Genomic DNA, 144,179 nt, shown 5'->3' with positions numbered 1-144,179 from the left:
ACAGTGCATGCATTTCTAGATTATCTTGCATGCAGCAGTGTGCACCAGACAGGAAAGGCCAGGGAAGTTATTCATTTACTGTTTTTAAGGGAATGATGTAAAGTGAAGGTTCCTGACATCTTCACTTTCTACGAGGAAAAATGCATCTGCGTTACTCTCTAAATACATAGTTTTGATTTATCATATTTGTGCTGCAAAGCTGGTTCAGACAGCACTGTCAGACTGCTTTGTGCTTTGTGTTGAGTGGTGGATCTTTATTCTCTTCATCCCTTCATTACTTAGCTTTTTCTGCTACCTGGTATCAGCTGCATCGAAAGTTCAATTTAAGGTAGCACCTTTGCGACTGTTGAAAGTTGCAACAGGGCTGGCTTTTAAGAATAAACAAGACATTATAATTTAACCCCGTGTAATTTGTGTGCATGTTTAGTGTTTGAGGAGTGGGGGAATTACTGTCTATAAACGTTCAAAAGCTCCAGCTTGCTGAGTCATATTCTGGCCTTATTACACCCAGTTGTGCACCTTCCCGCTTCTGTGGTGTGAAGACGTGGGAGGGGGAGGCTAAGGTGGGGAAAATGGCTTCTATAGCTCAGAGACGGTGAAAGGATCTCTGATTACCTTACTCAGAACAAGAGAGCACTTCTGCTCCGAGTGCCACAACCGAACAAGTCCCTGCACTGCTCTGCATGTATAGAAGGTGATTGGAGTCACATGGTCACCAGGGGGTCGAATCAGTCCACCTTTCATGTCTTTGTGCATCTAATCAAAAGCTGACAAGCTGGAGGTAAATGCACAATGCAGAGCTGATAAGAGTGGTTTTCCTGACCTTGTCTCTTGGTTTTTCCCATCTGGTTTGGATGATATTCTTTATTTTATTTCTTAGCCCCCTTCCTGGAATTCTTGCAATTGTTATTATTCCCTGCAGGTGAATCCAGCTGTTCATACATCTAGTAAAACATGCTATGAATTTAAAGATATGTTTCATACCAACACTGAAAACATGTTATTGCTTTTTGTAATGTGGTTTCCTTTGCCAAAATTATCACTTTATTCTTTACTTGTATATCTGCTTTGTAACAAAAATGAATAGTAACAAAACACATTTTTCACTTTTTTCTTGTTTTCATACATTTTTCAGACTAGTTACACTAATCAAGTTATAGCAACAGATGTTTCGGTCAACAGCATTAATGTGATTTCCAGATTTCTGTAATTTATGTCAAATTATTAAATTCAAAATAAGAATTTATAAATATATATTTGTTTGACAGGGGGGTGCGGTGGTGCAGTGGATTGGACCACAGTCCTGCTCTCCCGTGGGTCTGGGGTTCGAGTCCTGCTTGGGGTGCCTTGCGACGGACTGGCGTCCCGTCCTGGGTGTGTCCCCTCCCCCTCCGGCCTTATGCCCTGTGTTGCCGGGTAGACTCTGGTTCCCCCGTGTGGGACAAGTGGTTCTGAAAATGTGTGTGTGTGTGTATTTGTTTGACATTCATAGTTCTCATGCAGCTTTTATTGAAGTCTGAGGTGCATATTTAATATAGGGCTAATACTGTATAGCGGAGCAGAAAATACATTTTTATTTAGTTTCTTAAATTTCAAGATAATTAAGGATTAGGAAATCATTGAAATATGGTTAATTTTAAATATTTTAACAGTTTTAGAGTTATAATTGAGCTTTGACTGAATTACTTTCATCTTATTTGGTAACAAAGAAAACTGTGAAAGGTATGTTATTCAGAGAAAAAAAATCAACTGAAATTTGTTCTGCATATAAATCAAAAGTGTAATTTTGAAAAATAAACATTTCTTTTTATATAACTATTGCCAGTAAAGTAGGGGTGGTTCAGCTGCAATTTGTATAAGAGACATTTACCATGTCCATGGAATCTGCTTTACGATTTCAAAAAGAGCTAAATAAGTTGAAATATAAATAATAGGAAGTTAAATAGAAAAATCAATAAATAATTTTACAAGTGAGAGGACAGGGAATTTTAATGCAAGAGAGAGAAGTGGGTTTAAGTGGGATGATGACTGAAGTTGAGTTGGTACAGGTTCCTGGTGAAGAACAGAAAAAGCTCAGTGCCACTCAGTCATGAAGAAGTTATCCCCTGGCAGTCTGAGGACTCATTCTAGAGCCCGCTGGCTACTGGTAGAAATAACCTCTGATAGGTCCTCCCTCGCAACACTGCAACTGGACCAGCCTGAGTCCTGAATGTACTCTTTTGTTTTACCATAAGAGGGGGGTGTGGTGGTGCAGTGGGTTGGACCAGGTCCTGCTTTCCAGTGGGTCTGGGGTTCGAGTCCTGCTTGGGGTGCCTTGCGATGGACTGGCATCCTGTCCTGGGTGTGTCCCCTCCCGTTCCGGCCTTACGCCCTGTGTTGCTGGGTAGGCTCTGGTTCCCCGCGACAAGCGGTTCTGAAAAGGTGTGTGTGTTTTACCATGGTGGTGTGCATAGGGTGTGAGTCATTGTTCATGATGGACCACAGTTTATTTAGAGACCTTTTCTGTGTAACCTCCACCAGCTTCACTCCCAGGAGAGAGCCAGCCTTCTTCATTGACTTGTTGACCCTGTTTAAGATTCCTGCCCCAACCTTCAACTACAGAAAAGATTGTACCTGGAACAACCTACTAAAACAACTTAAACGTTAACAACAGTGGCCTTCACATTCCAAAGGACTTGATCCTTCATAGATTTAAAGTCCTTTCTTGTACAAGGCTTTTGAGTTGCACTTCCAGAGCAGTCTGTTGTCCAGGGGAACCCCCAGGCGCATCTATGCTCCTACTACCCCTACTTCCACTCCATCAATCCGTCCCAAGGGCACACCAAACTCTTTGGCCTCCTGAAGTCAAGCACCATCTTCAATGTTGAGCTGCAGCTGGTTGTGTGTACAGTACTCAACGACATCTTTCACCAGGTCATTCATCCTCTTTCCCATTCCTGATACACCCAACAACTGCAGTGTCTCCAGTCTTTCGGAGATGACACATCTTGGTATTGTACTTAAAGTCAGAGGTATACAGGGTGAACGGAAATGAGCCAGGACTGCCCCTTGAGGGGGTCCCATACCGTACACTCCCATGTCTGACACACACCAGGCAGCCAGAAGAACTGCAGTCTGCCAGTCCAGAATCCAAGACACCAGGAAAGTGTCCACCTGCAGAGACCAAAGCTTCACTCCCAGCAGCTAAGGCTGTATGGTGTTGAAAGCACTGAAGAAATCAAAGAATATGAATCTCACACTGCTGCCTACATTTTCCAGGTAGCAGTAGGCTCTGTGCAACAGATAAATAACCAGCAGGTAATACTGAGACACTCCAAGTCCTGAACAACTATAAAATGTTTACTGAGATTGATCCTTATCGGAGAAGAACAAGAAATTCTGGTCATAATTTCTTTATTGGGGCAGCAGGAAGCATACTTGCCACGTACAAACAAAGGACCTGGGGTTGCATCCTCTCTCCTGATGTATTACCCTTAAGCATAGTACTGACTGTGAATTACCCCATTAAAATGTCCCATTGCAAAATGGGATAATTTTAAATAGCTAAATTAATAAAATGTAATATATGTCTTCAAGCAGTTTAAAATTAAAAAAAAAAAAATATATAGAGTTGCATTGCTTTTTCTCTATTATGTGGAGATTACCTGCTCTTTACAAAAATTGTAAATGTACAGATTATGGTTGAAACACATGGTGAATGGTGAGATATTTTTGGCATGAATAAATTTGTGTAATATTTTTGTTGTGATATAATATTTTTTTTAACTTCCTTTCTGGAGGTGAGAAACAAGGAAGTTTAAATCAAACAAAATGGTCTTTTTTCCATGTATCTTGGCTTTTTTGAGATAATGGCATTCATTAACTGTGGTGGGTGTTGAGGAAGCTGATAAGTGAATAAATCCAGCTGAAACTGCCTGATTAGCTGGCATTACAACAGAAAGAAACATGAAATGGTTATGGGGAAATTGACTGTTTCATGGCGAAAAAGCAGAACACAGTGGTAAATATTTATTGTGAATTTGTCAAAGAGTTCATTGTAGACCTTGTGTTTGTGCTCTTAGTTCTGTTCATGGTTTTTAAAATGTATTCTTGGTCTGAGAAGCATATGGCCCATGAATGGAGTCCCCTTCTGCACAGACATCATGACCACTAATTAAAAGTCTTCTTACATTCTCCACTGACTAAAAACAATATATTACACATTATATAAGAGTTTTTTTGCTGCAAGTATAGCTGAAGAATGTGTTCACTTCTCATTTTCCCTTTTTTTGCCAAAATAAATGCTTAAACACTTATATGAAAATGTGTCAGTGCACAGTGCCATTGCCTGTGTGTGTTGTTTAATGGACTTTTAAAAAGTGGACAAAATGCCTGTAATTTAAAATGGAAAGTTTGTATTGTATATAGGTGATAGTAGCTTGCTAGTACTGAAATTTCATGTTATTTCTCATATTTAAAATATGTGCAGTATAGTCTCTATGTGACACAGGAGAAATGTTCATGAATCTGAATGTGCAAATTCATGTTCTATAGGCCTCTGCTCCTGGAATGTTATAAAAATGGTTCTGCATAGTACTTAAATTGGTTGTCTCCTACTGTTGACAATCAGCAAAAAAAGTAATATCAGTCTAGTGAATATATATGTTATCTCATTCCCTTCGTTAAGTGAGAAATTTCCCAAAATGTTGGGATCCTACTCCTTTCAATCCTGTTTACTCTGCCATTGAAGCACAATGAGTAAAATAGAGAAAGATAACATAAAATCATGTCATGTTAGGTAAGTCACATGGTTAGGTAAGTCATGTATATAACTAATATAATTAATTAGTGGACAGATAGATAGACTGGAACTGGAATTTGATCCCTTCAACAAAGAAGAAAAGGTTATGTAAGTATTTTATAACGAAAACAAAGATGAGAGTCTGCATGTTACATTTCAGTTTTTCAAGTTTTGCACATTTTCACGTTGAAGTCGGTAAGTCACTTCAGGTTGTACTGTTGTTATTCCTGTTCTACACTTTTGAGCATTAGTCATAAAAATTTTCTGCCAGTACTACCGGCCAATGCCGGCTTTAAGGTTAATGTCACATGCAGTTTTTTGACTGCAGGCCTCCATGGGCTGCATTTATCGCACTTTTTTCTTAAGTATTTGAAATCTGAAATGCTTGCACTGATCCTAATAGATATGCTTTTAATCTGAGATTAAACAAGATAACTCTTCTACCTGCACGCCATATTAACATTATGTTTCATTTAAGATATGTATTATTATTGATACATACATGTTATATGATATACTATTTTAAACCATCAAAATTCTGACTTTCTGAGGCTTCTTGGTGCTGAGACCCACAACACTAAACAAGTTGACCTTTACAAAGCCAACCAACCTGGGCACTTGTCACATAAAATCAATTTAGAAAAGGAACATTGAATACACCTACAGTTAGCATAATCAGCTTGGATGTTCAGAGAAAAATACCTGAATTAGACAATTTTTTGGGCAAAATGGTCACCAGGGGTTTTTTTGGACAAAAATACCAGCATTTCTCTCTTAGAAGACTCACAGTAGCCATGGTGTTCTAAAATAAACCATGTGGTTACTGTGTCCAGTGTGAGGTCAACATTGCTTATTTGATCAAAAAGAGTTCCATGAAATTTAATGGTGCAACCAGACTTCACAGATTTCCTTCTGACTGTACGAAATTTTCTGTCTGTGTGAAATGTAACTTTTGTCTAGTATTTCTCTTTATGGTTACAATAAGATTTTTAAAAAGTATTGTTACAAATGAAGTACTGTTAAAATAAATCAAATTTACCCTTTCACAAGTCTAGAAACCCCCTTCAAACTCCACTATAGTACATACCTGACTCTTATCCATACAGAACACTCTTTCTTTTTCCTTTCAGTCTCATGACACTAAATCCACATACACATTTAGTTGCTTTTCTTTTGATCTTTTTCAAAATAGCTTTAATTTTTTCAAACTGCAGTCAGATTAAGTTTCATATACATTTTATGCAGTAAGGGTTCATTCAACTTTTTATATATTTCTCCATTTTATTCTGTCTTTACAGATATATTCTGTTTTGGTTGAAAAAGTTCAGAAGTATATTAAAATGTCATAATCACAAATATTTAAAATGAATTTGGCATATTTTGCTGTATACTTTCCATTCTTCGTGGTCAATGATTTAAAAAAAAAAAATGGATTAATGTCAGTCTGTTTTAAGGACTTTGTTTTAAGATCCTACATGGTTGTAGGAATTCAAAAAATAAGGCGTTAATGAATGAATTTAAAGGTGAATCACTAATATGTGTATTAATTCAGTGTGATTCTTCTTTACAGCTATTCTATTATCATTACTGTCAAGCTTATGATCTGCATGTATGCAATGTTTTTCTGTTTATGAGCTGAACTATGCAGTTTTTCAAATAGGATGAACACAATTCTGGAATTTTAGTTCTACGACTTATTGTTAAGAAAACAATAAAAATATGCATTATTTAAGAATGCAAAAATGCATTATAAAGAATAATAAATGATAGTCATATTTTACTAACTTCATTCAAAGCTAAGAAAATCAATTTAAAGCATTAACTGCTTTTCATCTTGTCTGAATCATAACGGTTTTGTGTATTTGTATTATTGTCAACTGATATGGATCACTGCATATAATGGCTGTCAGTATCAAACAGCAGGAAGTGCAATTAAAGCTGATAAAGCTTTTAAACTTTGAAGCTGAAGGATATTGTACTTTGTTTTTGCATCAGTTCTCCTTTGGCAAACCAAGTAAATATATTATATTTATCTTCCCTTTTTAGGGGGTGTGGTGGTGCGGTGGTGCAGTGGGTTGGACTGCAGTCCTGCTGTCCAGTGGGTCTGGGGTTCGAGTCCTGCTTGGGGTACCTTGCGACGGACTGGCGTCCCGTCCTGGGTGCGTCTCCTTCCCCCTCTGGCCTTACACCCTGTATTACCGGGTAGGCTCCGTGACCCCGTAAGGGACAAGCGGTTCTGAAAATGTGTGTGTATCTCCTTTTTGCTGTTTTATCATTGACAAAGTTCTTCTAACATCATCATCTTAATGCATTCAACTTGCCCAAGGATACTATAATAAGAGCAGGACTTGAACCCAGACCCTCTGAGATGACACTGATGGCTTTAATCACTGTGCCACCCAGTGGATCACTGAAGCACTGTTGCAGTATGTGTAGCTCAACTGAACTTTAGAATCGCCAGTTTTAGTAATACATTTGTCATAAAATCACTGAAAACACAACTAACACTTTGTTACCCATCCTGCTCTTATGCTATTATATAATTTATGAAAAGTGCACTTGAGCTTTTTATTTATCTAGCATGTTATATTAAGTCTGAGACAATGGAATGCTTGTATGTTCAGAAATTTAAGTGATTATCAATAAATTAATGTGGCATCTTAATAACACTTTTGTAAAATTGCATGAAACAATTTTCATGCCAGCATATTCTAACTTCTCTTTCAGATGAGAGAGTTTAAACTCTTAAAGTTAATGTATGTCCAGTATATTGAGTTCCTTGTGGGCACTAGAAATCAGCAGCAGCAAGGAGAATGTCAAGCCTCTATTGAAATGTAGCTTCGCCACTTCCTTGATCCTTGGGAGTGCAGATTAGCTTTAGAAAGCCAGACTCATTACAAAAGAACAAGTTGTCAGACCTGAAAGAAAGGCAGTCACCCTAGTTTTCTTACAGAAAATCTGTTAAAATGCAATGGTTCAGTCACTGCACGTTATAAGCAAAATTCCACAAAGCAGATTTGGACGGCTAAATAAATAGATGACTAATAAAAGATGCCTTGTTCACATGAAAAAACAGATTACCTCAAACTATCAGTAAAAAAAAAAAAAAAAAAAAAAGTTACGCACTGAATGAAACTTTAAATACGTGAACTCCTCTGCCTTTTGTTCACTTAATTCATTTAAATGGCAAGCAGTTGTTCTTTTCAAGATAGTTCCCATGCTTTATATTCTGTGGTATGCTCCCATATGCTCACTCACAAACAGCAGTGCTTCAAGCCACAGATAGCTAAGTATGAAGGACCAAAAAAATTTTCTGTGCTGAGAACAGCTGGTGTTCTTATTAACCTTTAATAGGCATTCTTTTGGTCATTTTAACAGCCATTAAAACACCTGCTTCCAACAAGCTTCTGTAAGTTGGAGAGGGGAAAGTACATGTTTTGCTCATCACAATGCCCTGCAAAAGAAAGTGGGTCTAAAGAAAGGCTAATTTAGTCATTTCATTTTATAGCACCTCATCCAGAACAAAAGGAAGAAAAGTTTTAACAGAAAAATCAGCTGAAAATTTTTTTTAAGTCTTAGCTTGTTATATAAGTACTTCTAATTCAGTCTGTGAATTATATTCTTTTTACTGTGGCAAAATGTTAACTGTGACTATGATAAAAGTATCTCTACTGTGTAAAAACATACTGAAGTATTGAATTCCAAAACCTACACATTCTGGGTTTTGTTCAATTTCTTTTCAAGTCAGTGGTACATAGAATTCATGCAAAAGAGTTCTGGTCTATTTACCCATTGTGCTTGCTACAAGTTACAAATTTAGACAGAACCACACACACACACACACATTTTCAGAACCGCTTGTCCCTTACGGGGTCACAGGGAACCGGAGCCTACCCGGCAACACAGGGCGTAAGGCCGGAGGGGGAAGGGGACACACCCAGGACAGGACGCCAGTCTGCCGCAAGGCACCCCAAGTGGGACTTGAACCCCAGACCCACCGGAGAGCAGGACTGCGGTCCAACCCACTGCGCCACCGCACCCCCTCTAGACAGAACCAGCAAAATGGTAAAATAAAAACAATAATCTTCCTGGTAAAAGACATGACAAGTGAACAGGCATTTTATAACAACAATAATAATAATAATAATAATAATAATAATAATAATAATAATAATAATATCACCAACCAAGAGCAAGAATATTGGATTTTAAAGGATGCCTTGTCTTAGAGGAAAAAAATTACCGGTTGGAAGGTGTTAGTGAAGCAGGCTGCCTTTCATTAGTTTTGTCATCTAACACCACTGAACCATGAAGATGGCTAAATGATATTATGTTAACCTCCTGTTTTACACCTAAAGTGAAGATTAAATGCAATTAGAGCACTTGCACACACTTGGCATCATTTTTGAATAATTGATGGTTGACTGAAACCATTTTGGAGTGTGTGTGCTTGATTGGATTCCAGAGTGCAGCTGCTGCCACTCCAGACTGAAGGGTCTTTATGGGAAATGCAGTTGTCAGGCGTTATGTTTCCCTGTACTTGGCCTGAAAGGGGGTGTCATTCGGGGGGGGGGGAATAAATCACACATGCAGTGTCTTTGAATTATCTGTTGAATGTTCACTGAATGTTCCTTGCTCTTGAGTTTTTTTTTTTTTTTTTTTTTGGTGGTTCTGTGTTCCCTGTGATACTTCATGTAGGGTAGTAAGTCCAACACTAGTGCAGAAGGCAAATGAATCCCAGTCCTGATGTACAAGTCTATAGCTACATTCACATCAGTGTGTGGGTGTCTGTATATCCCCATAACCTATAAAGAGATAAAAGGCTGAACGACTGGTGAGTTTTCTTTTTGAGCACTAGTACACATGCTTGGATATTAAATAATACCTCTGAAATCCTATAGGTAAGTATTGATGTCTGTGAAAGACATCAAATGTTTGTGCATTATTTTCTGCTGCAATGTCATTCATTCAGCTGACTGAGATTTTATATTTATATATTAGTGTGTGTATGTGTCTACTTTGTTACGTTATAGTAAAGTAAACCAGGTAGGGAGGCAGGGGAAGTGGGTCTTGGGTGTTACATTAAACAACCAGTTAAAAGAGAGAATATCTAACTTGATTTCCATTTTTAAAACATTTTAGATTTTATCTATGTAATCAATGCTGGGTATATAGGTCCTACTCCATTGTTAGTCTTTGTGAGACAAAAGAATATACCTTATTCCTGTCATTCTTGTGTTTACATGATGTTGTAGTATATAACAATGACATAGCATCACATAATGACCATATACAACTCATTCATGAAAAATGATCACTTTTGTTAAATGGAGGTTTTCTGAATTAGTTATTGTCCTAAACATGCATTTGATTAAATTTCCCAGTACAATCTAGCCACTTTTCTTTTTTTCTAGCCCTTTTTAAGCTTGCATACCAACTTTTAGCTTACTACTGACATCTCATCAGTCAAGATCAGGAGCCAAGCTGTCTAGTTCAACATCACTTGTCAGATCCCAAGTTGAAGGTTAAGACAGATGTTACAGTAACACCTTAAATATTCAATAGTGTGTGTTTTTTTTTTTTTTGGATCTTTAAAATATGTAATAGTTGTGTTAGTTCTTACCCAAACCTCAAGTATCACCATACTGATGCTGTCAATGGACAACCATTTCCCAGCCAAATATTATAAATGCTACATTTCAAAGACTCATGTTAATTTTTTTTTAACCATCCGTTGCACTCCATACTTTTATAGTCACATTTATTTTTTTAAACATATTTAAAGCTCTCTAACTTTCATCCCAAAAACAAAAAACAAACCAGCCTTGTAACCACCACTTGTCAGAAAACTCCTGTCAGATCCTATTCTTAGTTGCCATACATGGCAGTAGTTTAGCCCAAAAAATTGTCGAAGTACATGATAATTTCACCAGCACCCAGATATTAAAGATGGTTTTCTACTTAAGTCTCATTTATGTCAAGCCTTACTTGAGTATATAAAACAATTCTACCAACAGTTGTATTCAGCTGAATAGTTAAAATTGTGCCAGCCATGAAAGAGGCCTGACAATCAGTATTTCATTTGTCATTTTTGAAATAAGATGAGGCAGTTAAAGTTCATGAAAGGCCAGATGATCTGTCTGAATTGCATATGCTTCAATCATGCAGTGCAAAGGTAAGGCTTATAACAGTTCATGCAAAAAAACACTATAATTTATTGTTTCAAGAAGACTAGTGTTGAAAGTCATGACAGCACCAAGCATACCATAAAAATGCATTGAAACAGGCAAACATTGGTCAAAAGTCAAAGTGCTGTGACAGGGATAGACAACAGCTAAAAAAAAAAAAAAAAAAAAAAAAATCATAAAACTGGATCAACACCGCAGGGACACACTGTTGAACTGTTCGTGACTTTCACAAGGCTGATATACACTCAGCGGCCACTTTATTAGGTACACCTTTCTGGTACGGGGTTGGACCCCCTTTTGCCTTCAGAACTTCTTTAATTCTTCATGGCATAGATTGAACAAGGTGCTGGAAACATTCCTCAGAGATTTTGGTCCATACTAACATGACAGCATCACGCAGTTGCTGCAGATTTGTCAGCTGCACATCCATGATGCAAATCTCCTGTTCCACCACATCCCAAAGGTGCTCTATTGGATTGAGATCTGGTGAGTGTGGAGGCCATTTGAGTATAGTGAACTCATTGTCATGTTCAAAAAACCAGTTTGAGCTGATCTGAGCTTTGTGACATGGCACGTTATCCTGCTGGAAGTAGCCATCAGAAGATGGCAACAATATTCTCAGGTAAGCTGTGGCATTTAAACGATGCTCAATTGGTAATAAGGGGCCCAAAGTGCGCCAAGAATATGTCCCCCATATTATTACACCACCACCACCAGTGTGAACCGTTGATACAAGGCAGGATATCTATGCTTTCATGTTGTTTACGCCAACACAGGGCGCAAGGCTGGAGGGGGAGGGACACACCCAGGACAGAACACCAGTCTATTGCAAGGTACCCCAAGCAGGGCTCGACCTGCCAGAGAGCGGGACCTGGCCAAGCCCACCACGACCCCGCCCAGGACAAGCAGTTGTTGAAAATGGATGGTTACTAAGCTTTGTAGGTAGTTTATTAATTAAGAGCATTATTTTTGGAAGCATTTTCACTTTACAGCTTTTTTCCCCAAGTGCCTAAAATTTTTGCACAGTACTGTACTCATGTTAATGTCTAAAGTCAATGAATGCGTTTCACCCACACTGTTTTATTCCTTAATAAATTAGCACTTTAAAGAAAAAGCATTAATAGTAGAACTTTGTGAAATTCCTCAGATATAAACTGATTAGAAATTTAATATTTGAACTTTATCTTATTTGTTTCCACACAATGATTGAACTTACCAACAGCTGGGACAGGTAACCTCTGAATACTCTTCCAAGCATTGCAATTTTCTGTGGTACAATTTGCAGACAATTTTGGTCCATTCCAGGGGGTCAAAGAAAATACTTGGAGAGTATTAACTCTCTCTCGGATCAATCCACTGGGGAAAAATTAAAAAAAAATTCTTAAACCACAATGATTACAGCCAGAGCAACTGTGCAAAGTCCTGTGACATCTTCACTACCACGACGGTACACAAGGCAAAATACTGCATATGGCTAACAACCCAATGGCCCAGTCATTCAGAGTTCTCAACATTTTTTCTTTTCTTTTTCTAATTAAGTATTATTATGTGACACAGCAGGCAGTACCTGGGAGATAATTGTCCACAGCGACAGCTAAATGTCCCAATCAGCGGGTGAAGCCAGAGACTCCACTAAAGGTCAGGCACCATAATAGGCTTTGCTGATCTAATTAACACTACCATCCGTCAAAGAGGCTTCTGTTATTTTAAATCTGCAAATGTTTCTTTTTTCTTTTTTTTAGAAAAGTTATTTTCTTTCTCCTCTGAGACAGAATGGGTTTTTTTTTATAGTAAAGAAAAAAAAAAAGAATTTGTTATCGATACAAAAGGCCTGTGATGTCACCAGAATGGGTTTTCAAGAATCTAATTTTAATGTTGCATGTTTTCTATCCCTTGATATACTGATAACACATGGAAGGCATATCCCTCCATTCACACCGTACTTGTCTCCACAGTGTGCAGATAACCTTGATTGGTTCGTCTGTTACAGGAAATGAATGGATGGATGTTTAAAGTGATGAGTGGATGTTTTTCTTGTAAAACCCTTTCATCCTGAGCATCTTCCCTATGTGTGATGCTAACTCATCAAATAAATCAGTGATTTGATGGAAAACTTTTTGGATGATTCTGCATTGTTATTCATTTTAGGTAAATAACATTATGTGAAGCAATGTGGATTTTTCAAGTTGTGCATTTAATGTTCTTGATTTCATGCTCATACCCTCTGAAAGCACTTCTGATTCAGTGGGTGTCACTGTAAAGTACAGTTAATAAACCATCTCAGCTCAATGAATGGGTTAACAAGCGATTTTACAGACAATTTCTGAGAACACTGGAGATGTTTGTGGTTCAACAAGTTGAGCCAAATATTTTTGTTTTATTATACTGTTTATATGCAAAGGGGTATGGTGGCAGAGTGGGTTTAGCCGGTCCTGCTCTCTGGTGGATCGGGGGTTCAAGTCCCGCTTGGGGTGCCTTGTGATGGACTGGTGTCCCATCCTGAGTGTGTCCCCTCCCCCCTCCAGCCTTACACCCCTTGTTGCCGGGTTAGGGTCTGGCTCCCTGCTTGGGATGAGCAGTTTCAAACTGTGTGTGTGTTTATATGCAGAAGGAAAGCAACTGATCTCCACCATGAAGTTACCTAATCAAATTCACTTTATCTGCTAGCAAAAGGTTTTGCTCTTATTCAAATCCTAGGGTTCTGAAATTTTGATTGTAAAAAGGGAAACATGTTATATAGTATGTTTTCTATACTCTGTTACTCTCCAATGACTCTCATTTGTGGAATAACAACATTCAGAAGTTCAAGCAGACACAACCAACAATACAGCAGGCCCCTAACATAAAAAAAATACCTTTTGTGTAACATTTGGCAAGGTGTGTTCTTTTTTTATAGTACTCTACTCCTTGCCTTAACAATCATCTCTTTGTCTGTAGGTTTAACAATACTAGTGTGTTTGTAGTGCCATCTTTGTCCCTAATTTCAACAGACTACTTAGATTCTTGACCCGTTGTCCCTCAGATATCATGACTGGAGAATGAATTATTGATCTCCCAAGGATTGACCAGCACAAGGAGCATGCAGCTACATGAGATGATTTATTCAATCTTAAATGTATAGTGGCACAGTCCTCCCTGGGGGCAGTGTGCCTCCGGCATTATGTTCTTTCATCATTTTAAATATCAAACCCTCCTTTAAAAAATGCAAAGTCAATTCCTTTCTGCCCAGTAGACAGCAGCTGATCTACATGCACCTGACATGAAAGCTGACTGTTTTCATAAATGTCTTCAATGAGACACCATTGTTGCCACAGTTTTTCTTGAATTTTGAAACAATATTGTTGCTAGGATTTCCTCTCTAAAATGGTTTTTTTTCTTTTTTTTTTCTTTTTTTTTTTTTATTCCTTAGAGATCCAAGCATGGAAGTCACTTTGGAGACTGAAGGTCTTCATTATGTTCAATGGGTGCATCAGATAAACTCATTAATGCCAACCAATAATTAAAACAAGGAAAAATAAAATAAACTCAGATTAATTGCCTTACTGCTCTATAATAATACATTTTTGGTCATAGTCTTATCTGAGTGCGTATTAAGCATTGTTTATGTACTATCCCTTTGGTAGCACAATCCAACACCTATTAAGGAGAAAGCATTCTTGACTTCTCCTACTGGTTAGTGCCCATTCAACAGGTTTTAACATTCCCAAGGGATTATCAGGATGTGATTTGCACAACCGTCAATCACGAGATTATTCAGAGGCAGAAGGGAGCTCAGATGCAAAAATCTCTATATTTGTGCAGTGGGAGGAGGACTCAGTTTCCCATCTGCCTTGTGCTAACAGACTGTGAACAGAATAACAGATCAGCATCTGCCTTTCAATGAGCCACGCAGCTTTGTAGCAGGACATCAAATAGAATCAGGTATATGATCCCACCATATGACAATTTGGGAAGGTGAACTGATGTGAAATGTAATGTCTCCTATCTGTTTAATTATATGGATTTGCTCTACAAAGCACACAAAAACCATTTAATTACAAATGCCAAAGGACAGACTGGACTCCTGCTGTGCCTATTGTTTCCTGAACTTCTTGGCTGTTACTTTTGCCCAGGCATAACAGTAAACAGGCTTTTTGTGATACGTCCTCTTTTAGCCTTGTCTCCATGTCCTTTTTTCTTTCTGTGTGTCTGACTGATAAATACAAAAAGACTCCAGTTCCCTTCACGGTGTGGGCCTCTGTCGTTTCAGCTCACATAGAAGGACTGTTACTTTCGCATGAACCCAAGAAGGAAATGTATTTATTTTTTTATAAAAGAGGCTCTTAGAAAGAAAGTGCATTTATTATTTAGAAGAAACTCTGTGTTGTAGAAAACTGCGCTTGAATGGTTTTGTCAAGAGAAATTCAGCCTTGACATTTTATTTTATTTTTATTTTATTTTATTTTGCTTAGGGGGAAATCTTATATAAAAGTTTTTATCAGAAAAGCAAACATAGAAGAATGAATGCTAAATTGGGAGATCACTTGTCTAGGTTTTATTTATACTATGGATGTATGGATATATATCTACCTATCAATGGGTTACATATATTGTACAATTATGAGATATGCATGGGACAGGGTTTATCAAACATGAGCATGCATAATAAGGAACAGGTCATAAAGCATTAGTAATTGCTGGAGTCAACTAAACATATCTGTATATATAAATGCTGAGCCACAAAAAAGCAAGCACAGAATTTGAGCTAGACTTTTTTAATTTATTCACATTTATTTTACATTTACGTATCAAATAAATGTTCAGTTTAATTTTCAATATCTTGTTTTTAATCATAAAGATGAATAACAGACAAAGACGTGCCTTTTTTAGACAGAATGAGGAAAAAACTGAAAAACTAAAAATACCTGTTTTAGTCCTTGTGGGAATGGCATTTAGACAAGCATGCAGGACGTCATGAAGAGCAAGCTAACCAGCAATTTAATAACAATCCATAAGTCATTGGAATCATGTAGTCAGGGCCCCTCAGAAAGATGGGTGACGTTATACTACACTCTGAGATCTGTGGCGTCCAGATGGGAGAGCAGAAGACAAGAAAGACGTCAATAGAGGAAGGCTAGCAAGCAGAGGCTTGTGATGATTCATCCTTGATGACCTCTGTGAGGCGGAGGCTGGGAGATGTGGGGCGAGGGTGGGGGATACAGTGAAGAGTGATGGAGAACTGTGAGTTATAGGGGACTTTTGCCAAGTGTGGGGTTTCCACACCTACGTTAGTGTCACATGAAATATTCAGATCTCTTTCCTGCTGTTTCCTCACTGCAGAAATGTAAGCAGAAGATGCATGTAGGGAGATATTAAACAAAAAATTAGTATGGCTGTAGGAGAACAGCTTTAACTGCAAATTAGGTGAGGTCATCATTTTTCTTCTTCTTCTTCTTCTTCTTCTTCTTCTTCTTCTTCTTCTTCTTATTATTATTATTATTATTATTATTATTACAGATATATTGCTTTATTTAGCAATATTATATATTTATATAGCTGAACATCTAACAGGAGCAGTTGTTTCTTTTCTCCAGATGACAAAAGGAGGGCTGTGACTTGAACTAGCAATCAGTGTTATACCTTACTGTCCTTACCAAATATTCCACCTTATGTGCTGGCCTGTAGACCCTAATTATGAACCCACCACAGATAATTCCTATTCCTTTGTCACATCTTTACTTTCATGACATCTAAATCACTTCTTAAATTTGGTAGCCTGCTGAGGTAAAATCCTGACCTGGTAAACTATCAGACCTACAAATCACTATAGGAAACTCTGCACCTTAAATAGGCTATGTTGAAGATGATGCATTGTAACCACTTGAATGGGAGTCTCTGGAGCCTACTTCAACAAGCACAGACATTGCTCCCAGCCTTTTTATGGGCACTATTTCACAACATCTTTATACTTCATCTTCTTCCTCTTACTGGCCTTCTGCATGCATTATTCTCATGGAGAACACAGTGACCAACAGCACTTCCTTTATGTTTGTTATTGTAAACTCCTTTCTGAAGCTTTGGAAGGTGATTTTAGCTTGCTGTTGCCATGTACCAGGCAAAGTTGTCCAAACTTTGAGTCTAAGTCACCTACAAAGATAACTGCTAACATTTTTCTCAAGGGTCCTGTCTGCTGATTTAGAGACTTCATAGACCAAAAGGGGTCAGAGAATATGTGACAAGATACCATGCTGATATACTCATGCTTTATATTTACCAAGAAGTCCTGACTCATTCAGTGCTGCTAGCCAAAACTCATTTGGTAAATTGTCTGAATAGCTAATATATTCATCCAGGTGCTATAAAATAACTTTTAAATCATTTTCTCTGACTTCTCCAAAATGGACTGGATCAGTTTTCTTCCTATGCTAAAACAGAACGTATCAGGAGGCTTTTCTTTCCTCAGGACTAGATACAGAATTTGCTAGCTTGAAACTCATCCTAGCCCACATGATTAGTCCGTACAGTCCCTACATCTAAAGTGTCCATCACGCTTCATGTTTCCCTGTTCAAGCCCTATAGAAACTCTCTCCTCAACTCTCCAGCCAGGGCTACACCTGTCAGGCTTACAGACATTCCCAGTCTCTGACAGAATGCTGTCCATACGCAAGAGGTGAACTGGGGTCTTCTACCGGAGACGGTGTCCTCGGTCAGGCCGTAGAGCCGGAACACGTGTTGGAACAAGAGTTCAGCAGTCTCCAGGGCTGAAGGCAACTGGGCCATGGGAATCAGTTGACAAACTTTGAAAAAGCAGTCAATAACAACCAGGATGACGGTGCAACTCGGGGATGGGGGGAGATCTGTGAGAAAGTCCAGGGCTACATGGGACCACGACCTGGAGGGCACGGGTAATGCTTCTAGTAGTCCAGCAGGTTTCTGGCATGGGGTTTTAGATCGAGCACACACCTTATAAGCTTTCACAAACTCCTGAATGTCTTCCCAGAGGGAGAGCCACCAGAACTTTTCTCGAGCAGAGCAAGGGTCTTATAACACCCTTGATGTCCTGCAGCCGGGGAGTCAAGCACCCAATGGCGTAAGGTGAGTCGCAGCTGGGTCGAGACATAATTTTTCCCTTTGGGCCAGTCCGCGGTCACTGCTCCATCCTCCTGTGCCTGCTGAAGGTCCTGTGAGAGAGAGCTGCTATTGCACCGGTGTAACAAAACAGGAGTGGGGCAAAATGGATTCAGGGTCGTCCGCCTCAGGGTCTCGGTCCTGGAGCCTAAATATTGTGTCCTCTTTAGTGTTCTTGGATCCAGGTCAGTACAAACAGTGAAGTGAAAGCGAGTGAAGAACAATTCCCACCTCATTTGCCTGGAATTGAGCAGACAAGCTTTTTTCAGATATTCCAGGTGGCGGTGGTTGGTCAGGACTAGGAATGGGTGAGCGCCACCCTTTCGCTAATGCTTCCATTCCTCCAAAGCTTACTTGTTAGCTAACAATTCCCGGTTCCCAATATCATAGTTACATTTTTACACTTTGCTAGGGATAGTTTGTGGGAAAAATAGATGCAAGGGTAGAATTTTGGTGGGGTAGCCTGATGCTGGGAGAGTACAGCCCCTACTCCTACCCCTGAGTCATCTACCTCCACCACAAAGAGCAGCATAGGATCAAGATGTCATAGGATCGGGCCGGTGGTGAACCCTTCCCAAAGCTCCCAAAAGGCATGAAGGACCTCTGTTGACTAGATGAGTCTCGTACCCTTCCTGCAAAAAATGGGGGTCAGAGGGGTTGCAATCTTGCTGAAACCCAGGATAAACCATTGGTAAAAATTGGCAAACACCAGGAACTTTGTAAAGCCTTTACCGATCTAGGTTGGGACCAGTCAAGAACTGCCTCTACCTTTCCAACATCCATCTCCACCCTGTTCCGGCTCAGGCTGAATCCCAGGAAAGAGACACAACCCTGATAAAACAGGCATTTCTCACCCTTCACAAACACGTTGTTGCTCAACAATCGCTGCGGAACCATATACACATGGCACACATGTTCTTGCTTAGACTTTGAAAATATCAAAATATTGTCCAAGTCAACCTGGGCACACTTATCAACAAGATCCCCCAGGATGTGGTTAACAAAAGCCTGGAATACAGATGGCATGTTTGCTAGGCCAAACGGCATAACAAAGTATTCATAATGGCCTAGGGAGGTGCTAAATTCCATCTTCCACTCACCCCTCTTGTGAATCTGGACCAAGTTATAGGCACCAAACAGATCCAATTTTGTAAATATCGTGGCACCATGCACCTGCTCCAACACAGCAGTGATGAGGGGCAACAAGTGAGGGTACTTAACAGTGATCTCATTAAAGCACCAATAATTTATACAGGGGCATAAACCCCCATCCTTCTTACCGATAAAAAAACCGTTAGAGTCAGGTTGAAACCTTGTAGATGTATACCCTGTGCTAAGGCAATATCAGTAAAGCTGTTTGCAGCCCCTGAATCCACAAATGCCTGTGTGGAGACCTGATTCACCCCCCATGACAGAGAGATGGATACAGTCAGCTGAAAGGAGGGACAAAGGAGATCACTCAGCATCTGTTCCTGACAGGGTGGTACAGGTGCGCTTTGAGTTGGACACTCAGCGTGGAAGTGATCTGATCTTCCACAGTACAGACAATCTGTTCATGAGAGTCAAGCAGCAACTCCTGCATTGCGACGACACTCTGGAGCTTCTCAGTCTCCGCTCAGTCCATGTTAAGAGGTGGAATCTTCTGTCACAAACCCCAGGGCAGAAGACAGGAAGTAGGACCGAAGTGAGGTATCGTTTGTTTGTTCGTCCAAAGAGCAAGGCAAAAGATATGTTCATGGACAGGTGTCGGTCAAAGAATTGAGTGGTGTACGTCTTTCTGAGGGATGTCCTAGATCGTGGTCGAAGACGAGGGAGTCAAGACTTTAGGGTGAGGATTCAGGACTGGGGCAGTAAGGTAGAAAATCAGGACGAAGTTTGTGGAAACAGGTTGAGAACACAGAGGGAACAGTTATCTCATAGCGATTTCGCAACCTGGGAGCGGTGGTGTGACTTCATTTATACTCAGCTCTGCTGATGTCTGCCAGGTGCGTTCTGCTGGGGTGTGGTCTTAAGCGTGGCAGTAATGCGCTCATTGTTTTTTTCTCTGAGATGTACGTCACTTTGGAGAAAAGCACCTGCTTAATGAATAAATGAAAATATAAATGTAAATATACCCCTGTCCTGTCTCACAAGGGGTGATACTTGTGTACTTTGACACGTACTGTACCCTCAAGCAATTCATCATCCCCCAAGAGTTCTTACAGACATTCCAGCAAATACATTTTGCATCCACATTCGTTTGCACAAACCTGTTTTTCAAATATCCTTGGTTCTAGTTTTTACTCAACTTGAAAACTGAACAAGAAACAAAACAAAATGTTAATGAATTTACATATTACCATGTGAAGCTAATCCCTTCTAGTGTACATAAGAATACCCCATGTATTCTTGACTCGTTTTGATGCACTGGCAGAGTTTTCGAAAGAACATTATTATAAGGGCTTATATATAAAAATCTATGTGTGTTTTGTGTGTGTTTTTAACATGCTTTAATATTATTTAACTAATCTGCTAAATAAATACATATAAATGTAGAATATTTTCAGTGAATAATTTGTTATACTTTTCTTTACAAACGTGATTTGAGATTACCACCATCAGAAAAATTCACTGAAATCTTCACTAAGGGTAAATACTGTTTTAATTACGCTGTTTTATATTAATTAAGGAAATGCAAATGAAGATTAATTAAATAGCACAGTTAATTATTTTAAATATATAAAATGATTATATAGGACTTCAAACCCTAATTAGCTGAGAGATCACTGCAGTCAGACTGCACAGTTTAACACTCTATGCCAGTTATAGAATTTTAATGTTTATCAGATGTTTCTTATAGATTTTGCTTTAGGTATTGTTTTACAACTTTTGTTAGCAGAAAGGCATTTTAATACAATGGTCTACAGTGGTCTAAAAAACTTGAATCTGAGCCTGTATCCATGACACTAGACCTCACGACGGTGGGTTCAGCTGGTGCCCGCTGTGTGGCGAGTCTGGGTTTCGAGCCCTGCTTGGTTTCAGCAGACTGACATCCCGTCCTGGGTGTGTCCCCTCCCCTTTCAGCCTTGTGCTCTGTGCTGCCGGGTAAGGCTGCAGCTCGCGGATACCCCGTGCGGGACAAGCGGTTGTTGACAATGGACGGGATGGATAGACCTCACAAAATATTCATGCAATGAGCTTGGAAAATTGTGTACTAATGTAAAGTGTAGCAGTTAGTATTGCTTGTTAAAGCCATCACCTTGGGATGAAAAGAACCCTGGTTTGAATCCCCACTCTTGCTACAGTACTCTTGAGCAAGGTGCCTTATATTGCTGTGGTAAACATTATTTAGCTATATAAATTGGAGAAAAGTGCCAGCTAAATAAATGAATAATATACATAATTCCTTAAGATTTGGAGGATTTTCCTCTTATACTTCTAGTGGGAGATATTACATTATAGGGATGTCCCATCAGGCCAAAAACAAATTTTAAAAATGAAATTTCTACAAGCAACCACTTATTCAGTGTACCAGGTTAGGTTCTCAAGTTTTCCTTTAACCAGTTTCTGTTGAAAGAACTATTTGTGAAGTGTAAATATTGCTCAGAATTATGAAAAGGTCATGTTTGTCCAATGCTGTTTGGAGCTAAAGTTCAGTCTTGACCTTCATTTATACCTCCAAGGCAAAGCTGCAGGTACTTTATTTGGTTGTTTCCTGTACAGTCCTCCATAAATGAGATTTCTAGTCTGAAATGCAAGCATCATGAATGGCTGTATTCAATCTTGTCTATGAAACGCTGACTCAAAACACATTTTTTAGAGCAAAATCCCAAATACACTTTAATATGTATATTCATTTTCTTCATAGGGATTTTTTTTATTAAACCTTGGTATTAGTAATGACTAAACACATTCCAGGTAGAGATGATAAAAAGTAGGAATGACCTAAAAGTCCTTAATACCTGTAGAGTGTACCTTATTTCAGAATCTTTCATACAAATTGTGTTTATCTCGTTGGCTCCTGGCCCAGAAACAATGATCAAATATTCATCGTCAACAGCTTTTGTACATTTTATTGAGATGGTAGGGGCAATAAATTGGCCTTTGCTGTCCTTGTTTCCTTGTCTTCCCTTCTGAATAGCTGTTAATCTAAATGGCAGCAAGGCCCCATTGACTTGCAGCAGCTGCCCATAAGCAGCAAATTTCTAAACTCCTTTGTGTGAAAGGATAGAGGGTAGAGGTCATCTCTGGTCATTCTGTATAACCTATGCTTCAAGCACTGCTGTAAAAATGTTTTTCTTTGTGTGTTTCGTTCTCAGTAAGTTGCATCAAATGGGTAGCACAGCACACAACATGAAACCCTCGTTACTCAAATGTCAGGAAAGCTATTATGCAAAATGTGAAAGTGCTATGATTTCTTTGAATCATCAGTAATTCTTATAAAAAATAAGTTGTCCCCTTAAGCAGACAACAAGGTGGTGTGAAAAAAAAAAAAAAAAACTTCAGTTCTTGAATGGTGACCTGACTCACTTTCGGCTTACCCACTTGGTCAATGGCTCCTCTGAAATGCAGAAAAGAGGTGCTTATTGTTAATGTGGGAAAGTATATATTACACAGGTAAACAAATAAGCTCTTTCAAACAGTATTCACATACAAGAATGCTAACCATCCTTCAGAATTTGCTGAAGCTTAAAGTTCGTGTTTGTGTGTTCAGGGGACATCAATTCCCCAGCCCAATGAACAACATTGCTTAACATTAGTTCTGTCCCTCAGGCAATATATTTATATATAAAATGAACTGAACCTCTTCACATTCCTTCACAAAGTTGCCTAATCTTGTTTTTAAAAGTGCTCATAAACTTTTTTAGTCATTTTTCAGGAAGTGATGTACTAACAAGGCATACTTCTTTCATCTCAGCTACCTCACCAGAAAAACAATATACAAATGCTAATATCTAAACTAAAAATTCAGCAAAAACAATATCGCATTTTGAAGATACATTCAGTTACTGTGACTTTAAAGCTTACTTCTAACAAAAACCTATCCAAAAATTTGGCTCTTTTGAAAGTGAAGATTTTAACTAGCTTGCATGTGAGAATACTCTGCCTCTGACAGGAGTATTTAGTTAGCTGTATACCTAATATTTAAGATATCCTTGGATTTTTTAAATTTACTGTCAACAAAATAAATGAGAGAATTAACAGTAAAAGTGACAGATAGCAGTTGAGCAGGTAATGTATTTCTTCAGAACTTTTAAACTGAGGATTGATTTTAAAACTAACTGAAACGATGCTTCACAAAGCACTTTGGAAAATGTTCAGCAGTGTATATAACTGAAAAAAGCATTAACTCAAAACACACACACACACACACACACACACACACACACACACACACACACACACACACACACACATTTTCAGAACCGCTTGTCCCATACAGGGTCGCAGGGAACCGGAGCCTACCTACCAACACAGGGTGTAAGGCCGGAGGGGGAGGGGACACACCCAGAACGGGACGCCACTCCGTCGCAAGGCACCCGAAGCGGGACTCAAACCCCAGACCCACCAGAGAGCAGGACCCGGTCCAACCCACTGCGCCACCGCACCCCCCCTAACTCAAAACAGGTAACGGTTATTTTTTGTTATCAATTTGCCATATTAATTTCACGGGTACTGAAGTACTGTTTGCAATGAGAATTACTTTGCTGTTTTTCCACCCTATCTTGGCAATAAAGCTCGTTCTGATTCTGATTCTGATTCTATCTTAATATATGTCATCTTAAGTTCAGACTGATAACGAACTTGCTAGAAAGTAAAGCTATTAATTCAATTTTTGTGGTTTGCATGTAACATAACAGCTGGTTTTCAGAGAAGTAGCTTATTTATATTTCCCACATAACTAAACTTGAGAAGTTATACAAAGTTTGCACTCTACAACAGAGGTAGACACTAGGCGGGATGTCAATCCATTTCAAGTCAGTCACACACACTCATTCACCAGAGTCACCAATTCAAGCAAAACATGTCGTCAAACTGCGGGGGAAAACAGCACCTGGGTGAAATCAAAGGAACCTAAGGAGAACAGTCAAACTCCACACAAACCAAACCCACATTCAGTCTAACAGCGCTGGAGCTACCTGTTATGCCACCCTATAGATACACACCCCTTTTCAAACTTTTTCATTGTAATTTGATGCAGTACAATTATCACATAGCTGGTTTCATATGATGCTTGTGTTTATTTAATATTAGAACAAACATTGACACATTCTTTCTAACGCTACTTATGTAGTGTTTTTATGCTTTTGCAAATCTGACATTTCTTTTAGCAAATATAAGGGTACATCTTTATTATATAAAACTTGCTTCTGTTAGCACTCAGCTGGCAGATCCTCAACTTGTTTTTGATAAACGCCCTTTAACCAAAAGTGTCATAGTGGTACAGCAATATACTTCACAGAAATCGAGCTCAAAGGAAAGTTACTCAGGAAACATTACTGATTGTGTGTTCGAAAAAATTGTTACTTGAAATAAGCAAAACGGAAATGGATAAAAAGAAAAACATTGCATGCAAGTCACCTTACTATTAAGTTTACTTCAGTTTTAATTGGTGTACTTGTTTGTAACTATATGGAGAACAGTACAAAACTATCAGAAAAAAGCTGTAAGACTAAATAGTTACTATAAAAAATGAGCATTTCTCATGCATACCAGCACTGTTTTTTAAAGTATATACATATATACTATATATTACCATACAACAGATTTTCTTTTAAAACTGTATTGTTCGATGTCCTGTGATGGACTGATTTGTACTCCCCTCAGCTTTGCACCAAGTGTTTTCAGGATAGGCTGGATTAAACATGTTAATGAAATGTACAAAATTTAAAAGAACTCCCAAGATTTAAATGCATTAATTCATTGATATTTTGACATGATTTTTTCTTGTAGAAATCGCAATGCAACTTCCACCAGGTTAGTGGACTAGCTGTCGTAATCTGGAAAGTGAAGGTACCTCCAGAGATCAGCTTATTCTATAGCTAACCAGATTTCAGTGAATCAAAGTAATTTTTATCTAGCCAAGAAGGAAAAACTGACTCATATCTCCATCTCCTGTCATAATGGTGCATGAATGTCCCTGAAAGTGTCCAGTTGTACAATAAATTCCTCAAGGCAATAAATGGTTTGTGAATATCATATGCGCAATGTAATTCTTTACTATATATGTGATGTATGTCAAAATATATTTTTAAATACATTATAACAATAGCTTGTCTGTTTCTGCTCATTTTAACATAGAATTTTCAGCAATTTATTACCCCAGAAATAAGTATTTTTTTGTTATTCAAGATCAATGTCCGCATATGCAAATGCACAATCTCTCTGGCCCAGTCCTAAATAAGTAAAGGTACAATAAAATGGCATCTGTATAATATTTATGCAATAGACTGTACTTTAGAAATAAAAGTGGAATTTGAAAAGATATCTTCAAGTGGGTATCGGATGTTTCCAGCACAGAGGAGAGGCTGCTGCAGAAACCTGTGTGATCATTGGCCTTTTTGCAATGTGGGTCGCCAAGCATCTCAGTGGCCCTTAGGGATCTTCATTTAAAGATGTCTAGTCAACAGGAGTTCACCCTCAGAAGCGGAATTTAATGTGGATTAGGCTGCCAGTAAAAATCATATCCTAAGGTAGCAGAGAATATTTGCACTGAATTAAAAAAGGAGGTTAACATATATTTCCAAGACTAATGCTTTTAGGGCAGGGTCTAACAGTGAGTCCCATCAAGCAAAAGTTAGAAGTTTGAAATGTGCCTAATAAGAACTATGCCTCTTTTAATGCTTTTTGCCTGTGCTTGTATAAAAATCTGGATTTTAGCTTTTGTACAAAATATAAATACTTTGCTTGTCACCGTCAAAAATACAACAAAGTTTTGTTAGATTAAAAAAGTACAATATGCTAAAATTGTCTCCTATTTTTTCTTCTTTTTCAAAATTTTTCTTGTGATGTTGTTCCAGACTTATACGTTGCGCTTCAACTGTTAAACAGTTACATTAGTAGTGACTGTAACAAAAAGGCACTTAACAGGTTCTCTACTTTAATGAACATGTCATGTGTTATTTCATTGCGTGTTTGCTCTTTCAGTCGGCATCCTGTCATTTGCTCAACACAGAGAACGGTGGCTGCTTTAAATGGTTTAATAACCACTGTCATGCTTTGCATGAGGGGGGAAAGAAAAACTGAATTTCTTCACTCCCATGGACTGGAAAATCTCACCGATGGGTTGGCATAGACATTTAAAGATATAATTCACCTTTAAATTTCCCTTAGCTTCAAAGTCCATGCCCCTCTACATGTGCTTCTCATGACTAATTGTGATCGAGAAATGGATGGTTCATTAGAATGCAACCTTTTGTGTTTTTCTATTTAAATAACTTTATTTCTGGGGAAGAAGTCATTGACGACGCAGTAAGGCGGACCGTAAAAGAGTGCAATCAATACTTTTATTTCGACAGCCTTAATGTCATGTATTTATAAATCAGAAGGGTACATACTAATTTAAATTCGTGCTGTAGCCTCGCGATGCCACCATTAATTCCTGATAAGAAAGGAGCATTGTACTGCTGTCCTTAATCTCTGACAGATGCTTTAGCTAGATCAATAGTTGTATATGTTTTTTTCTTTCCCAAAGACAAGATTGATTGCTGGAAGTTATGTGATGATCATTTCCAGTTCTCTCTCTCCTCATTATTGCTTCAATTAGTAACTTAGATGAGATCTCAATGGGGGTGTAAGATAGATGCTCTGGGTGCTATGGACCAGCGACCCCTGTCTTACCCCATGCCAGTAACCCCGGGAATCACTAATAAGAGCTAGAAATTTTTAAAAGTGTTCTAAAACACCCTCCACTCGTCCCATTACCATATGAAGGAGAGGGTGCTAAAGGCAGTGATTCAAACAAGTGGATTAACTAGCAGTAGTGCAGGAAGCAGTGGGACGAGGGGGAAGTTCCAGCTCCTCTCCAGCGAGGAGGAAATAATCACAATGTAGCTCTCTCATGAATTATTAAGTAGCCCCCACTTCTTTTCCCTGCACTCAAAATGCTGCATTTTGGTCTGTGGGTCTGCACCAGGAAAGAGCTGGGTGGTGCATTTTTTCAACTATTTTTTTTTTTTTTTTTGACAGCTGTATTACTGCTGATAAGCGTGGCTTCACGAGCCGATCGAGTGCTCAGACAAGGATCCAGAGCAACGGCAGCAGCCTCTGTGACCAGCAGTGGCTGAAGCAGAGGCACCAGCAGTGGCTCTTGCCTGAGCGTGTGGGCTTTTCTTTTCCTTTTTTTCTTTCCTGAGTTGATATCTGCTCAGAAGACAGAAAAGCCGGGAGAGCGAGGGCAAGCGGAGCGGCGGTTGATAACGGTTGTCACAGCACCCCCGAGCGCAGACCTGGCTGCCCACATGCCGATCGAATTTGTGTGCAAAATCAAATTCACAGAGGAGGATGAGAAGCAGAAGGGCAAACAGGAGGGGGACAGGGAGAGCCTGATCGAGGAGAGCTGTGCACCCCCAGCCAAGGACCTGGTCGGCTTCGCCAACTCCTGTTCCCTGCACGGGATTAACCATATCTTTGTGTCTGGCCGTCTAGGCATCCGCCAGACTCTTTGGGCACTGGCCTTCCTGGTGTCCCTGGTCTTTTTCCTGTACCAGTCAGCCAAGTGTGCCATCTCGTACCTGGAGCATCCACATGTCACATCACTGAACGAGGAAACCAGTCGCGACATGGTCTTCCCAGCCGTCACCATCTGCAACATCAACCGCTTCCGCTTCTCCGCGCTCACCGATGCTGACATCTACCACCTGGCCGGCTTGACCGGTCTGCCACCCAAGAACAAGGATGGACACAAGCCCAGCGATCTGGAGTACCCTGCCCCTGACATGCAGGACATCTTCAACAGGACGGGACACCAACTGGAGGAGATGCTGAAGAGCTGCAACTTCAGTGGGCAGAACTGCTCTGTGGAGGATTTCACAGTGGTGAGTTCAGAAGTTTATGAAAGTATATGAGGGGTTTCCTGCTGTCTTAATCATTCACTCTGACAAAAACAGAAATTCCAAATGTACCAGCAGTAACAGACAGAAGTGCCTGTAAATGTTTCAATCACATGTTAAAATTACCAGAGAAAGATTAAATCCATGATTACTAATTTGGAGAAACTTTTGCTGAGTCTAAGTACAAAAGTGAGTGCAAAGAAATTATTATTAAAACCTTTTCAAAACAGGTGAAATGATCTTCTCTGGAGGTTAAGATGTTTATGATAGCTATTTCTGCTATGTAAGTTCATCTGTAATTCATTCAGTGAAAATAGAATTCAAACTCCTGTTCAGTCACTTTTTACCTAGGACAGAAGAAGATATGTAAGAAAAAATATCGAAATGCATGTGTCTCTACGAGTAAGACTAGGAAATGTGTGTCTCTAAAGATTTCATTGTGCACTGGGGGCATCTGTGTTAAAATGTCTAAAATTGAGATGTTGAGACACAAAACCTGATAGAATAGCTGTTGCAGCATAACCAAAAAGACACAGAATCACGCGTCTAGTTTACTAAAACAAGCTGTGGTGTGATAGCCTCTAACACTGGTAGCTTGGAGAGTGTGCCACAAAAAGCATCTTTCAACAGCAAAAGTCCCTACATCATCACTTACACAAACGGGGAGATGGGTTCATCTGCCAATACTGTATTTCACCGTTTGAATTAAATATTTTAAGGCAGACTGGAATCTATCCGAAAGGGATAAAACCCTCATAAGTTTATCAGATCCAGACAAGGCAGTCCTAAGTGTAGGTATTCTATTTAGAAAAGGGATGAAAGAGAAAACAGATTTTCCCTTTGAAAAGAAATGGAATACATTCCTTATTGCTGTACAAATAATAGAGTATTGCTGTCTTTTTAAGATGGGACTAAACATTCCTGGAAATGTTTATTCCAGTCCAAAATGATGAACCTGAATGAACTTTTTCACAATATGAAAAGTTGTATGTTCATTCTTTATGCTTGAATTCACACTGATATCACTGGGCAAGATATTCCTCTCTAGTCAAATTTATTGATATTCAAAGGCATCAGTCACAAAGCAGTGACTTTCTGGTGATGAACCATTTGGTCATGTCAATATTGTAATTTTTCAGAACAACCAAGTGTGAACATGCCTTAGGAATTTTGCAAATACATAAATAAATAATTAAAATCACAAATACTATAATGTTTTTTTTTTCTAATAAAGATAAATAAATAAATAAAAACGATTATGCAAATATTTATTATGATGCATGAACAAAGCTTATACAGTGAAAATTAATTTTGGCATGCTGATAGACTACTTAATTCTCAGTACAGTAAATGAGGTGGAACTGTTTTTCTTGTGTTAGCCGTAAAGATGTTCGTAATTCTTGAGTATTAGTTGTTGCTTCACTGCAGATTATAATCTTTTGAAGGTCTCTCAGTATCCTTTCTCTTCACTGATGTCTGCTAATAAATCAGTTTAGTGGGTTATAGATACTGTGGTTAATGAAATTGTAGCTAAGCAGGATGCCATGGGTATAGATTTAACAATGTTTAAATGTATGTATTTTTTAAAGAATATTTTGAGGGTATGACTGAGGGAAAACTCGTTGTTTGTTTTGCTTTTTTTCTATTGCTTTTTAGTCTTCAGTAAGATTGTATAAGGGAAAAAGTGTTCATTTAACCTTTCCATAAAAATTTAAAGATGTTGAAAATGTATTTCAAATATGTCAACTTATTTGATTGTTGTACTAAGTTGTGATACTGACTGAAGTTGTGGAAAAAAGCAATAAAACATTATTTCCATATGTGAAATGCTAATGGACCCATAGGTTTAGTCTGCTATATAAATTTGACTCATGTAAACAGTTTAACTGCAGTAGGAATTTGCTGTAAATATTTGTTTTGCAATGACACACATCTTTTGAAAAAGGAAAATAGTTAGTACTCTCTAAACCTTATTGCATATTTTGTATGACTGCTAGATGCATTCTCCTGAAATTGTTACAAATACCTCAGTGTAAAACACACACTTACTGTTTGCTGAATTCACGGTGGCGCAGTGGGTTGGACCGCAGTCCTGCTCTCCGCTAGGTCTGGGGTTCGAATCCCGCTTGGGGTGCCTTGCGGCGGACTGGCGTCCCGTCCTGGGTGTGTCCCCTCCCCCTCTGGCCTTACGCCCTGTGTTACCGGGTAGGCTCCGGTTCCCCGTGACCCCGTCAGGGACAAGCGGTTCTGAAAATGTGTGTGTGTGTGTGTGCCACAGTAAGCTTAAAGGAAGCATTTACATGAAAGCTTCATGAAAATGGAACGTTTCCTTTCTAATTCTCTCTTCAGTGAGAACTTAACTCACTGAACTTAATTCTTTGCAAAGAAAGGTTTAATCTTTTAAGATTAAAATTAACTTTATTTTAGTTAAGTTTTTGTTATTATTCACATAAACATACAAAAAAATCTGAATTGTTTTTAGGTGATATATTTTATCTTAAGATGTAAGATGAAAGATGATATTTTACTGTTATTTGTATTCTTGCTATTTTCAATAGTCTGTGTTATTAATTTAAATGAAGTACTTTATTAATACATATAAATCTATGCATCTTTTTCAAGATGCTTCATATATGAAAACATTTATAGCATGTACATTTTTTCACATATACATCTATTTATGGTATTCAGGGAGCATTTGGCCACTTTTAAAAGTGTATTTCAAGGAGCTGTTTGCTCATTATAAACCGGAATTTGAAGATGTTTTCTAACATATTTTGCTCTCAACAAGGATAAGCTTCCTTTGCATAAATGCACGAGGTTAATAAACAGATGGAAAGATACCATAAACCAAATCTGTAAATCCTTTTTAGATGTGAACACATCCAATGTTTTCATCCTCCACCCGCGAGACCTGTATGTATGGACCTTCTTTCAGCGCTTGGTGTATTTAAGAAAGCTGTAAGTATAACAAGAAAAAGTAACCTTTTCTTTGGAAGTCCATCCTTTCCATCAACATCAAGTAATTAACATGAAAATAGTTCATTTAAAATGAGCTGTATCAATTATGTATGTCTGTGTGTGGTGTCTTGAGTCATCATAAGTGCTGAATAGGATTATGTCCCTCAATGAGAGGTCTGGGCCTTTTAACCTGGTGGTAGAAAAACCATTTTTAGACATGACTCATGGTGACAGTTTTGGCGAGATGCACTGTGGGCAGTATTATGTTCCTGCCTGCACACAAAATGTAGAAAATAACATATTTATAAAGACAGGGGAAGAGACAGAGAGCTATTTGTGATAGGTATGGTAAAAGGGATAACTACCTTTCTAACTATGAACTATACTACATTTCCTTAAAAAGCTTGTTTACTGCAGTATACAAGGATTAATTGCTTTTTGGAAGTTGAGTAGAACCGTTGCCACAATCAAATTTTGGCAATGGATTTTAGTAGTAAAGCAGGTGCGGTGACGCAGCAGGTTTGGCTGGGTCCTGCTCTCTGGTGGGTCCGGGGTTCGAGTCCCGCTTGGGGTGCCTTGTGACGGACTAGCGTCCCGTCCTGGGTGTGTCCCCTCCCCCTCCAGCCTTGTGTCCTGTGTTGCCGGGTTAGGCTCTGGCTCACCGTGACCCCGCTTGGGAGAAGCGGCTTCTGTGTGTGTGTGTGTGTGTGTGTGTGTGTGTGTGAGATTTTAGTAGTACTTGATATTTAGATGAATATGCATATTTGCTATAATACATAAAACATTATACTACACGGTAGTTCTAAGGTGTAAGCAAGCAACATTTTAAAATTAGCTACTAATTTGTTATTGTGCAAATACAAAAAATAAAGCACTTGACTGAATCTCTTTATTAACGTGAAAGGAGTAATAAAGTAACAGAAGTTTCCCATATTTTTCATGTGAAAAAGTTTAATTGTGACAGGTGGTCTTTGCTGTTGCGTAGCTGGCAGTGTTTCCCGGGGCTGACACATGGGTGCAGACATGCCTGAATGACATCAGGTCCCCCCATGGGCACCGCGTCTGGTTCCCTTCCTTCTGCCCCGCCCCCTCCTCCTCCCCTCACGCCCCACACTTCCGTGACAGAGACAGAGAGCTGGCGACCGTGAAAGTGACCGCCCTTCTGCTGTTCCCTCCAAAAAAAGGCCATCAATTGGCCCTGGTGTTCTGTCACTGTGCGTCTCTTCAGTATGTTGAACCCCAGTGCTTGTAACATTTCCATTCCCAACTTACACCCTCTGCTAAAAACAAGCTTGTCAGGCGGTGCGTCCATTCGCCTAATTTTGTGATGCGTATACTTTTGTAACACCATTATTGCCACTTTCAGAGGCAAACTGTGGGTTTTTACTGCCTCTAGTGCTGGCAGCTTATAGAGGGCACAGCAGAAAACCAATGTTTAAAGAAAAACCCTGGACATGTAAAGGTTTACTGTTCTACTTCTCATACCAAGTTGTCCTCCTGTGATAAGACCGTGAGCATCAGTCTTATTTCAGTGCGTGTGGTCCTCCACAGTGGGCTGCGTGGGAACTCGCTGTACTCATCACTCTGTACTCCTTATCCTTCAGCACATTCACAGCCATAGTAGTGATTCACAGTCATAGTAGTATACTGTTCATACCAAAGCCAGGGATGCTGTGAAACTAACACTTGATGACACTGATAAAATCTGTCACATAAGAACTGGCTGCTAAAGGGATGAAAACATTTCCAACTTATCGGGTTATGGCAGTCCTGAAGCAATATCTTGTGTATGTGCTCCAGACTACGTATTAGTTATGATGGACAAAGTAGAACCAACTCTCTTGGGAAAACCATTTCAGTGTGTGCCTGTATACCTGGTTACTATGAAACTGACAGTTGTTTGACTTTTTAAAACCTACCCATCCAACTGATTCAAGGACTAACATGTTTCTCTTCCCCCAGGGCTTTTGTTACTAATTATATTGGCTCTGTTTTAGGTACTGCGTTGCTAAATTTGAGCATATATTCTAGTCTTGGACATCCCAGTACATATTTTCAACACTTTAAGTAGCTGTGATTTGAACATAGGATTCTGTGTAAACATTCAAGCCCCCATTTAAGTGCATAAATGTGGTTAATGGTATTGGTCCCACTCTCCCCTGTGGTTAATGACATATAATTTGGCTATTTACTCTTCACTCTTTGTGGTAGATTACAATAGCTTTTTATACTAGTAATCGTGAAATCTTTTTGAATAGCTAATCATCAATTGAAAATAATACAAAGATAATTTGTTATGTACTGATTGTTCGTATTCAATTGGGAACATTTAAATGATTTTCTTTGCTTAGTTTCAGAGCTTTGTACTGAATAAATTATATAAAATGCACATAAGAAAAATTAATTTTGCCTGCTTTTAGGCCTAACCAGATAATGGATGCATGTCTCTTCTTTGCCATTTACTTGCATACGTTAATAATTTCAAAATGTACAGCATGTTTACATCTGAAAGAGATCTTCAATGTAAAAATAGCTTTGCCGCAATTTGCATTAAAATGTCAGTCTTGAACAGGACTATTGTACAGACAGAAGGGTGGGGAGGGGAATAATGAGAAGCATAAATGTCACAGTCCATATCTACTCCCAGAAATTTCCGCATGAAGAACTAGTCTATCTGCTTGGCTGGGCAATTGGCTCTTATTCTGAATTATGTCTAATGTTGCACACTTGGCTTTGCCTCTCATCGATCTTTTAAGGTAATTTACATATTTGCATAAATTAGGGGCGTTTGTTTCTTGTTTTGTTTAGCAGAGTCTTTTGTTTGTTATGTATTTTTTCCCCATCCTAGTCAGTTGTTAGAAATATTCACCATCAAAGGGCTCAGTGCTGTTATGGTTTATGTTAAGTTTGGCGAGGAGAATCACTAATCAAAGCCCAGATTTACAATACTGAAAAACATGGCTGAACTGTACTGTAAACTGTGAAAACTGTGAATTTCAAAATGTAAATCAGAGGCAATGTTCTGTACAAATCACAAACATACACATTTACCAGTGTATGTGTTGCATGAGTGCGTTTTGTGCAATGTCCAGGTTAAAATATTAAAAGAAAAAGTAAATGAAATTGCATGAATTTTGTTCAGGATTTTGCTTCAGCCTTGGGGTTCTTTATTCACTGGAGAGAAGCCTTGCCACATTTCATTCATTATTAAACTAAATTGTCCTTTGGAGAATGTGTTCCTTGCTTGTTGATGCTGTTTTGTCCCAGTGGTCCCCTCACTGGAGGCTGATGCTGACATGCAGTGCATGCCTACAGATGTCTCCCTTGCAGAAAAAATGTTTACATCAACTATTCACAAAAATAGATCCAAATTAGCAGATAACATGGGATTATGTTACAAGTTGCCTCAATGCATAACAAATCATGTGGGACCTGTGCAAATGTTTGGATTTTTCATACTTTTTTATAGAAAAGTGATTGCTAAAAAATTATAAGAAATGTTGGAAAGTGTACAAAGTTCTACACATTCTTAGCCAACAGAGAGAAGTGCAAGGTTCTGAGTTAAACTAAGTCACCCAATAGTTGTTGATATGAAAGATGAGTTCTGTAATGATGGAATACAATTAACACACCTCGCTGAAGAAGAAATAAGGGGCTGAGGCTGATTTATCCGTCTATATAGAGCTGACATTGTAAGGACACTGAGACCTCTTGCTAAGTGCGAGACACTCAAAGACTTTTCCATCGATGTTAGCTCTCCAGTGTGGCAAATCTTAATAAAAAATCAGGCCAGTTATTGCCATTTCTTACAGATACATACAAATTTGCACAACTAGTGGGCTGCTGAAAGGCAGTTCAACCATTCTGTTACAAGCTAATTCATAGTCAATACAGATATACAGTATTTGTAAAGCTAAACAGTTCATTTCCATGCATGGTAATATACCAATACTTATCATGACTCTACAGACATGGAGGTATGTTTGATCTGTTGGATAAGTTGCGAGAGCACAATAAGAATCTTTCTTACGAGAGGAAACCAACAAGCTCCAAAATCGCTTCTCCTTGCTGCGTGGCGCTTACCAAAATATTAAGTAATGAATGTCAAAGAACTTCCATTTAGGTTTAAGACAGTGAAATATGCAAACTGATAGCTTGGTATGTTGTGCATTAAAATGCCATATATTATTTCTGTAGACTTAGTTTTGCCTTTAAATTGATTTAGAATGGCAATACATGTTGCCAGAGTTACACCTCTCCTGTGGATCATATTAAATTAATCAGCATTTTCTCAGCCATTCAAAATCATGTTTTTAACTGCACCAAGGGATAAAAAGTAATTGAGTCTCAATGTTTGGCTAATACTGACAAACCACTTGACCTTAAGTTGAAATTTAACTGAAATATCGCTTAAGCCATCAAACATTACAGATGGTCCCAGTGCCTTGGAATAAACTGTTTCACAGATACATTAGTCATTATTTGAGACCGTGTATCACTATAAATACATTGCAAGACCTTCATAGGGAAAATATTATATATATATATATATATATATATATATATATATATATGTATATGTACATAAAACACACTGTGTGTGTGTGTGTGTGTGTGTGTGTGTGTGTGTGTGTGTGTTTGTATGTATGTATTGTAACCACCCGTGTTACTGAGAGTTTGGGTGGGAAAACGGGTCTATTGTAAATAGTTTGATTGTGGGTAAGATGCGAATAAAGTGTTAAACTGCCTGGGGATTTATGGGGAATAGAAGGGGGGGACTGTGTTTGCTGGCAAGAAAGGGAGAAAGACTGTGAGGGTGCTAAGCAGGCTGGGAAGGCTGGCTGGAGGCTAAGGTCCTGGAGGAGAAGGGGTCCTTGGATCGAGCACATTGTTTCCCTGTGTGCTGCTGTTCCAATAAATGTTCGTAATGAACAGTGCCTGTGCATCCTTCTTTGCCCCATCCAAACCTAGAGCACAGCGTGCCACAGTATGTATATATAACATTTCAGACCATAAGTACTGTATATGGTCTTTAACAAAGATTACAAAAAGGTGTTTTTGAAGAAAATACTGTAACCTAACTAGCATAAAACTGAACTGAGGAGACAGTACATTCTTAAAATCTGTCAAACCATGTTTGCCACAAACTTGACTCTTCACACATTCAGACACACACACCTAGAAAAGCAGGAAGGTGGTCGAAAGAAACATAAATCCAATCCTCAGGGACAACAATGCAACAGTTTATTTTTTTTTAAAAAAAAAAACAGAATAATCTCCGAAAATACAACAAACTATCCTAAGGTAGCACGCAGGTAGCAACAGGGAACAGTGCTTTACACAACAAAACACACGACACACATAAGGGCACACAATGCATGATGAGAAAGGGTTCAAAAGGAAAAAGGCACTTTCCCGTTGCTGCTGTAACATCAAGTATAATAAAAAGAAAAGAAAAAAAAAAACCCACAAAATATGCAGCAGACACTTTTATAAAGTAGGGAAATTTGGCACAGGGTTACAGGTACAAATTTACATTTACATTTATTCATTTCTCAGACACTTTTCTCCAAAGCAACGTACATCTCAGAGAACAATGCAAAAAGTGCATAACATCCACAGAAGGAGAGATTTGGATGGACTATACATTAGAAGAGTGGCTGCATATAGGCTTTTGCATTATAAAACAAGCAACGTATCTTTTACAATACTTTTTTTTTTACAGAATGTTGTATGTTTTTACAGTCTTTATGGAGAATCAGTTTTCTACTAATCCCTTGCTCTGTATTTTTTGCAAAAACTTCCGATTTATACAGTATGATCTAGCTTTCTATATTTCCTCCGTTTTCTCGTCCCCAGTATCTTTTAAAGCTGATCAAAGAGAATGTAAGGCATCCCCAGTAAGAAAAGATGGACTGAGTAAGCATGGTTTTCAATCTTTTTATTATGCTAAATTGTTGCAAATCAGTGTTCTTTTCCATCATGTTTCCAGTAAGAAATAAAAATGCTACACACTGTCTTGCTTTATTTTGGTCAGTGTTAGCATTGTATGGAAAGGACCCCATATATATACAGTATATATTTATATAGTCACGAACTTTCATATGTAATGTGTACATCTGGCTGACACTTTACCTTAAAGTGATTTACAATGTTAAGATACTTGCAATTATTTACCCATTTATACCACTGGGGAATTTTACTCAAGTAATTCAGGGTAAGAACCCTACTCAAGAGTACTACAGGTGGAGGTGGAACTGGAAACAAGAATGTTTGGGTCTAAAGACAACAGCTCTAACCACTAGGCTACCAGCTGTCTTATATAATTCAGTTCATATTTCTATGTTATGTATATAAGTGCTGGGGTTCTAAACCTTTTCTAGACCTCAGACCCCTCTAAGAATCTGATAAAAGCCTTTCCCAGAAAAAATGTTCATATATAAATTGAGAAAATAAATTTGCACTGAATTTATTGCACTGAAACTTACCTTGAGAAAGAATTATGTCATAAATAGTAATAGCACAGTAATATTCATATTTTGTTTTAAACTTTTATTTACTTTTCTATTTAAAGGAATCCTCCACTCCTCAGGCCTCCTGAAGCTCATCCATAGACCCCCCCCCCCCGTGGTATGTGGACCCCGGGTTAAGAAACCCTGGGATACTGATTTAGGTAGTGACTCTGTCACACCCAACAAACTATAACATCACAGCAGCAAAATCTTTTCAGCATAAGTCTATTGGGAAAGTAAATAAAGGAATAATCCTATTACTGCTGGGGTGGAAATGTCCCCTCTGCTAACTGTGTTTTTACTATGACTGTCCACCCATGTCTTAGCTTTTTCTTTATGCACTGTATTAAGTTACTTACTTTAACAGGGTCTAGCAAACCTGAAAATTTCCAATTTTTGTTGTTTCAGTTATGATATAAGCAAAGATATAGCAAAGAGGACTCACAGGTTCTGCAGCAAATTTAGTGTAATTCTGAACTGAAATTAAGCTATTTCACAAATTTTAATTTTAAACACTTATCCAAAGCAGAAACCTGAAAAGTTCCACACAGCTTAAATGACCTGGGCACAAGTGACAGCTTCATATTGCACTTTAAATGTGCACCGAGAACGTGTGAGCGGTAAGAAGTAGATCATGTAGACCAGCTGAGATTAAAGGATTACCATATCTCTGACAAAATGAAGATAAATAGATTTTTGTGAGAGGACTTCATCCTTTTGCAATCTATCAACATCACATCGCTGCTCAGAGGTGCATTCAGCTGGGCAAATGATGGAGGTACAGAGTATTGCCTTGAAACAATGGAAATCAAACTATCACATGAAGTGTATATCTGCTTATATGTTTTCAAAAGACCTAGGCAGTATGAAGTCTACAGTGAAGCAAACCAAGTAACCTACATTTGTTTTCATTTATTGTTAACTCATTCTTGAATTTTCACCTTCTCTCTGCTCAACCCCCCTGCCCCCAAAAAACATTTCTTCTAAAGAGTGTGCTAAAGATAAATGTTTCTCTTAATGTATGCAAATGAGAAAATGTGTTGATTTGATTTATCAATAGCCTGAAATACAGTCTTGCTCTTTAAATGCTGCTGTCGCTCAATAGCCTGTTAAAGTCAATTTGAAGAAAGCTTCATGTTCATCAGGAAAAGCAATCTGAAATTTGTAGCAACATTGATCCACCAAGGGCCAGGGAATCTGTGTTTTTGTGTCGACATGTTCATTCAGAAGGTCCCTGTCCCCCTGCCCCCTTCCAATGCACAGGGGCATGGGAAATTGCAGGGGTCCCCTACTCAGCATACAGGCTAAGATTGTTAACTGTGAGTTTTGCAACCCTGCAAGCAGACACATGGAAAACACACACACACACACACACACACACACACACACACACACACACACACACACACACACACCAAACAGAGCTCTGAAAAATAACGGTGCTACACACAGCTATCAATAATCTTATGAGCCATGCATCGGTGAAACATTTACTTACATGCAATATTTTAGCTGAAGTCTATTGGGAAGGGTTTTTTTATTAATATTAAACCATGCAGATATCAAAACATGTTCCTTTCTTCCATCATCATCACAATGCAGGGTCACAGTCACGCGGAACCTATCCTGGAAGCATAGGGAGTGATGCTGGGCATGCCAGGGAGGAAAAAGTGAAAGGAGGCCAGTCTATCAAATGCAAAACACACATACCTTAATTTTGTCCCACATACACTATGATTCTCAGAATCACCAACACAGTAAGAACAAGCAAACTGCACACTGAGCTGGATTCAAACTCAGACCTGAACCCAGGAGCTGTGAGTCACCAACACTACCTGCAGCAAAGTAATGGCGTAAAATGTTTTGTTCCTTTGGAATCACAGACACACAGTGAATCTGAACTTTCTACTTGGACACATTCAGTGATTCTTTCATTTGAAAGTCTGGTACTTTTTATAGTACTACTCCACATGCTAGAATGTGATGATCAAAGATTCTAAATGTGAATATTACTTTTTAAGGCACTCAGTTTTTTATTGTAACAATGAATGCAGCTTAAAGGCCTGTTTTGTGCATTACAGTGTGCACTGGAAAACATGAACATCCTCAAATAAAAAGGGCAAATAAAAGCACAGATCTTTTCAAATTTTGCCGTATTCCCTTTTAATCAAACACATCAAGAAACACATGCAAAATGAGCACTGGCACTAAGGAAGTGTGGCGTCTTCATCATGTTTGTTTGTGTCCTTGAACTTCAGTTTGGATACTAGAAAAGGATAATAACATTCTGAATGATTTCTGAACGTATCTTGACTGTCCTACGAATGAATGAAAGGCATAGCTCAGCACTCAAATATATACTTTTTAAAACCACGACCTTCACACACACAAATCTTGGTCTATACATATGTATTCCATATATATCTTAACTAAATGGTTTTTGCTGTCACAGGTCCGCTTAATATGACATACAGAACTGTGCTGGGGGAATAATGAGTGCGTGCTTGGCTCTAACTTTAAGAAGAAGCGGGTTTATAATGTAATGGCCTCTGTGGTTAAATTTAGTTAAGTATCCTAAATATCTTGCCTTATTTTTCTTACCCCTTATATATATCTACTCCCAAAAACTGGAGCAGGTGGTGAGTGATGAAGGAAATCCATCTCTATGAACGGTATCAGTGAAAATCTAGCAAATACCACTGGCCGCTACCCTCAGCCATTTCCAAAACTCAACAGAACCTCTAAATTTGTAGGAAGGTTATCAGGATTCATCTGTCCTGCGTTTTATGCACCTACTTGAGCGATGAACATCGGTGCATCAAGTGGAACGTAACAAACTAGGTTTACTTAAGAATCACATGTCTGCAGGTATGTCTCTTTCTCTTAATGTAATGCACAAATCGCATTTTTGCTGAGATGTACATCACTTTGGAGAAAAGCATCTGCTGAATGAATAAATGTAAATGTAAATGTAAGTCTTTACAGGGATCACATGTGACTCAGAACTTGCTCCGGTCTCCACCTGGCTCAGTGTGGGGAAGTGGTCTTCACTTGGCATTGTGCTGTTGATGTGGGTCTATTTACAAAGTTACAGTCCCAGTTTCAATGCTTTTGGTATCTGGTTCAGTTGGTTCACTCTATTAATGGAAGTACTGGAAGAAGCGTTCATATCGGCAGATGGAAAAATTTCTTACCTTGGGGTGTCTGCATTTTCTCTTCGTTCTTCTGCCTGTAAGAGAAGAACAGGAGACTGAAGGGAATTACGTAAATGCCATTGTCTTCCGCTGACAGCTCCCACGTAAGTAGTTACTTGATTGGTTGGGTCAACAGACGATTCCTCCAAACCATCATAAATTAGTGATTACATTCTGTAAAATGAAATGTTTTATGTTTACGTGTATTTATAAAGATTTTTAAGGTAATCAGTCATGATTCTGCACAACTTTAACAGATAAAGATAAGACTTTTTTTTTCTTTTTTTATTATTGGTGTTAATGTCCAAAATCAGGTGGCCCATTGTAATACTTTATGAAGCCGTTATAAAAGATGGCTTTACCAAACATGTTTTAACCAACTTCATTCATTGTCATTATGACACGTTTTGCAGTACCTTTTGGAAGTTATAGTCTATAGACCTAATTTTCTTGAAATGATATAGCTTGTGTTTTTTTGTGGCATTTGATACTCTTTGCTCTTCATTACAAGCTAACTCTTTCATTCAGAAAATATAATGTATTATTAGGGTATAACATGGTCTACATTCTGAAAGCCAGAGTAGAGTTCTGAGTCATTTCATTTAAATGACCAATTTTTTTCCAAGAATTCCTTTCAGGTGTTGAAAAGTTTGAAGGTCCACTTTTGTTTAGCACTTGCACCTCTTTCTGTCTAATAAAGTGAATCCAGGCAGTAGCACAATGTCTTTCCGTCAGAGGATAATAGATTAAGTGTATAGTTGTGGAGGTAAATTGGGACTCTGGACTTGTGTTTCAGATAGAGTTGGGTTAAACCAGGGTTTAATATGTCTATTTTCTGGCTAATTGTGTGAAGCAAAATTTTGTCAGAAGGGAGACCCTAACACTTTTAGGTTTGTTGGTGCTTACACAATGCTTGACACAAAAACATTTATCCAAAAGTCCAAACACGTTTTGGGTCTCGCTGCAATAATGAAAGACATATCTGATGCAAAATCTGTTACCCAAGTTACAGTTTTCACTTGCTGGATCACCAGTCAAGACAATATCTGTTTAGCGTCTGTTCAAGCTGGCGGTCTTTTGCGTAGACCTTGATTTCCTGGAAGGAAGCTGCTGAGCCATGCATTGAATTCATTTCCCTCTCAGCAATCCTGTGGGCCCCTGTTTTGTAAACAAATACAGTACTGCAGATAATCCTGCAATCGGTGAGGCTTCAGGCTGCGGCTTCAAATGCTATGTCAGCAGTTTTCATCCATACCATGCTGCTCTTCTTCGGGTTTAATATTTCAGTTGTTCCTGAGATGCATGATTTTTTCCAACTTGAACTTTTGTACAAGTACTTTTGTTTATGTAATGACATAGCCTGTTGGTACTTATAAGTACAACACATGGCAACTTCCCGGAATGCAAAACAACAGCCTTTTGGTTATAATCTCATGTTTAACCGTCATGCTTGCTGTGGCCTATGTTACATCAGCTGCAATTTTTGTTTAAGGAAAGGATTGTATAGAAATGCATTTTGTTCAGCCTACAGACCTGTTCACAAGAACTGTGTGTTGTGGTAGTAAATATTAAGACCTGTCTCTCTATGATATGTAAGTGTGAATAAAGCTGGCCTTTAACAGAGCACAAACTTTCAGAGAAACAGAAAATATCCATCATTATCAGCAAGCAATATGGAAAGGATACTTCAGTTTTCAACGTGTGCCTTTTTTATATGGTTGAAATGGATGAAATGTGAAAAGAAACGTGCTTTGGAAGGTAAACCTTACTTCAAACACACCATAAACTGGTGAAGCTCAGCATAAGTTACCTTTCAGTATAACATAACTTTAAAGTGGCGGTAAAGGAAAAGGAAGAGATCTGTGCCAATGTGACATGTATGGATTTTGAATAAATGAAAACTTCTCTGTGCCTGAACAGACAGCAGGAGGCCCAGAAGATTAGCATCTGAATGCACTGTAAAAGCTGGAGACAGCAGACATGAGGTGTGAAACATTGAGCAGATCCAGAACCACAGCCCGCAAGCCCGATTTAAATGTGAACAAGAATAATGATCCTCCTACAAAAACTGAATTTCTATAATAATAATAATAATAATAATAATAATAATAATAATAATAATAATAAACAAACAAACATACCTCATTAAGTGGCAGAACAGCCAGGCAGTTTACATTTACATTTATTTATTTAGCAGATGCTTTTCTCTAAAGTGACACACATCTCAGTTATTGTAAAGTTTATCTGAAAATTAATTTGTTAGGTCAGTCTAGAAAGCTCACTGACAAGCTGATCAAAATTCTGTTTTCCTGTTCTTGCTTGAAATATGTCCTTAGATAATATTACAGGCCTGTCCAACAAAAACAAGGAAGAGAGGAAGGCAATCTAATAGATATATTATTTAAGTGAGACATTCAGCTGCAGAAGTAAATGTAAAAACATAAGAACTTACAGTACTTTAAAAAATAAAAAGCCTAATAAAGACTAATAAATATGCTACAATAAAGCAGTAAACAGTTCTCCTTTTCACTTGATTGTGTGATTAAAAAAAAAGTCTATAATACGTTTGTATCATGAAAGTATACAGGATAATGGCAGAAGTGAATAATATTAAAACCAGAATAAAACTATGTAAAACAGTGCTGAATAGGTCTGGTTTGTTAGCATTCATATTTTGCCTTCAAGCAGGTGGGGTTAAAATAGAAGTCTGCAATAGTTAACTGTAGAATTTTTTGAGCAGTTGAAGTATTTGTATGAGTAAGAAGCAACAAATCTTTCACCACTTAATTTCAATTAGCTGATCTAAATGTGCTTATTTCCTCTCGCATATCCCCAGGTACTATCTAAATAATTACTTCAATAAGTCAATTAAGAAGTTACGAGCAGCAAAATGAAAGCACTGTGTGGCCTTCTACAGTCAGGACAGGGAACCCCTGGGCTCTGCTATGGTTTGACAGGTCCATACCTCAAGACCTCAGAGTACATTTAATTAGTCTGATATACACTGCGTGAGTTAATACCCAATGAATTATGTTACATGTTAATACACACACACACACACACACACACACACACACACACACACACACACACACACACACACATTTTCTGAACCGCTTGTCCCATACGGGGTCGCGGGGAACCGGAGCCACATGTTAATAAATAAAAAAAATCAAATCAGAAAGTGAAAGCATCTACCAGCATAACTAATGACTGAAAATCAAAGTATTTTTGGCTCTTTTAAAGGTCATGCTATACATTTTAATATGTTCCATTTTTTATTTTTTTCTAATTAAGTCACAGAATGTAGTATTGGCAAAAATCCGACCCCTACATTTTTATAAATACATCCAATGTCTTTATATTTATTTGTTTAAAATTTTAGCAGTGTGGTGGCACAGTGGGTTTAGCCAGGTCTTGCTTTCTGGTAGGCCTGGGGTTTGAGTCCTGCTTGGGGTGCCTTGTGATGGATTGGTGTCCCCTCCAGGGTGTGTCCACTCCTCCTTAGCCTTGTGCCCTGTATTGCCAGGTTAGGGTCCAGCTTGGCACGACCCTCCTTAGGACAAGTGGTTCCAGCCAATGTGTGTTTAAAATCTATTTTTTCATCAGCCCTTTCAATAATACCCTAAATCTGAGAAGTACTCATTTCTATAAAGAACACAAGAAGATCACAGACATTTTTTTGGCTCTGGAGGCATGACTTTTTTCTTTCATTTCTGTGAACCAGCCTATACTGTAGACCTTAAGCACCTAACAAGTTTATTACATGGTTACATTACAACAGACATCAAGACAAGGCAAACTTAGGCAATGACCCTGATTTTAATTTTTTGAGCACTTGTAAGAACTGCAACCAAGAGCTCTTTAGGACTTTTTTTTTCTTAAGAAATACGTTTTGTTATATTGTATACATTAGTGCCTCAAAATAACACTTAGTATTTGTGCATATAAATGTGATATAAGAAACTGCACAATTTCATAGCGTCAGTGTAACATTTTGAAAGCTTACAAGCAAAATTTTTTTCTTGATACTGCGGGGCGCTTTGTAGATGTTAAATTTACATGTTAGGAGACTTTAAATTGCCTTACATTACTGAGGATATCTTAACTGAAGATATGGCTGAATTTACTTCCATTTGGTGTGTTTAAAATGATTTAATTAGACAGATTTTATGGTCAATTTCATGCTCAGGGAGCACAGTAGCAAAGAAAATAAGAGCAGCAATGTTTGCTGTTCTGCAGATAATACATATCTTTTTAGTTTTTTTATTGCTAAAATTTTCCATTTCTTAAATAAAACCTTCCTAGTTTGATACATTTTTGTTAACATTAACTACCTTTGCCACAGAAAGCTGAAATATGGTTTCCAGTAAGTTGTGTTAAATGTTTTCAGTTTTGTGATCTACTGCAGTTATCAATACATCCTGTAATCAATACAAACCTTTTTTGTAAAGCACTACCATGTTAGAAGTGCAAGTGGACTGGAACACCAAACTATATTTCGAAGTGCACTTCTATTGATCAATATTTTGAAAGTGACTCATCAGCCAAACTGAGATTTATTAAAAAGAGTCAGTATGTGCCCCAGCACCCTGTATTTATAAAAAATAATGAATTTAATAAACAGACAGACAAACAAATACATGAATAAATAAATGTTCAATCAAAGGGGGAAAGAAATCATTACCTGTCTTAAAGCAATAATTTCTAATAAAACAACTAAACCATCTCAAAAGTTTTTCTTTTCTAAATACCAGAAAAAAAAAAATAATAATACATAAAATACACTAGCAAAATTCTGCATAGAATTAAGACTTGGATTTAGGTGAAAGTAAGTGGCAGCTCTAATGCAATAAGTGGAAGTACCAGGAAATATAGCAACTGATGCTCCTGCAGCCGGAACTTTTTTTTTTAACAGTGCATAAGAAAGTTATGTGAATTGGAAAAGCGTGTTTGCAGGGAATCAGGGAATAGTACAGTAGATTCTCATGCTGTGTGGGAAATTAAATATAAGTCAGAAGAATTCCCATTCTGTGGAATCCAAATGGAATATTTCTAAACAATTTTCCATGTCATATGAATTTTAGATTAAATTTCACTAGTACCCTTATCTGATGAGATGTTGGCCATTCTTCCCTAATCTCAAAGGCAATTCTCTGTCTGCAGCCACCTTTTGGTGACAAAAGCAGATGGCAATTTTGTGTTTATGGAAAGAAACGGAAGTACTTAAAGCCTAAAAGAATACAAAATTATTGCCTCCGGTTTTGCTTTCACAGTTCTAGCTTAATTAATTTCCGGAGATATATTACATTTGAACAGTAAGAATCAATTTTTTTGTAAATTAAATCATTGCTTAGCTGATGGTTTTAAATAAAGTGACTTACAGCATCTAACACATGGCATATTCATTGGTACAATGGAGTGGCACTTGCAGTGGCTGTTTGCAGACCTGTGTTTCATCCATTACAGTAAATTCATTGGTTCCTTGGGCCATTGGTGGATCAGGGCAGCAGTTTATTTGGGACAAATCTTTAAGAACGAAAAGAAACCGAGAAAATTACCAGAATTTTCCTTGCTAATTTAGGAAATCATGTTGTTCAATGAGAACAGTGACAGTGTAGATGATGCATTTGTGGTCACTGCAGGTATCTGGTGTGTGTGTGTGTGTGTGTGTGTGTGTGTGTGTGTGTGTGAGCTGACATACTCAGTAACGAACAGGTGTGTTCAGAGGGCGTAGCGATTTTTTATCTTCTTTTTTTTTCGATTTTGATTTTGTAAATTCCAGATCCTTACCAATATCCCACAAAGAGATTTAACACGAGTGAGCAGAATTGTGTTGCTTGACCAAATCAAATGCCAACCTTGTAACATCAGTCATTGCCAGAATAGATTGTCAAAATGTACAATCACAGTAACACGTAATAGAGGTAACATCACAAAAGCACTTGATAAAATCCGCAAACATCAGTAACCATTATAACTGCATGCATTAAGAACTACATATATTAGAAATATATTTTTTATATGTATTTTTTAAGGATGTATTTTCAATTTTTCTGCATCGTGATTTAACTGTTATTTTTGCCAAAGTGATTTGTCCTTAGTCTTTTTGCCTCTAGAGTCATCTATCTTGTGTGAGTGTATGGAATCCTGATTCTTCCCATACATTTAATCTTTCCGATTACGCAAGGTTCTGGAGCTGTCCGTCTTTCTGAGAGTTAGCAGAGGAGCCGGCAGCCACCAGGGAGGGCGAGGTGGGATTAATCCTTGTGCTGTGAAAAATTAGGCCCCGCTTTTCTCCCTCTCTCTTTCTCGGCACTTTGATCAAGGCCTAGTGTGATTAGCGGCTGACCCTGACATGACAGGCCGCCAAATCTGTAAAAGAAGCAGAGAAACCTTGTCAGACCTAGATGGTAAATTTGGAGAGAAAGGAGCAGGAATAATCCTGAAAGTGCTGGTTCTCTTTTCCTTGCTGTCTTGTGGGTAATAAAGATTTCATGTATTCATTTTTTCTTGCAAAAATTGCAGTCTATAATGACCTGACATTTCCTTTTTTTTTTCAACTAACTACTAGCTAGTCAACTCACGATTCGAATGCAAAGTAGCAGAAGAGGGATATATAACACACTTAAAACAGTTTGTTCTGATAAGAAAATAATCTATTCCATACTTTTGGGTATGTAGACGATAACAGTTATTAATAATTATTTAGACAATACTAATAAGCAAATACTAAGATTTAGAGAGGACAACGACGAATGAGGTTGCAAATTTTTCTGTGTGATCCTAGAGGATAGGATAATCCAGTGTACTGTGATGTTTCCTCTGTATTTCTGAAATCACAAACATAATCGTCACAGTACTTACCTGACAGGTGGGATCCTTCATATAGAGTCATCTTTTCATGGTCAACTCTAAAACCTAAAATTCAGAGTAAAGCAATGTGCTTGAGTTACTGAATAGGCAATGGTGTTTACTTTCATCAGGTCTCCACATTTAGCTTAAATCTAATACAATTTATCGGCTTTACTGTGGAAAGTTGTGGAGATTAGTGAGCAAGTTGAAAGTTGATGATTTTATATTCAAAAGGGTTTGGTTTTTCCCACCAAACTTAGAGTTGCCTTAAATGCTTTCATGCCTGCCAGGATCTCTTTAATATATGCTTTGTCCCAGGGCATTTCGGTTTCCTTAACCTGTGCAACTCAGGCCCCAGTGGGTAATCTCCATTGTTAATGAGATCTCCATGATTTGGGGCACTGTTTTTTCCTTCTCTGAAGCGGCCTTCTTTTGATTGAGAATGGTCTGCTTCCTGTGGCTTCTGTGGGCAGCATTTGAGCGTAAAGGTCAGAGAATTGATTTCAAAACAGCATGGCTCTCGAATCCCAGATTTAGTGTTAGGACCTCGACCGAGCTGAGGAAAAGACAGGATAAGCGATGTCCCATTCGATTTAGATTGTGACGTCCTGTGATGCATCATTTGGGCTGAATTCTGCAGATATTATCAGAAATCAGCACAGAGAGAAATGTGCAATGATACTTTGGTTTTCATCTATTCACTTAGTGTACTAGTTTCATTGCTGCAAGAGTCACCGTGTATCAGGAAAATGCGGCACATATGTTGAAGTGAAGATGGAAATCAGTTTAGGACATTAAGGGATAGCTGAATTCTTTCTACTGAGTACAGAAACGTAGTGGTGCAGGAGTTGCATGCATGTTCCTACTGCCCAGTAGAAATGCCAAGGAAAACTCATCAGTCTGTTTAACAGAAAATGTGAATTTAGTCAATTATGCATGGTGCTGGCATCAGAAAACAGCCCACTTACCATAAAAATCCAGTGATCAGACTGAATAGATTCCTTGAAAGAAACAGCATCAGCAGATGAAGTCAACACAGCAGAGGATAACACCTGCAGCCTGAAACAAGCTGTCCTTCTTTGAGATATAATGAGTATCTTCTAAACTTACCACTCTCCTTTTCCTGTGTCCTAGGGCTATCATAGACCTATGCACTGCTTACCTCATCTTAATTTAAAAAAAGAAAAAAAAAAATTCTAATAGAGCCCACTTACATCCGTTTATTCCCCTGCATACAGAATGTAGATACAGAATAACAGCAAATATCAAAGTGTTGGTAAAAATACTGAATTGCCACTGCAGACATTCTCATTGGTGAACGCTCCTGTTTACTTTAAAGCATTTTTCTATCATTTATATCCCATGAGACTAGACAAATGCACTGGCTTCTTTTTCTGAATGGAATAGCGAACCATTACAGAATTACATACTCATGCAAAGCCAATTTTGAATTTTTCTTTTTCTCAACATCTTATCAACCTGGGAGAAGACTTTGAGTGACATATATTGAACTAGGTTGAGCCTAATTTTTTTGAAAACAATCACTTAGGATTGAGTAAACACAAAAATCATTATAAGTTATTTATTTTCATATTAATATTTTATATATTTTGCGGTTCTGAAAATGTGTGTGTGTGTGTGTGTGTGTGTTCTTATCACATTAAATCACAATATTTTTACAGTAATGATACTGATGCATGGTTTAAAATAGCCAGTATTTGTTCTGGAACCAATGCATGCTTTGACTGAGTATCACAACCACCTATTGCGTTTTGGCCATGAATCACAGGCAAACATGTGCTAGTTGAAGGGAAAGGTGTGCTTGCATGCAGGTCTACAGATGTCCACTGGCATGAAATCTGTGCCAGAGCTGGAGGCAGTAGCTTAAGAGAGAGACTTTATTGAGGATTAAAGACTGAGAGGACTGTAGTATGTGCTTAATCAGACTTTCATGACAATCTCAGCCATTTTATTGTAAAAAGCATAAGCAGGATCACACTGCTTGTTTGATAGATTAATTTTGTTGGATCCATTTTTAAGCTTTTCTAAAACAGGTGATTCTGTATATATATTTAGATTAAGATTTTAGTATTATTATTATTAAGATTTTAATATTGCCATGATAAATGTTATAACATTACCATAAAAGGGTTATTAAAGTAAACCTTGCAATTCAGCATGCATTCTTATATCTCTTGCATGCGCTAGTTCATCTGTTTGTTTAGTTGCTTAAATTTATTCAGATTCTAAACATCCCTTGAATTCCTGCTGCAGTACTGTAAAGGGAGATAATTTCTCTATATCTCATAATATTGATTTGTCTGAAGCAAATGTTTTAGGGAGTGACCTGAATGCTGTGGAAGAAGACATAATGAACACTATAACTGTCAAGACATCATATTTGCTGAGAAGAACATGTGTGATAATCCCTCAGCGACACAGTTGTACATTTCAAGTAAACAACTGATAAGATTTGGATGTTTTTGTCATCAATAACAGATTTCATCCAGGAAAGCAATTACACATTATGTACAAATATTTAATACTCTGTGCTTGCACTACTCCGTCGAACTTTTTTAAAAGATGCTTAAAAACAACATAAAAACATCATAGGATGCAAGGAAATGTCAACTTCTGAGATAACGGGTGTAACTAATATCTATATTTAAAATGCCCATGCAATTTAAACAGCAAACACTTACATTATGTTTCCTACACTTTCTGTATTTAATTCCACTAATGAGCTCAATAATATGTTCAAGGTTGTTTGCTAATTATTCCCAGTAGTGTTTCAGTATATTCCTTTTCAGAATACAACTGGATATATTGCTTCTTGGGGAATAGACTTAAAAAACAGAAATGTTCATTTGATGATGAGTGTTTTGACTACTAGGTTGCAAAATTAATTGGAAAAGCTCAAATTAAAACATACTGGTATTGTCCAGCCTGGTGACAAATACCTTATAATGCATTAAAAATGAAGTCTAGATGTCCTTTGTCACAACACAAAAGTGGAATGAGAGTCCACCATTGTAGGCAAAAACGGGCCATTCTCACTCTTCCCTTGCTCTTCAGCCTTCTCCATGGCAACGTGGGGAAAATACCATGTGTCTGTCGCCGCCAGTCTCGGTAAAAGACTAATGCCGTGCCCCTCTGTAGGAAGTCACTCAAAGTCTTGTCCCAGCAAGTCATTTCTCCTGCTTTTAACCGATCATTTTCTTGCTAATATCCCCATCCTGGCTTCACAGAGTTTGATCAATGTTGTTGAAAACGCAAGATGGTTTGCTCTGACTGAGAGCAGCTGGGAACCTAAAAGCATGCTAAAGTGATGAAAGGAGATGGGAAGGTTTGGGTGGCTTGCAGTTTGGCTGCTGTTTCTATGACAAATGAATTAGCAAGTCAATGTGTGATCCAGGGGTTGCCAATGTTTATCAAAGTGCAGGACTCACATTTTACCATGTAATTTACTCTGTATATAGCAGTCAGGGTTACAGAAGGCCTCAAAGAACTTAGCATGCACTTCCATTTCATTTCTGGTAGAATTAAAAACAAATATCTAATGTCCACTCAGTAAGTTCCATTTTTAAGCAACAGTTTTTCTGTTAAATTTCCAAATGTTTTAAAATAGGATTTAAGTTATTTACATCATGTCAAATCAGCATTTGTCTTAATAATGTCACAGTACTTAAATCAATGCTTAGATTTTTTTTTTTTTTGGTTTACTGCTGAAAAAACTTTAAAACAAAGAATCACAGTTAATTTGTAAATTTATTGATATAAAATCTATATTTGTTCATTTGTTTTAATTAGCTGGGTAATTATACTCTGAACTTCTGATAACATATTATTTTATGTTTTGTAAAGATCACAAGACGTAATGTCACTGGTTTAGAGATATATCCCAAAGTTTGTACAAAAAGAGTATATGAGACATGCGATATGTTAACATATCTGTTTCCTTAGCAGTAAAATCTAAAATACATTTTGATCGAACAAAAAAAAAAAAAACTACTATTTTAGCTTAGGGTTAATTTAATTTTAGCACGAAAATTTAATTTCTTCAGTACTTATTTTAACATTCACAAAAAACTAAAATCAGTTATATGTTGTAGCGAAAAAGAAAGCCAGTGTTAAATTTGTAGAACAATAACAGTGAACTCAACTTTTCTCAGGTGGATTGCCTTAATTATGTTTCAAGTTTTTGTTCTAAAAGAGGGTGCAGTGGCGCAGTGGGTTGGACCACAGTCCTGCTCTTCGGTGGGTCTGGGGTTCTAGTCCTGCTTGGGGTGCCTTGCGATGGACTGGCGTCCTGTCCTGGGTGTGTCCTCTTACGCCCTGTGTTACCGGGTTGGCTCCGGTTCCCTGCAACCCCCTATGGGACAAGCGGTTCTGAAAGAGTGTGTGTTTTTGTTCTAGGAAACTAGCATTCAAGTAGCATTATTATGAACAATAAATCTACTTTGAAGTAACTACGTTGGTTACACACTACTGTACAAATGTAGCATACAGTTCCCTGTCAGTGAGATGAATATAAAAATAATGTATTCTATGAGGGTTCCGTCATACATAATTGTAGGACTTAAGCTCCTTTTCCCTAAATACAGGGACAGAAGAAAAACTCAGTCATTGTACTAATTTTGTCAAAATCTTTAAAAATTTATAATAATGCACAAAAAATTCTGATACTGCAGAACGATAATGTGCTTCTAGAGTGACAAATTATTTAAAATCTTCTCTTATCCAGTTTTCTGGCCATTTACAGTAAAGTTCCTCCATTTATTCAGCACAGCTTTATAAGGATTCATTAATGTACCTCTGCCCTTGAGTAACTAAACTTTGGTTTGGGTTTTCTTTGGTGTTAAACTGTCATATTATGATAGCGGATCAATAATCCTAATTAGCACTTCAGAGGCGCATCAAGCAGTAATCAGGTTTTAAGATTATTTTCTCAACCTCTTTAGTCAATAGCCTATTTGAAGTGTCTTGTTAATAATGCTACAGTAATTTTCAGTCAGCAACTTGCTAATGATGTCCCCCCCATAATCTATTGTTTGCAGAAACAGACAGTGAGCACTATGAAAGAACTACAGCCTTGTCTTTGTGCTCTCTTACTTAACATGTCAACTATTATTTCTTGGACACGTAATTCATACATGCATGTTTAGAAACATCTGTATGATTGATAAATCAGAGTTCTGCTTTGCCCCAAAATTTTTTGTTATCAAACATTTTTACATGTACTTGTGGCGGTAGAAAGCACTGGTGCTGCACAACTGCTGGAGTATGTGTCTGAGCGTGGGTTCAATCCCTGCTCAGGCCGTGTGCACTTTATATGTTGTACCCCTGTTTGCATAGGCTTCCTCCAGGTGCTCCAGTTTCCAGTTTCCTCCCACAGTCCAAAGACATGTGTTTCTGTCTATAATGTGTGTATGTCATACAGCACAGTGTGTGTGTGTGTGTTTGCGTGTGCACGCTTGCCCTGTGATGAACTGGCATTCCATCCAATGTGTTCTATGTCTCACTTTTTATTCCTCAGGGATAAACTCTGACCACCGCAACCCTGCATGGGACAGAGAATTCTTGATAATGGATCAATAGAATTGTTAAGATAAACACACACACACACACACACACACACACACACACACACACACACACACTTTCTGAACCGCTTGTCCCATAGGGAGTCGCGGGGAACCGGAGCCTACCCGGCAACACAGGGCATAAGGCCGGAGGGGGAGGGGACACACCCAGGACGGGACGCCAGTCCGTTGCAAGGCACCCCAAGCGGGACTCAAACCCCAGACCCACCGGAGAGCAGGACCTCGGTCCAACCCACTGCGCCACCGCACCCCCTTAAAATAAACAAATAAATACAAAACAAATATAATTTGAAAGTGTTTCAAATCATTGTATCGGTCGAAGACACAACTTGAACAATATTTCAGCATGACCTGTTAGGAGGATGTCATGCACTGATTTGCTTCCAGCTTATGGTTGATGATTTGGAGTAATGATGCCAGCTTGTACTCAGCTGTTGTTTCTGTCTAGTTTATGTGCTCTTGCTCCTAATTATGCAAATCATTTGCTAATCTCCTCAATCCATGGGATTGCAGAGGCTGTATTGGGGTTACCTAAGGTTAATGATGGTCTGAAGAGTGAACAATTAAGTGATAACTTGGAGAAGTAGCGGTGACATTTTCAGGGGCAAAGCAGCATGCAATTAGTGGTGCTTTTTCCAGCGCACTCTGCAGTATGGCCCCTCGTACTTCATGGTCTCCACCATTTCTGCTGTTGACATGCAAGCTGTTCACCAGGTTTGTATCAGCCTCTTTCATTTGTTTCCGTTCTATAATAAAATACATGCTGTAGAAGTTTTTGAGAGAAAATGAAAACCTTCTGAAAACTTTTAAAAACACTAACAGTGAAAATTGACACTGTTAAGTAGTTGCCCTTGTGCTTCATCAGGAAAATGGAATGGCTTGGTTTTTTGATGATCAATAAGCTCTAGGGTGGTGTAGCTGTGCTTATTTTCAGAAAGAGCACCACTGTGTCACCATGGAGAAGGGAAAGGCCACTTGTAGAAAATAACAGTGGAGCAAATGACTTGGTAGCAGGAAATGAACCCCATTGATGCTGATTTTAGAGTGTTTATGAACAATATCCGTTGAGGCTGGAAAATAAGTTATCCTTAAAGCCCTTACTATGTTTATTGCTTTTTTGTCTGACCATAGGCTATACTAACGCACAAATATTCACTTCATATACACGGTACATACTGGATGTGCAATCATTACAAGAAAACGTGAATGTAGAAAAATCTGCAAAAAGTCAATGCAGATATGATCAAATTTAGTGCATTATTTCTATATGCATTTTGGAATAGTGTTAAACATTTTTCACTTTATCACAATTCCATTAAGAAGTTTAAATGAAGATTAACATCCTGTGCAAAGGTAATAATTTCTCATCTGTCTTACCTTGGGTTCCTCCCATTTCTCAAGACTCATGTTTTTCTTTTTTTTTTTTTTGACATTCAGAAATCTTTTCATGCTATATGGATTTCTACTAATTCATGCTAGTTACCATATGTTTTTTGCTGCTGTAGATAAGTACACTTAACATCATGATTTCCTGTTTTGTTCCTTCCTTGCAATTAACAACATAGAAAGTGAGCCATGAAAGCAATTGCTATTTTTTGTCCAGATTTTAAATACAAGCTAGGTGCTTGTATTTGTCACCATCTGAAAATGAAAGACTTTAATTTTCCCCTCATAAAAATGCTTGTTTCATTTTTTATTATTCTTTTGTGATAGATGTGCAGTAATTTGGCTGTATTACTTTAAAGTCATGAACATCAACATGTGCCACATCATATCAAAGATATTGTATGCTGCTGATTCTTATTATCACTCAAAAATATTCATAATCTCAGAAATGGCAAGCACTTTATCACATTAGGTTGTGCATTGTACTTATGAACTGACATAAAGGTTCAATTTAGATTTCTAAGTTAAGAAATAATTTGTATAATGGAAAATACTTTCAGAAATATGTGTTTCTAATGGCAACTTGCAGCAATAATGGACTGCTGTCTGTATTTCACTTCTGAAAAAAATGCCTTTTCCTCCAAGTTGTTTTGCTTCTGACATTGCCACCGAAGGAAATAAATTAAGTTTTTGATTCAGCTTTAATAGTGACAGAAATTGATTTATTCCCGATGTGTCTGCCTCTTGATTAAAGCAACTTCACACAATCAAACAGTGTGGGCCCCCTGAAAGGCAGTATTACATGTGCACTTATTCTGGAATACCTTGAACATTCGCCTGTAAATGGGCTCGGAAGTGGAATTAGGGAGCGGTGGAAATGCTGATCGATTTTGAAAACAGAAGGTCTGAGAAAGGTTGACTTTAATTAAGAATCACTCAATGGCTAGCTCCAATAGATGCTGGACCATATGACCTGTGACTCTCCCAAGCTCTGACTCACTTCTGAGCTGGGTCTATGGGAAGGAAATGTAGTTACACATCTGCTCTTGATTTTGCCATCAAAAAGTAGCTGTGTTTTAGAGACCACTAATGCAGCATAAGCACAAAGTCATCACTGTAAACAGACTGAAACAAATGGTCTTTGTATTGGTTTAGTCTTTGGAGCCGCTCTGGTGGAATTACAAGTTCCATTTGCTTAAGGTGATATTACCGTGATTAAGCAGTTTAGCACTTTGTGTGTGTGCACGTGTGCGTGGCTGTGGCTTCAAGATGTAGTAAAGGAACAAATTATTTTGATTCTGTTGGAACTGTCACTGTCAGCCCATCCAGTGCAAGAATATGAATGTATGATGACTTTGCTACACAATCTATTATTTCCTCTTCATTCTCCTATTCACCTCTTAGTGGTCCAACCCACCCAATATGTATTGCACTGACCGTAAAAAGCTCACATCTATTAAAACCTCATAAGTAACAACTTAACACTGACATGTGTAAGATCTATACCTTCTCTGTCGATGTTAAGTGCATGTTGAGAATGGAACCTTGACCTAAAGATGGCAGCTTGATTAAACACGTATACATAATTATATATAATGAATGTAGTATTCAGGGGTGTGGTGGCGCAGTGGGTTCGACCCCAGTCCTGCTCTCCGGTGGGTCTGGGGTTCGAGCCCTGCTTGGGGTGCCTTGCGACGGACTGGTGTCCCGTCCTGGGTGTGTCCCCTCCCCCTCCGGCCTTACGCCCTATGTTGCCGGGTAGGCTCCGGTTCCCTGTGACCCCATATGGGACAAGCGCTTCTGACATGGGTGAATGTAGTATTCAGTATATTATATATACTGAATAGATCAGTAGATTGTGTTAAAAGACAGTGTAGTAGCTCTGGACTAAATATATATTATATATAGTTCCTTAATGATCTAGTAATGGTCTGCATTATAATGTTTCTGTATTAGTCCTCCTTCACTAATTGGAAGAATAAATGTCATTTAGATTTCAATGCATTTGCATTCATGTGATTGCCTGTCCTCTGTATCTGCTGGAGTTAATATATGCCTCCTTGCTGTTTTTTTTTCTTGAAGAATGTTTTATGTTACATCCAAGTATTATCGAACATATGGTATAGCATGAGAATGTAAGAAGCACTCGTTTTCCTGAGAGAGAATTGTGCTGTGGCAGACTACAAAGAATGATTTGTAACCTGGGAGCAATTTTATGGTTAAAACTGTGGAATTTGAAATGTTTCTCATAATTCATGGAAACATCAAACCATGCAAATACGGAGTTTAAAAAGGCAATTAAGACATTTTTCTAATAGGGGAACATATGGGGCTTGGTAGGTGTGTCAAAAATGTAACATTTAGCTTTAATATATTGATAAATGTCCAAGACAGGGATATATGTATCCAGAGTAAGTCGTGAACACTTATTCATGACTGGTGTGTAAAATTCTCTTTTGCTATGTCACTGTGTGTGTGTGTGTGTGTGTGTGTGTGTGTGTATATATATATATATATATATATAAGCAGACTGCATCTCGAGTTTTGTGTTGTTAGTCAGAATGAGTACAAAAGGACACCTTGGGGATGGTGAAAGGCCTGTAATTGTTAGTTTATGTTTGACAGTCACTTCAGTGCCAAACGCTGTGGAAAATGCCAGTGCTTCAAAGGAGGGCTCTCAGAGGTGATGTGAGCAGAATGTCATCGTTGTGAGAAGTTAAAAGTGGGTAGATCTTGATGGAGGAGCACCAGTCTGCTTTGCGTGATCAAGCAGAACAACCATGGGATGCAAACAGAAGTTCAGCATGGATTGTGAGTATTTTGTATCAACAGAAGCAAACACAGAAGAATTTTCATAAACTAGGCACCTCATCCAGGTGGCTGTTCAAAACCATTCATAGTTTCAAACATCCGTTTGCAGGTTCAGTGGTGCAAGAAAACATACAGCAGGCAATGGCTTCTGTGCAATTGTGCACTGTTATAGTTTGATGAGTTGCATCACCATGCTGCTAACTAATGGAGATGTGCTTGTGTGGTGGCTGCCCATGATTAAATCCATGAGGGTCTGGTTGCAACACCAACACATGTTCCTGGCAGGCGTGTGAAGGTGCTGTTACTCTCTCTTTCTTGGCTGTAATTCTGTCAAATTATACAGTAATGTCCAGTCCACATGTTTTCCACCTATAGATTGAGAATAGTGTTGACAAATTTCCCATTTTACTATCAACCCCCCAGTCACCAAACATTTTCCTATATGTTAAAGCTAAAGAAGTATGAATGTCCAATGTGCAACCCAAGGGTTGTATGTAGCCCACTGATCTGTGAAATTATGAGTATATGCAAAAAAATTAATAATTGTTAATTACTATATTCCACTATCATAAATAAAGAAATTCTATTGAGTCATACAATAACATAATTCTAGCTTGACACACATTTGAAGTTACACCACATGTAAATAAAATACAATAAAGTTTTTTTTTTTTTTTCAGTTTATACGTTTAAGGTCATCTTGGCCAAATTATTTCATAGTAGTGATTGTGTCCCTTTGCCAAAAAAGGTTAGACTCCCTCTCTACCAAGTGTTTTCAGATCAGTGATTTTTGATTGAGGATTATTCCAAGAATAACGCTAGATTCCTATAGTGAACTTTTCAGTTTGCTGTGGCCAGTATTTATGCGTCTGTAGCTGTTTTATTACTACGTAGTTAATGATTTCATGGAGCTTTTATTGTTTTTAATTTTTTTTTTCTGTAGGCTTCTGTAGGCTTTGTTCTGCATGCATACCCAGAACAAGCAAAAAAACAAATAACATATTATTTCTATTTTATTTATATACTGTATTTATAGAAAGGGGGCACGGTGGTGCAACAAGCTTGGCCAGGTCCTGCTCTCTGGTGGGTCTGGGGTTCGAGTCCTGCTAGGGGTGCCTTGCGACAGACTGGCATCCTGTCCTGGGTTTGCCCCCTCCCCCTCCAGCCTTGCACCCTGTGTTGCCAGGCTAGGCTCCGACTCACCGTGACCCCGCTTGGGGCAAGCAGCTTCAGCCAATGTGTGTGTGTGTGTGTGTGTGTGTATATTTATAGATATATAACATGCAACATACACATACCAATAAAGAGACACCCAACAGTTCAGGCAGGAAATATCTGCTGTACCATTTATTATCAAACTCATTAAGCGCATTACAATGTGCACTTAGGGCTACAGAAACAGTATTTATTTCCTTTCTCCTTGTAGTACAACATGCCTGGTAAATATGTTTAATGTAAGCGGCGCTAATCTGCTTTCATAAAGTGATCTCCTAAGGAAATGTATACTAATAGAATGACAGAGTGTTGCAGACAAAACAGATCTGAGACTAATTGTTATGAATTTATTGTGCAAATTATAGGGTGGAGATGTGTGTTTTGCTCCCTGGTATTTTAATGCATATAAAAAGTGCCATTTAAATTTATGTGTTGCTTTTATGGCACTGTTCACATCAGAGAGTGAAGAACCTCAGATTAAAAACGTCATTTCCAGAAGTCTCAACACGTTTCTGTAATATATGGTCCCTGATGGCAACCCTGCAGTCAACTGTCACAGGGGGACGGTGGACTCGGATGCACCAGCACGGAGGCCAAGGCAGCGTGATGAATATAAAGCATAGTTGTTTTGGTTTCCATTGACATGGTAATAAACTATTCCTACATGGAGCTTCTGCCCAAGTAGTATGTCTACAGAGAGTCAGAAATCCCCCTGCATCCTGCTCTCTGTCACTGCTCTGCTCTTTGCCTCATATTTGGAGATAAAAGATACAATATTAATATGTTAAATGGATGGGCAAAGCAATGGCTGTCATCTGTAAGGTGAAATAAAATATAGTTTGATAAAGGGTTAGAAGCCTGTGCTTTATTTTCTGTGTTGTCGTGTTTGGCTGATATTGAACAGATGTGATAAATGTGTTGTGTTAGAATACAGATTTAAACCATCTCTAGCTGTTACCCAAAAAAGAAAGGAAAGGGGATGTTGCAACTTCTTATTTTTACACTGTTACGGACCCATTCGGACCTTAAACAGCTGAAGAGCGCTAGCCAGGTTAGCCAGGTTATGAAGAAGACATAATTCACATTTACACAAAATCTCAGCTGGTTGTCTCCGATGACATTGTGCAATATGTAGAATCACAAAAACATGTTGAAACATATAAACACACGTGTGCTTGACTTTGAACACTGCAAAAGTGATGTGAGCTGTGCCAGCTTTTATCTTTCTAATATCGGAGTCAAGCACTGTACAGCTCACCCCTAACAGCCAGTAGCTCGAAGGCTCCTGTGCAGCACTGGGTGCAGACCGCAACAACTGTGCACAACAAAGAGGGACTTCTTTCCAAATCGGCAAATAACCACATTCAAAGCATGACATGGGCCACAGGACTCAGTTTGCCCACAGTGCAAGTATTTGAACCAACTGCAATACTTGAAAAGCCTCACAAAAATACGTATTGATCCATTTCCCATGAATGCATTTTCACATTTGCACAATGGTGTGGACTTCTTGCCACACTTTAGCGATCTGGGGACACGGGCTCTCTTAATGTGCAGAGCACCATATTCCACGTTGAACAATGCAAGGCTAATACATGCAGGGCTGCAAGAGCAGCAGGGGATCCACTAGGTCTGAAACCTGTCGGAGGATGCGCATGACGAGAGAGAGTAATAATGTAACATGCTGACCTTTTCCGTGCCCCTTTTCAAGCTCAGCACACAGCTACTAATTAACATTTGCCTTGCGCCGTAGCGACGCGTCTGGGGTGGTCGGTGTGAGAATAAAGGGAGGCAGCTGAGGTCCTGTGGAACACAGCGAAGGCCATCTACTCATCTGTTCACACCAAGCCAGCAATGCCGTGACTCTGTAAGGGAGAGACAGAGGAAAAAACACTGAGCAGATGCTCATACATATTACTAAATCTGTGAAAACGTGTTGTGTGATGTCTCTTCGCTTAACCCTTGTTCTTCCTTTGTCATCAAAATGATTTTTTTCATACCACATTTTGGAAAACTGCACAGGACAGATTGTAAATATTCTGAAAATTGAGAAATATAAAGATATATAGGAATACGACAGCCGAAAACAAAAAAAAAAAACACAAAAAAACTCAAACTGACCCTATGAAATTGTTGATTTAGCGCAGTTTAATGGTTTTGTTAGTCACAAGGAAACCTTTAAATTCTTCAAGGATGGCATTTGAGGAGCATGCTTTCTATAAAATATTAAATGTATTCAGGTGACCTTGTGATGAATTTGAGGAAGGAGAGGCAGATGTACTTTACCTGTTACATCTAAAAAGTTATTTATTCATTATGAAGCAGAGGTCAGTGGCTTTTTTCGAAGTTGTTTAACATCAAACAAATGATAAATGTTTGCAATGTGGGACATCTCTATTACAATTTCTGTCTGTTGTTTAGGTTTTCCATTTGTGTATTCATATTAAATTATGACACGTTCAGTCTTTAACCACAATATTGGTGAAAACTAATTTAAAATAACCTTTGCAAGCTCTTAACAAACACATTTAATGTCTTATCCTATATTACATCATGAAAACTTAATTCATTTTACTGATATGAATTTGGCATTTTTAGAAATGAAAGCATTAAAAATCCTGAAAATATTGAGAAAAAAATTCATCTTAAAAAGAACAGAGTAGCAAAATGTTTACCATCTGATTTAAAAAAAAAAAAAAATGATGATAGGTTATTTTCTTGAGTCTTTCATTTTTCTTTGTAAAATCAATACCAGTTTACCAGTCTCAGCTTGAGGCCTCATTTTCCATGTCATATCATTGGTCTTCTCCCAAGCAAATTTGTACAAAACATTATCTTTTGATATTTGTTAAACGAAAGGCAAACGAAAGCAAGGCCTTGCATTAATGAACTTGTTTTTGAGTTGCGTTTTCCACAGGGCGCTTGGCTCTATTTCTTTCAGATGTGTCATTATCATCACGAGATGTTACAAGAATACCATGGCCGGGCTGTTGATAGAAAATGTCTTAGTAAGGCAAGGCCGTTGCTGGAATTTTTTTCTTTGTCTTCCTCCTTCAGATTTCTGATGGCTGCAACTTTAAAGCATCCTGACTGTCATCAGACCAACCAATGTCCATACAATGGGAAATTATAAAGCACTCGTCCATCTAGGTTTCTTACATAGACAAACAGTCTTTATTATTGATAGTTCATATTGTTTACAGAGCCATTGCTTATGTATATGAGATCAACATAGCTTCAGAAAGTGGAGAAATAGAATGGTGTTAACCAGTGCTTATTCTATATTTAGGTGTTTCTGTTATTGATAGTATTAGTGTAGGTTTCTGTATGGAAAGTAGTAAAGAGATCCCAACAGTAGAATTTTGTATTCTGGTGGAAATTTTCAAAAGCTCAGTCTTTTTCCCTGTTACATATGTAGCCAGTGAATGTAAGAACTTGTATGTACATTACATATAGCTAATATAATCATATACAATATGTTATGTGACATGATTCATTTTCATAAAATTACTATTATATTTCAGACTTTCAAACCTGCTCTCACAAGATGATGTACTTATTTAAAATGTTTGTCCTAAAATTTCAGATCAGTTTTATTTTTGTTTTCATACTGAAAGCATGCATATCCATTTTTTGTTTTCCATTAGAGCAAAAAAAAAAAAAAAAAAAAACCATACCAGGTCTAAATTTGGGTCCTTATGTCTCATAATTTATCATTAATGAAGGTATAGGACCATGGCTGCGTTTCATTATTTTTGAGTAATATTAAATGTGTATCCTAATAGTCCAGGTAGATTTTTCATAGTCCTGAAATGGATATTTCTTCTCTATAGTAGCTGTAAGTGTATATTTACATGTGACCAGTGAGTTAATGTTATGTTTATAATTGCAGTAAAATTGTGATCGGTTGTGTATAGTACCTCATTAAGGGGTTATAAACACACTCCAAAAAACATCAGAATCTGCTTCTGAGTCTGTCAAAATTTAACACTATGACATGCCTGCTCAGTGTTTACATTTACATTTGCATTTATTAATTTAGGAGACGCTTTTCTCCAAAGCGATGTACATCTCAGAGAGCACCCCAAAAATTGCATTTTATTGCAATTGCATTGCATCAGCAGTTCTGAGTGAGAGGGGGAGGTCATTCTACCACATCGGAGCCAGAACTGAAAAATCTTTGTGCTTTTGATTTTGGACCTCTTCGGAGTATAGCAGTCTGGTTGAGGTGAAGCGAGTGATCAGATTTTGAAGATAATGGGGAGTAGAGCCATTGCGGGTTTTGTAGGTCATAACCAGAGTCTTGAATTTGATCCAGACAGCTATAGGAAGTCAATGCAGAGAGACAAGGAGGGGGAGCACATGGGCATGCTTACATAGGAACGCTTTGGCAGGTCAAACATGACTTATGTAGCAGCATTCTGTAGCAACTGAAAAGGTTTGACGGCAGGAGCAGAAAGCTCAGACAGAAGATACCTGCAGCAGTAAAGACAAGGTATCACCATGGCCTGGACCAGAAGTTGCATAGAGCTTGTTGTGAGATAAAGGCAAACCTTATGGATGTTATGCAGGATGTATCTGCAGGAACAGGCTGTGACTTCAATATGTTGAAAGAAAGACAGATTTGAGTTAGTCATTACTCCCAGGCACTTAGCCAACGAGGCAGACAAAATGAGCGAGTTATCCAGTTTGACAGAGTTCTTGACAGGAGGACAGACCAGCTGAGAGGTGAAAAATCTCTGTTTTGGAGAGGTTGAGTTGTAGGTGGCGATCAGACATCCAGACAGAGAAATTCGAGAGCAGGCGGCAATGCGCAAATAAATGTCTGTAGCTTCAAGGGGAAAGGAAAAGAAGAGCTGTGTATCATCGGTGTAGCAGTGGTAGAAGAATTTATGACAGGAGATAACAGGGGCGAACAAAGAGGTTTTAACTGAGAAGAGTAGTGATCCAAATACTGAGTCCTGTGGAATATCAGTTTACAGAGACTAAGTGGATGATGAGGAGCCCCACCAGACTACTTGATAGATCTACCTGATAAGTAAAATTTAAACCAAATCAGTCCAGTTCCTTTGATGGCAAGCTGTCCAAGAGAGGAAGGTAGAATCCAGTGTGTGACAGCATCAAATGCTACAGACACGTCTAAGAGGATGAAGTCCAAGGAGAAGGAGACCTCTCTAGCTGACTGAAGAGGATCTGATACTCCGAGGAGAGCTGTCCTGGTGGAATGTCCAACTTTGCATCCAGACTGATTTCTGTTAAGGAGATCATTCTGGGCAAGGAATGCAGACAACTGATCACAATTTGCCCGTTCCAGAGTTTCTGGCAGAAAAGGGAGGAGGGAGACTGGCTTGTAGTTCTGGATTAAGTCTGGATTCAGAGAGGGTTTCCTTAATTGCAATGAAATGAGGGTAGTTTTGAAGGCAGGTGGGAGCAACCAAAGGAGAGTGAGGAGTTGATGAACAGTGTTCTCCCAGTTTCACTTGTCCATGTGATGGGTTTATTAGTGACTGCATAATGTATAGTATCATCTTAGCCTGAGTTTTGTGGTGTGAAGTCAGCAATCAGAAACTGTGACAGTACAGAGTATTCAGTTGCTAAATGAAGTTGTAGTTTGTTGTGCTGGGTTTTATGGGGGCACCTATGGAAGTCTGTGAAGACAGAGTGGAGATTTAACTTGCTATAGCTCATGTAACTGCTTAATGTCCTGCTGGGCTCACCAAAAATGGAAAATGTGAATTATAATGATGTTTTCATGTATGATGAGTGTTCCTCATTTGAATAAATCTTAGTGTGAGGGTTTCAAAAATAGTAATAAATACGTATATTAACGGTAAAGAATATATTAAATTACAATTACAGCAATAGGACTGAAAAGCACGACAGCTGTTCCCATATTGCAGCAATACAGGATATAATCTTATGTCAAGTACTTTTGAATTTGAATAAAAGAAAAAATAACAAATCTCTTATCATATGTCATCATTTTAATGATACAAACACATATGTGGAAAGCTCACTTGTGAGAGAGATTAAGGGCATTGGTGCTTGCTGTGTGGAGGCTTTGAGGTGTGTCCTAACTAAATGCTGAAATACTCGCCATCTGCCAACCCAGAAATGCAAGCGGCCATAATGGAAATCGATGAAACCAATGGTATTTGAAATGTAAACCTGCGAAGTAGCCAAGGATAAGGAAATGCATTGACCAGGGCATGTTGATGAATGGACATGGGGGCCGCGTCTCCGTCATATCTGTGCTCACACAGCCGTCTCCCTACCCATGGGATGCATAAGTCCTGCTCTCAGAGTCTTGCCCTAAACCATTATTGACTGAGACAGGGATGCCAAGTGCAACTAAAACATTTTGTTTGTGTAGGCTCTGAATAGCATGATAGTAAAAAAAATCTGACTGTAAGAAGCATGTCTCTAGCAGATTTTGATTAAGTACGATGAGACCCATTTTTACTGTATGTCAAAAGCTCACAAGCAAGGTGAAAATCACAATGCACAACCATGCTTTTGCATTTACTCTTCTTAAAATCTACTGAGGGCATTTTGTACAGCAAATAATGACTGAATTTATGTAATTAGGAATATGTGTATTTATATACATATTTATGAATTTCTAAAAAAAATATACTTATTATGGAGAGTTACCAACAAAAGTAAGATCAGAGCATTTCAATAAAACTGGTCTCCCTTTTCGTAGCGTAAGATCTAGTATAGATTAATAAGAGTACCAAACAAAATGGAATAGAGTTACTTTTGATTCACTTCACCTAAAACTGGATCAGATTTGTAAGAAGTTGTTCTGTGAGTATGAAATTCTGTTGAGAACGTGTCCCTGGGTTACATAGGCAGTTTTGTCACAAACAACATTATGTTCACACAACACAATGTTCTTGTTTGTTTTGGCAAGTGAGGATTAAACACACGTAGGCCGATCACATTTGCATTTCATCAAGACTAGCGCATCCCCCAAGAGCTGATGCTGAATGCCTCTTCCATTCGTCACTCAAATTACAACTCCTCATGTTGGTTTCAGTCATGAAGGCTAAACAATGTCTACTGCCACCACTGCTGAAATATGGAATGGAGTAAAATGTGCCATTTCCTGGTATTACCAAATCACTTAATCTGAACTCAGAACCACACATTGACATTACTGGGGGTGAAATATAATTAGGAGTTAATATTTTAAATTTCAGGGGGTGTGGTGGCACGGTGGTGCAGTTGGTTGGACTGATGTCCTGCTCTCCAGTGGGTCTGGGGTTTGAGTCCTGCTTGGGGTCCCTTGTGATGGACTGGTGTCCTGTCCTGGGTGTGTCCCCTCCCCTTCTGGCCTTACGCCCTGTGTTGCTGGGTAGGCTCTGGTTCCCTGTGACCCTGTATGGGGTGTGTGTGTGTGTGTGTGTGTGTGTTTTACGTTTCATTGTGATAAAAGCATTAGGTGTATCGGATGGAGGGGATCACCCATATATACAAGCAAACTGATTTCATCCCCCATTATTTGTGTATAACTCTTCTAATGACAACTGCAAATATTTTAGGTCTTGCTAAGGGCCCTGATAGGTTGTTACATCACTGAATAAAAGAAAAGAAGTTCAAGTAAAATTTAAGACATTTTTTGTTCTGCATGCTTTTGCTAGGCATTTTTGAAATGCAGATGTTTAAATGTTAACAGCAGAAAAACAGAAATTTTAGGATAATGTGGAATTTGCAATATACTTTATTGTCAATAAATAATATGCAAAATTAGTGGCACCGCTGTATAATATCTCAAATCTCAAGGTATTTTTTCCATTTAAATTTTACAAAAGCAAAAATGCCTGATTTCCTACATTTTGTCTAACATGTAATACGAGACAAACACATGTTTTTTACCCACGATGCATTTAACAGACCTGTATTTGTTCTTTCAGATTTTTGAAAAAAAGTACACCCTATCAAAATCTCGAGGTTATCACCAGAGCAGTAGCGTGCAGAATGGCTGATAAATTGTCATCATACTCAAGACAATTCTCTGATGAGCAGCGGAACCTTGTGTTCACGCTTGGAAGAACAAAACAAACAAGGAAGAAATCAAAGAAAGACGTCAGTCAGGCGTCCCTCATACCACAAAACCCTGTTTGCTTTTTTTAATGAATTCAAGCCAATGGTTTGTAGGTGTACGAGACGGCTCCCGTGTTCAGCTGTATGACAGCTGCTCAGGCTAATCTCAACAGGCCTGTATCGACGCCTTCTGCAGGACGGGTCGGGGCTAAGTGCCCATTAAAATCCTATGATCACTTAATACACCTGTCATTAGGCATTGCCAGTGCATTAACAATACAAGCGGGCCGCACTCCAAGGGAATCGAAAGCAATGACACGCGGCGCCTGATGTGCCCCAGAGCCGGCTCATAAAATCTAATGGAACAATGGGCGTCAGGAGCCTCCGCTATTCTTCACACACACAAACACACACACCCGCTAAATTGTGTTCTAAACTTAGAAATACAATTCCAGGCTCTTAACAGAATATAAAAATCCCAGTCTTTGCAAAACTAACACCGCTGCCTTGGCCCCACTTGCAAACACTTTCCTTCAGTTTGTTTCCTTAATCATTTGTATTCAAGGGAACTAAACAAGTCAGATGATGGTTTTAGGACCTTTGCGAATCAATGGAATGTTATCTTTTAAGAGACTCATTAAAAAAATAGCTGCCTCTGTGAGGAAATAGATTTTGCGGTAATTGTTTTTTTAGCCTGAGGCCATGAGATGCAGAATTCCACAGCCGTTTAGGCTGTCTGTTTTTTTTTTTTTTTTTTTTTTTTTGGAATATCAAAGGAAAGAATATCTTATTTTATTCTAATATTACTGTGGTCAATGAGGTTAAGCTTTTTTGTAATTGGAAGGTTCTGAAAAGTTATTCAAGCTTCATGCAGTGACATGAATTCAGGAGAGATATTTCCTGCATTTTGTGTCATTCTAAAAAATCTGCTAATTTTCATGAATATTGAAAAGAAGGAATGTCAGTCTGCAGTTTTACTGACAAGCAAAACATGTTTGCCAGACAAAAAACATAATGTAACAAGTAATGTAATATAATGCAACTCACGACTGTGTTTTATAAATTATGCATTTATAAAATGTGCATTTTGAGCATGTAGTAGGCTAATGTAGCAAACCAACTGGTTTAGAAATTCTGTTTAACTCTGTCTATTACTTCACACAGTTTCCCTGATGTGTTAACTCTCAAAACGTAAGACCCTTTTAAAGTAGTACTTTATGTTTAGTGTTATCTGGAGACACTACGGATGACAGTCTGGAAATGGAACATCTCAGAGGCATTCACATCCATAAATGAAAAAACTACTTGTCCATCCATCCATTCATCCAATTTTAATAACCACTTCATTCTGAGCAGGGTCGCAGTGGTCCAGTGCCTATCCCAGAAGCATTGGGAACAAGGATGAGGGGGGTACACCCTGGAGAACATGCCAGTCCATAACAGGGTAACCATATACACACTCACTCAGCCATTCAACAAAGTAGTTATTACACAGCTAATTGAGGTATGCTAAAAAGGAAGGTTTTGGAATGATTTTTAATTCTTGTTGATGCACTGATTAACAAAGGTATTCCAGAAAAAACTGTATGTCACATTTATTGTTACAGATTGTAGGATCTACCTATCGAGCATTGTTCAGTGATGTATAGGACTCAGACTTGTTAGTTTAAGGGCTTTATAAACAGTTTTTGAGGTTCATCGAAGGTCCTGTATTTACCTGTACCGTTCCTAAAACGCATTGTTGTGTGATTCACTGAGACTGAAAATAAGCACCAGTTCATTGTCTTTGTTTTGTGGGTTTAATACAGGCAATGTAAATTAGATGTTTAAACATGACACTGTAACCGAAACCTCTTTAATTAGTGAGGGTGGCACAGACGCGGATCTTTCAGTCTGTTTGAAACATTTGACATTTTTCGCATGAATCTGGATGGTTTTACTTTACCACCTGCTGTTAAATATACTATACAAAGCAAAGCCAGGCCCACAGGGAGTGGGTCACATTCAAATTCAACTGCGGGCCAAAAAAGAGAAGGAAAACCAGGTATGAAAAAAATGCCAAGGTTCATGATAGTGATCAGCAGATTGGCCCTGGGTTCGGGGGTTGGGGGGGCACTCTCAGGAGAGTTATAGGGCTGAAGGCCAGCAAACCCACAGGCTGTAATCCTACACCACCCCCCTTGAATGATGGGAGTCCGGTAAGTGTGCCGCTGAACAGGAGGTGCAGCGGGAGGACGAGATAAGGGCGCCCTACACCTCCACAGATTAAACCGCTGGATTAACCTTTCTCCTTCTCTGCCTCTTTCCTCCTTTTATCTTACTTCCTTTTTTTCTCTGCCATTTGCCACCACACATTTGTACACATGCCACGGTGGGCAAATTGCCTTTTTAACCCCTTTTGGACCTTTTCCGCTGCTTTTCTTCATTGCACAAAGTCACAACCTCAAACACCTTTTGTTAATTAATACAAGAATTCCAGCGTCGGTGGATGCATTTCAAGGATAAAATCACAAAAAGGAATTAGTGCTTGGTCTTTTTCGTCTTGCAAAACAAACATATAGGGAAAAGAATAGATTGAAGAAGTGACAGAGTAATTCACCGATTCTGATCAAATGATCTTCTTGATTTTTCTTTCCCCCCCCCAACCACACCAGTCTTCTGCCTCTATACCAGTTTTAATAACTTTGAGGTTTCAGTTGCACATTTGAGTTATTCCTGTTCAAAGGGAGGAGGATGCCGGCAGCATCAATAAATTTTGGATGTGATAATGCTGTCCTCAACCGTGCTCCCCCCAAGCTACACAGCAGAAATGATTTGTAGTTATTTATTTATTTCACTGTTCAAGGTTTGTGGCAGCAGCTGCGCTGAGCCCGGATGCCAGACTTGTGCTAATTGCACTCTTTCAAATGTGTTCAAATTCACGGCTGCCATAACACAGGAATCTTTAAAATATGTCTTCTGACAGAAAGTCTCATACGTAACAGTTACACAGGTGACATTAAAATCATATATTTGCTAAGCAGACATAACCGGAAAAACTTAACCATTTGCATAAATACTTAATGAAAACATTGGTTGTGTGCCTGAAAGATGATACTCTTGTCTCTCAAAGAATAAAAAGCAAGCAAGTCAATCTTTTGACATAAAAACAGCAACATGTGGCATCTTTATATGTTGTCTCTTGAAAAGTATATTTGAAATAAACACACACACACACACACACACACACACACAGTCTGAAACCGCTTGTCCCGAGCAGGGTCGCGGCAATCCAGAGCCTAACCAGACAACACAGAGCGTAAGGCTGGAGGGTAAGGGGACACACTTTGAAATAAACTTTGAATAATATTAGATTTTTATAGGATTTTTTTTTTAAAACTTCAACGAGTAGTAAATACATTATTAACTTGATTTGTAAAGTAAACTGCTAAGACACTTCTGTGTCAGTGAGGGGATAAAAATTAAAATATCCAAACACTGCACAGAAAATAGTATTTTTGACTATTTTGATTTCTTAAAGATTTCTCTTAAAGTTTCTAAAGCTCTTTAAACTAAGTAATTTGGAAAATGCAATGGCGTCACTAGGAGGGTGCAGGAGGGTGACACCAAAATAATTCTTTCAAATTTTTGTGAAGTGTTTCAGCAGAAATTTATTATTTTGTATAAAAATATCGCTGTAGCTAGTTATAACAACAAAAACATTGTTTGTAAGCCCAGCTTACATGAATCAATAAACCAAGAAGGCTAAAACGCTATGTTCATTTATTTTGTGAACCTTCTAATGCACTCTGCTCAGAGCTCTCATTATTACCTTATTACAGTGACACTTCAAATCACGTGGTTTCGTCTATATGCACTACAACCACGTGCTACTGTTTTCATTGCTCCTGGTGTTTTTATAGTTGCTGATTTTGTCAAATTTTCTGGTGTTTTAGCTACAATATTGTGGTAATTAGTATTTGTAAACCTATTTATCAATAATGTTAAAATAAACAATTTTGATGTAGCTTTAAATGTTTTTACTTTAAATTCTATTGTTTTCTTATTGAATTTTCACTTAAACCACATGAAATGTATGTAAATATAAATACGTTTTGGCTGTGCGTAAGATAATGTAATTTAAAGGTGTAATTTTAATTTTGCTAGTTCTTTATGTCGCTACTACTGACATTACATTCAGTGAAATATCGAAATTACGATTTACTAGTAACATTATTGAAAAAAACATTACTAAGGATTCTGTATGGTCTGGTACGGTAGGAGGTCTATGGAGGGGTGACACCATGAGTTACCACATTGGGTAACACCAACCCTAGTGATGCCACTTGGAAATGGAATGGTGTTCTGATGTAACAAAAATCTTCCGCCCAACTTCCACAGATGCGCACACACACACACACACACACACACACACACACACACACACAGAGTTAACAGTCATTAACATAGACCCTCCTTTGCTGTAGGTACCTGTGATAAGGGGGCTAGCGACCGCAGAAGCCATGACATTCCAGTGATCCAGAAAATTGCTGCAGAGCCAGGCTTGAAATTAGTTTAAATTGCTGAATCAAAAAATGTTATCCCCCAGTGCCAACAAGGCCAGCATAAGCCTGCTCTACCTCTAATCCCTTCCTGATTTGAGGAGTTGTCAGGGATCGTGTACTCGCCCCCCACCCCCCCTGCCTGGCCGATGTGGGTAGGAGGTATTTGTGCTGCTTGTAAGGGGGAACACACATCCAAGCGCGCCAAATTTGACTTGGATGACTCTTGAGGGTATTGAGGGTCGTGATGTGGTTCCAAATTTGGCCGCTTGAGGTTTCAAGTTGTTGCGTGTTTTATCTACAAAGGTTTTGTGCTTTCCAATCTGATCCCATGCCAAAGCTGTAGAGAGCCAATTTCAGATCTGTCGAACAGTGTTTCTTGCTGCACAGTTAAGTCTGTAGTGTGAAGAAACCCATGTTTCACTCTTCACACTCTTCTAGCAAATACTAGATTCTATACCCATGTGGAATTCTTTAATTTATTTTCATAAACATTGCAATTTACTTAAGATGTGCAGTCCAAGATTGAGAACAACTGTGAAAATATTTTGTGGTAACACGAAAAATAAAATGATAGCAGTTTTCAAATGTAAGTGCTTCTTTGTGCTCACAGAAAGAGGGCTATTGTTTCAAGTATTTATTTGTTTTGTTCACAAAAGCAGCTCATATTCATATTTAACTGAAGCTCCAACCGAAAGAGCTACAGTTCTTCCTGGACCTTTTTTTTTTGTCATTTTCTGCTGAAAAATGCCTGTGATAAAGAAGAACAGATGGCATTTAATCTTTGAGAGTGATGGGACATTTTTAGAATTCTTTAACATTTTTTTTTTCTTTTATAAGTCATGTTCTGGAGTGTGGGCAGATTTCTAAGGAACAACATTGTTTTCATCTGAGCCCACTATGAAAAACACTATGTATTTGAAAAAAGTCATTTCAGCAACCGCAGATTCACACAAAATTTTAACATCGATTGTAAGCGCCATTACATATCAACCTCGGATATGGTAGTGGCACTTATATACGTGTATAATGATTCAATTATCATATTTCTGCCTTGATGTGGATTTGGCTACGTTTGATGCATTCCCTGTTCAGATCTGAGATGTCATATGCCAATTCTGTCCAAAAGTCACGAAGATGAGTCGTGGGACCAATTAGCACTTTACTGGTTACATTTAGATTACATTTGTTCATTCACCTACGTAAATGTGAATGCACTGTATACAAAGGAATACATTATCCTAACAATGTATTTCAGCTGGTGGCTTTAAAGTGGCCTTTTAGTGGCCTTATTGAGTGAATCTGATCTGTTTGTTTCTTGTGTGGAAAGTTGTGACACTCCTCATATCACACTTAAGAAGAGAAATCATTGTTAAGGTAAGAAAAATGATTGGTGAGGTCTGAATTGGAGGAACTTCAACCTCAGCTTTTGTCAGTGTATTGGTGGAAGAGGAGTCATTACACTGTCGGTGTGCAAAACTAAAATCTGGGACAAAGTTTGCACTGATATGTTACAAATAAAGTAGGGATTATAATGCAAAATGCAACTGGGCTGTGATAAATGGATTACGATGGCGAAATGGGGTATGACTGATTTCAGAATGTACCACCTTAATTCTGTGCTGAGAGTAACTTTGATAATGACCCCTGACTGTTAATTAGCAGCCTTGAGATTGAACTCAGCACCTCTAACACTTACTACCGTCAGCTTTAATGCTAATGTTGGATTGCTGTCGGCGGCAAAGTCTGCTTTACATTCCAAGCAGCTTGTTGCCTTGCTGAGCTGAGCTGTGCTGTCTGCTTAGTTTTAATGACCTCCTCGAGCCAATGGCATCGCATTGTCCGCTCGTCAAAACAAATATGCGAACGAATGTGATAAATTATAACGCTGCGCGTGCATTAATCACAGTTCATGTCCCGAATGTAAAAGTATGCCACGAGTTACTCCAGAAATGGAAAAAATCAATCCACATGAAATTGCATGGGTCACTGGGCTTGGGCAGGCTAGATTTATACAGATGTGATCGCTATCTTTCTCTTTGTCGTTGCAGACTGGTCTCCGTGGCCACAGGGTGTGTTGCTTTTTGCCTAACCTTCGTCTCTTAACTGCTCCCTGGCAGTAATTATTTAGAATGGAAGTCACCTCACCTGGAGTTTCAGGTGTTAATCAAGTATAATTAAAACTTTTTGTAAAACCTGCAGGACTCCTGCCCTCCAGCAACGGGGGCCTGTCGAATGTGAATTGGTGGCCTCACTTAGCAAGCCATTAATGAAATTAGGAGGACCGATTAAGTTAAATTATCAAGGCAGCTGCTACTGCAGAGAATCAGTTTAGTCCCATGTTGTACATAAAACACTGATTCCTTGTTTTATTTGCTCCAAACAGATATTGTCCGAATGTTGACTTTGTATCAAATACAGGCAGTTGTTTTTTGCATCTTTTTTTGATTCCTGCCTTGTCTCTCAGTGGGGTTAAGATGCCAAAATGCCTACTCTTAGAGTTTTTGCTGAATGTGCAGTTCTACAAAGAGAATTCCTATTTAAAAGCAGAAATGAACTGAGACACAAACTCTGAAAAACAAAGTTTTAACAGGACTACATCTAACCTGCTGAATGCCCTCATTAAGTGAGAGTTTTTATAAGAGCAATAGGTAGCTTAGTGGTTTGCAAGCTCTGCCTTACTGTTCAACAACCAAGGTTTAAATCCCTGCTCCTGCTGTAACACCCTTGATCAAGGCACTTATTCTTACTTTACAGTCATAATACCTCGTTGTATAGATGGTGTGTAAATGAAAGTAGCTTAGTATACCAACCTAACATTACAAGTTGCTTTGGGCAATGATTTTCAGTTAAATGAATAAGCAACTGTAAATTATTACATGTGGTTTGCTTGTGACACACTGAGGGGCCCCACTGGGCCTTCTGAAGCTTGTATTTGTTTGTTTTTGCTCCTGTCTTGCCTTTCAGAGTTCTAACTCTCTTTTTGCCACTACTTGTAACCATGAATATTCATATGTGTTTCTACATATATTGATTTTGATAACTTTACTAATTACAAGTAAAATCAGAGTTTTGTGCAAATTGCACAGACTGCTGATGTGTCAGAAGTGCTTTTTGTGCTGAAGCAATCATAACTGGAAAGAATTTGTAAAATACAACGAGGGATTTCCATTTTTGAACACTTTGTAAATACTGGAATTCTATCAAGGCACTCAGAAAAAGTTGTTTCTTCTCACTGTAGTTTGTTTCTTTGCAGTTGGGAGATTTCTAGGCTGTCATTTTTGTTGTTTCACTAGATGTATGTTTTTCATTCATGCATTTATTTGAGCACTAACCCCTGTTCCTCCGCAAAGAGAAGATAAAAACAGTAGGGCTCGGTACTGTATTTCATAGCCATGTGTAATTTACTGCCCTAGCCTAATAAAACAATATGGGAAATGGACGCACTGGACAATTCCAAGTGGCTTGTCTATTTCATTCACTATGACTGTGCTTCCTGCCATTAGATTGTTTCCTTGCAGTGGACCCTGGGGAAATTAAAAACATATTGTGTACAGTGTTGCAGAGACTCGTCAACTCTCAGAGGAGGGGAACCTCTTAATTTTTTAATAAAGAAGACTTTGCCCGATATGTCAAATTACAGAACAGGAGACCAAGTTTTAATTAAACTGAGCCTTTCAATGGGTATCAGAATGTTTTTATTTATCTTTTTATTTATGTTTTATTCATATAGTTCCTCAGACACTTCAGGCACGTAGGTTGCCAGTGTACAGTAGCATTAGCTGAAGGTGAAAAGAGCATTGTACTTCAGTATTTGGACATTGTGTTTACAGTGCTTCAGAGTGTATTCCTACTCAGTACAGTGTGGAATTCTGTATTTGAAGTGTTTGAAAATAATACTGACGAATTTTTTCTTGACAAGAAGGCAATTTGAGAGTATGTGGCCATTGACATTCCGGTTATCTGCGGCAGCGAGCTGCGCATGATCCATTTTCACCAGTGGGACCCCACGCACATGCCATCCTTGTCCTGCGTATTCGCACAGGGACTTATGGAAAGCAACTGAGAGGAAACAACAAAAGGTTTTAAACAGTTTTCTGTCTCTTCCATTCCCTCCCCTTAGGTTACTTGCAAAAATTAAATATGTTGATTCACTCTCTGTTTTTCAGTCACTTTTGTATTGTTACCTCATTTTCTTTCTTTCTTTTTGAACTGAGGTAGAAAGGAAAAAAAATTCAATTTAAAATCTAAACACTCTGTATTTGTTCAGAGAACATCCCTGTTGCAAGTTTAGTCTCGGGAAGAATGCAGTATTTTATTGTTCCTGTAAAAGTATGTAACCCAATTGTTCTTACATGAAAGTTCCCAGAAGGCCTGAGACAGTTATTTGATGTATCAGTTGCTAGTGCGACCGCTGTGTGTATCCACTTGTATTTGTTATATCAGTTGTTCACGTAATGTTATCGGAAATTTGCTTTGTGTTTTGAGAATGCTCAGTGTTCCTTCTAACGGTCATTGCAAACATCATTTTTGCAGAGGAATTAGATATATTTCTTCCAGAAATTGTTGACTTGCAGCAAAATAACCTTTTTTCTCCAGAAGGAAAGAACTTATTTTTTGTGTATATACTTCTTTTGATTATGTTTTTCTATGTGTTTATTCATTCTTCATTTGGACTCAACACAACTATTAAGTATACTGCACTTACTGTAAGATTAGATCTAAATGAATTCTTCACAGAAAAGCTGTGGGACTGCAATTTCAGTTGAACTGTAATTGCACCTCATCTGATGTAATGACAAATAGCTTGTAAAAAAATGTCTTTCTTCATTCCCCAATTTTCTAAGTGTAGCATTGCTTTCATTGAAGATGAAAACACATTTATACCAGGCTACTTTAAATTAATGGGTGTTATGCTGAGCAATAAAACACTTTCCTTCTGACTTCACCTGGTGTTTAATAGGAAATAAGGACAAAGTATACTGGTGAGAAACTCAGAGACTGTAGATACTTCTAGAAGCTTCATGTTCTTACCCTAGCTTTTTTATGCCATGACTACACTCAAAACTTTCATAGTATTCATTTATCTATCCTGTTTAAAATAGTCTCACGCAGATAAAATGGGTTTGGAACATGGGCTAAAAGCCACACAAAAATAAATAAAAATATTAATGATGTACAGATGGAGTTGGATTGGGATTTGATCCCAAAACCACTCAAAATTCATGACAATTATCTGAAAGTGTTTTTAAATCACAACCCAAAATTAAAAATGGCATCAGAAGTTTAGTCTAGTTGAGTGAAAAAATAAAGGTTAAAGTTAATATATACACACACACACACACACACACACACACACACACACATACACACACACACACACACACACACACACTGTCTGAACCACTTGTCCCATACAGGGTCGCAGGGAACCAGAGCCTAATCCAGCAACTCAGGGCGTAAGGCTGGAGGGGGAGGGGACACACCCAGGACGGGACGCCAGTCCGTCGCAAGGCACCCCAAGCGGGATTCAAACCCCAGACCCACCAGAGAGCAGGACCTGGTCCAACCCACTGCGCCACCGCACCCCCTGTTAAAGTTAATACTCTCCCAAAATGTTGTTTTTACAATTCATTGTCCAAAATGTCACGTGGTCCCAATAGCACTGTCCAAAGTGACTACAGGAGGCCCTTGCCCAGAGCAGCTTAGCAGTACCCAGCACTCATGGTGTCACTCAGTACATCAAGCAAGTCTTTATGAGACACACACAACTGGTAGGTTAAGGAATCTCATACAGGGTAAGTCTTCATGTCTTCATGTTCACCAAGTCTACCCCAGGCCAAGTACTCACATCTCCAAGTACCCCATCTCCACGTCAGTCCAAGACTTCACTGTTCTCAAGTTCCCAAGTGTTCCCTGATACACAGCTCCACATTCCCACGGTTGCAGTCACTGCATGTGTCACGCCCACATCATCGGCACAACGAGGGACACCTGAGGCAGTGCACGGGACAGAGGCATAAAAGGCGTGAGCGGAGCAAGGACGAACATGGAACCTCGTTCAGCCGTCCTACTCGCGTTACTGTGCCTTCCTACCTTCCTACCTTCCTTATCCTCTCGTCCTTGTCCTTCCTTCCCGGTCCCTCTCCTACACTTCAACAACTTCTGGATTTCTTCGACCTCTTGCTTGTTTTCACGACTTATGATTCTCAGATCGTCCTTTTGACTAACAAATGCACATCGGTGACCATTTGCCTGTTTTTGACTACGTCTCCTGGATTTCCCAATAAACATCATTGCTCTGCACTTGGGTCCGACGACTTCCTTCTGGAACAGAACACGGCAGCATGCACTTCTCGCGTGTTAATAAGCTCCACACTTGAGCTCCTCTTAATATGTCTTCCTGTGATCATGACATATAATAAGTTGATTATTTTTGTTTCAGTTAATATGGCATTTGGCAATAGTTCAATGTACTGACACTGAGTTGTGAGTCTGAAGTGTAAAGATTCCTGTTCTTTGCTTTTTCTGTGATTATTTGTATTGGGCCTCACATCATTACTTGAAAATCCAAAGGTGCAGAACTTTTAAAAGCACAGGCTTCTGCGTTTTATTGTTTTCTTTTTTTTTTTTTTGATGAATGCTCGCATGTGGTCACACAATTGTTTGCTTGGCCCTGCTGTGTTTAGGGATGATCTATTGAGAGAGCTTCAGGGAGGAGACCCAGTGTGTTGGCTGTGGCATTGAAGAAGGACATGGCTGCTTGAGTAATCTAGAACCATTGCTCTTTCAAAGGCATATGTGACTCAACTGACTCCTCTAACATCAATATCAGACCTCTGCCAAAAGCTTTGGGGAGCCCAGCTGAAAAGTTCCCATTGCTGACTGAAGAAATGCCATGTCAATTTCACCCCCTGCCATTTGACATCAGTGCTCACTGTAATACTCACATTCCACATTCCCATCTGTCTTTTATGCAAAACAGTTTACATTTTAATCCATTTATACAACCAAGTGTATTTTCTATTTATTGGAACAGTTCAGTTCAAGTATACTACCTCAGGACCTCTCCTGGGACTTGAGCCAGCAACTGTGCACACCTTTAACCACTGTATTATACACAGATAGCATTGCTGTATAGACAGTGCTATTGTGATGATATGGTACTCTGGTGATGGCTGGCCTAAGCAAAAAAAAAAAATAAAAATTTAAAAAAGTGACACAAGCTGCACATCAGAACTACATATTTATTCCTGTAACAGAGATGTAGATGCAGAGTATGATTATACAGCCTATCAATTAAGGCTACACATCCTGCCATTTACTTGTACTCATTAGGGCCATTAAAGGACAACCTGAAGAACTATTTTACAGCACCCCCAAGAGAACATAGCATGTGGCATTGTGTCACTCATCTTCACATAATGTTGTTTCTGCAACAAGGCGCTTGCAGGTCCTGTGCTGAAAAAAACAACGTGTGCATCTGTCCCACTGAAAAATGTTACTTTTTTGTTTGGGCTTGGTGCTGAAAATACCACTGCAGAACAAATAAAATATTCTACAAATGCAAATTCAATCTTGAACAATTTTATTGTTTTGGCAACCCATGTAAAATGCCTCTTAAAAATACGTCCACAAATTTCGCTTGTTGCCAGTGTTTCCCAGTTTTATTTGTGTAGGTCACTGCTAATTGGTTCACTTTTGACATTTACATTTATTCATTTAGCAGACGATCTGCTCAAAACCGACATACATCTCATAGAAAATACAATGTTTTGAACAGATTTAATTCTAATAGGTCTCTGCACCATTACTATTATGAATAAATCATTAACAATATGATTGCTTGGTCTTATTATGGTATTATCTGTAAAGTGGCATTACTAGCCTGCACAATCTTTTGAATCACTTTTATGTGTTCCTCTAACTGAAGAAAAACGTTATCAATTTTTTTTTTTTTTTTTGCATTTTATCGTATAAATTGCTAATTATTATTATTATTATTGTATTAACATTTATTTATTATGCCAATGTTTTTTCCTAAAGTGACTTACAGTGTTCAGGTGATTAGAGTCATTTAATTTTTACTGCAAGTGAAGTACTTATCTGGAACTTCTAGCCTAATTGTCCCAAAACTTAAAATGAAGGGTTTTCAACCACAGTCTGTAAATTGAGAAGTCAGGTGAGTTAGAGACAATCACTGTGAAGAAAATGTGATCCCGGAAGCGATTTTTCTCCATTATCAGTTTCCTTTTGACACTTAGAGAAACAGGAAATAATTAAATCAACTTTGCCTGGAAGGGGTACATCCTGTATTAGAATAAGAAAGGAATATGATTATGTGTTCCCTTTCATTTTCCATAAATCTAATACAACGCTTGAACTGGTCACCTGATTTCATTTCAAAGAGAAATTTTTGATCTGACAAAACAGAATATCCCAATAAAGCACACCATATCACACTGAGGACAAGGTGAGCAAACTATTTCATGTGGCTCATATTTATTCTAAGTAAATTGCAAACCTTTGAAATCTTTTCTTCAAAGGCAACAGTTTTCACACATATAATATTGTGGGACTCGATCAAACTGAAAGGTTAACTTAAAGGAAATTAATTCTAGATAGCAAATGAAAATAATCAACTGGTTCTATGGAATGGTCTTAAATGTTATTGCTGGGTGTTTCTCAGGGGGCATTTGCATGATATTCAGTGTGCTCAACACCACCACAGCCATAATGTCAAACTCCTTACATAAAAACTTCATAATGCTCAATCTAGAAGACTGTTTGAGGGAAAAGATTGCTGAGTAAGATGATAATATGTTGTGCAGAAGGTGTATAAATAACAGCTTTACTGACACAACATTATAAAAAATGTTAGAGTTCATTCATTCATTTATTCACTTGCTATCAATAATCACTTGTCCAAGGCAAGTCTGCAGTGGTTCAAAGTTTATTCCAGAAGCATAGGGAGAGAAACAAGTTACACTCTCTACAGGATGTCAGTCATACACACATACAAAAACATACAGTTGCACTATGGGCAATTCAGTCACCAAATGTACTGTTTCTTGTTTTTTTTTTACAATTTGATAGTTTTCCAATTCAACATTAATTAATTAATTCAACATGCTCTCATCAGAAAATATAGCAGAGGGTCAAAATAACCTATAGCTTTATAATTTCCTGTCATCTCCCAACCTGTAAGAAGGATTGTAAAGCACACAAAGAGTATATGTGGGCTAAAAATTGAGTTTTGCTGGCATTCTATTCCCAAAGTTTGTGCTCTGGAGCAGGGAAGGATTATTCTTTACACAGGGGTTTTCACCTGTGTAAAGAACATTCTTTGAGTTTGTAAGTATTTACCTGCTTAAATGATCCTTTTCCAGAACATTCGCATCAGTAGTGACCCATGAGGACAAACCAGATTCTGCCAAGGGGATGTGACCTTGGTATTGAGAAACACAGCTGAGTGTTCTGGGAAAGTGGCCCACCTATGGATGAGCCATCTTTGGCAGCCTACAGGCCCATGTGTTAAACATCTGTGAGGATGGCCTAAGTCCGAGCTGATAATGGTGCTGTGCGTCAGTGCGCTGAGGTTGGGGGAGGAGCAATCATCTTAGAAGGGCACATCGCTCAGCCTTTGACTAGAGGACCTCCATCTTCTCATTGCAATCTGCCACATCACATTCGCTGTCTGAAAACAGCGTGGCTTCATTTAAGTCTTTCATTTCAGATCTCGCCTGCTCATCAGCTCTTACCTTCCCCACCAAATAGAAAGATAGCCCTCATTTATCATGAGTCACTTTTAAATGCTCTGACTTAACACTTTAATTCTGTGCAAGTCCCCCAGACAAATTTCCTTCAAGTTACAGAAATATATACTCTGTTCTTTTGGGCTTCTTGCTCCACCTGGTGAATGACACAAGTGTTACACATCTCACTCCCTCTTGCTAATGGACATCAGATTATATATGGCCAATTTCTGTACATAATCATCTAATCTCTGTGACAATCAACTGAAAAGACACATACTGTGCAAATAGCCAGTTATCAAGTCAAAGATGACATTCTGGTTATTATTCATGCATAGCGCTTTTGCTCATCAATTGTTACATCCTTTAAGATTGTGTCATTGATGGTCCAAGTGTAGTTCAGGCAGTCCCCGGGTTATGAACATCCAAGTTACGAACCACCCTATTATAAAGCCTATTATATTGAAAATTCGAGTTACATAGAATGGTTCGTAATAACAAGCGAGCACTACTTTGCGACGCGCTTCAAAACATTGCGCATCCACAGAGGTCTGACGGCTCATGGGCATATGGGCCTGAGGTAGGACAGAAACTTTGTTCTTTTCAGTCGGACCACATTGTTGGATATACTGATATACTAATGTACTGCTGTGCATCACAACAGTGTCTTGTGTGTATTATTGTATTTGGCTTTAATTTTTTTGTTTTAGCCTTGTAACTATTGGCACCAAAGCATAAATGCGATGCAAGTGATGGTGATGCATCAAAGAAAAGGAAAACGATCACAACTGAAACTAAAGTGGAAATAGTGAAACAGAAGGTGAAACTCCAACGAACAATGGAAAAGTGTTAGGCTACAGTCAGTCAACGATAGGGACAATTTTAAAGGACAAAGCAAAAATAATGGAGCATGTAAAAGGTTCAGTCCCGATGTCTCTCTCTCTCTATTATAAACACTGTACACACACATTGAATGAAACTGCTTGTCCCAAGCGGGGTCACGGCAAACCGGAGCCTAACCCGGCAATGCCAGTCCATCACAAGGCACCCCAAGCAGGACTCGAACCCCAAACCCACCAGAGAACAGGACCCGGCCAAACTCACTGTGCCACAGTACCCCCCCCATTATTTTTATTATTATTATTACTACTACTACTACTACTACTACTACTGTATTAGTATGTTAAAGATGTTTTAGTGTATCTGGAAGTGTTTCTTTAATGTTTTTTATGCATAGAAAGGTACACGATATATAATATACTAAGACAAACATTTGACAAACTGATGTTAGATACCCACCATACCTAACTTTTCCGACTAACGTCAAAATTTGACAAAGACAGACTGAGAACACGGAACCCGCTCGTAATCCGGGGACTGCCTGTACTATATGATATTATTCAAAATGTATCTTTACAAGAAATTGACAATGTTTAGCTCATATTTTAACAAAAATTCTTTTTGAACTCGAGTTGGCCATGAGAAAAAGAAAAAAATACCAGGTGTATGAAATTAATATTAATGCTGAAATTAAGCACTGAAACATTAGTTCAAGTCAGGTTCAAATGTGCAAAGAGACAGCTAAGGGAGAAGAGTAGCTCAAGATGTAGATCAGGGAAATGGACTACTCTGTTAATGAGGGATGTGTTTAATTGAAATGGAGCCAGGTAGAGGGACCAGAAGAATAAAGCTGACAGTTTGACAAATGCCTCAGGCAAGATTGTTTGTTTGCTGCTTCGAGGCAAGGGCTCAACATCTGTGTCAGGCTCAGTCAGAGCGCAGGTGAACTAAACCAAGTAAATGATAAGAACAAAATGAAAGCCCCAAATGTCAAATTAGGGACAAAATTAATATGTAACAAAGATGGAATTTGAAACACTAGGAATGGAAGGAAGACAAAGGCTATTGAAGAGATTTCTCCTACCTGCACCATGCTGCTGCCAGTGAAGAAGAAACACTCTTGGGTGCTAGCTAAGCTGCTGCCTGCAAAAGGCATACAATATGACTATGGTATCAAACACTTTTAATCACATTGCCTGTGTCTTTCTTATGAGTGGATCTGTGAGCTTTGTGCATTGTTTAAAAACTTTCAAGCAGCAGCAACAAAGGTCTTGCGACAGAGAAAACCTTGAAATTCTGAGACACCTTAAATACGTGCAAAGTGCAAATGCGGGGTTCTGTGTTATGTGTGCATATATGTACAGCTGGGACTTGTTTAATAATACATTTAAGCCAGTTGTGTTGGTACTTTAAACCCCTTCCACTGCCATTTGCGACTTTCATTAGTCTAGAGAACTGAACTGATGATCCGGTTTGTTGAAACACCGGCCCCATTGAGATCACCATTTCCTGCGTTTGTTGGGACCAGAGTACTGGGACTGAACTTACCTGTTTCTTTATTCTCCACAGCTATCCAGAGAGAAGGCAAAATGTTGGGTTTCGGAAAGAAACACAGATATCTGTCACTTCCGCGGGTTAAATGCACAGAGCACCGTCAGAGCAGATCCTAAACTTTCAGAGTAGCTCTTTATATATGGTCATTTTTCTTCTGTCTCAGATAATTACAGCTCATTTAATGATAAGGGGGTGATTCAATTTGCTTTGACAAAAATAGGAAATACATGGTAAATGCCAGAAGACACTTTCCTAGTTAAGAATGGGATTTGTGACCAACAGGTTGCAAGTAAAAGTTCCAGGAGGACTTGACACAGGGAGCTGCTTCAGTGAACAATCCAATTGTAGTGTTACAAGCGGCCTTGGCAGGGAAGAAGTTCATTTACCTGTCTTGCTGGGGAGTGTCAATTTATTGCCTTTAGCCGCAGAACAGATAAAACGCCATCCTTCCAAATGTGAAGCAGCTGCTGCCATGAAAGCTTAGCGCACCAGTCACGTGAAAAATAAGTTACCGAAAAAGTACCCGATGTGACTCGCGATAATGGCTATGTGCTTGAAGGCACGTCAGGACATGTCTGGGACATTAGCCTGAGTTGCCACCCACAAGAGGAAAGCTAGTTGAACATAACCTTGCCACATCTTTCCTTCCTGTCCAAACTATTTTTGGTGTATCCAGAAACTGATTGTTTCATGCAGTCACTTCCTTTGCAATGTTTCTGCTTCACTGTGATGAGTGGGGTTTGACTGCTGCAGGTTTTGATCAAGTGTGCCAAGGTGGAGCTTCTAATGAAATCTGCCATCGTTTCCTAATGAAGTCCCTACGAGGCTGTGCAATGATATGTGTTTCATCCTACTCTAAATCATTCTGAGAGTTTATCATTGATTTAAAATGTTGTCATTGTTCCCAGTAAATAAGCGTCTTTATTTGCAGGCAATTTCTCACTTCTTGTTGAAATAGATTTTTCATCATCCTATACTACAGCCTGAACATCAATATTATGCAAAACATCTTATGATAATGCTTTAGTCATGTTCATTAGTGTATGTTTAAATATCTGGAAACTAATATTCCTCATACTGTACATTTTTCATGTCAAGACTACAATCAGTAACATCCTTTCTCTGTCTGCTTGACAAACGCTGCACAAACTAATTGTGAACGCAAAAGTAGGCACGCAAAATTTTGTCTCAATTAAGTTTTTTTCTTGCATTCTAATTTCAGCTGAGCTTATTGATTTCTTTTTCCATTGCAACGGCGTGTGAAATTTGGCTGTGGCTCATTAAACCTGATCCTTCGCGTGACTGTCATCTCAGAGACTTGCCCCGGCGGTGAGCGGTTTTCCTCCTGATTAATGGAGTTGTTAGGACCTAAACGTGGCAGGTTTTGCCCCTTATCAAGGCATGTGCACACCGTTGCTAATGGATATGAGCTGCCAATCAGCCCCCCCGGTGTTCCCTGCCACGGTTGGTAATGAATTCGATTCTGCCTTGCTTGCAAATGGAAGTGCTCCTAGTGACATGGAGCCACATGGTAAAAATGGAAACGGATGCCCCTCCAGGGACAGACAGAGGGAAATGTGATCCTGCCAAAGTGGTCGAAAGAGCAATGAGGAGAGGACCACCAAGTGTTTGCTGTGAAGAGAACATTTATGAGTTTCACTTTGCTAGGGCCTGCAGCTTCTACCTGCCCGATATGGTGTGGCTTGGAAAGACAACATAATTTGGAAGAAGGGAAAAAAATCGCTGCCAAAAGATCCTTAATGGCCAGACATTAAGCCCAATTAAGTTGGGTGCTGGAAGGAGGAAGATTTATGCAAATGAATTGCAGTCAGGCATCTTTCCAAAACATAGTTACTGCTGAGGCTCTGCAATGCATTTTAATGTATCCAAAGGTGTCTCCACAGCTACCGTTTCAGGAATGGCTTTTGGTTCTGTTGAATGAGGATGCCTGTTTCCACAACCTCTGACTTCACATCAAATTTGTCAATGCATTTGGAGCAAGCAAGGTCTGGGATTATAGTTAAGGATTCCAATGTTTTCCTTGGAATTCATTTTAGTTACAACAAAATAGACATGCTTTGTAGGGTATTATTCAAAAGAACTCTCAACTGTATTTCTGCAAACCATTAGCCCTGCATTGATGCAGTGGGAAGGGGTCATAAGTCATTGTTTGTTTGGCTCTACCAGGCAAACAACATTGATTGGTCAGCATGGCTTGTAATTAAATGGGTGACATGGCCTGGAAACGTGCCAGCTGGTTCAACGCTTTCCTGACACTGTGGAGGCTAACACAAGGTTTCTGGGTTAGGGCAAGCTTGTATCTCTTAAAAAAGAGATGAATAAATTTAAAAAAATCTTATTTTTCAGTTGCTTTCATACCAGATTTTCAACATTTTTAGCTTTAAAAAAGATACTGACTCATCCAGACAGAAGGGGTTGTCAAGTCCATTGTTGTCAAAATAATATAAATGTGTCTGGCGTTTTCATTTTTGACACCCACCTCGGACTATTCTGAAATTGATAGAGTCAGAATTTTTACCGTGCTGACTTTAGACGAGAGGTATTAGGAGGAAGCAGGTCCATCCATCACACACCCTCTCAGAGGGGTGCTCCAGAAATGTGAAATCAGTCAGCAGGCTCTGCTCCAAGCAGCACGATCCAGAAAAAGAAACCACCCCCATCACTACACCTGCTCCCACTCCTTCCACAAAAGATGTTGTCTTACACATCACACCGTTGTTGAGGTCTTCAGACATGTCAATTGTTTCTTAGGTTATTTATGCATTTCCAAGGTAGAGTAGAAGGTTTCATATTTGGTTCTTAACAGGATCAGAGAAAAGCCAGGTATCAGGGCTGTCAGTGAACTCGGATTAGCTGTTAAGGGTACTGCTTACCTCCTGAGCCATGCTGGGCCACTTTCCCAAGAGAAATAATTAACCATGTTGATCAAAGAAGCCTATGTATTGCCCTGATTCTGATAAATGTGAAACCTTGATACTCTCGAGTTCATAGCCATATAGTCTTCAGATGGCTGGCAAAAATAAAATAGTATGTAAACATTTTCATCTTATTTTACCAGTGCACTTGATGTTGAACTTTTTTAATACACCAGGGGTATTCAGTCAAGAGCTGCAGGATATTCAGATTTCTCCCGTGCCCCAGAATTCAGTTAATTGAATTAAAATCATTGTATGGGTGGAAAATAATGTCATTAGGACACTTTTCATCTAATTACCAGTTTATGGCGACCAGGTGTTACAACTCTCCATCCAAAGGCTGTAATTAATCATAGAAGTGCAGGGATTCAATGAAAACTTGAAACCCCTACAGTTATCATAGAGCATGTCAAGTCAAATTTGGCCAAACCCTAAACAGCTTCATCTTCACTTATAATAAAAGCTGAAAAATACTACCAGGCGGGAACTGGATACACAATAACATGTGTTTTGTGGTGTTTATAGTCGCTCGGTTAGGCCATAAACAGCTCTAACAGTAGCCTTAATTACAGATGCGGAGAATATAACCAGCTAGCTGCACAGGAAAATTACAGTGTGCAAATATTGCACTCCCGATACAGCTTTGATTGATGTGCTAGCATCAGGGATCACATAATATATTGTATTTGGCTTGGTAAATGGGTGTTTACAGACTGTTTCATGTTTGCTTCAGACATAGACATCACAGCAGTCTACTCCATAGTTAAGCTCTCATAGTGCTCAGTTACAGGGTGTTTTAAATACAGAAAATGTAGCTGTGGGCATGTGACAATCATTTCTTCATGGTGAAAGATCTGTGTTTCTTTTTCAGTAGTTTATTTCCTAGTGCTATGACTGGGTCCTTTCTTTTTTTGAAGCTAAAAGTGCATTTGTTGTCTGCGTAGCACCACATGTTAACGGATCAACCTTTATGCAGCTACTCATGTCATGTACATTGGTTCATGCGGTGGAATTAACTGTGCTTTAGAATCATGTGTCTGCATCTAAGTCTCTCTTTTTGTTGACGTAATGTGCTCATTGTATTTTTCTGCGAGACATAACGTCGCTTTAGAGAAAAGTGTCTGCTAAACAGCTAAATGTGAATGTAATGTTGGTCAGCAAAAGCAAACTTTAATGGCAGTGCCATTTGCGAACTGTGTTTGCTAATATGAAGTTTGTGATAATGCTTGTATGTTCCCATCAACCCTCACGTCTATGAAGGAACCTGCATGACTTACTGGCCAACACACAGGCAGCACAGCTTGCGCATATGCATAGTTTACTTTTAACTAGAATATTTGCGGTGATGTCATCATGTACAAATCGTACTAATGTTTAATAAGCAAATAAAAGTGATAAAATTGACAAAACAAATCAAAATCACATGTGTAAAATTGAAAAAAAAGTATATCTTCTACAACACATCAGTGCAAAACAGAAATTGATTTTAAAAAATGTCCCTGAATCATTTCATTTGTTAGAATATGGGCTTCCGCTGAAGTTACAGTTATACTGCTTGCACGTCAGTTTGTCGCCAAAAACATTATTAATCCCTGGTTCCAAATCATTCTCCAGTATGCCTTGTGGAGAAGGAATAATGTACGTTAATTTACTGGAATATTCTGAAAACAGCTGCATTGTGAGATAAATATTAGAATGAAAACATTATGTTTTATCCTATATTTGCAGCATAAAACAATTAAGCCCCATTAGAGATTTTTTATTCTTAAAGACTAAGCAACCAGTATAGGATTAGTATAAAATAGAATAACCTCCTTGAGAGTTGTCCTGCCTATCTTTTTCCCCACATTAGTCATTTCCATTTCCGTCTCCCAGACTTCATCTGCTCCTCCTCAGAGATGGTGTGTGTTTCTTAGACACACTTTCTGCCAGGCTAGTTGCTTTCTTTTCGTACTCTAAGTCACAAGTTACCGTACAGAAGAGCTTTATCTTGTTCAAAGGTTCCTGTATAGCTCACTACAGGTAACCAGTAACTGGCTCTGACCTAACTGATCTGTCCGAGATACTTGATAAGTAGCCAGAAGACACCCCGGCACACCTAAACTGCTTTGCCCTCGGTCCTATTAGAGCGGAGCTCCTGAGGACAACTGGCAAACAACAAACTGTAACCTGCAGGATTCGGTCAACATCTGAAACGAGAGCTGAGCAGATTGGGAGCCTGCCAAACAATTTCCCTGTTGGCTTCGCCAGCAGAATATTTTGAACAAAGAAATAACTGCACAACTCATATGTACAAGGTGTTTTCTCAAAATGTAGCGCGCAACACTGAGTGCTGTTGATCTGCTGCCTCAGAGAACAACTGCAACACGCGTGGTAAAGCTCAAGATTGGTAATAAGACCTCCTTGGCTTCATTTCATCCAGCTGAGGCCCAGCTCTCACTGCTTTGCTCCCCAGTACCAGCAGCTTTTTTTATAATTTTTTTCATCAGAACTCCATAAGCTGTTTTTCATCCACTACATTTACGTTTATTCATTTAGCAGATGCATTTCTCCAAAGCAACGTACATCTCATAGAAAGTACCATTCATGCATTACATTAGTAGAAAGAGACTTAGATGCAGACATGTGATTCTTAAGTGCAGTTTGTTTCTTTCCACCATATGATCCAATGTTCATCACACAAGTAGTTGTATAAAACTTCATCAGAATATCCATGATTCCTGACCACTTTCCATATATTTTTTATATTTTAATATTTAAGCATTTTTTTAAATTTTTTTGGAGAAACATTTACATTACACTACAGGAGTAGCTCTGTAAAGGCTTTTCCGAGCATGACCTTAAAGTTATAGTGCATGAGCATTTACACCTTATACAAATTTAAGTGATCGTGGGCAAAGTGAGTCCAGATGAGGTGGGTTTTAAGACCCTTTTTAAATGAGGACAGAGATTCAGCAGTTCTGAGTGAGAGGGGGAGGTCGTTCCACAACAACGGAGCCAGAACCGAGAACCAGTTCTTCTGTGGCAATGTTGCACTTGGTGAGACAAATTGAACAATGTTGTTCAAATTGTATTCGTGGAGTGCTCAGGAGAAGTGTAATTTTTCTCTAATAAATTCATTTTAAATGCATCCTATAATGTATCCCTTCACAGAAAGGGCTGTGGTGACTTCCTGCTTTTTTAAATTAACCTAACATGTTTGTCCTCATTCAGGTTTACACAAGGTATGGGAAGTGCTACACCTTCAATGGCAACAGGACGACATCCAAGAGAACGAAGCAGGGAGGAATGGGCAACGGCTTGGAAATCATGCTAGACATTCAGCAAGATGAATATTTGCCAATATGGAAAGAGACAAGTGAGTTACACTCACATATTTCTCCACAAACAAGCTTAAAATAAGTGTTTATGAAAATAGCAATAGCATTCAGAACAATCTTTTGTATGATTTCTCCTCTTAAGGCCTTATGCACAAATATTAGTCATCATCCATGTTTCTCTTGCCTGGCAGACGAGACATCATTAGAAGCAGGAATCCGAGTGCAGATCCACAGTCAGGATGAGCCTCCATACATCCACCAGCTGGGATTCGGGGTCTCCCCAGGATTTCAAACATTTGTTTCATGCCAGGAACAAAGGGTAAGCCTAGTGTCATTGTTCCCCTCCTGCTGCCCTTCTCTCTGTACAAGGAAACAGGACATGGGGTGTCTGTATGAGGCTCAGTTCTGATCTGGCTCTCCCTTCCCAGCTCACATACCTTCCCCAGCCCTGGGGGAACTGCCGGCCCACAGAGGAGAAGATTCTCGGCTACGACACATACAGTGTCAGCGCATGCCGTCTGAGTTGTGAAACTAAGGAGGTTCAGCGCCAGTGCCAGTGCCGGATGGTCCACATGCCAGGTATGCAGCATTCACGTTCTCCCGCCCCTGTCCCGAACTTGTTACCTTTCACTAATTTACCTGTTGCTATCTCTATTTCAAAAACAAAAACAAAAAAAATAATTCTCTCGTACGTTGTCAAGATGCTCACCTAAGTGTGCTTGTTTCTTGTTTATCCATCCCTGTTGCTTACCTCCTCTGCTGCACAAATCTTCATCGCTACCATTTTGTTGACTTGTTCCAGATGCATTTTTCTCAATACTCGTGGCCCTGCTTCAGTAGTTTGTTTGCTTGTTCCCTGAGGATCCCTGTCACTCATTAACCTTTCCCTGACATATGTTCGCTAGTCTGTTCCAGTCATTTACCAGTCCTTTGTCACTCATCTGTCATCTATCTGTTTATAGCACTTATGTACCTTTTCCTGTCATTCATGAAGCCTCTCCTGTCACTCATCACTGCTTGTGGGAATTTTTCATTATTTATCATTTATATCTGTATTAGCCATGTACCTGTTGCTTTCACCCTCTTGCTGTATGCTATTTAGTCATGTAAATACTATACCCATGCATGTTATATAATACATACATATATACATATCAGTTCACCTGTATGTATCCATGTACATTATATATACAAAACATTCTCATATTACATTCCTGAATGGTCCTAATAGTGCTGAAAACTCAATCTTTGAAAGTACATAAGTAGAATGAGCAAAGCAATACAGTTGTGCTCTCATATGGAAATAAGCAACTAATGAAATCTATTTTATCTCAAAAGATCTCTGTGTCAGTTGAACAATTCCTTTTTTCCTTTTTTTATATTTTGTCTGATTAACTTCCCAATTGATGTAAGGCTAACACTATACTTGAAAGGTTTCTCTTTTTTTTTTTTAATTGTGCGATGATTCTTAATGGAAAAAATCTTACTTTTTCAGGAAATTCTGATATCTGTCCCCCCAGCAAAATCAAGTGCGTAGACAAAGCACTAGGTAAGATGTGCTTTTTCTCTAAATTAACAATAATGCTTAAGATTAGTACTAAATTTGAATGATATGGGAGTACATGTAATTTTCTGGATGCATGGTGGATTGTTTCTTCAAAGGATTAATTCCAAAACAGTGCATTTGTCCACATATGTCAAGAGTAGAAGAAGAAGAAATGACACTGTGGGGTGGACTTTCTTTTTTTGTAAACTTAATTGCCTTTAATACATTCATATTGCATTGAGTTCTGCCCACTGATATAAATCCTATTTAGAAGCAGTGTGCTCTATTGTATATTTTATCAAATGATCAGTGTGAAAAGGATAGAGGCATCCTGTCAGCACTGGCTTTATATCGGATGTAAAAGATTCAGTCCTTTACCATCGTGGATGAGAGATTCACAGTATCTGCACAATTATGATCTCCAGGTCTAATAAGCCAGAAATTTAATTATCTTTTCAAAAGGAAACTGACCTCATTTAATGACTGACTGAACTAAATATCACGCAACGCTATTCCTTTATTTATTTCTACTGTATTCGCTTTCGTAGAGATTAGAATAAATCCTCTCAATGTGAGAGGTAATAATTTAGTGTATTATTTTTATATTTCGCATGCATGTTATTTCCTCTCGGTTTAAGAATAGCCTCCACTCTCTGTCTGCATACAGATGACCTTATTACAGTTGTTCTGGAAAACGTAATTCACTGTGTTCGTATTCCTACAGCCAAGTGTGAAATCAGCCTTTGCATTTTTCCATGTTAAATTGATTTTTCTCATGAACACGGAAAGTAGTGCTCAAGTCGCTTTTATGCGTGTTCCTTCAAACCAAATTAACATGATTATACATGTCTGGAACATTCCTGAGAGACTCAGATTTTATAGAAACATAATATGTTGTAAAAGCATATATTTTCTGAAAATGATGCCAGAGTGCCATGTCTGCTTGTGCTGTGTTTGCATCCATCGCCAGACTTGCAGGTGGATTCCTGCTGGGGTGAATTTAAAAATATCCCAAGCAATTAGCCTGAAACAGAATTTTTTTTTTATGTTCTGTTTCAGCGGCACTGCAGAAACGTTCAGCAGAGACCTGCCCTTGTGAGACCCCCTGTAACTTGACTCGCTATGGCAAGGAGCTCTCCATGGTGAAGATCCCCAGCAAAGGCTCAGCGCGCTACCTCTCTCGCAAATATGCCAAGTCAGAGGACTACATCAGGTAAGGATCCATAAGACAGGTAGGCACCCAACTTGACCGGTACCTTAAAACAGACAAAGTATCAGCCAACAAGAATACCCTTAACTTTACATCTGTCTGCCTATATGTACATATTTATACAGTATATCATACATAAAGAATACCTTTGTGGGTATACACACATCACTTCAAGCACACCATGTTCGTCTTAGTTTATAGAAACCTAGCGAGCTTGGGAAAAATAAAGAATCACATTTCCAACTTCTCTAGTAATTATTTTGGAAATGCGTTTTGTAGCTCCAGGGCAAGCAACCTATTCTATTGTATTACCACAAAATGAGATGGGAAAAGCCATTTAGACTACAGATATTAAATTACATGTTTTAACTTTTCTTACTTTGTAAGAAACACTATTGCAAGTCTCATCTTATTATTTCAGTTAATTTCAGTAATTCTAATTTATTTTATTTGTAGTTGGTGTACATGTATTAAAAAGAGAGTGCTTATCCAATGATTTAAAAGTCATTAATATATGTTATTTTATTCAAATTGCAGAGAAAACTTTCTTGTTTTGGATATTTTCTTTGAGGCCCTGAACTATGAAACTATAGAACAAAAGAAAGCTTATGATGTGGCAGGATTATTAGGTAAGTTTTATTTTTTAAAGAGTTAATTTATCATCGCAGTGTTCATACTACGTTTACAATTATATTAAGACCTTTGACTTTAATAGCTGTTTGTTTTCGGTCCTAATTCATTTGGAAAAATGTAACTTAATGCATAAACACATAAAGTGAATAGTAAATACACATTCAAAAACATTGTTAAACTAGTACTTGATTGGCTGAGCTGTGGCATTTTGTAGACTCAGTGTTTCTGTTTCTGGGCTAGGTGACATTGGTGGTCAGATGGGGTTGTTCATCGGGGCCAGCATTCTAACAATCTTAGAAGTTCTCGACTATATCTACGAGGTATGTTTATGCTTCAACATCGAAACCAAGATATTCCCCTAGACGACTACTTTACATAATATATTGAATGCCTTTAACAATAAATATCTGAGTAATAACCAGGCATTATAAAACCAAATTAGAACTTTGGGAACTTTTGACACACACTGCAAATTAGTTAAGATACAAATCCATATTTTGTCTGTCTCATTAGATAACAGTGTAAATCTAATAAAGTGTGTATAATATGTGTGCTAGTGCTGCTCATCCCACCTGTACAAACCTCTACACACATTTGTCACACACATTCCAGGTAATGAAGGACAGGCTGCAGCGTCTGTTGAAACCACAGAAGAAAGAGCAGAAGAACAAACAGATGGGTAGCGTGGCCACGGTGCGGTTGGACGAAATGAAATCCAAGGTGAGTGTTGACAGACCTGGCCTCAGAGTGTACCATTAGGACCCCTCAGGGTGAGAACCCCAAAAGAATTTGTTCACAAACCCTAAATAGACATGGTTGTTAAGTGACTTGATGCTCTTATAAGGCTTACAACCTTCGGTTCTCAAAAAGTCACAAAAAGTGAATTCTCTCCTCCTTACAAAAATAAAATAGATATGTCATTTAATGTGTAATATTAATTCTTTGTTTTGCTGAATTTTTTACAGTTGTGCCAGTCCTTAGTTGTGCTGTGTTTATGAGTTGCTCACTGAGGAGTTAGTTCTACAGGAGAGACTGGCTTGTGGGTGAGGAGCCAGGTAGTCCACGAATAGTGGTGTTTCTGCACACTTTGGGGGCCACAGAATCCCAAAAGTCTCACTGCTCAAAAACTGAACTGAAATTCTTCCCCTGATCTGGAATCAGTACATTAGTGACTATAATATACAAATATGCAGGATCTTGAAGAGTTTAGCTAAAAAAAAGCCTAATCACAGTTAGAGTGGTGATAATTACATGCATTTATAATTCCCTTTCATAAAATACAATCTCTAAATGACAATTAATTATCCTGATTTATCTTACGCTATTCCTTAAGGACTAGTTCTTCATCCAAGTTGTTTATGATATACTAAAGAAATCCATCTAACTTGTTTGCCTGGGGAAAAATTATGTAACATGCTCATTATGTCCAAATAAAGGGACTGGCAGCTGTACAAGGGCAAAAGTCACTGTCAGTGGTGGCATGATCAGGTGCTCAGTGCTGTGGCAGAGTCTGCCAGCGTGTGGATACCACACAGTAGGATCTGCCAGCCAGCAAGGCAGGCCACAGTGTTTGTGAAGAAAGGTGATAGAGCAGAATCACCACCCAGTGCCAGTTCAGGGCTCTTGGTGATGGGGCATGACTAGCAGGTGATGGACAAATTAGGAAAACAACTTGAGTTTGCAGTACTGTTATAGAGATGTCTGTAAGGTCTAACACCATTCTGCTGTGTGAAATGTCTAAACAAGTAATTTAATTGGACCTTACAGTCTTGTGTCAATCTACCACTCGGAAAAATAGCTGTATATGGATGCAAGTTATTAAGCAAATCTTACCAATTGGATTTAAAAATTAGAGCAGATCTTTGAGGCCTTGAAACAAGCTGTAATGTATTATATGTGAATAACAGAGTGCAATGTTTTTTTTTTAAAAGATGAATCACAATACAGTGAGTGATTAAAGTTCTCATTAACATGTATCTATTTGCATTGTGTGCATTCAAGACTGGTCTCTCCGGTTTTAATATATATATATGGCTTAGATTCCAATAATAGCATTAAATGTATTAAATATATAGCATTGGATTATTGCAATTATACTAGCAAGCTTTTCTCTAACAATAATTTTGATGTATGCATTAAATTTGTTGGCTCAAAGAGCAACACTGATCCTTGTCAGTTCTCACCATTCTGCTCTGAAGCCTCAGACAAGCTGCTTTCATTCCTTTCCTTGACTGTCCATCTGACAGCAAGCAGCTGGCCCTCATTGCCCAGATGGAACTGGTATGGGACAGTATGTGGGGTGCTGTCCATCAAGGCCAGCCTCTGTCCATGGCATGGATCTTTCACGCCAGCTCCTGCCATCCTTGAAATGTATTTAAACTACTATAAATGATTTACCCAAATATCATATTTGTAATATAAAATTAATAATTTTAGAAAACCACACAAAATGACAAAATTAATCACAGCTACAAACTTTTCTTCCTTGTGTTTCTTCTGATACATTTCAAAGAAACAGGTTTAGTTGTGAAATTTGTTTACATGAGATTACAATATTTGCAATTTCAGTAAATGTCTCTGTAGTTTATTTAAATCAGTGAGGTGTAGCCCATGTTCATCCTTTAGGAAACCATGTTCCCAGGTTTTACTCTTAATCCGACCATGTGCAGAACTTTAAAATGTTTTTTTATTTGCACTGGCTGCACAATATTTTCCAAAATACTCCCCTTATCATTTCATTACAGAAATTACATTAAATATTATGACTGATGTGTGACAGTATGACATCAACATAAACCATTTTTCACTGCATGTCTAACACTGATTGCACTGATATACTCACTTTTGTCTGCTCCCGTCAGGAATCCAGTGATATCACGAGGAGCCACTCTGAAGGAGCAACATATGCAACCACAATGCTCCCAAACCACCACCATCACGCACATCACAGCGTCTTCGAGGACTTTGCATGCTAGAAGCATGCGCTTCCACCCCAGCAACAACAGAACGTGGCCTCTTCCTGCGCTGAGTTCAGGCGTGAGCACAGACCCTAGGCTCTCAGCTCTACCTTTATCGCTGTCACCAGTGAAAGCTACAGCCAAAGTCGAACACCAAACCTGCGCGGCCAGCAGACTCCATGTCCCGGTATGCAGAGTAGACATAACAGCGCTGTCCTGCTGGAAACACGAACCAACTCTACACTTGCTCCTTTTCTTTCCTTTTCGCCTTTTCTCTAAGAAGCTCTCCTCTTCCATCCTATGATTTCTCTACCAACCATTTTTCTATACGGTCACTTAGAAGAAACCACGTAGGGACGGCTTGTCATCTAGTCTCAGTTTGTAGTTACGGAGTGAAATACCACGTTTGTCACATTTAGAGCATTGTATGCGTCCAAATCAAAGTCTAGCAATGCATATTTCCACGATGCAAAATGGTCCTTGTTTCTGTAAAAAACAGTACGAATAAGGACAAGACAAACAGGATCCATGTATCACTTGGTACCTCACTGGAGATGTCACGGCTGTAAATCTAAGTGTCCACACATGGCAGTGAATTCCCATTCACAGGCACAAATGATTTTTGTCTTAAATGAAAACAAATAGAAGTCAGTTGTAAGTTACTTTATTCAATGTTTGTACTGTTATTTATATACAATATGTAAAACGGTTTTTAAAATGTTAGGGTAACAAAATATTTTTATTGCAGTCAAACAGCTTTGCAATGCCTTCACTACAAAATGTAACAGCAAAGATTCATATATAATTTTGGTCAACATAACATTTTCATTCTATGTTAAGTTAAAAACCTTTTGATTGTATCCTATGGACAAGAAAAATGTCAGAGATTTTTGAAGTTTTTGGGACGTTTCAGGCACAGTACTGTTTAGCTGTTAGTCCAGGCTTTTCCTTTGTTCAATCTATGAAAATGAGAGATGAGTTCACCTATTATTTTGGACTCAGCAGTGACTGCAGATATTGCAGCCTAATATGAATACGGTAGCAGTTACCAGACTCATTAAAACACATTCCTCCGTTATAAAGAGTAGCGACTAGAGTGTATAGGTATGCATTATGTCCTCTGCCGAAACTAACAGATCTGTCCTAGAGCGATGCTAGGTTCTGTATCATTCAGTTACCACGTCCATGGCCCCCTGTGCTCAGATCAGTCCTGCACATTTCATCCATGCACCAAGTTACACCGGTTCCTGGGAGTCTTTTGGCCTCTGAGTTGTCCAGGACCTGAAGTTCATAAGCCAAAGATGTACAAGGGACAGGTACAGAGCACACCTGAATATTCATGTCGCTCTAGTGTGTGGCTGATGATGGGCTGAGGTTCGGTTTGGGAAGTCAGCTCAGTCACCCTCTACAATCCAAATTCTTGAACAAAACATCTGAGGCAGTGTTCCATGCAGACAGTTTTGATACTCAACTAGCTTGCTGAACATTTTTTTTTTTTTTTGGTAACCCGCCAAAAACCATTTCTCATTCATCTGATTTCACAGATTATCAACCAGTTAGCTAAAATCATGTGCATGCATATGTAATCAACTATAGTCACAAATTACCAAATCATGCAAGTTACTAAGTGATTAAGTCATGTATTCTAGTTTAACCATGAAAATATTATACTGTGTATCCAAAATACATATAGAGCATTTATATACTAGTTACTTTTCATGTCTAATAGCCATGAGCAACACAGCTTTTTTAAAATTCAATATCATGTATCTGGATGACCTTTTCAAAGGTTCCCTATCATATTCTCTAAAGGCACCTTAAGCAGCCTATCAACATGGTCTGTTGTCATAACTTCACAAACAAACATGGAATGAAATTAACTTGCAGGAGGAAATAATGTGAATATTTTCCAAATATTTATTTTTAATTTAAAAAATATTGGTTTGAGCCTGTAGAAGTTGTTCTAGCTGACATAGGAAATAAGTTGTTGCTTTGTAGAGCATAGTATGTTGGAGGAGGGGGGGAGAAAAAAAAAAAAAAAAAAAAAAAAGCAAAGCAACAATATCACACTTTTCAAAGAGGTTGCTTACTCATGGTAATAGCACAAACAAGCCTTCTTACTGTTTATGTATAACTGTGTTTTACTGCAACACTGAATCCTCAGTAACAGATGACCATTTTGGTACAATATTGTTTCAGCCATTCAGAGGATTAACTCTTCTGCTGTTGTGGGCATTGATTTGTCCACATATTCTCACTTGAACAATTTTATCGGTCGTAGTTCAAGAAGTTCTTTCATTTCAACAGTCTTCTGTTTTGTTTGTCGTAAAACTCTTTCGTGAAAGCTGCTGTTTACGGACTGTGTTCACAGAGTTCAAGCCCTTTGTCCAGTCTTCCTGTGTACTGCTTATTTGTCCTTTTTCTGAATGTTACCTTTTTATGAATGTTGAGTACAATGCCAGTTCCAGGGTGGGGTGGGGAGCACTGGAGTGTGGACCATTTCCATCTCCCAGGATTCCAGTGATGAAAATGTTACACCTTTGTATAATTACAGCAAATGGAACAAGTACAGTAGAGTCCCAAATATCCAGTCTTCGATTATCCATTCTTCTGAGTTTTCCAGCAACAGGTATTGTCTTTCATCGATTTTGCAAAATGCCTTTGACTGAAGGCCTGCCAGTTTCAAACTACATGAAAACAGCGATACCCGCTTATTACTTGTGTGCTGAATTGTGACAGCATAACCTTGGTTTGATTTTGTTTTGCTTCAAGTTTTCTAAAAAAAAAAAAAATAAATAAATAAATATATATATATATATGATTAGCACCTAAGCTTGAAAATGAGGCTTAGTAATGAAATAAACTAAAACCTATCTTATGATATGTTTCAAAATATAGCTTGTGCTATGTATGGTTTTTATTATCCAGTTCACTACTGTTCCCATTTAGGCTGGATAAGAGACTCTACTGTATACAGAATTTTCCAGGAAAGGCTGAACACATTTTGTATAGAAGTCTGCTGTTGTAACTTACCTTTGTTTTGTTTTAAAATATTTTATAAATGTAATGGTAAATACAATATTACAATTAAAAGAAACATTGATAAATGCTCTGTATGTTTGTAGTCAGATGGTGCAAAGTGCATTATTACATGTAGCTAACACCTTTCTCCAAAGCAACTTATGTTAAGGTGCTTACAACTATTCACCCCTATATTATGCTGTGTAATGTTACTGGAGCAGTTCATGGTAGGTACATTGCTTAAGGGTATCAAACCTGTGACCTTCTGGTCCAAAGGCAGTAAGTAGCTCTAACCACTATGCTACCAGCTGGCCCCACATTATAAATAAGGTTCTGTTCATCCTATATGTAGCATATCTATATGTATATGCAGCATATATTTTTACACTCCTGAGTGTTCTCACTATTGATTCCCCTCTAAAACAAACCTGACAGCCTCACGCAAAATAGAGGATATTTTCTTCAAATGTATATTGAATACTCACGTACGTTCAGTAAACGCCTTTCCAGTTCAGGGTTATGGTGGTCTAGAGCCTATCCTAAAAGCACAGGCTAGTCAGGATACACTTCAGCTGCTGGATACATTAAGTATTTGAACTGATTTGATCTTAATGAAAAAAGTAGGGGGGAAAAGAGAAAAAAAAAAAAAAAAAAAAAAAAAAAAAAAAATCAGGGTAGAGTCAAATGTAAAAACATCAAAATATAAAACAAATGCTAATAAAATGGTAAACCTACAACAATTCATGACCCCTTACCTGTCACCGAATATCCAACAGTAAAACACGAACCGCTGTTGTAATTATGGTCACAGGTCTCTTACAAGGACCAAGAGCCATGAGTAGCTATTAAATTATGATTCTCATACAAAACCATATGCATGCATGAAACCAGACAATTCCAGGCATTACTAAAATCTTGGTGACAATTTGAAAAGCATGAAACATTTAAACTAATTTTGTATTTTAATAAACTTGCTAGTTTACTTTTAACTTGGTAAGAAAGGGGTCTATTCATGTCATATTGCTGACACCTAATGGTGGAATTGGGTTCTGTTGACAGATTTATCAAGCTTTGAGCATGGCTAAAAAGACTCATTATCAAATAGCATGAAAGTTTATAAAAAAAAAAAAAAAAAGATGAAATCAGTTGCCTGAATTTAAGAAAAAAAAATATTTTGAAAAATTCACAGTTAAAAATATTTGTTTTAAAGCTGGCATTTTAAAACATTGGTCACACACTTTTCTTAATGTTTCAAACATTTTAAGTACAGTATCTGCCATAAACAGTACAAAGGACTCAACAGCAAATTTTATAATTACACAAAAGTTCACAACACATTTTGTTGTCCATAAAGATCTTTCTGGGTGCACTCAGAGTGAAGCATATGTGGCATTAGGGGTGGGGGGCAGATGGGCATAGCCAGAACTTTTTTCCAGGGGTGGCCAAGTAAGACCCACTAATTTCATTGGGGTGGCCAAAGAAAAGAGAGGAGGGAGAGAGGGAAAAAAAAAAAAAAACCCACACACAACTAAGTGTGACATGCTGTACCAAAAGCAAATTCTACAGACAGAAATTCTATAAATTCTACAGAATTTATTACAAATGCACACAACAAATTAAAGGGGCAGTACTTAGAAATGTCTGTAAAACAATTTAATACAATCCTTATTCTACATTATTTGTATACTTAGATGCTAATGATGGAAATTGGGTATTGGAATGCTTCTTTTCATGTTTGCAGATACAATTGATGTAACCTACATACCTGGTGGGCAATGACTGACTACATGAGTGTTTTTGTTCATCTCCGATTCTGGTCTGATGTGTGTTGTCTCTGTAGTGCTTCTCCACAAGCTCCCTCTCAGACTGTATGATACCTCTACTTCCTCCTTGTCTCTCTTAGCAGCGCACATTTCCCCTGCCCCTTTGTCATTTTCAGTTTTACTGGTACTAGTTCTCAGCTTGGGAAAAAAAAAGGAAAGAATCTTCCTATCTTCCCCTGCTTTCCTTTTCATGCTCTCTACAGTTTAGACATACACACCTACCAAGAAATGGTTATTAAATTGAATAGCTACTTACAAATAACAGGAACAGACTCAATGTAAGCATATGATGTGGTAATATTTTTAAAAATGAGCTAGCTAACAGCAGCAACTTTACTAGCTAACATTAGCTGAGTTACGCAATATTTAATGGTAAGCTAACATTTGTTTCTCGTGATGAAACATTGCAGTACCTCAACTTTAACCAACTTTCACGAAATGGTAGCAAAATGTAGGTAAACACTGATTTTACGCTCCTGATTACTGTATCCTCTTGCATTGCTCACTTGCACTGGACTTGGCTGGAGTAACAATACCGAAATTCAAGTTTACCGCTCCTACTCCTCCCTCCTATACACAGAGGTTTGTGCCATGCGGGCGGTTCGCACAACAGGGGTGGCCAAGCTTCATTCAGGGGTGGCACTGGCCACCCATGGCCACCACGTAGCTATGCCCCTGAGGGCAAATTAAGACTTTGTGCTGTGGTTGGAAGATCTTGGGACTCGGGGGGGGGGGGGGGGGGGGGGGGGGGGGGGCGGTGGAAGAGTACCTTAAAAAGCCTTTAGTACAGAACAGATTATTTTATGCTGGTGTCAAAGCTTTCTATTGGCATGTAGCATCCTGCAAATATCCCAAAGGAATACTGCAAATTTAAGTTTGCCTAGCAATGTTGTAGTAAAAGTTCCCATAAAAGTGCAAGGTTCTAAATTTCACAGAAATTTAAAAGTCACAATGGGTATGACAAGTTGCTTATTATGCCCACATTCTCACGACTGCAGAAAAAACAAATAACGTTGTACCAGATATGAAAAGCAAGAAACCTTCATTTGCCTCAAATCTGTGTTGATAGTATCTTCAGTTACAAGGCTTTGAACATTATATTCTCAGTTTTGAAAGATCTTTGTTTTGTTACAAAATATGATGTAAACAAAAAGCTCAAAATAAAGTACTGCAGTATTTTACATAAATACCTCAGTTAATATTTAGTACTGCAGTGTTTAATATAGCATATGAATGGAATAAATACCATGTGCAATAAAACATTTAAAAAAGTTAAAAAGTGCCCATAGTGTTTATTTGCATAGTTCCAAACTAGACTTCATTATCCATTCCAGTGTATTTATTTTTAAGAAAAGAAAAGAAAAAAAAATCTAGGGCAAACACTAATACATACATCTTTCATCAGCTCAGGAAGCATGACTGCACATTAAGATTATACAATAATTTTAGTTTACTATACAGCTATATTTCTTCTACCAATTAAATTACTCTTAAGGAAAATATCTTACACTGACTAGAAAGTCTACTCTGCAAAATTAAACTAAGGAATGAACTAAGTTCAATAAATACAGAATACAGCAAACATCCAGCAGTCCTTACTGATGTAAGGAAAGGATGTGCACCATAAAAACTGTGTAGCTTTATCCTAAAAATCAATTCCCGCAGCAGTGCACTTGCTGAACCACTTGTGATAACGACAAACCCAGCATTCTGTCTAAGACCCTAAACATGTCCACATCCATCACCAGGTCCTATGAGCCCTCCAGCACCACAATTGCAAATGCAGTGATTATGTTCTCACTTTACTTATATTGGTAGCACTGGTATTGGTATAGACTGGACATGTGTTTGTTAGCATCAGGTGCACCACATCCACGAGTACTCAGTGCAGTACTGAGGTCTACTGTCTGGCAGCTGAGTCCATGGGCATTACAGCAAAGTATAAATTAAACATAGAAAAATTCTTGACAAGTCAACACCGCAACAAGTACAAAACATCAAAAATCCTAGTATGTACTTCTTACTGCTCCAAATGTTTTCCATTTTGCTAACAGCATCCCCCCATGTGGTATCACACAGGAGATTGATTGTATGCTTTAAAACCATACAATGAATGAACAGGAAGATGCTTTATATGCATTTCTGGTTTCAAGTACTGTTCCCCTGTTCCTGTTCAAACAATAGAACTGCCAGCTGGGAACGAGAGCCCAGGCGCTCAAGGTTGCTCTGGACACACCTGTGGTAGATATCCTCACTGAAACGAGGGTCGCATATTTTGTGCTGGTACCTGTGCTGCAATGCAGGCTCCACCGCCCTGAACACATGCAGGCTAGAATACTTGACAAACAAGTCATAAATGTCCAGAGACTCTAGGAGCTCTTCGTTCTCCTGTATGTCAGCTGCCATGCGAGTCCTCGTTGCCATGTAATCAGAGTTGTAAAAGCAAGCTTCATCAAAGACATTTCGGTCAAAGTAACCCGAATCTTTGACCAAATCGATAGTGGCTGGGGGCTTCTGATTGTGGTATGCAACATCAGGGTTGTATTCCTGGAAATGGATGGGGAAGAAGACCTGCCAATTGCTGATGGAGTTCATGCGGCAACGGTTGAGGAACTCTGAGTTGATGTTAATGTTGACATTGGCAATGAAAAATAATGTATCAACTGGATGTTTCTTTGAAATAATGTCCATGATTTTGATTTGGGCAGGACCTTCTGTCTTAACACTGATCCATGGGATTTTAACTTTTGGGTACTTCTGCTCACAGGCATTGACCCTCATTTTAATGCTTGCAAAAATGTCATTTTTCTTCAGTTCTTTGGCTTCAAAAGGGTTGTAGATGAAGAGCAAAGTTAAAACAGTATTGTCTGCCTTTTCAAAGACATTTGCAGCAAACGCATCAAAAAACTGATTGATTTGTTCACGGTCCTGAACAGTAACAGGCAGGATTACATAAACTCTCGTCGCTTCTGTGACATAAGGCATTGGTATGATTTCAACTTGACTCAAGGGTCTTACCAGATGAACCCGCTTGGTGACAGAAAAGCTCTGCCTGTTCCGATTGACCACTTCCACCAGGAGGTCCAACGTATACTCCACGCCCCTTGTGGGGTCAAAACGCCGATAACCATTAATTAGCTGCTGCTTCTTCAAGTGCAGGTCTGGCTTGTACTTCTTGTTCAGCTCTCCCATGGCAGTCTCAATGATATCACTAACATCCATTTTATCAATCCCAGTGAGGTCACATTTCGGGGAGCCATTGTTGCAGAAATACATGTGGTCTTCTGTGAAGTAATCCCATCTCAAAACCTCAAAACGTGTCTTTGGTTCAAAGGGGGGATTTATCCCAACAGGCCACTGGGCACTCCGATTGCCTTCAAAGGCCAATTTACTTAAATTCTTTATTTCTGCCTGTCATGAGAGAAAGACATTTCTGTTATTTTACTAAATATTGTTAAAAGAAAATGTGCTATTACATGCAGTTAAGACAAGTCCCCTCCAAAATTACTCTTAGACAAGTTGATCTCATTAGGTCAGTGTTCCAATAATGAATGTTATGAACTGAATGAGGCAACAAGGATCTGCCTGTGCTCTTTAAGAATTTGGACACTGGGCCATCTTCTTCAATCCATGTAAAATATAGTAAAAGAGAAGCCACCCTTTTCAAAACTCTAAAGAATACCAAGGACAGGTCACTGAAAAATGACTAATATGTAAGTGTACACTCAAATTGTCCACTGACTTGGCATCCCTACCCTGCATAACTCACAGCAAGGAAGACATACCATGTCACAATGTGGACAGAAACTGAATGAACTAGTCTAGTGTTAGATAGCCTGTGCACAGCAACCCCAGCATATTTCACAAGTGGGATGAAAATTTTTAGTGCAGCTCTGACACTGTTAGACATGATTTGTGGGGTGGCACCACAGTGACCATTTAAGTTGGCGTGAACTATATAAATGCTTGAGTAACTACAAATTATTTGAACACATCAGACAATTATTGGCATGAAGTACATCTATCCATCCACTGCTTGTGCTGACCAGCATCACAGCAGCCTGGAATCTATCCCGGAATCAGAGGTTGAAAGGCTGAGAAGGTACACCCTGAACAGGATGGCCACATGCACGCACAGAGAGAGCAATTTAGCACCTACAATTCACCAGAACTGCAGGTCTTTGGAAAATGGGAGAGCTCCTTTACACCCTGAACAATATATACTTTTTTTTTTTTTTAAACACAACTTTTTTCTTTCAAGTAGTGCCTCTGAGGTTAAGCATAAACACAAAAACACATGCATAAAAAATAGCAGAAGTAGGAAAGCAGAACTTGTGCGGCAATTCAAGGTAAAATGCGCTTACTAAAATTTTTTCAGCTCACCTCTAAATTCTTAGCATTATAAAATCAATGACAAAAAAACACTATGCTACCTTGTACTGCTCAGGATGTACAGTTCTGGGGTTGAACATAACATTCTTGACTACTAATAACTTTGTGTTTTCTAGGTTATGCTTCAGGAGCTTCCCAACACATATTTATCAAATCCACATCAGTGGTTCCAAAAACAAAGTTGGTGCAGAAAACTATTCATAATATTTCAAACCTGCACAAACATTTGGACAATAAGATCTCACCTGCAATTTCTCTATTTCGCTGTAAGTTCTCTGTAACTCCATCTCAGTGAAGTGCTTGTGCAAACTGTACATCAGATCAGCATCTGGTACAGGGTGAACAGTGACTGCATTCTTGAAGTGTACATTCTCCTTTTTATTCAGGTCAATATTTTTGTCAATTTCAAAATGATAATACTGGAGATCCTGTAAAATAGGTACAGAATTGTTACTACAAGTTTTATTCTGTGCCTTATAATGCAACTACAGGTGGTCCCTGATTTACAACAGGGTTACTCTCCACAAAACTCATAAGTCAAAAATACTGTAAGTCAAAAATGCATTTAATACACCTAATACACACCTCTGAGAGGCAGACCGGGAGATGCAGCTCACTGCCGCTGCTCAGCATTGCAAGACAATGTTGCTCCGCATATCGCTTGCCAGGTAGAAAAAAATTTAAAATTCAAAGTACGATTTACTGAATGTCTATCGCCAGCTCACCAACATAAAGTCGAAAAAAATCATAAGTCGAGCAATAGTAAATTGGGGACCACCTGTATTTCAAAAACTAAGTTATTGCAATCATTTCTATAATTTTCACTTTTGTGCAGCTTATATTTACATTTATTCCCTCAACTTAGTTACTTAGCTGACTTTCCTTCAGAGGAACTTAAAATGTAAGTTACGTACAATTATTTATAGCTGAACAACTTTACTGGAGCAATTAAGAATAAGTGCCTTGCTCAAGGGTATTACAGCAGGACATGCTATTCCAAGCAGGCTGCTTTAAGTTGAATGTAGCAGCTCTAACAACTTTGACACTACTGCCCCAGTTTACATCATAATAATCGCTTCCCTACCTTTTGCAGAAGAAGAAGGAAAAAAAAAAATGAAGTGGTGGAGAAACAGGTCAAGAAATTTCTTTAAATTATGAGCAGACTTATTCTAATTACTTTACTACATTACCATCTAACAAATGATTTGTCTATGGATGCAATCTTAACTTCACTCCCTCGCCAACATTAACAAGCTCCACTTAAAAGATTACTTGAATCTTTTACTAATAAATGTTAATACTTGATAAGAGTGATCGTAAAAAGTAACACAACATGTTTATGAACACTTACATCATTCTTGTCTTATGTAAAGCAGAACTTAGCAAAAAAACACAAAGGGAATGAATAAATAAAATCTCATGCCTCCGTACTTGAGGTTCTTCACTCAGACATGAGAAAAGTCTAGATAAGTGCATAAACTGAACTCAAATTAAAATAGATGCCAAGATGAGGGGGTAAAGTACCTGAGCTGATTAGACTGAAGGCTGCTGGGAATGTGAATCCCAGCAGACAAAGGTATTAACGAAAGATATAAAAGACTAATACAAACAAATCTGGGTATGTTGTGCCAGCTAGCTAATCCACTGCCCCCCATGCTTGCCACCTCTTACCAAAATTCCACTTTAGTGATGTCACTGCAGTAGCAGTCGGTAAATGAAGGTCTGTAACAAATGAAGTGGAACCAAAGGCACTGTAGAGCTGGATTCAAAGTCACCTACCTATGCAGATCAGTGGTTTCCTACCAAGGCAGTCAGCCTACAGAAGGTGCAGGGCCCCCCACCCCCACCCCAGCTGAAGTGCTAACTAGCTCAGGAGCTAGAGAAAGCTAAATTAGTCCAAGATGGCTAAGCAAGGTGATTATGGTGTCAATCAAGTGCTTAGGTAAACCCTTAAAATGAGGTTTAAGATGCACAGACCCAAAGCTAACTGTCAATTGTACCATTTATAAATCAGCCCCCAAGGCAATCAAAATACCCATTTCTAATTCATTTGTTTTTTCAGATAAACTTTTACCAGTCTCAGAATGCCTGTTTTTTCTGTGTCCAAAGTGAGTATATATCTGAAATGGAATGTGTAAAAAAGCAACCAAAATCAGATAAAATGTGTTTTTGTACTTTTGCTAGCACAGTTTTCCTGAAGTATTATATCTACTGGTAGCCCATATTTGAATTGTGACATTGATACTAATTGCTTATAACTGGCTCTGCAGCAAAGCCCCAACGGGTAACCCCAATTTCTGAAAACAGCCATGTTGGTTTTACACATCACTTCAGAAAAGGTATAGGGTTTCCAATTAGCTATAGCTGTGTGGGGACAGATTAGTTCTGCAAGCCCCATTTATCTGTAGTCAGTTCTTTCAAGTGGCTCTGTATTCAATATCAGGTGGTATAAAGAACAGTGTCCCTCTGCTTAAGCTGCGAAACATTATCATATAAACATTTCCCTGATCTAATCAGAGAGAAAATGTTTGAATCGGGTAGAACAATTACTCTCCAAAAACAAAACAAATATACGATCATAGCAATAAAGCATAAACAGAAAACAGTGATGCTTTTTTTTGAAGGAGGGGGCATGGACAAATCTCTTCATCTCGTTACAAAAGATTTGTGAGCTTAACTCTGGCAAAACAATATGCCCAAAATAATTTTTTTTTTTTTTTTAAAAAGTAGATTTACTTTGGCAGTAAAGGAGGTTAACTAGAATCATCTATATTCAAATGTTAACATATATCTGTAGTCATACCTGCAGTGTATCTATTGTAATGGTGACCAAAAAGAATGCTGGACATTCCAATCTCCAGAGCAAAGTTATGGTGTGAAACCAAACATGAGCTGGCTTCAGGCAGAACTACATCGCAGGGCAATGAATACCATTTTCTTCCAGCTGAAGATGTAACATGATGCAGCTAGGGTAGAGACAGGGAGCAGAATGATATACCCTTGCCTTAGATATGGTGATGGAGATATATATATATACACACACACATACACATACACACACACACACACACACACACACACACACACACACACTCTCTCTCTTTCCTCTTTTCAATCTGTGGTTTTATGTTGACTTTAAATTTACAAAGTCAGTTTGTTGAAATCTCCAGTGTCTTCATCCTGCCCATGACCCCCTTATTCTAATAACTAGTACTGTAACTCTTAAAAGTACACCTGATCCTTTGCTGAACCAAATAAACACTCCTGATTTTACCTTAAAAAAAAATCTAAGATTTATTATACTTAGAAGCCTGCAATTTGTTTCTAAAAATGCATGCACAGAAACACTGATTTATACCAAAGACCAAAATGACCCATCTTACCTCATGTTCATCTGCACAATTGGTTTCAGTATGGTCACTGATGCACCTCCCAAGCCACTCGTCAGGTCTGGCACTCAAAATGTCAGTCTTGCAGATCTCTAGGAAGGGCTTGAGCTGTAGTAGCAAGGCACGGGACAGGAGATATCCAAACTCCCCAGAGCAGTATGTTCCCTCCGTTTCTCCACCACTCAGCCTCACCGGGTGGCCCATGTAAAGTTTGTGTGTCATACTCAGGTGGCCAACAAGAGCCTTAAGGCGGTCAGCTTGCGTGTACGTGCCATCCTGGACAAAGTAGAACCAGTCATAGACCTGGATAAAGTGATCCAGGACATACTGCATGGTCTGGAACATGTTCCAGATGAGGCGATCTTCACCATGAGTGACAACAGTCATCCCATGAGGGAGCTTGCGGGTGTGGGCGCCAGTGAAGAAGACCACGTTGTCCAGGTGATGGCTGATGGTACGGTTGACAGCCACTCCAAGCACATCAATTGAGTCCTTGGATGTCAGAACACCTACAAAAAGGCGCTCACGAATCCCCAGCTCAGTGCTGATATACTGTGGCCTGACAGTGACAAAACATTGAACACATCAATGTGCAGATAATTTTCAGAGTGGAGTGTGGTAAGATGTCTTTAACAACTAGAGAGCTGTACTTGAAAGGGAGCAATTTAGGCTAACCAAGTGGCTTGAGGGCATAGCTGGAAAAGCCTGTCTTGTGCCACATTAATTAATAGGCTAATGTGGTTTATGTGGAAAATGTTAATACTGTAGTTTGGTGCACTGATTCTCGATAAAGCAATTTAAAGCAAACTAAAGGAAAAGAGAATAAATTTAAGTGTTGCTGTAAACCAGCCTGTAGCCACTGCAAAGCGCAGTCCAATAAGCATTTTAAGTACAATTCCAGTAAACTCATAAAACAAATACAAAAGTGATTTAACTGCCAACACAGAGGACTAAATTAAGAGGATAGTACAAGCAGAGCCAATTATTTTTTACAATAAAAGATCATGTTTCACAGCTGTACAAAGAGCTAAAATTGCAAGATACTTTGAAAGAAAGATATGGGTACAAATAACAAGGTAGATCAATACAGTGGACCATGAAATATTTCTTGTGCCTTTAACCATGGTAATAACCCCTAGGATATTTATTTTTGCACAAAGCTCTCATATTAAGATCTACCAGTTATTTCACTGCACTGCTCAGGATGGCATCAGAAAGCCTGAGGTCAAAACAGGGTGCAAGGGCTGAAGAGCCACATCTCTTTCACAGTGCATCGTAAGCATTCTTCGCAAGGTTGGAGAGCTGCAAGTGACACCCATTTGAGCAGAACCAAAACTCTTGGGAGACAAATCCAGATTCATGTGCGATTGCAATGTTCAGATATATAAAACTGGTTCTACCATTGCAGTCATGTGTATCATGACAGTTTCACTATCCTTTTAAGATACAAATAGAAAGAAACACTAGGCAGTGTAAAATTCAAATACTGCAGACCACCAGGCTTCCAGAGACACTGTACCAATTTGCGAACGTACTGAAATCAAGTTAAATAATAAAAGTAAAAATCTGACATACACTCCAATGGAATTTCCAAACCACCATTTCCCATAGGTAACACCTTTCTGTGCAGCATTCTATACACAGTTCTTTTGTTAGTTCAAAGTTTCATTTCTTAAAACTTTACAGTAATCGCATGTTACTAACTATGAAAAGGCAAAGAGTGACCTTTTTTCCCCTCAATGTAATATGATGAACACTTCAATATACATGCAGTTTTAGCCTGTTTCTACTTCATCCATCACTAAAGCAAATTAGTTCGGATACATTTTCGTTCAAACATCTCCGTTAAATTTGGTAGCTATTTCTGCTAACAAGACATACAAGCTAGTAAAGGCAACCCAAGTGTCTTACCGGTAAAGACCACCAGCACAGTAGTACTTAAATTTAACCAAACTATAAGGTACAGAACATCACTTTCAGATGGAATTTCAGGCAGGACGGACTGATATAACTACTTCCGCCAGCAATGTAATCATAAAGTGCTTGTTTACATGTTAATATTTTATCTAGATTTGAGAAAGAAAGGAAAAAGTTGTCAGCTACAGCTGTCTATTCTTACTGCTGGTATATATTGTGTCGCTTATTTATACAAGTTATTTGTGCTTTGGCTAAACTCTGAAGTTAAAACACTGTTTTCTCATTGAAAATTAACAATATCATAATCTTACTGTTTCCAATTCAAGGGAAATTCTTTGTTTCGGGTTTCTGCCGCAGGACCAGGGATTTGACCTGTAATCTGAAAGTTTTAAATTGTGGGTCAACAGGTTGCGGAGCGAGTGTTGAGCACTGCTATTCTCTTCCTCCTGACTACTAAGAATATTATATACTTGCCTTAAGATAACACATAACAGTCTTCAGAGCAGTGTTGAGTGAGAAGTGTCTGAATCTAAGGCTTAGTCTAAGGGCTTTGCCTGCCTGCTTATGGCATCAGATCAGTTCATCCCCGTTTTTTAAAGTATTTATCATTTCTCGTAGCGTTACTTACAGCCTTTCTTTCTTATTCACCGCCTGACTGAGATCTGATATCCGAAGTATCTTAGTATGCGAGTGACATTCGTTTAAAAGCTAAAAATACAAACACATTTGCATATTGTCGAGGCACAGATGCAGCAGTAGCAGCATTCCTAGAATCGGGTTAAACTTCCCACAAAGAAAGGACAAGTTAATATAACGACTGTTTTCCGCCCAGCACCCAGAATATTATAAAAATAATAATAATAATGATAAGTTACAAATACTAGTCACGAGTTTACAGGCTGAGGTAAAGCTCTCGTCAGGACACTCGCTGGCAGCTCTGGTGCCCATATAAGCTCCCAAGCGGTAGTAATTTGTTTGTTACATTTAACATTTCGTACAAGTGACAGTAAAGTGTAAAGAGCGGTGCCCTGCGAGTCTGCAGCCGTTGGAGGAAGATGCCAGAGATGGCATGCTCTCTCTGCGGCTCCCACCGCGGCTCAGTCCCTCCGTTCAGCCGAGCGCTCGGAACTCACTTTCCCGTTCACAAATTCATACGTTCCGCAGCCTGAGCGCCGCTGCAGTGTGAGTGTGTGTGTGGGTATGTGTATATAATAATAAGTGTTCCGCGGCGCCTTCTTACCGGAAAAGTTTCCCGGGCGAGCTCTCTTTGCCTGGTTTGTAGGTTACAATTCTGGGTACGAAATCGTCGCCCGCCTCGCTCTGGGATAGGATGGAGTTGGGCTTGCGGGCAGCGTTCCCCTGGCCGAGAGTCACCCCACGGCCGTCGGCCCCCGGTGCCTCACACGGCTCTCCCTCCCAGGTGACGCTGATCAGGCTCAAGGTAAAGCCTAGGGAGATGCCTACCACCACGGGCCCGAAAGACCTGAGCAGGGAGACGAAGGCTGTGACTTTCATCGCCGCTTCCTCCGAAAGCTGATTAAGAAGCCGTCGCGATGCGGCGGCCACTTCTAGAAGCGACAGGAACTTCAGGAGATAGTGACCACCCGCGAGGACGTCTCGTGTATTCGTGTTGCTCCTTCGGCTTCATTAAGGTCGTTACGTGTCAGCATAGACTCCGCCCACTTAAAAACCTTAACCAAAGCACAGCCGAGGCACAGTGCGCTGCTGTGTGTCAGCGCCGGTGAGCTCCGCAGTTCTTTTGCTGGATGGTCTACTGCTATGATACTTTTTCATGCTTCATGTAGCCGAAATAATTCATGAAGATGAAGCTGCCTCGATCCAGACGATTATATGCGTAACTGCGTCGACACTTTTATCACCTCGCTCACGTCTCTCCCAGAATCCAATGGTCTTCTTCCCGTTTATTAGCTTCCTCAATTTTCATTGGTATTCCCTCCAAAGAGGCGGGAATTCTTGTCACTGCACCTATAATAAGCTGTATCACGGAGAAAAATTAGTGTTTCAGGTAGTTCTGTGAAGTGAACAATTTCGCCGTGTTCCTCCAGTTATGTCTGCGTCACTTAACGGTTTGAATAAAGTGTCAAGGTCGCTGAGGCTTCAGGCAGTGTCGAGAGATGTACGTCTCACTTTGCACAGACTCCAGCAGACTAATGCCAACCACAGTCATCTGGAATCAAGACATTCCCGCACTTTCTCTACAGATGCTTTTCACAGTCTGGCCTATGGTTAGACACTATTTTCCATGAGTTCTGCTAATTTTCCTTCTTGAAATGGATTAGCACAATTTCCATTTCCCCATACTGACATTAACATTTTACAACTTACTTTACATATGCACTATATGAAATAAAATTTTATTTACTAATTGATTGCTGTCAGACATTGCAACAGCTGGAGAACTGTTGATTATTTAGTCAGACTACATTCAAAAGCAGTATTCACCTGCTAAAAAAAAACTGCACTAGTCTCAAATAATGTACTATAAGCCCATTTGATGTTGCTGAGGCTGTGTAACAATGGGTGCTGTGTGAAGATTAATACAGGAAATATAAATCAACTCCAATGCTGTTTTTTCTTCTATTAGATTAATGCTAAAATCATCCTTATTAGCTGTTCTACTGACTTCTTAACCAAATGCAAAATATTTAGGCTCAGATACAGAAAAACAACATCTTGCCCTTTTTCTGGAGGTCAAAAATCATTTTGCCTTGGATCACTGCAACCCTGTCAAGCTGGTATGAAAACATAATTTGCAAAAGAATGAAATATTAAAGTATCGCATGAACAGGCCTCAGCTTCGGAAATAAACACACACACATTTTCAGAACCGCTTGTCCCATACGGGGTCGCGGGGAACCGGAGCCTACCCAGCAACACAGGGCGTAAGGCCGGAGGGGACACACCCAGGATGGGACGCCAGTCCGTCGCAAGGCACCCCAAGTGGGACTCGAACCCCAGACCCACCAGAGAGCAGGACTGTGGTCCAACCCACTGCACCACCGCAGAAATAAACTTAGTAAAAAAAAAATATTTCAGAAAATGATTTTTTTTTATATCTGAAACATCGACTGACCCCATGTAGCTGGAAAGCTGATGCAACGTCACCTGGTGCTGGTAGTTCATGTATCGTTAAAGTCTTGTTTCGAATGTAAAAAATATAAATATTCCAAATATTGTATTTTGTGCCTTGCATAACAGACCTTGTGGAAGGCACTGTGATTTCAGCAGTATTGAAGGTTATAAGGTTATAAAGGGGGAACGGGAAAGAAGCTAATGAGAAAATATGAAACCTCTCCTTTTTCATCCTTCAAAGGCCCATTCACTCAGATACGTAAGCAAACATTATACAGGAGAGAGACCCAGTATCTCTAACAGACACTTAAACTGGATGAATGGTTCTTATTATGCCTCCTTTGAGCGTGGATTTAAAGATCAAGGAAATGAGGGTCATGAGATGACATAGCGTGCAATCTTCCTCGACTGCCCCCCCCCACCACCACCACTACCATCGCTGTTTACAGTTCCAGACCTAACAAGAGCCAGCGTGCCACTGGAGTGTTCTAGAACAGAAAACAGACATCCCATAAACACTGTCCACTTTCCCCCATGGCGACTCCCATGAAAAGGAAAACAAGGCCTACAGCAGTAACACTTTAGGCCTGACAGAATGTCCAGGCTGCTAAGTATTCCTCTGTTTGCTTTTATATTGATATAATCATAGCTTGAAACCAGCTGGGACATCAGAGCTAATGATGCAGGACACTCATATACTACAATCACATACACACACACACACACGTCGTCTGAAGCTGCTTGTCCCAGGCAGGGTCACAGTGAGCCAGAGCCTAGCCTGGCAACACAGGGTGCAGGGGGAGCAAACACACCCAGGATGGGACGCCAGTCTGTCACGAGGCACCTTAAGCAGGACTCGAACCCCAGACCTACCAGAGAGCAGGCCCTGGTCAAGCCCACTGCACCACCGAGCTCCCCCCTCTTCTGCAACCACCCTCTTAAATAACAATGTGTTCCCTGCTTGCAATTTTGATGCTTATTAATTTTAAATTAAATAAAACATGGAGAGAAAAACTATTTTTCTGCTATGAACTGCCACAAGAGGACACTATTTGCCACATTTAAACACTTTCTAATGCTTTTAGCTCAGATTATTTATATATCATTTATTGATTTAGCTGACTCTTCTTTCCAGAGAAGCTTAAAATGTGAGGTGTTGTATGCTAAGCTATTTACAATTATTTGTCCTTTTATAAAGCTGGGTACTTTCATTCTAACAATTCAGGGTAAGTACTTTGCTCAAGGTTACTACAGCATGAAGAGTGGAACCAAACCTGGCTCTTTTAACTGAGAGGTGGCAGCTCCAACTGCTATGCTTCATGTTGCCTTCATTGAGTTTTGTTTGTAAAAAATATGGTTGAAAAGATTAGAATATAAATAATCACAATGATCTTGCAAAATCTATAACATTTAAAAAATGTATTTAGGTGTAACTGCTACTGTAATTTCCACTGCCCAGGACTGATATTCTCAGATCATTATTTTCATAGTGGTGTTAAGCATCTCTTATTTATATATTTTTATTTGTGCTTTAAATAATAACTCAGGTGTTAAGACCAACTTTAAAAAAAGAAAAATAACATAAAACATTACCGCTTTTGATGTCTGTTTTCTGAAGTGTTGCAGTGAGCCACACATTTCTGCCCTTGGTATAAGTACAAAGTATATCTATGTTGTATGCACATTACAGATAAAAATAATACTATGAAATAACAAAATTGGGAAATATTTTATTTATTCCATCTCTTACTTCAGCAGAGTATTTTCAAAAGAAAAACATTTTCATAAACAAAAAGACAGTCTTTATATGCAGTCATTTCATTAGTTTGGGCCTGTGAAGACAGAACAAATGAATAATTTACTACTAAAAGAAAAGTAACAGCACGAAAAGAAATGTCAGCTAGCTGGTAATGTTGCAGTTAGAACTGCTGTCTTTAGACATAAAGGTTACAGGGTCAATTCCCACCTCTAGATGAAGTACCTTTGAGCAAGGTACTTACCCTAAGCTGAGCTGGTAATATTCTCCTGCTGTATGAATGGGTAAGTGATTGTAAGTTAATTTACAGAAAAGCCTCTGCTAAATGTAAAAAAAATATGTGTTGATTTAAGGAAAGACCTTGATTTATTCTCGCAGACAATTATTTCTGTGGATCCTAAGGGAAAAATAGTTTGGAGGAGCTTGAAAAGTCTGTTGGACAGACAGCACTGAATGGAGACAATCCTTACTTAATGACATGGAGGGTGTGTGTGTGTGTGTGTGTGTGTGTGTGTGTGTGTGTGTGTGTTAGCCATTTACTTTGCAGGGCTGGGAGCGTGCAGTAAAGAGAAGAGACGTGTAGGAGCACATAGTAGGTGGAGAAGCTCAGGACTCCAGCCAAGCGTTGTCTGCCAATGTGCCCATGAGGGGTGTGGGTGTGGGAGGGCTCTGACCCACACAGGACACCCCAACTGCCCCCAAAACAATCCAACCCCTTACCATGTCCAACAATATACATATTTATTATTACAGCTATTTCACTCACTGGTGAATGTCAGTAGAAAGTACTTTATCTTCCATCACATTTTTTTCCAGCAGAAAGACATGTTTGCCTTCCAGTTTCAGAAAGGGATATGAAAGAGGTCTTATATTTCTTAATAATAAACTACAGGACCATTGCTGAAAACATTTCAGTTTGGTCAGTCAGTGACATGTAGTCATGTTCAGTTTATGATGAGCGGGGAAAAACAGGGTGGCATCATGGTATTACAGATGTTGTTAACCTTTTTAAGTGTCTTATACTAATTTCAAACAGTGTAAAATAAGCATCTGCAGTGATTTACCCATTAATACAATAGATCATTTTACTGACGAAATTCAGGGTTCTTACCCTGTTCAAAGATACTATGGCAGGATTCAGGAGCCAAACACATGACCTTCAGATCAGCAGTGTTAACCATTGTACTACGTGCTGTCCCCATCAATGATCATCATTGGGGCCTTCTAATCAAAATAAATACAGATATTTTATGATACTTGCAACCTTTATATCTAAAAGCAATAGTTCTAACTGCAACACTTCCAGCTAGCTGAAATTTCTTTTCGTGCGCTTACTTTTCTTTTAGTAGTAAATTATTCATTTGTTCTGTCTTCATAGGCCCAAACTAATGAAATGACTGCATATAAAGACTCTCTTTTTTTGTGAAAATGTATTTTGTTTTGAAATACAGTCGAACCTCAGTGAATTTGGCCCTTAACTAATGAGGTTCTCTATTTTCAAAGATCTGCAGAATTGAAAATAATGTGGTCACCAAGCAGACCTATCAGGTGTCCGCTGGGATTTGTTGTTTGTGCCCTTTGGCAACATATGGCTTCCTTGTGGTACATTTTTTCATTTTCCAAGTCATAAAAGTAAGTCGTTTTGCTAAGTCTACCCAGAGCCTCTGTGTTAAGGAGACACTTTCGTCATCCCGATCCTGAAGACTCTTTGACCTTAAAATACACACACACACACACACACACACACACACACACACACACACACACACACACACACACACACACTGAAACCGCTTGTCCCAAGCAGGGTCACGGTGAGCCGGAGCCTAACGCACCTCAAGCGGGGACTCAAGCCGCAGACCTGCTAGAGAGCAGGCCCTGGCCAAACCCACTGTGCCACCGTGCACCTAATGACCTTAAAATAGAATATTTCAAATGCTTTTTGAACCTGTACCTGTTAACAACGCAGATCTATGTGAACCCTATATCCCGAGGAAATGCAGTATTATATACTCATACTTCAGAGCAGGGGTGGCATGTAGTCTGATTGTTATTCACCTGAGCCTACAGTTGCATGTTCAAGTCCCAACAGGGGAACTTGTGTTGTCCTTTTGATTACAACAGCTCTGTAATGTGGTATGGTGGGTAGCTTTGGAGAAAAGTGTCTGCTAAATAAATAAATGTAAATGGCTTTATTGAAACTATGCCAGATGGAGGGTTGACTGTATAAAACATGGGCTGATATGTAAAACGCTCCAGCATGTACTATCCATTTATTTGTTATCAAAAACTGCGTATTCAGTGCAGGGTCCCAGTGGATCAGAGCCTATCCCAGTAACATAAGGAATGAGGCAGGGTACATATCTACTGCAGAGCAAGATTTAAAAGGATAATACTCTGAGGATAACTAAGCAGATATACAGTATGAGCTCCGCTGAAGATTTCACCTCCCCCAGACTGCACTGCAGTGACCACTCTATGGCTTCATCTGAGGATCCCCTGCATCTGCTGGAGCAGAAGAGGCGCTGCAGTTCATCAGCCCGAAAGCTTCAGTCTGACTCTTGGCCCCTTTCATCCACTGAGGGTGCTTTGCAGAGATCTAGACCCGGCATGCTTGTGCATGCAGCTGCAACAGGCTTGTCAAATGTGACAAGGGCAGAGGGTGTGATGTTCTCTCTCCTTTCATTAAAAGTCAGAACCTGAAAATACGGTTAAGTGGGTGCCGTTCTGTCTTCCTCCCACAACCATTTTTTTTTTTCTTTTATAGTGCAAAATATTTCCTAAGATTGGATAGTACCAAGGGGGTAATAAGGCACTCATGGATTCCGTGTTTAGCACTAAGACGACTAAGATTCATCTCAAGCTGCACAACCCTTCATACCACATGGCCAGCTATAATCTCTTTATTGTAAGGCCTTTTTCTAGCCGGCCAACATTTCGAGTTTGAACAACAGATTTTTTGTGCTGATCCCCAAGATAGACTGTGGGATTTTGCGCGACTTCATATTGAGAACTAAAAGTAAAATGATGCAAAATAAAGTGGCCCTTCTTACTGTGAGTTTGGAAAGGTTTCAGTGAATTAAAACAATTGATATCTGCTGCTGGACTGGCCATTGTGCTGGTTGTCCCAGACTCGGAACGAAAAATATGAAAACCACCCTATTTGACCCATGAGTCAAGAGAAAAATGACACACAGATTCATAGCTGAGAGGAATTGAAAGTAATTAAAGTTTTATGACAAAATATTTTGTAAATGAGCCCTCCTAACTCTCGGCTAGGATCGAAACCAAACCCACACAATTTAGCCTCTGGTTTGTTTATACAGATCAAGACATTCTGTTTTTTTCAAGGTAAGGATTGTGGGAACATTAAGAAATAATAATTGAAATCTTGCACAAGTCAAAAGTCAGCTAAAGAAGAAAATTATGCCTTTGCTTCACTGTGTTGGAGTGAAGAAGGTGACATATACCAAAACAGCACACGTCATAAACGTGCAGAGAACAATCAATTTGTTCTTTCAGGTGACACCTTTCTCAGTTAGTTTTGCATATTAAGTTACTTACTGATCCAGTGAGGTCATTTTTACAGCAGCAGTCCAGGATAAGTATCTGGTTGGGGTGTTCTGCACCAAGAGTGGGAGTTTGAACCCAGATACCTGAAGTGTAAAGCAACAGTTTTAAGCACTACAGTGTCTGCTATAGGTATGACCCACAGTGACCCATTGCTATTGTACACTGAAAATTAGCCAACCCAGCACTAGTTAATTAGCAGGAAACATATTAGCTTATCATAGTGAGCCATATAATAATAATAATAATAATAATAATAATAATAAGAAGAAGAAGAAGAAGAAGAAGAAGAAGAAGAAGGTCTGAGTGACAGAGAGAGTGTGTTTCACTGATGTATGGATGAGTGACTCATTGTAAGTAGTGTATCTAGCAGTGTAAGTCACCGCGGTGAATAAAGTCTGGGCTGGTAACACTATATAGAGTTCATTGGAAGTTGCTTTGGATAAAAGTCTGCTAAATAAATAAATGTAATAATAATAATAATAAGAAGAAGAAGGCGAAGAAGAGGAGGAAGAAGAAGAAGTGTGTGTAGGAGCTCACAAAGAGGGCAGTGTGTAAATTACAACAATTTATCCTTAAATAGAAAAAAGCAAATGAATTTCTCAAAAGTTATGCTACAATGTTTCTGTAAAGTATCTCTCTGTCTAGAGGAAAATCTGTACTGATAGTGCCATATAGTCCACAGCTATACGGTGTGCGGGCCTGTAAAGACGTGGTTTTTAAACGGACAATCTAGGCTGAAGGTATAATTTAGTTGAAGAGAAGAGCTTCACCTGTGTGTAGAACCACCCAGGTAGACAAACACTGCCTCATACAGAGATTGTACACTAGGGGGCACTATTTACTTAGAAACAGAGCTGAAGGGGCTTCCTGAACTGCATGTCATATACATTACATATTTGGAATGGAACACACACACATTTTCAGAACCGCTTGTCCCATACGGGGTCGCGGAGCCAACCCGGTAACGCAGGGCATAAGGCCAGAGGGGGAGGGGACACACCCAGGACGGGACGCCAGTCCGTCGCAAGGCACCCCCAGCGGGATTCAAACCCCAGACCCACTGGAGAGCAGGACCGTAGGCCAACCCACTGCACCACTGCGCCACCGCACCCCCTCTGGAATGGAACACATTACGATAAATCTGAAGAGAGTCAAAAAAAAAAAATACAGTTCAGAAATTTATTTAATATAAACTTCTAGAAATTTCTTTTAAAGATGCCAAGGTAATGCATGGACTTTGACTATTTGTACAATTAAAATCACTAGTCATTGATCAATTCATATTTTGTAAGCCTGATTGTTAGTTTAATAAATGTTCAGTGGACATTTCTGACCATCTTCCATTACACAACAAAGGACTGACTGTGTTCTTACACTTGTACAGTGACTTTTGGGCAATAATTTGGTTAGCGGCCTTCAGTTACTGATTTATGGGTTTCACAAAAACTGTAAAACTGCACTTGATGCAACATTTTATATGTCAAGGAATTGATGTGAACAAGGCATCAACACATGTTTGCAGGTTAAGGCCCATATCTGGCAGAAGGAATGAGCTCCCTTCATACAGTAGTCTTGTTCAATAACAGCATTCTGCAGCAGACACTTGGCTGACAACTCCACAGCGGGACATTGGAGAAGTTTCCAGGTCAAGTTCAAGTATGACAATGGATAACAGGGCAGTTCTAGGACACTAGGTCACAAAGACAGCTGTGCTCATGGGAAACAGATGCGGAGTGGGTGACTCTCTGACAAAATACAGCGGGTAACACGACAGACCGGACCAACCCTAAAGTAATAAAATGCAGTTAGCAGAGATTTTATTGTGCAGCGTCGAATCTGACGTACTTGGTGGATGCGACCACTTCTGGGATTAATTACATTCCCAATAACCTGGCCCGTTACTGAGCAGCCAGAGCCGCCAGAACTGAGGGTCTGATCTCATGCTTAGTAAAAAAAAAAAAAAAAAAAATGAACATGTCTTAATTCTTTATGGCCGGAGCACGTAATCTGCGCTGGGAAGTGTATTCCTTTTGAGGAAGCGTGCGGTCTGGACTCCGCTAAAGGTCAGCGCTGGACCGAGTTGTTTCTGAGGGCAGAACACAAACAGGGGAACAAAGAAATGCAGTCTTGTGAGCGTCAGGGCTGATAGGCCCTGATCTGGCACAATGCGAAAAAACACAAGACAGCGTGTGGTTCTTCGACCGGACATTGTTCATTCATAAGCAAGTCCGTCTTGCAGCTCTCATGAGTCCTGAAACCCCCTGGAGTCCCCAGAGGTAAATATTAAGCACATAAACTACTGTTTTGCATTCAAAATCGGCTTCATTTACTGTAGATAAAGTGCCTTGCAGTCTGGATCTGTGTCATTTTGGACAGATAAACAGATATTTATGAAAAATATGAAAGGCCACAGCAGGACTGAGATTTTATAGTAAGGCTCCGCTGCCAGTTGTTGGGAATTTCGTGAACTTGACTTCTTGGAGGGATTCCAAAAATAGCTGTGGTTTGTTCAAAAAAGTGCTATGGTACATATCAGTTTTGTTTTTTACTATATTTTTAATTAAGGTTTTTTTTTTTTTTCCTCTCTTCTCAGAATCAGTGCATTTTTAAGATAGCAAGTTACGCTACGACTTACTGGCTGGCACCAGAAAGTTAAAAATTGTTCACTCACCTACTCAGCGAACTCAGGTTTGCTAACCGCTTCTCCAAGTCTGGGTCGCAGTGGTCCGGAGCCTATCCCAGAAGCGCAAGGCCAGCCAAGGTCCACCCTAGATCAGGGAACAATCTAATGCATGCTGTTAAAAAAAATGGTCAATAAATGTAATAAATTTTTTAAATTGATTTGTATATCAGCATGTTTTTGACTCCTGAAAAGCCTTTCTGAAAATGAACATAAAACTATATAGACCGACACGCGGACACACACACACACACACACTCCATCATATACGCATATGCACATATGAACATATACACAAATTAATGAATTTCTAACTGTTTTGCAGAAGAGTGCCAGATATGGATAGGAGTTTGGCATGAGGAGGAAGACAAACCTTCACCCCGGCAGATCAGCTCCGAGATAAAAGGTCCTGATGGCAGAAGAGGTGGCCAACGTGGAAGCGAGAGTAAAGCACACACTCTGGAGGTTGGTGGGCTATTCAGGGGGAACGCTTTGGCCCTCGGTGAGGGGCTCTGACACTGTGTCGGGTATGCCGGATCCTTCTGAAGGCCGTTCCCAGGATTGCTCAGCCAAGACCCCAGGCTCAACACCCTGCTGTACTTTGAAATGGGATCTTTATTGTCCATAAAGCTGAAGCCAAGTATGAAAAATCACTCCTCCCTAAAATAACACACACGAACACACACACATGCACACACCCACCCGTGCACTCACACACGCAAGCGAGACACTCACAGATGTGTGTATTATTAAAAACAGAAGGTCTCCAATTAAGCACGAGTCAAGTCTAGTTTAATCTAGATAAGAGAAAACTTCATATCAAATCAAAAAAAAGGTTTTTAAATCACACATGATTTTTATTAACGGGACAGTATTGAAATTCTCTTTACTAAAGTTACGTCATATTGATTAAGTTCAGAAAAAGTCACTTTGACTCAGTAAAACTTTAATGAGCATGCATAAAATTATAGCCTAACTGAAATATAAGACTGTGATACATAACCTAATAATCTTGGTGAGTTTCTTGATGTTATCTTGGTAAAACAATCACTGTTTATTGGACAATACTGACGTTAACGTGCATGTCGATTTCAAATTGGGCAGTGGCTGGGGAAGTAACCAGAATGGACCCCTTGCAAAGGAATCTCCTGGGTTCGAATCCCCACGCTTGCTGCAGAAACCTTGAACAAGGTGCTTACCCCAGTCTTCATGTAGGAAAAATAACCCTGTATACATACACACGCACACGCACACACACACACACACACACATTTTCTGAACCGCTTGTCCCATACGGGGTCACGGGGAACCGGAGCCTACCCGGCAACTCAGGGCAGAAGGCCGGAGGGGGAGGGGACACACCCAGGACGGGACGCCAGTCCGCCACAAGGCACCCCAAGCGGGACTCGAACCCCAGACCTACCAGAGAGGAGGACCCGGTCCAACCCACTGCACCACCGCGCCACCGCGCTGCCACGCCCCCTAACCCTGTATACATATCTATATATATATGGGTAAATATCTGTATACAAACCCACATTGTGAGTGGCCTTGGGCAAAGGGATCCTTAGCGAAATAACTGTAGAAGCTGTAGAAGGCAGGTTATCACACTGTGGATGCACACGACTTACACTTGAAGCAGCGAGTTGTGAAACCGACAAACGGCAAAACGCACAACTTATTTCGAGGTTACGGTGTCCCTTGTCACGTGATCCGAGAAGGAAGGGATTGAGGTTTCGTGCACATTAAAATATTATAGTGGCGAGACAGATTTATCTTCTCCTTCAAGCAAAAATTGATCAGTCGAACCGCTACTAGCACGACACACCTGTGGCTTAGACAAAACTCTTCCATGCTTCCACTTTGAAGTTGGAGGGAAAACAAAGGGGAGGTGGCGGGGAATCAAAGCGTTCAGGTCATGAGATAGCAGATAAATGGTTCAACTGATCTCCTGTTTGGAGGTATCAAAGGGAAGAGATGAAAAATATGCACATGGCATGCGTCAGTGAAATTACATATTTGCTTCGTACCTGACTGTGATTGATTCCCTCATTGTATCGGGACGCAGCAGAAAATCTTTCGCAGTCTGCATTGGAAAATTTAGAAGACAGTGTGGATTGTAAGTTTTTCTCCGTGTTTGTGGGGGGGGGGGGCTTCTTCTCTGCTGGGCACATTTATTGTTTATCAAATTTAAAAACATCAAAGTGTTCATCAGCAAGAAAACTGACAATGAGCAGTAACCAAGTGCAGTTTCAGTGTAAACAGGTATAGCCTCCAAACCTGCAACCTGAGGGATGTAGGAGATCATGAAGCGTCCCGTGAATTAGCATATTTCTGATCAAATAAACATCCAGTAAATAATATAATAATGAAAATAGTGATAGCTGTACACCAGCCATCCATCCATCCATCCATCCATCCATCCATGATCAGTAACTGCTTGTCCAGTGTTGTGTTGCACTGTTTCACTTTATCCTGGGTACACAGAGGGTACACTATTTTTTTAAGAAAAAGAAAAAATCCCTTGTATAAATATGAAAACGAAGAGTTCAGTTCGTGAATCGCAATCTAGTCCTCGGTCACCAAAGACTTACATTTACCGATTGCAGAAGTGTGTGGCTGCCCTTTATAGTCAAGACACGGAAAATACGAACTAAAGCAGTAAATCAAGGACGTCTGTCCATTATGTACTTGCAAAGCAGTCCAATACATATTCGTTCGGTGATGTACCGTGGTAAAGAGGCCTAGTGGATTTCCCCATTCCTGGCACTCAAAGATATCTGTGAGCCCCCACCACGGGTACTCTTCTGTTACCTGCAGCTCCTAAATGGGGCATTTCATCTCCTCATATATTTTTCCAGTGAAAGTCACGCATGTGTTGCCTTGATGGGGTCCTGAATGTGCGTAGCGCGTCGCTCTGCGAACAGCAGTGCGTCTTTCATGTGCCATCGGGGCATGTTTGTGCAGCACACCTTCCCACATTTCCTCGCGAAAAAAACTGCTATTGGCAGAGCATCGTGATTTATGACATATTATTAGTTTGCAAGCATCGCCATGATTTTTGAGGGAAACGTTTCAGTGCTAAAATGCGGACGAGCAGCGCGAGCCTCGGCGCATCTAATAACTTTTACATGCGTTCGCCGAGCAGGCGCTCGCGTCCAAAGCGCTACCGCAGCAGGGGGCCGTTTCAGGAGCCGTGGTGAAGCGCAGAGTCCCGGACTTGGTTCTTCTGTTGCCTTTTCGTGCGCTGTAGGTGTGTATCAGAGGCCCGGCGCTACCTGAAAGGAGCTCCTCGCAGCCTGCTGAGCTCCTCTTTCTTTACTGTAAATACTGAACTTGTGATTCCTCTCTCTCTTTCTCTTTCTCTCCCTCTCCCCCCCTTTCTCTCTCTCTCCCTTTCTCTCTTCCCCCCCCCTCACTCTCTCCCTTTTTCTCCCCCTCTCTCTTTTTCTCTCTCCCTTTCTCTCTCTTTCTCTCCCTCTCTCCCTCTCTCTCTCTCCCTTTCTCTCCCCCTCTCTCTCCCGCTTTCCCCCTCTCTCCCCCCGCTCTCTCTCTCCCTCTCTCTTTCTCTTCCCATCTCTCTCTTTCACTTTCTCTCTCTATCTCTCCTCCTCTTTCTCTTTCTCTCTCTCTCTACCCCTCTCGCTTCTTTCTCTCCCCGTCTCTCTCTCTTTCTCTCTGTCTCACACACACACACACACACACACACACACACACACACACACACACACACACACACTCTCTCTCTCTCTCTCTCTCTCTCTCTCTCTCTCTCTCTCTCTCGCTCACGGAGTCTTAAAACCCTCTCTGCTCCATCCACCAATTATTCAACTTTGCGAAGTGACACAAAAGGACGTCTTCTTGGCCAGGAGCTACGACACACACCCATCTGGTTATGAGAACATCTCTGAAGGAGCACGAGACACACACCTCACACACACACACACACACACACACACACACTCTCATACACGAAGACACACATTCTCTGTTGAAAGCTGGAAGACCGAGGTTGTGTGTTCCTTGAAAAGATGCCCCTGACGCCCACCTGCACCCGGGTCCACGCGGAGCCATGCGTGGCCAGCGGGACAGTGCCGCGCACGTGGGGATCATTCGGCAGCGATCGTGCGTGAACATCTGGGATCTTCCACAGCACGGGTTCCCCTCACGATGCGTGTGCTCCGTGACTGCACTGCTGCGTGACTGCTGCGTGACTGCTGCCCTCCGCTCCACTGCCCCCCGGGCTGCCGGACCCACGCGCGGCCACAGCTGGGTTCCTTCTCCGCGGACCTTCTCACCGACCGCATCCACAGCAGCCAGTAGTGCGAGATCTCCTTCCAGCACGTGTGTGTGAGTGTGTCTGTGTCTCTGTGTGTGTGTGTGTGTGTGTGTGTGTGTGTGCGCGCGCCACGCGCACGGACCCTTGGTCATGGGGATGTCTCCGCGGACCCCACCGACATGAGCGAGGAAGAACTCCAAGGGACCTCCACACATTTCTGGGGAAGGTGCTGAAACTAGCGCGCGCAGCCCACGCCGGAGCGTGCAGCACGTCCCCTGGGTCCCCGCGCGGAGTCCGCGGCTCTTATCATCTCTTTGATCATCATCATCATCACCGTCATCATCATCATCATCATCATCATCATCGTTATTACTTGTTTTTTTTCTGCGGAATACACTCACCAGAATGATCCCGGTGTCTCGAACTCAGCTCGCCCTGTTTTTTATCCTCCTTTGCCCCGTCAACATTATCGGCTTGTGGTGGTAAGTGATCATGGGACACATCTGTTCACTGTGATTTATTTTTCGCAACAAATGTGAATCTATGAGTGATCTCTACAATAATAATAATAATAATAATAATAATAATAATAATAATAATACATTTTATTTCACTCCACTGTGAGGCTGCAGTAAATATATAAATAAAATATACTCGGTCACATTTTTACAAGCATTAATAGCAGATTTACTATTGTTACTACTACATTATAATTACTTAACATTCAGTCTCCCAATCCTTTACACCCCATTCTTTAAATGTGGCACACCTTTCAGAAACTGGATTCCGAAGAAAATACTCGGTACAATTCAGTTAAAGTTTTTAGTTTATTTAATTAGTTCTGAAATTTACAACTGAATCCACAAAGTCTTAACTAATTCAATTTTTAGAAACATGTAATTACTTGCCTTTTCCCCTTCATATAGAATATCCTTATATATTTTTTATTCATGACCTTAATACATATTAGTAATAATAGTACTATTGTAAGAAAAGAAGATTAAGCTTTAAAATTTAAATGCATAATTATGTATTGTAAACAGTATACAGAAACTATATATAATAATAATACGTGTGTACAGCATTATACATTACTATCACTGTGTTACTATTATGTTACTAGATATGTCAGTATATTTAGTCACCAGGCCTTAGACTCACTGAGTAAGTTTGGTGAAGTTGCTGCTTGCTGTGGTTTTCCTGGAGTTGTTATAGGCTGTAGTAAGAGCTGTGAGGTAGGATGGGGTCAATGTTGGAATTTTTGTGGACCTTGAGGCAGCAGATATGTCATCATAAAACAATTCTCATTTCATCTTGATGTAATGTGTTACATTTTTTTTCTTTCTTTTTCCCTTTTTTTGTGTAATGAGACAGCAGACAGCAATAAGACATTTTTCACTGGGCGTAATCATCAGTGTAATGATGTATTGCTGGTACAAGTATTTCCAAGACGATCCCCACACAGTCAAGGTCAGTGTGGGATTTTTGCTAAACATAGAATTTTGCTTTTGATAGAGGAAAATCTCCAGCTTTTGTGCACACCTGGAGGCCCCACTGAATCCAAAGGGGCAGGATGCTTTCATCAGGTGGCTGGTTGAGGTCGTGTACTCCCCACTGCCATGTTGTTACCCCTTTAGGGAAAACTGTTGTCCCACATCCATCGACTTTAACTTTGTTGATGGTCTTGGGGGGCTTCAGGGCAGCTTTTTGCAGGAGCGACTGGGAGGCGATCCGAACCCCTGCAGGGTGAGTTTTCAGGACAGCTCACCCCCTGAGACACTCAGTATCTGTGTCCAGTGGGCTGACGTCTGTCCAGAATCGTGCTCCCCAGATGTGCGCAACCCGGCAGCCACCCCCCCCACCCTCTGCACAAGTATGCTTTCGTCCCGCTTTGCTCCCTGCTATGCAAACTGCCTGAGAGTCCCTTCATTACGTCCACGCCCCCCCCGCAAATTTGTATTTCAGGAAGGAAGGTGATGCAGTGTTTTCCCAGTTAAAGAAAAAGCCAAAGGGGACATTGTCAGAGCAGAACATCTGGAGTTAAAGCAGTTGAGGCCTTTCCTCCGGTGTCACTTCCATTGCGTTTTACCGGTAGCCGTGTGTGAGTTCTGCTGGTTCCTATATGTGTTTGGGCTCCGTGCCGTAGCCCCATTCCCCTAGAGCCCCTTGTCCCCTCCCCCATCCACACTATCTCTGTTTATCTGGAGGCAAACACGTGAGGAACGGCAGCGGAGCACCAGTGCCGCGCCGTACCGGGGGGTTCCAGTCATTTGATTTAGTGTTGAGTCCTGGTGGGGACCGAGAGCCATGGCTCCATGCCACCGACCGCAGGACTGAACCCAAGCCACTCGCTCACTTTCCAGGGCTGTCGTGACTGACTTCTTATCCAGCATACTTTGGGGATTAAGGAGGATGAAATTCGCTCGTTTTCAATGTGGAAAGAAAAGACTTATCTGTGGCCACGCTGTTCATAATGTAACCTGAGGTCTTTAGTATTAGGGATGGCTCATCCGAGACCTCATCTACATAAGAACTGATGGCTCATCACAAGTCCTTCATCATAGTTGCTGTCTCTTTTTTTTAATCTTTTCTATCTTTCTTATATTTCATCCATGGCAGTGCAGTGTAGGTTCCTGATTGCACAGATGATTTTACATCCTTGTTTATGTTATGATTAGGCATTATCTTTGCACGATCGTGTTCGGGAGCTTAAGTTTCAGCGATAAAGAAGAATGAAAATCTCATATAGCACAGTGATAATTCAATTTCTTATGTGTCACCCCAGCTTCCTCTTTGATATTTTCTCAGGCTGAACCTTTAATGACCTGTTCTGCCTTTAGTATCTCTTCAGTGAGTCTCACAGTGTTGTAACTGGAATTTAGAGAGGACACATGAATGATATAGTTCCCCAATGGGCCTCTTTATAAAAGCCGTGTTGTTACTCATTCTTCTTCCTTGCTGGTCTCCCACCATGATTTCGTGTCTATGTGTTGTTATAATCAAATGGCACCAAAATGAAAGGGCAACATTAAGACTGCCCATCAGAAATTATAAATCAAGGTCAAACTGTATGTATCTGTACTTTGGTCATGTATACCTGGAGCTGCTGAGACTGTATCTGTAGGGTACATAAAGGACCACACCACAATGGGATCTGAATTAACATTACGTGAATGACTAAATCTAATCTCAGCACAGAGTGCATGTTTTTACATCTGTCCCCTTCAAAAACTTGCAGAACCTGGGGACAAAAGGGACCGTTCCGGTTTGAATACTTTGTTAAATCTACACCTTTAATTGTAAGCCCATGTTCCTCTTTTTCCGCAGACTCAACAGCTGGTTTGGAAGCAGCAATTTTGCTGCATGGGTTCACATAGCTTTGGAAGCCAAGACCTGTCTGATAATAAGACGTTATAAAAGTGCAGGGTGTTTGCTAAACACTGTGTCTGTGTGTCTTAGTAAGAGTGGGTTGTATTCAGTACATTATGACTGTACACAGAACTGCTGCAATTTGTGCACATTTTTGTGTTACTCCTTACCTTCACTCCATAGAAACATTATTGATATTGAATAGTACCGGAACTTATTTAAAAGTACGTTTCCATTTATTCGCTTAGCAGATGTTTTCTTCAAACATCTTGAAACTCAGGGTTAACCAAACTGTATTTCAAAAGAGGCAAAGACCGTTAGATCTCCAATAGTGTTTTAAGCAACAATAATTACATGAGTAGCTCCCTGCAGAACTGATATGAAATGCAAAGGTGATCAGTGACAGATGGTGTGTTGAAAGTGTGTGTAACTACTGGGAGATGAGGAGACGAGGGTCTGAAAAAGATGAATTTTGAAACCCTTCTTGAATGAAGGAAGGGATTCAGCTGTTCTGAGGGATAGAGGGAGCAGTAACCAACCTGAAGTAGAAGTCCATACAAGTATGAGCATACTTTGCAGCAATCTATGCCCATTAGTTATCATACGTCTCATCAATGTTTTTTTAATAACTATTAAGATGACTAGTAATTATTTTCATGAAATCTGACATAATTTGATAAAGATTAAGTTAATGTCAGAAACTCAAGCTCCCTCATATATAATCGCAGTATAGAACCATGGAACTTGAATGGAAATACTGTGTCTACCTGTAGCCTTGAATTAGGCCCCTATGTTGTTCCAACATGCAGCACTTCATTTTGTGCGTAAGTTTGTTTGTGTATAAGTTTGTTTGAGCGGCATGTTGAAACAACATACAATGCTTTGCGTTCATCCATCACTAAACGGGAGTCAGATTTCGAGCAACCACTAGTCTTTTAGACATACTGGCATCTGCAGTATTAATACAACAATGATGCCCTGAGTTAACTGAATGGTATTGGGAAATAGTCCGTTTTTTTTAACTATTTAAAACCTGAATGAAATTATATTTCCAAAGCATCTTACCTGCCTCTTTATGAGATAAGCAGATTCTGTATAAAACTTATCTAAGACATGTTTTATAAGATTCCCATAATTGTAACGGTTACATTTTAAAACTGATTTACAGGTAATATTCTTAAAATTGTACTTCAAGATAATCCTAGCATTAGCTTTATTGAGAAACTGAACAAAAACAGTCAGTCTGATAAGGGGTAAAATAGAGAGAAATCATACCACACCATATTGTTCCCACGTGATGTCATAGCAACCATCTCAGGAAATTCTGGCAAGAGTTCTGAGTGCTGGATGTTAGTCCTATACTTCCATTAAGAATTTGAGTAAACACTTCACTCAATTATAAACATGCATCTTTAGATATTTTAAAAATAACCCAGAACCAGATACACTGTGTGCTAACATGCTGTCCATTATACAAACGTAATGTAGCAGATGCAGTTTTGCATCAGTCTGTTGTATTGCTTAGAAGTTAAATTTGTGTTATTTCCTCTAAAGTTTGCCAATAAAGACAAGTCAATCACAAAATCTGCAGTCATTTGGCAACTGGATGCATTTCATGAAATCAAGACGAAAGATCTGAAAAGAATCTCTGTAGCCAATGTAGGACGGAGATTTCCCTAGCTTCTTTGGGCTGCCCAAATAATGACTTTTGAGCACGTTCTTGTTACAACAAATGAGGACAATCAACACAGGCCAGGGTGGATGTAGCACACTAGCAGACTCCGCTGTTCCCGGCAGGGCGGTGGGGAGCCCTTTGGTCATGGACCCCAACAGCATCTGCCGGAAGACGAAGCGGCTGGCGGGCAGGCAAGCCGAGCTGTGCCAGACGCAGCCTGAAATCATTCACGAAGTGGTCAAGGGTGCCAAGCTTGGGGTGCGTGAGTGCCAGCACCAGTTTCGCTTCCGCCGCTGGAACTGCACCAGTCAGAACAAGTACTTCGGCAGGGTCCTGCAGCAAGGTGAGTAACGGGCATCAGTTTTGGCATGGGGGAACGGGGAGGTGAGGCTTTGCCCAAGGCACCATGTCACTACAAGTCTTACAAGGCGGAATTCTGACTAAGCTTCTCCTTCACATTGCCAGAGCGCTGCCTCAGTCGGGATTTGAACCCGTGACCCCGCTGATCATAGCTTGCTGCCCTAGCCACCGCGCCTCGCTGTTGCTGCATACCAAAGGCCTGATTGCGATTGCGGCGCAGAACAAGGACAGCTGTTGTATCGGAGGCAGACATATTTACCCCTCACTGCACCTCCCCTGCATCAGATTGCGCACTTAATATGATCTCCAAAATTGCCTCTCGCAACCATTGATCCACTTTGCCTGCCAGTCCTTTGAAGTGAGTAATAAGTCAGTAATGCAGGACCCCAGTTGCTCTCTACAATTATTCTGTTGATTTTTAAAAGCTTCCCTCCTCCCCGTTCTTTTATTTTTTTCCACCATGTAATCCATAGTAACTGCTCTGTTTAAGCACAGCGGAGGTCCCGCGTTTTGTGCTGCGGGGGTAAATCTGACGTTTTGTCAATTTTATTGGCTCCATTGTCTCTGCGATCATGTACCGACTCATGTTTGCCCGCGCTTTTGCGTAAGTCGCTCGAAGCCGGTAGCAACTACTGCTAAAACTGAAAATTGCTGAAAGAAGCAAAGGCCGGTGTTACGTCTCAGGAATCACTGTAATCGCAATAATGACAAAGTGTGCGGTAGGAATAATTAAAGCTTTAACGCACTTTGAGGCATTTCATCTTCCGCAGAAAGAAGGACTTTCTGCCGCTTAGTCATGCGGCAGCTTGTAATCTGTTGTGGCGAAGATGAGAGCGCTGCCCGACACAAGTACAGTAGCTCAGTGTGTGTGACTATTGATGAATATGGCTGTTGTGAACATGACATATTGGGCACAGTAATACACACCAGTGCTGTAAACCTCAACTGAAGTGAGGTCAACCAGTAGAGGGCAGCACTTCTCTGAACCACAATGGACGTAGCTGTTCTTCCAGACTCCGTGGGTTGTCCATCGTGTCTTTTTGTCCTCTGACTTGACCATATGCTCTAGGAACTAAACTTAATGTAGTTCCTAAGAACTGTGTGTCACTGGGTTTATTTTCATCATTGCTGAATAATCATTATTTTAGGATGATTGATCTTGGCAAGAAAAATATTCTGCCAGTGAGGATGCTGCTTTTGTTTGAGGCGGGCGGACATCGCAGCCTATCATGTTTTGTCTGGAACAATAGCCAAACAGACAAAAAGGTCACGGTTCGATGCCAGGGAGATGAATCATTAATTCCTGAGCATCTCCAATGATTCACGTTGTCTGAAGCACAACGAGTTCCACAACAAATGGGGGAAAAACCCCACAATGGACATGGTCCAGCGTGGTGTACACTGCAGAGACAGGAGTATTTTCCCAGAGACCTTTGCAACTCTAAGAAGTGGCTTATTTTTTTCCCCTTCCTTCGAAAAAAATAACTTGGGGCCTTTTTTCCTCTTTAAAACATGTAGAGCAAACTTGTTTTTTTTGTTGCCCTTGGAATTGTTCCTTTTTGCCAGTGTTCTTCCTGATTCCCTCTGGCATCTCCCTTCCATCTCCAGGTTGTAAGCAGTTAGAGCTGCTTGCAGACAATATGTGGTTTTAATGAGAAAAATAATAAATATTCTTATCTGTTTGTAGTTCCTGAACTGCAACACCTCCCCCACCTCAACCCCAAGAATGCGATTAATTATTTTCTTGTCAAATGGCATGGCTTCTGTCTGTGCTGCTGTCAGTCATCTTTTCACGGCTCACCTGGTTGTAGGGTCTAAGGGTACAGGCGTCAGTTGGCTGTTCTCTCCAGAGTCAGACCCAACACACTGGAGATGACAATCAAGGCAACCAAAGTCAGACCAGAGACATCAAATACAAAACTGGCTGTTCATTAACACAAAAAAACTGAAAAATTTCTTAACATTTAAAAAAAGGGACTTCTACATAATTATATTACACGATTCTCACTTTCTTGACTCAGTAATTTGGATGTCTTCACCTTAGCCTTCCAAAAGTCATCACAACTGTCTGCATTCAGTTTTAGCAGTCACTGTATTTACTTTCAGACCTGCAAGACCTTTAGTAAGTGCTGGTAATACAATGGTTAGAGTCATTTCCTTGCAATCAACAGACCGAGGATCTAATCTGGCCTCCTTCTGTATTACCCATGAGCAAGGTACTCACCCTGAATTGGTGCAGTAAAAATTGTTCAGCTGAATGAGTAAGTGGATAGTTTTAGGGAGCTTAGAAGGAAAGTGTCAGCTACAGGAGGAAGTAATAAATGCCTCTCTGCATGACCCTATTGGTGTCATTGCTATGAGATGCAGGGTATAAGAAGTAAGAAAACAGGTATAGATAGGGGCACCGCTCTGCTGAGATGGGCTGTGGCAGAGGAGGTGGAGAGGTCGTGTCAGGTAACCCGACGCGGTGACAGAACAAACACGGCCTTCTCCCCTCGGGCATATGGTTGTGGGAGACTCACCATCTCTCTTGTTTTCCATAGTCCAATTACACACCTGCAAATATGTAAAGAATGTGTCATGAAACACCTTTGAGACAGAGAGAATTTGAGCTAACTTTATTTTTTTTATATTCAGATAGACAAGAAAGATAAAAAGAGAAATAATGAGTATGTTTTTGTTGGTCTTAATATCTATAAGCAAAATCTCTGCACTGGCAACAAAGATGAAAGCTGCAGTGCTATATTATTAATAAAAGCTGGAGAGGAACAAGGTAAACTGTTAATTTATAGGCTGCCATTTTTTAGCTTTTGAATAACTCGTGGGCATATTAAAGCAACCTTACACCATCAGCTGAGCTTTTATTTTTCATTATAGTTTACTCAATTATTGATGCTTTCACGCTGCATTTGACAGGGATAAATATGCAACAGTTAAGAGAGTGGTGACCACATCCATTAATTAGAAGGCCCTGTAATGACAGACATGTATGGAACACAACCAGAAGTAGGATTTTTCAAGAAGGGCTCCCAAGTGCGATGCATACTTTGGGATTATTTGACTTGCCCCTGTATGTCTCCGGTTAATGAATTGGATTTCAGGTATGCAGTAAGATATGTGCAATAAGAATGCAACATCTCCTGGACGATGGCACAGAGAGGCAAAATAAATCAATCAGATTTATTTCTGTTTCAGGCTGTGTCTCATGTGTGGAAGGGCTTCGTATATCTGTATAGTGTTTTTCTTTCTTGTGCATGCATCATTGACTTCGAGTTCAGCATTAAAAAAAATATTTCTTAATTCTTGCAGAAGACCCTTCTGGCACTAAACACTCAATGAGACAGGCCCAGACAACGGCAGCAGCAGAAATTTGCTCGGAATTTGTGTCCTGAAGGAGAATAAAAAAGCCACTTAATCAGGAGATTTTAACATTTCTGAAACTGTCGGGTGGGCATAGTTACATTTAACTGTTGACATTGTGCACTGTTGACACTTTATGTGTTTATTTAAGTTAAACAAATATTGATTTACCCTTTCTGTGCTTTAATCATTTGTTTTATGTACATCGGTATCGAAATGATGAGCAATTTAATTAGAAGCTGAAAGCAGATATTGTATTAGTGCTGATTTTATATTTGGTGTGATTAATACCATAAAAAACAACAAAAGACGAAACTTAAAATAGAAATTAGACACATAGTTTCCCAAATGCTGCATGAATTGTACCTGTTTTCAGACGTATGAATGATGCAGATTGGCGAGAATTATTTTGGACAGAAGTGTGTGAAGCAGTATGGCTTTAAGACATATCCCACATAGTGATAATGTCGATGTATGGCACTCATTCTGGAGTCACTCACTACAGCGTCACAGGCTTAACCGTACATACATATAGTCTCTAGGGCTGCCTCTTCCCTCCTGTCAAGTAGAAAAACCCCTGTGCTTTCTGGGTAGTTCAACACTTGCCCACCTAGTCACAGTCTTCAGTTGTGCAGCTCCACCCAGGACTGATGTTAGAGCTCTAGGTAACTAGTTAGTTCGGGCTCAAAAAAGGAAAAATGTTTAACAGGACTGAATACAGCGGGTCGGTCTTCACGAAGGGTCCAACCTGACCTTACAGACGATCATAACACAATTAAAGTGCAATTATTTCCTTAAAGTATATAGGGCACCGGGAAAGGTCAGCTGAAAACTCATCCTTACTTTACTCCCACCAAAAGCAGGTGCGTTCAAACACCCACACAGAGCGAGGTGAAAGAGCCCAAAAGAGTATACAGTACATCATTTCATGAGAAAGCGTCCCTGGGTGTGCAGACAGGCAGCTGGTATTAATATCACGGCATGCTGGCTGAGGGCCTGATCGCACGGCTCCGACTTCACTTCACTTACTATAATGAATCCCATTCATTGACTCATGCGATATGAAATTGGCTCCAGAATTTAAAAGAGTATAAAAGTTATCCATTCCATCTTCATCACAATGAGCTGTTAAGTTTAGGTTTTTTTTTTTTTCCTTCTTTTACTTTCCACTTTGACTCGAACTATATAGTCGCAAGGATTTATATGAAGTATTTTGATGGAAATGGTTTAAATTACTATGGAAGTCTGATACGTGAGCTTTTCTGACACTGTAAAAAGAGCAAGGCACCTTATACTGTGCATCATTATTTTAGAACAGCCTGGGAACAGCTTGCAGCGGATATAAAAGCGCATTAGCCCCAGCCATTAGTGTAACTTTAAGGTTCTTGAGGTAAAGGTGGTAAGTCCTTTTACAGAAATAGCCCCTTGGCTATAGCAGACGTCAAAAGCCTGGATTAGCAAAATCCAACCTGGAGCCCCTGTCAGGTCAAGGTCAAGCTCCATCCTCCCTGCCTCCAGTCCGCTCAAACGTATCCCACATGTGTGAAACACCACCCCCCCCCATCCTTCGACAGACATCCGGGAGACAGCGTTTGTGTACGCCATCACAGCGGCGGGTGTGGCACACGCGGTGACGCAGGCCTGCAGCATGGGCGAGCTGCTGCAGTGCGGCTGCGAGGCCACCCGCAGTCGGGCGCCCCCGAGGCCCACCGGCGCTGGCGGAGCCGAGGGTGTCAAGTGGGAGTGGGGCGGCTGCGGGGACGACGTCGAATTCGGCTACGAGAAATCCAAGCAGTTCATGGACGCCAAGAGGAAGAAAGGAAAGAGCGACATACGAACGCTAATCGACCTCCACAACAACGAAGCCGGACGACTGGTACAGTAACGGCAGCGAACGCTTTTGTTTTGCATTATGAAAATTCTTTCTTTCTTTACTAATACGCATCACCGAATGAAACAATTGCAGATATGCCATTAATGCTTCAAGAGCAAGTTTGTACTTAAACGTTCTTCAGTCACTGTGGAAAAATGCTGAAATCTTTTAAAAACTACTTAAAGCTCACTCAAATGTTTATCGTTGTTCCTACACACCCCTGATTTTTATTGCCTGAACTGATCTTCAGAGATAATCAAGCTTGAAAATCACCGTAAAACATGTCTCAAAAGTTTAGCAGACCTAAAAAATGTGTACAATTCCAACTAGTTAAGAATTCATTCAGCTGGCAAGGATAGCACTTCAAATTTCGGTCATGTTTCATATCAGGGACTTCTCCTTCTTATACTTGCTAAAAAACATTGCCTCTAGATTTGGAAGTCCGTAGCAGGAATATGTAGTAATCTATGCAGATGCTTTCCATCAATCTGTCTTAATTTCCAAATAACCCTCTAGTCGTTTAGGTAAGCTTTGTGTATCAAAAACTAGGAAAGTGGGAACTACATCTCACATCATTAGACATAGAAGTCCCATTTCCACAAGTTTCTAGAAGTTTTCTCTATCATTGTCAAACAAATAACTACAATGGTGATTAGGAGCCACAGCGGCTTTCCTACCATGTGTGAGCTCAGGCTCAGTAGTGCAGTAATAAGAGGAGGATCGGGGAACGTCGGGCCTTTGGCTTGCACCCAGCCATGGTGGATAATTACCCCGAAACTAAAAAATGGTGAGGGCCTCATCTCTGCATGGTCTGTGGCAGCGTCACTTCATCTCAATTTGAGACGCCACCACATACCTTAACCCGCCCTTGGCAAAGGGGTCGGGCAAAGGATATGGGCAGGTGTGGGCTTTGTTTCTGGAGAAATATAGATTCGGATGGACTTGAGACATCTCTTAGATAACAGTCAAGTGCATCCTTATAGACGATGAAAAAAGTAAACAATGTGCCCCTCTGCTCCGATGTGCAATCATAAAGTGTTTTAATTAAAATCAGGAGGGAGATAAGGACCCTGCATTTATCTTGGGTTAATTGTTGGGCGCGTATATCTAAATGATCTCCGCCGTCAGGGCCTGTGGGCTCGGAGATGGCTGGAGGCAAGACCGGGGCAAATTCTTTTGGAATGGCGTCTGCCTTTATCTCACCCATCTATCTCTGTCTAACTACAGGCAGTGAGGAATTATATGAGGACTGAATGTAAATGTCATGGGCTGTCTGGTTCCTGCACACTGCGGACCTGCTGGAAAAAGATGCCTCATTTTCGCGAAGTGGGCGACCGCCTCCTCGAAAGATTTAATGGGGCTTTCAAGGTGATGGGAGGCAACGATGGTAAGACACTCATTCCCGTGGGGCAGAACATCAAGCCGCCAGACAAGCAGGACCTGATCTACTCGGCTGAGTCGCCGGACTTCTGCCTGCCCAACCGGAAGACGGGCTCGCTGGGCACACGGGGCCGCATCTGCAACAGCACGGCCATGGACGTGAGCGGCTGCGACTTGCTGTGCTGTGAGAGAGGGTACCGAGAGGAGACCGTGGTCTTCGAGGAGAACTGCCTCTGTCGCTTTCACTGGTGCTGTGTGGTGCAGTGCAAGAAGTGCTCTGTCAGAAAGGAGCTCAGCCTCTGCATCTAGAAAACCTCCCGAAACAAAGAGAGCCTCCGTCTTTCTTCTGGAAAGATCCAGACCTCTCTGGGAATTAGAGGGTCTTTTTTCAGCTTCTGGTGCAGGAAAGCAAAGGCTACGATTCCAAAACGTGTCTTGTTTTACATTTTGGAGCTTGGCAAACTGAAAAGTAATGGCTATGTTGGAGAACTTTCTAGAAACCGTAGTGCCTCCTCTCAGCTTCTGGAACTTTGTGAGCTTATTAATGAAAACTTAAGATCCTGGAACTCTCATAGCTGGAGAGTGGAGTGTAAACAGCCCTATCTGTAAGACATTGATGCTGATTCTTGAACTTTCCAGAGCAGAGAGCTGAATCTGTCTCTTGGCAGCGATTTTTTTATAACTAGAAAAATGTGTATTGGAGTGTTCTCATTGAAGGTCTCTAGAACTTCTCTGAAACACGGTAATGCCCCGGTACAGTTTCTTGTGAAACGACCTCTGCCTCTGAAACAACCACTGACCTGCTGCCAAAAAATGCTGATTTCCTGTTGACAAATCCAGAACCTGACTCAGAAGCAGGGCCTTTCTGGCACTTTAAATGAACTTCATTTATGGGAATAGATGAATAAGCACAACATCATTCTTTGACCCTCCAAAACATGGATGTGGGGAAAAAACATGATTTTGTCCCTAGAAGTTGTGAGGCATCAACATATAAGTGCAGAGATGCACGTGGAGCACAGTGACACCTAGAGAGACAAACCATCGCCAGTACAGTGACCAGATGCAAACAGCCAAGATTAAAGAAACTATGGCTTCTTATACATTTATTTGTTAGGCTTTATTTATGATTTTTTTTACTACATGACTACTCACAGTGACAACAATGAAAATTGTGCCTATCTCTGTCAAAAAGCACTTTTTTGAATATGAAAGCTGTTTCAAACTATGAATTAATTTCTTATGTATGTAAAGATTTGCTTTTGTTCCTAAAAACATATTGTTTAGTAAAGAAAGAACAAAAAAAGATTAAATTAGCAATATTTCAAAACATTTCTTTGTGTAAGGTATTAAGGAAATATTATAATCCTTTTTTCAGTTATTTAATGTATGGGGCTCTTTTAAAGCACTTTTTTTGAAATCTTCGCAAAAAGATGTGTAATATGTCCGTGGCCAGTTTCGTCAAGTAATTTAGCCCAGTTGTGAATATATTTAAAAAGCCAGAATAATGTTAGCCAAAAAAAATCTGGGTTTCATTGTTTAGATCAATTGTTTTAAAGTCCCTGAGTTTTGATTGATACCCGTTCTGATGTTACACAAGAATACACAAACTCACTCGTGACATACTGAAAAAAAGCTATTTTCTTCACTGTGACCTTAAGCCAAAATGACCCTCTGTATCCTCCTCAGAATAGCGATTTCTACTCCAAATGCAAAGAAATGTGATAATAAAGTTACCTTGTGTATGATATGTATCCATCTGGATTATTAAAGAGTTTCCAAGGAACAGATGAAATTTGCAGCTCTAGTTGTATGCTTGGAGACCAACAGACTAATAATTGTACCTTTCATATCAATAAAGTCATGTTCTGGTTGTGTATAAACAGATGTTTATAATGCATGCAAGCCTCTAATTTAAGTGTCTGAAAAAGGTCTGTCATTAAGCAGTTGGTCTCTTAGCATATTTTTAGTGGGGTGAATAAGATGTGGTGCAATAGATCCCCCATATTATATTGGTCAGACCTGGCAAGTATATGATGTGCGTAATAATGAGCAACATAAATAAAGAAAATTCAGTTATCTTTGATTCTCAAAACCAGAATAAGAAAAAGAACAGGACAAGTATGGTTTTGAATTACATGTCAATGCAGTAATTTCATATATATGCAAAGTCTCTTTCAATAAAACATAATAGTTTTGTGAATTCCAATTTAGGAAAAAAAAAATTTCTTTACTTGTTTATTTATTAGGGGGGTGCAGTGGCGCAGTGGGTTGGACAACGGTTCTGCTTTCCGGTGGGTCTGGGGTTCGAGTCCCGCTTGGGGTGCCTTGCGACTGACTGGCGTCCTGTCCTGGGTGTGTCCCCTCCCCCCCCTCCGGCCTTATGCCCTGTGTTACCGGGTAGGCTCCGGTTCTCTGCGACCCCATATGGGACAAGTGGTTCTGAAAGTGTGTGTGTGTGTGTGTGTGTGTGTGTGTGTGTTTATTTATTTATTTATTGGTGATTCAGTCTAGCTTCTGTGCTTCCAAATCTGACTACAAATAAAAATGTAATGTGACTATAAATAAGATTTCAGTGTAAATGCATAGCTAAATGTGCAAAAATACTTTTTTATACTTTAAATTTTGGTACATTGTACCAATTAAATATAAGTATAAGAGTATCCCGTTATATAATATAAGTTGGCAACTTTGGCTACAAAAGGAGGCTGTACTTTGCACTTTTCACTGTAGGTTTTGGCTTTAAGCACATAAGTTTGTCTTGAAGCTCAAACTGAAAGACAGGGCTTTTGTTTAAACTAAGATTTTTTTGTCAGTTTAATAAAACTACGGTCACTTTTTCCTTTCGTTGGCCTTAAGCGCAACAACTAAGTGTTATTCTAACTGGTTGACTTAAGAGTGGGTCAGGCTTCGGTAGGTTTCGCCATAGTCATTTCCAATAAGAAAAGCAAGAAAAAATAATAATTTTGCCACTTTTTCTCTGAGGCTCCTTTTGTGCAGCTCAGCAGAAAATAGGTGTTGTTTAGAGTTATTTACACTGCTGGAATGGACTCCCTATGTATTAGTTTGAGCCCTGCAAGTCGGCACAAGTTTGTATTTTCCAGGAATTTGCTCTGTGGAGCCAGCGGTGCTGAAGACGGAGGTGCAGGCTGCAGACAGGAGACCTGCCAGGGGCCCCTTTCGTGGTTCGGCACGGGTCCGACGCTGCGTGGTGACCCTTGTGGTCGTATAGCAGCCATGTGTGCCAGTCCCAGGGTTAATGTGGAGGTCTTGGCCTTTCACTGGCTGTGTGTTCTCTGGCCCCCAGTGCCCATACCCAGCTCTTTTCCAGGAATGCGAGAGTCAGCGCAGGTGTGTCTGTCAGCGCCTGTATTTCATAAAATCCACATGCATATCTCTCACAGAGGCCAGAAATAAGATTATAGCTGTCATACAAGACACTCATTTCCTTGGATCAATCAAATTGATAGGGATCCATATGAAGCCTTTTTAATCATAAATTTCTTAAGTTGCATATTTGCTGAAAATGGGTTCTTGCAAAAGTTGTCAGCCTTTGTCTCAGACGGACAATACACTGCATTTCTAAATTTACTTTGGCCTCTAGTGCTTCTTTTTCTACAGTATTTTTGCGATCAGTGCTTTTGAAAGGGAGACATGATAATCAGACCTGCCCTGCCTTCTAATAGAAACAACCAGGTTGACATCATCCCATCTTAAAAAGCAGAGCAAACGTGTTTGAATCTGCAGCTGTCCAATTCGTAAAGCCAACAGTCACACATCTCACTGAGGTTTCTGATCTCTTTCTCTGTTTTTCGAGCCAATGCGGCCTTGGGGTTGACAGTGGCAGCCTTATCCCTGAGGCAGCCTACCTGGAGACCAGGCTCATGAACCTGTCTCAATCTGAGACAAGCAATTAAACACAGAAAGAAGGAGAGAGTGTGTGGGTGAGCGAGAGAATGAGGGAAAGCATTAGACAAGTGGTGGAGGTAATTCAACCCCACAGCATACACCCACTCTGACAACCTCTGTTTATTCCCACTGAGGTTCTTGCCTTCTTTAAATCTTTTTGTAAAGTCCTATCTGTGGATAATTCCTTCTCTTCTAGATAACCGTTGTCTGCAGCTGGAAGTTTATCTGAGGGTTCCTCTTTTAATTTGAGCCCACAGAAAGACAATCTCCAATTATTCTGTGCTTGAGTGGTTGAAAAATATCGAGGACTTTCTGTGTGATTTTTCAGAGATGCTCATCAACAGCAGAAACATCTCTTGCACCGGGAGCACAGTAGCTTTTAACGGTCATTTCATGGGAACATCACTCATTGTTCTCTATCAAAGGCCGCATGTAGTGATCAGATGAGGTGCCTTGACTTGAAGGACCCGGGTTCAAATTCGACCTCCTGTTGGTAGTAGTTCCTCTGTAAATGGATAAATCACCGTAAGGATCGTAACACTGTAAGTCACTTTGGAGAACAGCGTCAATGAATAAAAGTAAATGTAAGTGCTCCACGCTCCAAATCCCTGACCTTACCTGTTCCCACATCTCCAAAAATGAATCCTTGTTCAGAGTGTGTTTGACATGAAGTTGGCGTGATATGTCTCAGTTGGTCCAGAAAGCATGGTCACACCTCTCCTCTCCCAACACAAGATGGAGCTATTTGAACAGCGTCCTCCGTTTTGCAGAACGCTGCCAAAGCGGTTCCCTTATCAGTGAATAGGTGGCGTACAGGTTAAGGGCCTTGATTGCAATCTCAGCTGTTCAGGATCACTACTACTTAACTGCTACTTAACTACCACTTAGTACTACGCCACGAACAAAATCCCTCTGTTTGAATTACTGTTTGGGTAAAAGTGGCAGATGAGCAACGAACCAAGAAGCACAGATGTCTCTGCAAGGTGGAGAGTGATATCCTTGCTTTCCATTCGCTAATTCAGTCAATAATTGCGCTCATTTAGGAGCAGAGCAGTTGGAAGTGAAACGGCAGCGCTGTTCTCTGACTATCCAGCTGCACTGATCTCCCATGTACGTTGCTTCGGGTTTGCGTTTTCGTCTAAGCTTTACATCTCGGTGACCTGAGAATGCAATTAGGCTCCCAGAGAAAAATTTACAATTTATCTAAATCTGTCTTAAAATTCCACTTGCCTTTCTCCAAACACCATCTTGCCTAAACTTTGTGCAAATGCGGAGTGTTTGTGTCCACAGGAATTCAGTAATCGGCACTCTATGACTGACTGGTGCAGATGTTGTACCACATTTTAAAAAGGAATGCTTTACCCCGCCGTGCATTTATTGTGAAAGCAATAGTAATGTCGGCTTTGTTTGTTTTTAATTCCTGTTTTGACAAATATCTTTGCTGGTCCCCGTTCCCATGATTTTTCACCCTATCTACTTTTTCAGCCCCTCTCATTGCATTGCCCTGCTGTGCAACATTCTTCCAGCTGTGCCAGTGTTTCACAACTTTTTAAAAAAAACAGCCCAAAAGACTGGTTGCTCTGTCTCAGCAGTAAAACATGTGGAGTCATACTCCGTACACCCATACATATTCATATTACTGAACTGAAGCAGTGTGGAATTTACAACACTTGCCTCACTCTCAGTTCCATTCCTTCTCACAAATGCATTCAATTAATATGAATCCACAAAATCAAATTTAATTTAAACCAATTATCTTTAGCTACTGACACAAAAAAAAAAGATGAAGCACTAAGCAGTATAAGGTATTCCTCTCACTTTATGTCAGTGGTATTAAAAGATTGTGGCTCTATCAAGGCTTTGTGGGCATTCACCAAAGGCTAAGTCCGACAGCCTATATGAAGGAGCGCGTTAAAGTCACAAACCAAAAGTGCAAATATGTTCCCAGGCAGGTTGGTTGAACCCACACAAGCCCATCAGCCTCTCTCTGTTGTCCAGGAGAGGGAGCAGGAGATTCTGCGCACTTATTCCCAACCGAGTTGCTCTCCACCACTCATTCCTACCTCCGACAGCAGAGAACACATGGTCAGGCTAACATGTTCATGGTTAAATAATTGAAGGTTAGCCTAGAATTAGGTTTCACTTTTAATGGTACACCTCATCGTTTTTCATTCATATGGAACCACATAATAAATTTAGATTTGAAGCCCTAATAAAGGATACCCTAAAAATATGTGCAATGGTTTCATTACAGGTCTGCAACTTCATCCTTTGTAACCACATGCATAAAACATTCACCAAGTGAAATGGTTAATTCACCCCCACATTAAAAACAATTCAAAATAG

General features: G+C 39.5%; 3 protein-coding genes across 4 annotated transcripts; 2 read left to right on the top strand and 1 right to left on the bottom strand.

The window, feature by feature from the left end:
• The first annotated feature begins 27,274 nt into the window (after nucleotides 1–27,274).
• Nucleotides 27,275–96,607, top strand: asic4a (acid-sensing (proton-gated) ion channel family member 4a). The gene is made up of 10 exons (XM_018741536.2): nucleotides 27,275–28,091; nucleotides 89,532–89,676; nucleotides 89,830–89,957; nucleotides 90,067–90,217; nucleotides 91,134–91,187; nucleotides 92,244–92,397; nucleotides 92,932–93,023; nucleotides 93,268–93,347; nucleotides 93,640–93,747; nucleotides 95,889–96,607. The coding sequence occupies exons 1-10, from the start codon at nucleotides 27,516–27,518 to the stop codon at nucleotides 96,000–96,002; spliced, it is 1,602 nt and encodes a 533-aa protein (XP_018597052.1). The 5' UTR covers nucleotides 27,275–27,515; the 3' UTR covers nucleotides 96,003–96,607.
• A 5,615-nt stretch (nucleotides 96,608–102,222) lies between these two features.
• LOC108927889 (chondroitin sulfate synthase 2-like) lies at nucleotides 102,223–112,394 on the bottom strand. Its single transcript, XM_018741506.2, has 4 exons — nucleotides 111,767–112,394; nucleotides 108,604–109,168; nucleotides 105,466–105,648; nucleotides 102,223–104,239 (listed from the first exon to the last, which is right to left on the bottom strand). Exons 1-4 carry the CDS (start codon nucleotides 112,039–112,041, stop codon nucleotides 102,977–102,979), a joined length of 2,286 nt encoding a protein of 761 aa, XP_018597022.2. The 5' UTR covers nucleotides 112,042–112,394; the 3' UTR covers nucleotides 102,223–102,976.
• A 12,388-nt stretch (nucleotides 112,395–124,782) lies between these two features.
• Nucleotides 124,783–139,099, top strand: wnt6b (wingless-type MMTV integration site family, member 6b). 2 transcript variants are annotated; one of them, XM_029257097.1, is made up of 4 exons: nucleotides 124,783–124,881; nucleotides 131,074–131,294; nucleotides 136,246–136,547; nucleotides 137,772–139,099. In XM_029257097.1, the coding sequence occupies exons 2-4, from the start codon at nucleotides 131,096–131,098 to the stop codon at nucleotides 138,231–138,233; spliced, it is 963 nt and encodes a 320-aa protein (XP_029112930.1). In that variant the 5' UTR covers nucleotides 124,783–124,881; nucleotides 131,074–131,095; the 3' UTR covers nucleotides 138,234–139,099. The 2 variants fall into 2 exon arrangements, with proteins under 2 accessions (XP_029112930.1, XP_018597186.2); XM_018741670.2 differs by lacking the exon at nucleotides 124,783–124,881 and adding an exon at nucleotides 125,370–126,389.
• Nucleotides 139,100–144,179: the final 5,080 nt, after the last annotated feature.

This window comes from Scleropages formosus, chromosome 12 (genome assembly GCF_900964775.1).
Source record: "Scleropages formosus chromosome 12, fSclFor1.1, whole genome shotgun sequence".
NCBI classification, from domain to species: Eukaryota; Metazoa; Chordata; class Actinopteri; order Osteoglossiformes; family Osteoglossidae; genus Scleropages; species Scleropages formosus.
The sequence above is the reverse complement of the archived record's forward strand: the minus strand, read 5'-3'. Positions and strand labels throughout refer to the sequence as shown.

Excerpts from the sequence above, each read along its gene's own strand:
- asic4a (XM_018741536.2), top strand. The coding sequence starts at position 27,516 with ATGCCGATCGAATTTGTGTGCAAAATCAAATTCACAGAGGAGGATGAG. Across the intron at positions 93,024-93,267 it reads TGATGTGGCAGGATTATTAG|GTGACATTGGTGGTCAGATG; the intron begins GTAAGTTTTATT and ends TTTCTGGGCTAG. Across the intron at positions 93,348-93,639 it reads TTCTCGACTATATCTACGAG|GTAATGAAGGACAGGCTGCA; the intron begins GTATGTTTATGC and ends CACACATTCCAG.
- LOC108927889 (XM_018741506.2), bottom strand. The coding sequence starts at position 112,041 with ATGAAAGTCACAGCCTTCGTCTCCCTGCTCAGGTCTTTCGGGCCCGTG. Across the intron at positions 109,169-111,766 it reads TCGCCCGGGAAACTTTTCCG|GCCACAGTATATCAGCACTG; the intron begins GTAAGAAGGCGC and ends TGTCACTGTCAG. Across the intron at positions 104,240-105,465 it reads GCGAAATAGAGAAATTGCAG|GCAGAAATAAAGAATTTAAG; the intron begins GTGAGATCTTAT and ends CTCTCATGACAG.
- wnt6b (XM_018741670.2), top strand. The coding sequence starts at position 126,313 with ATGATCCCGGTGTCTCGAACTCAGCTCGCCCTGTTTTTTATCCTCCTT. Across the intron at positions 126,390-131,073 it reads AACATTATCGGCTTGTGGTG|GGCGGTGGGGAGCCCTTTGG; the intron begins GTAAGTGATCAT and ends TGTTCCCGGCAG. Across the intron at positions 136,548-137,771 it reads ACAACGAAGCCGGACGACTG|GCAGTGAGGAATTATATGAG; the intron begins GTACAGTAACGG and ends GTCTAACTACAG.